We start from the raw sequence: 144,179 nt of genomic DNA on the forward strand, positions 1-144,179 counted from the left end.
GTTTTTGGAAATTTTCAAAAATGGAGGAGTTGTGATACCTCGCGCTTAAACAAATAGTCGTATCGATATCATAAGAGTATTTTCTTTTTGAGACATATTTACATAGTAAATGGCAAAAATTGCAGAAAAATTGTATTGCTGGTTTAGGCGGTATTTAGATATTTAGTTTGTACTCGAGAATGAGTAGCCGAATTTCGTCAGCTTAGCTAAGAACTATCATGGCGCATTTTTTGTTTGCACACAGAAAGTCTGGGTTCGATCCCCAGTAAGACATAACTTTTTGTATTTTTTTTTTTCACTTAAACTTCGTATTTTTTTTATTAAATTAAAATCTTTGTATTGTTGATTGATCAAACCGCTGTGTGGCGCTGTCATCGTGCACGGTCCCAATAAGCTATGCTCGCGAGGTCTACAGCTCACAGAGCCACTAGTAACCAATGATCGGAATATGTAGTGCCATTTCGGGTGAATGACCTTAAACATTATACCATAGTATGCGACCAGCTGACGCTCTTTCCACCGCGGTACAACCGGCTGAAGAACTTTTACATACATGGCATAGAGAAATATAGTAAGACAAGAGTGCTCACTCCATACATCAGTTCAGACTATTAATTTCAGTGTCTACATCTAGCATCGAGTAGCGGAACTATCAGTACTGCTACTTGACAATAGATGTAGCACCGACCGGAAAGTCTTATCTCAACAGCATAAGACTTTCCGGTCGGTGCTACATCTATTGTCAAGTAGCAGTACTGATAGTTCCGCTACTCGATGCTAGATGCTAATAGTCTTTTTGGTACTAAAACTGATGTATGGAGTGAGCACTCTATGTATTTTTTTCTCTATGATACATGGTAAACTACCCTATTCCTTAAGCTAACTCAAAATATTAATTAAATATAGCAAAGGCTGTTGATTTTCATTTCCATGGTGCAGGCACCGCGCATTGTTTAAAATGAACTTTGCATTTAGGTATTGATAGAAGAACATCGCCGCCTGACGGCCTGGCATAGTTGGCGGTTGATGTAGGTTTAATTATACAACCTGTTCAACTTATTATGAGCAAAGATTCATTTATTGTATGAATATGGATCAACTTTTTTTGTTATTGTGTTCTGTCAACTGTTTTACTACGTTTTATTAATATGCTAAGTGTATGAGCCGTTATGGCAAAAGCTTATAACTGCCATAAAATGTATATGTTTGGTTGTTTTAAATACCATAAAACAAGGGTTTTAAGAGTGCCCCAGGCGGGCGTAACCATGGCGACGAGTGACAAGAAAAAGTGAATTCACCCATATAACAAGACTGTCCTGTCTAAGACAAGTAACCCAGGCAAATAAGGTATTTTTCGAACTGTCAAAACGATTTTGCTCCTATGGAATTTATATGAAACGTCACGATTAAACAACCGTTTAATCGTGACTTTATGGTTTTATACGGATTTAAAATAGAAATTGTGCCTAAAAATAACTGCTGTCTACGTTTCTCTATTAATCTTCTGGTGCTTTATTTCATGCATGGTGTAAAATAATTTATTTTAAATACAATCAAATACCCTATTATAAGTGGGTTCCGCCTCGGAATGAGAGATAATAAACTGGAAACTCCTCTGCATCTTCGTTACGGCCGTCTAAGGGTTCTCTTAAAAGTCGCGTTTAAGGCAAAAAGGGACACTTTTTGACTTAATTCGCCTGGTTTAAAGCGCTTAAGTTAAATGGTAGAATGATCATTGTTATAGAGGGTGCATGAGGTCTGTTGAGGGCAGTAATTCAGTGAGTAGCTGTAAGAGCACACGCGTAATTGTCTGTGTTCCTTGTTGAACGTAATCGTTGATTTTCTCATTGTTGATATTATGTTTGTTACAATGTGTGTGTAAGTCTCCAAAAAAACTATTTGAAATTTCAGGAAAAAAAACTGTAGGTACTTTTGGAAATGGAAAATCATCGATTCCTATACAAAAATATAAGAAGTTTCCGGAATGTTTCCAAGTGGACATTTCGCAATTTAGAAACTTTCCAATTGCATGTATAGTAATAGTAATGTTTGTGGCAAACGTGCTCACAAATATCTGAAGCAGCATGTTAGTGTTCAGATAGTTTTGGGCACCTAAGCCGCTCTGATATATCTGATGCGAGTGTATGGCCGACAAGCTCATGCACAAACCTAGACGGAACAATGTAAACACTTACTGCCGATTGTTTCATTCTGTCCTTTTCTTCGTCAATTCCTAACCTTTTTGAATCCACGCAAAATACATACAATAACCGTTATAATTTTTATTTATATACCAAGCCATTTATACCTTATTTTATTTTTCCAGATTCTCATTTCATTCATGTCTGCCTTTTTATTAAGTGACCTACTTGCGTCTTGACAGTGTCTAAAAATAGTGACTTATACGACGAACGAAATAGTTTTCTGTATGTGTACTATTCGCGAATAACACACGAGTCTAAACTAAAGCAAATTCTGCAACGACTTGCACAGAACAAAGTGAGGCGTTGTCATTATAAACGTTATATTTTCATAGAAATGGGATATTCGTGATATCATTGCCACACTTTGTTATTGCAAATGGGATGCACAGTTAGCCTGGTTCGACTCCACATGCAGTAGTTATTATATTATATATCTTATACATTTAAACGCGCATGAGATTAACATATGCATAGAGTACCCCCGTTAGTCCAATGAACGAAGAAATCTAATATCATTTTTTTCCCCAGGTTTTAAATGCTTTCCTATGCTATTTTTTATCGTTCAACATAGTTTTGAGTTAGACTTTCTATGGTGGCAATGTTTCCTAACAATATAAAATTAAACCGGCTATATACGATGGTGCTATGGACGTTAAACTAATTATTTAATCTAAGAATAATTTGCCATCCGTCAATGGAAGGATATACTGAAATTATTATAATAAAGTTAAGGGGCCCACTGATTACCAGTCCGCCGGACGATATCAGCCTGTCAGTTGTTCGGAACTGTCAACTTTATGTTCTAACTGACAGGCTGATGTCGTCCGGCGGACTGGTAAACAGTGGGCCCCTTTAGAGACCAAGAAGAAGGGTTGGAAAGGAATCTTCGTTAATTGGATTATGTACAGTCGTCAACATTAATATTTTTATACACAAATTGACTGTACTGTGCCCACATTTGAGGCTGGACATCACATGTATTGAAAAACACGTTATATTCTGACCATGCTAAAACTATTTATGTACACTGGAACAATAAAAACGGGCGACTCTTCAAAGAGACCCGTTTTCTGTGTTTGTAAGTGTACAATGAGTTGAGTACATTTTTTTTTATACGTATATTTAAGTGTAAGTGTTTATATGAATGTTGTATTTTTGTTTTGACGTGTCACTTATATCTTATAGTTTGCCCGCATTGCTTTAAAGTTGATATCGGTTAATTTTTTATTTTACATCACTAAAAGTGTATACTTTTGAAAGTGTTTTTTGCGAATGCTTTATGTATGTTATAATATATGACCACAATATCAAATACCAGTATGGGTAAATATGTGACGTTATCTATGAAAAGGGGCCTTATTGTCGATGGCGCTTACTTACGCCATTATTAACGATACTCCGATATAAATACAATGCCGCGCGACGCTGTGTGGCGTAAGCGCCATCGACAATAAGGTCCCTTTTTATAGTTAACCTGTCTTTTCCCACGATATGACGTCACCCATAAGCGTTCTGGCTCAAATATGAGCCGCTGGGAGCTGACAGATTGGCCCATATACGGGCTAGTTCACATCATAAACGTGTTTACAAGCCAACATTCCAAAAATATATTTATTCAACCTTATTGTCAGTGTCTATACATACGTGTGTAAATATATTTATGGAACGTTGGACTGTTAACATGTTTGCGAACTAGACTGTACACAAGCCTACTTTGCACCGACATAGTGTGGCAGTGCCGCTATACACATAATATTTTAATAGGATCAACATTGTTGTGGCACAGTCAGCAGCATTACACTTTATTTTTACGAGAATAATAGCGTGTCAAGGTAATTTTGAACACCTTGCCCGCATAGCAACTTCTGCTGTGGACGATACCAAGTCGAAGCGTGCTGGGCCCATAACCTGGTAGATCTGGGCGTATAAGGAAACTGCGGAGATCATATGAATATTTATATTGTCTAGAGAATAAGTACTGATAACAAATTTAGACTATTCAGCAGTAAGGTCGAAAATAATGTGACGGCATCACGCACGCGAACTAAAGCTATATATTATTAAAATGTTAAACTTGTTCTACTCGCGCTTATGCAGTTACCTATAAAACCAGATTATTTCACTATACGAAGGCATATTCTAACACGGTAGTTAACTTCTGACGGATTACTGTCCCTCACCATGAGTTTTACGCGGCCTTAAACGCTACCCACTGCGTCAACTCAAACGCAGTGCATCCCGCTTGCACCAAAGACATTACGAGGGAGATGCATTATGTTATGAGCACAGACAAGACATCCTCTAGACTGAGCATAGTAACGCTACCCCCTCTGCCACTTATACGGTAGTTTTACTCCATCTTCGAGTCAATCCCGTGCTGTGATTGGTCCGTGTCTTTGAACGGACCAATCACGGTACGGGATTCGCTCACCTCGTCCCCCCGCACCCCCGTATTTTTGGCAGCATCGGTTTCATGAAATAATCGCTCTAAACTCAGTCTAGAGGATTCCTAGTCTATGGTTATGAGTTAGTTCACGCAGTAGCGAATGGCATGGAGACTTATTACCTTACACAAAATTCACAACGAGGAATTGGGTTTCAGTGTCCTTAACATTTGGTACCATGCAGACTACTGCTTGAATCCGGTTCATTCTAAGGTTTTTTATAGTTAATAAGGTCAATGTGGCTAATTCCGTCATAGGGACTATTCCGTCTACTAGCGTTTTTCTCGAACAACGAACAAAATTAATTATTTCATCGACAAAGCAGCGATTGCTTTTAGTTTCCTACGATTGAAAATCAAAGAAATATACGCTCGTGGACGGAATAGGCCCTATGACGGACTTAGCCACATTGACCTTAGTTACTTTCCCATACTTGTGCGGTCAAGGGAATTAATTTTCAGTACCTACCATTTCGTACCTTGTCACACTGACAATAGTATGAGGTCCCTAGCGACGTTCATTTTTTTTTGTATGTCGACGTGAACAGCGAATGGAACGATTGTCAACTATTATTGCAGTTGTTGGGCGGAGATTTTTTTGTTTCTTTTTCGTTTATACTTGGTCAACCAGATACTGTCAGTAGAAAAAGGCGGCAAATTTGAAAAATGTAGGCGCCAAGGGATATCGTCTCAGAGAAAATTTTAATTTGGCGCCTTTTTCTACTGACATGATTTGGTTGACCGTCTATATTTATTTATATATTTTTTGATTTTTTCTTTCGGTTGACATTCGCGGTTATTCGCATTCATCTCGTGAATACAATTAAAATAGAGAAGGTATATTTAAATATTTACTAGCGGTCAAGCGGTGTCAGCTATAGCAGATTATGATTGGGCGGTATTATTTGTTTATTTTTTGTTTATTATTTTACTTTTTATTTTTTTCAGCTGACACACGCCAACACGCTTACCTAACAATGTCCTAAGAACTCACGATGGATTAATAACATATTCGAAACCTCTTAATGTAGGTATGCTTCGTAACCTTCACCGCATTAAAACGGGTGTCATCTTGATTTTGTGTTATGTTTAAACAAGCAACAACGGTTGCACTCCGGAAGTGCCGATAGAAGTGAAAACTCACCTCACTATGTTACCGACGCCCGGTAACACGATACATACGTTTAGCGGAGGTGTTCTATTTATTTATTATATATTATTAACATTCTCAAATAATATCACACTTTTTCATTGACATGTTTATTTACATACTGCCATGACAACGTCAAATTATTTGAACATAGGTAAAGGGTCTTGAAAAGGAGTCCGCAACATAAATGTCAAATAACATTGAGTTTTTATTTATTGATTTAAATGCCATCTAAATTATGAGTGGCCATCTAAACCTTACGCCCCGTACGGTCACGTGATCGCCTTACGGTCACGTGATCGCCTTACGCTGTCTCGAGTTTATCATTTTTTCCCCACCTCAAAAAGTGCCCAGCGTCGCTAAAGAAGTTTTCACTTCAAAAATTACAAAGAGAAGCCAATAAATAAACTGTGTCCATTAAGTGTACCCCGACATTCGTGAAGACATGTGTGAAGACATGTGTGACGTTAAAATCTAAGTACAGCGATATCTAGAGATGTGGATAGCGTTTGTAAAGGCAGTGTCGACTTTTGCAGATGACAGACGGGAGCTATCTTATTTATTTTGTTTTATTTTATTTTTTTCTTTTATTTACGACTAATTTTCGGTTGGCACTCGCCAGAACGCATTCGCTAGCTATCTTATGGATATTTATGTCCTAAATTTCGTACACTGGTGGTAAGTTGAATCCAGTTGTGACCAGTTAGATGAGATGTCCATTTTGACGACTCGCTTTCTTGTTTTATTAATTATTATATGTCGTACTGCATAGGTTCCCAAAGTGGTCAATACCTAAATGCATTTTGAGGAATTAATTCTCAGCAAGCTAGAAATCGTTTTACCTTCATTTGGTCCTAAATTAAATGCGTGTAATCAGAGTTTGCTCAATTCCAGGAGGTGTGCATTAAATATTGTAAGCCTTGGAAGATACATTTTTCCTTGGATTTCCAAACCACTTGATGTACGTAGAAGGAATCATCAATTACAATGTCACCCTCCGTGCGCGAATCCGACTCGCACTTGGCCGGTTTTTTTATTAATGACATCCTGTTCAGGCGAGAAGGGGTGCACGACATAAATCGAGGACGACCAACGCATGGCAAATTCAGTAATTTATACAATGAGATCAGAAAGTACCCACAAAAATTTTACGAATATACAAGGATGACTGTGGAGACTACATACTTGAACACGTCAAAGGTCACTTACCAAAAGCAACCCTCAAATCAAAAAGGGTTAAAAAATTCCGAAAAGCTGTTTCTTACTTTACGGTAAGTCAATAAAAAATTGCATTCAGTGACATAACGTTTATTATAGTTTTATTGTAACAGGTACCTACATACAAATTATTGAAACCTTTTTATATTTCTCAATTAATCACAGCCCTTACAAAAATTGGTACTATCATTTATCCTTAAATCATCACATTACTATGGCATTTATCTTAATTAATATAATCATCACAGCCATATATTAGTCCTTTTATTTATTATTAAATAATTTTAATAGTCAGTCCAAGATAACTCTGCAGCTATTATAATAACACAGACTGTGCAAGTGTTATTTAAACGTCAAATTTCTATGAAAATATAACGTTTAAAATAACACTTGCTCAGTCTGTGCTATCAAAATCGCTGCAGAGTTATCTTGGTCCAACTACTATAGTTCGTTTTTTTAGCATTAGAAATAAGGTAAACAATCTTGATGTGTATTTTAATTGAAAAACACATTTTAAAAATAAGTTACGGCAAATATGTAACAATTATGAATCTAAGTAATACGATCATTATAACTATTCTTCTGCTTTCATAAGTTTTTGATTTTTAAAAAGCGTTTTTCAATTAAAAGACATGTCAAGATCGCTTACCTTCTTGCAAGTTCATTCTAATGCTAAAAAAAACGAACTATAGTATGCGTAGAACGTATGTACTATGTAGCTAGGTACTTATAATGAATTCTTATTCAAGTAGTTTATTTGCTGTTTACTTAATACTGTTATTTCACTAATCACTGTCATCTTACTTACAAATTATAATAGTACATTATTGTCGAGGCTCGGAAGTAGCTACTTGCTGGCTGAGGATTCGTTTTAAACGGACGATCTTGGGAGTCCGTTTAATTGAATCCTTAGCCAGCAAGTAGCCTTCCAGCCGAGTCATATACAGGATGGATTTTCTTTTTGGGTCAGTGAGGGCAGCTACCAGATCCCGTGCTGCTACGCGAAAACGGTCTTAGATCTTCCCTCGATTTCAAATGAATGTAGATTGGCTTTTACAGATTTGGGAAAAAACATAAAGGTTGCGAGAAAAGGGTCATTTTTGAAAAACATTTTTTTTGATGCCAATCGATCCCATTCCTATTGAGGATCAAAAGCTTGGTGGCGAGAAAAGGGTCATTTTTGAAAAACTTTTTTTGATGCTAATCGATCCCATTCCTATTGAGGATCAAAAGCTTGTATGGAACCAAAAGCTAGAAAAGCCACAAATCGAGGAAAACTTTTCCCATACAATTTGTATGAAAATGAAAACTTTTACCAATACAAACTTCTTCCAATATTTTTAGTTTCTTTTTTTCTATTTCTAGATATTCTAGACGGAGATCGTTCGCTCTGTTTCGCTTTTGGGAAGGACGTGGTGTTTCCAATTGCGAGGTCGATTGTACTGGTACAGGTGTCACGTCGCGAGTTTGGGGCGTCACTTGAGAGGCGTCGGTGGAGAATGTACCTCAGACGGGGATGATTCATTACTTTCGTCTTCATCTACATTTTCAGTTACATTTGAATCGGTTTCTGCCGGCAGGAAGTCTTCTTTTAAAAACGACATTATGTTAAAATACTTCCATTGAGACAAGCTGGCGTCGCTGGTGCGTTGGAGTTTATTTCAGTTCTTTGCGATACTGGTCTCTGAGGTTTTTCCACTTCTTAAGTTGGTCAACTGAAATACAATTATTATTTAAGCAAGTAAGCAAGCAAGCAATCATTTTAACGTCCTGCTAGCCTATACGGTAGTGACCCTGCCTACGAAGCTGGAGGTCATGGGTTCGAATCCCTGTACTGTACATTAATTTTTGTTTATCACCCATATTCGTTCCTCAACTACGGATATTTTCTATGTGAGTATATAATTATTTATATCGTCTAGTACCTAAAATACAAGCCTTATTGAGCCGGTGGGAATAGGTCGATATGTGTAGATAATTATATATTTACTTGTTTTTTATAATAAAAACAACTAATTTTTTGTTACAGATACATGGCTCATGGAATGTCATTCAAATCACTGTCACATTCATATCGCCTCGGTCGAAGTACTGTTGCTAAAACGGTTTATCAAAGCAATATGGAAAGCCTTAGCCAGCTTCACATGCCACAACCCAGTCAAGAGGATTTAAAAAAGGCACGTATTTAACCGGTCAACTAAATAATCGAATTTGGGTAGTTTAAAAAAATAGAAATGGCTACTAAAATTAATAGTTTGGCAACAAAAACGGAGCCTTAAAATATGTCAATATGAGTTGTATTTTAATGCCGTTACAGCTTTTGATTATTTTTAGGCAGGTACCAGGTATTTATTTGGCAACTGAATTAATATATTGGAGACCATTTATGAAGCACATTTTAAAAAGAAAACGGCTATCTATGAATTAAAAAATGAAGTTCTTTTTAAATATTTTGTTTGGTCATTACACGGTCAACTTAACACGCTCCTCCTCGCTTCGCTCGTCGTCGCACCTATCTGTTGACTCTAGCAGAACAAAGTGGTACCTATTGAACTTATTAATTAAATTTTTTTAAATCTAATGGTGTAATTGCCATTAGGCGTTTCATAATTAGAAATTTCGACTATAAGTATACTGGCCATTGCGTATTGGTAAATTAATTTGAGGTGTTTTGTGTCAAAAAGTGACCAATATTCATTAAATTTAACTGCTTTCGTGTTAAAATACTACCTAGCTGAAACGATATGCTCAGTTATGATTAGTTGATTACTTAGGTGTGAACAACTAGATGACAACTAAATTCTATGATCGCTTTACAATATTAGTTGCCAATTTATTATTTTAGACGCCAACCTATCACTTTAAGTTCCCTATAATTTTTTTGGGTGGCTTGATTTTGCTGCCAGTTTTTTAAATAATATGATGCTTATACTTGAGGCTAAAATATTTTTTTTGGCGCTAAAATATTAATGCACAGCCAAATTATATTATTATATGCCCAATGAAAGATCCTCTTTAATATTTTAGTTGCCCGGTTAATAATAAGCCTTTAAAAAATATATCCGACGATTTTTTCTCAAACTGGCAGTTCCCCAATTGCATTGGCTCGGTAGATGGGAAACATTTTCGGAGAATAAAACCTCCGCTAAGTGGTAGCGATTACTACAATAAAAAAAAGTATTTTCTCTGGTGCTCCAGGCTATATCAGACGCTAACTATAAATTCATTGCTATTGAGGTCGATGGAAAAGGAAGATAAAGTGACGGTGGTACTTTTCATTTCTCTGTATTGAATAAGTTGCTGACAAGAAACAAATTTAATGTACCTCCTCCAAAGACACTGCCTGGCTCAAACGTGTCATTACCGTATGTTTTAGTCGGTGACGAGGCGTATCCACTTAAAGCATACTTAATGCGACCCTATCTATCTTACAATGTAAACCAAGAAAATAAAGAATTCAATAAAAGATTGTCTAGAGCTAGAGTCAGCATTGAATGCGCATTTGGTATTTTATCAAATAAATGGCGCATTTTTAGGAAATCTATTGAGACGAACACAACACACGCCAAGCTGATTATAAAGGTCGGATGTCTACTGCACAATATTGTAAGATCAAGAGACGGAAATAATGACAAAGATTTCAGAGAATATATGACTAATTTACTAAGCAGCAACAACACACAAACACTATCGAAGCGCAATAATCGAGCTTCAGTACGTGCAATCGCAATATGTGATGAATATAGAAATTACTTTGTAAATAATCCTATTTAAAATATGAATAAACTTACTGCTGTATTCTGGGAAATGTCGTTTTATTTCTTCCCATGACCTTTTGATAACATGTCTCATCTTATGTTGAGGATGTTTTGGCATCCATATTGCTGGCTTGTTTAAAATTTCCGTTATTAAACTCTCGGCGTCCATATCGCTCGAACAGAAAAAACAAAATAATTTGTTTCGCACGTAACCGCCCGATCCCTCTTGCCGCCAACGCCGGTCGCGCCGCACTATAGTTCGTTTTTTTAGCATTAGAAAGAAGGTAAGGATCTTGACATGTCTTTTAATTGAAAAACGCTTTTTAAAAATCAGTAACTTATACTTATGAATGCAGAAGAATATAAATGATCGTATTAGATTCATAATTGTTACATATTTGCCGTGACTTATTTTTAAAACATGTTTTTCAATTAAAAGACACATGAAGATTGTTTACCTTTTTTCTAATGCTAAAAAAAACCGGCCAAGTGCGAGTCGGACTCGCGCACGGAGGGTTCCGCACCATCAACAAAAAATAGAGCAAAACAAGCAAAAAAACGGTCACCCATCCAAGTACTGACCCCGCCCGACGTTGCTTAACTTCGGTCAAAAATCACGTTTGTTGTATGGGAGCCCCACTTAAATATTTATTTTATTCTGTTTTTAGCATTTGTTGTTATAGCGGCAACAGAAATACATCATCTGTGAAAATTTGCCGGTGCCGCTCGACTTACCGCCGGTCGCCGCCGCCGATCGCCTTAGACCAATGTCGTGGCCAGGCCGTAAGTGGGCGGTGGCCCAAAAAAGCTTGGGAACCTATGTCGTAGTGTACTGATTAAGTACTGTAAAAGTGATTATACGAAAGTGAATCGAACAAAACTCGAATTGACAGAAAATGATAATTGGCATGACTACTCTCTGTAACCTTTGAGAGTGACTTTAATCAAATAAAACTTGAAGAAGTACAATTTTACGATGAATTTTAAAAAATGCCATTCCTTCTACCAAAATAAGACTGTCAAAAGCTAAAATTCATTTGAATAAATATGACGACTGTAGTGGTGTTATAAGGCCTGAGGCATTCAAGTATAGGGTTGTATCCTGTAACTATCAATAGATTAAATTGTTTTGCACAGCGGTCACAAATCAAATTTAAGAAAATGCCTCCATGAAACGAGGACATGTGAACATGTTTTTTTGCGTTTTCAATTACTTATTTTAAAACTATTATTTAACACAGCATTTTCAAACAATCTAGATACAATATAGTAAAAATCGTTATGAGGTTTCATAAATAATAACCGATTACACCACAGACAATCCAACCTCTAGACATAGCATAGTCGCGCTACCCCCTCTGCCACACATACGGTAGCGTTACTCCATCTTCGAGTCAATCCCGTGCCGTGATTGGTCCGTGTCTTGGAACGGACCAATCACGGCACGGAATTCGCTCACCTCGTCCCCCCGCACCTCCGTATTTTTGGCAGCATCGGTTTCATGAAAGAATTGGCCTAAGCTCAGTCTAGAGGTTGGATTGTCAGTGGATTACACTGATTGCACACTACCCTATTATTGACGTGTCTCGCGCTCGATTAATCATTGTATATCACCACTATAGATGTATGTGTTTGTCTATTTCTGCTTGTGATCATACCTTTGATGTTTGAGCTTTGCTATTGGCTATTTACGATTAGACATGACATTATTTTGAGCCCACGAAACTTGTTGCCCACAAATCATAACTCATAACTTTTAGTAAGTTATAACGCCGCGGCTAGCCAATAGCGAAAAACATAAAAAATATGTATTAGAAACGAAAGCACACCATACTAATTGTTTTCGTAATTTCGTTCAGGGTGCGTAGAAAGATGCCAGTCGTTAATGCTCCGTAGCGAACGAAATGCAATCGTCTCTGTCGCACTAATATGTAAGAGTGATAGAGAAAGATAACTACTCTACGCTACGGAGCGTGAACGATTGGCATTTTGTCTACGCACCCCGATGTCTTCCAAAGTCGTCTGGGTTTTAAATACGCTTCAAAACGCTTGTACGTTTAATAGGACTAACGTCTAAAAACTAAAGTTTAACAAAAAGGTGCACTTTATCGATAATGCAAGTTAATTATAAAAATAGTTAATTGACCGAAGCGTAGCGAAGGTCTACGTTTTGACTCGGGCATTTTGCTTTTGTATGTCCGGATGTTCTCCTCTACAGGTCGCAATTCTTAACCGATTTTCGTGAAATTTTGTGACCGAATTCTATGACTAAATAATTTTTTTTTGTCGATCCGGTTTTTGGAAATTTTTCAAAATGGCGGAGTCGTGAGAGCTCCCGCCTAAACAAATAGTCGTATCGGTATCATAAGAGTTTTTTCTTTTTGAGATATGTTTATAGATTAAATGGCCAAAAATTCAGAAAATTTGTATCGCTGGTTTTGGCGGTATTTAGATATTTAGTTTTTACTTGAGAATGAGTAGCTAAATTTTGTCAGCTTTAGTAAGAACTATAATGGCGTATTTTGCAAACGTTCGCTTTTTTTGTTTGCATCGGCAGGTCCCTGGTTCCATCCCCAGTAATTTTATACTGCTACATAACTTTTTGTATTTTTTTATACTTAAATTTCGTATAGTTGTTTTTTATTTTATTTTTTATTTTGAAGAAATGAAAAATTTCGTATTTTTTATTTATCAAGCGCGGGTTAAGCATATTCGTTTAATTTTTGTTTGTAGCTTTATGTAGTTTTTAATTTTTTGTTTATATTACATGTACTATACCTATATTTCAATAAATATTTTTGCCATACATTTATTTAGTTTTAAGTTCTGCTCGCGAGGTCTACAGCTCACAGAGCCACTAGTTATGTGATGCAGCTCAAACAGTCGTTAAACGCCGGATGCCATTTTGTTACTTCGAGCTGACATCTTGTAACAAATAATTCAAAATGGCGACATTTGATGAGATCTTGGAGGATATAATCAAACGGAGACGCCATGTCTGTAATTTTCTGTACAAAACAGTCTGCCGATTTTTGCGGGGGAGGGTACCGTCAAATGTATGCGTAACGTAAAAACAGCCATGTCAGATAAACGTCAGTCCATACATTGTGTATGACCGTTGGCCGCCTATTTTCGACAGAGGGGAAAGCCTGTTAATGGCTACTACGTTTAGTTGTATCCTCCAAGGATGAGATAGCAGTAAAGATTTGCCTAATATTTTTAACGCAGCTACTTATATAAATTATTGTAATGGTTGTGTAAATGTGACTGCTATTGAGATTGGGTCGGTACCATCTAGGTATATTTACAAGTGCGACTGTTAATATACCTAAGGCGCAGGCGGTCGAAACGACACTGCCACACACAGTTTACAAAGGCCAACGTTGTTGGCAAGGCAGGTTAGCTATAAGGTGCATGGATACGTGATAAGACTTGTAAAATGCGGGCGAAGCTCTATATTTTTGTGATAACGATTACTATGGGCTAAACGCCATGTCAATTTTTTATTGGTTCGGGAAAACTACCCTATTGCCACTAAGTAATTGACATATTTTTGTAAGTGACCACTGCTAGGGTAGTGTGCCCTACTATCGACTTGTTTTTGACGTGCGTATTACATCGGTAAACGCATGAGTTTGTAACAATTATGTTTTGTATTTCACTTTTTGTATTTTGAGTGTCGGCAGTGTATAGTTCACTTTCGAGAGTATACATGAGTTTTGAATTAATGAGCAAGTATTAGGTAATAGGTAATTATAGGCGTCACAGCTATGAGAGATCATTTAATTAAGCTCTTTTGAGCTAAAAGGCCGTACTAATAAAAGTTTATATAACACCTTATTAAAATGTAAAAAAGGCAAAGGAAACTGAACTATGCACTAGAGTCTAGACCACGTGGAGTCCTACGGGCGTGGAGCCCTCGTGTCGTTTGCGGCGCGCGGACGCTGCTACATTGTAAATAAATATCACGCGTAACGAACTATACTAATGTAAGAGATGTTTCACTTCATGTAAATAAATGTGATTCATAAGAATTTGTGTTTATTTTCATTTAACACGTAACAGTCAGCGTATCAGACTAACATCCATTTTCGAATTTCAAGATACGTCAAATATTAGATATAGAAACGAAGATATTAGATATCTAATATTTGACGTATCTTAAAGTTCGAAGATGGCTGTTACACTACGTTATATTATAAAAGTACCTACCATGATAATATGGAACAATATGAACATGACATTTTTGGGGGTGGCAGACACTTTCGGTGCGTTGCATACTGGCTGTAGCTGTAGGTACTATACCTGACGCGGCAAATGATGGTCGATATGACAGTTCCTCCAATAAATAGCCTTTGGATCACTTACTTTTACTCGTACATTAGTATATGTTATGCTTTTACTCTTTGTTTTGGATAGACGTAATTAACAATTAAATGTAGAAATAAGTTTTTACTCTATTTTTATTACTCAAAATCAAAGAGTATTAAATCACTACGTTTTAAGAGTCGGCACTCTCGAACAAGCCTTAAACCGAATTAAGAACGTACATTGTGCCAACACACCAAATACATGTCAATACTGCCAACACATAAAAAAACAACGCTAGGGCTCGACACTTCCGGTACCTACTGTTTATCGATATCGATAAATGTGCGATATATGCTGTTGTACTGTACTACTGTAAAAGTAAATTTTGAGAATCAGGTGGAATAATAAAATAAATGCAAAATATAAAAATAATTTTATTTTACATAATAAAGATAAGATACAGACAGTTTTATATTTACGTAGGCATATGACAATACGCTTATGAACGTAAATAACAAACACTGAGTCTTGCCTGTGAAGGCTGTGAACTCCAACTTCCCACAAAGGGAAAAAGCTGTCAGGCTTATTTACATTCACTTGTAGATATTCAGAGGTTGCAGTTTCATTCAGCCTTTGTTGTTACCTTTTACCTTTACCCATAATCGACATCTGAAATAAAGGGATTATCGATAAGTTGTTCGCACACTATTCGTGTCTTAGGTTACCTAGTTTTTTACAAGAAGAATCTATTCACAGAATGTTTTCGTTTTAATCAAGGATTGTAAACGATAAAAACTACTCCAAACTAATTAAATTAGTATCTGGTAACGATTCAAAATGAAAATATCGCACAAAAACATCAGTTTACCGACCTGTTCGGATCAAATGGAAATCTGACCAAAAATATATCAGAAGTAAGTTTCCTTACACGCCTGACCCCACAAACTTCACATTTTCTTAAAGATTTTCCCCCCATTTAAATAAAAGAAAAAGTTATTTAGTCAAAACACAAATAAACACGTAACATAACCGCTTTCACGACAATTTAAAATGACGGTAGACGTTGTACCGATCATACCAACCTAAAGAAAAGTAGGTATAATACGTCTATGTTTGAAAGCAAGTATGGTATGTGCTACCAAAATGCAACAGCAGTCATTTTAATTCGATAAGATTATTTTCTATGCCTCAACGTTGGTAACAAGTACGTTCCTAAGTTATCATAGTATGGGGTGTCGATGGGCTGACTCAAAATAAAAAAATGTGTTAAAGTACCACAAAAGTCTAGAAACATTGAGGGTTACTCCGTTACTCCATACAAAAATGAACTGTCTCAGGGATCATAAGAATGAAAAGGTTAAAGCCGTCATAAGAAGGCGTGTCCGTAGCGCCAAGACCCCTTAGTTTATAAAAGTAACTTTCTACGTTTCCAGTACGGTTTATATTTGCTTGTTTATGCCAGAAACATTAGTGTGTGCGTGACGTTCTTGGGTTTGACTTGGTTTGACAGATGGCGTTCAAAAGGTTAAAAAAACCTATAAAAGAAATTGGGCTCTATAAAATAAATAGTTGTAAGGAAAGAAGTCAATTGAAAAAAAAATTAAGTTAAAATTTTTATTTCGAGTAAAACAACTAGTAAAATTTAAAACATAAATATCAAAATAAGAAAATAAGTAAAATCCTAACATGACAATATTTGGAACTAAATAAAGACAGTCTATATAAGCATTGTAAACATTGTCAAAGACAACCATCTAGAATCAGTGTGGGGAAGACATTGACTTATATGATATGAGTTATATGCACTACATATATCTCAATGGCGGAAGACCTCTTTCTCTTTCGTCGCTTATAACCTTTTGGACGCCAATGACCGATATATCCGCACCGTAGGTTCAACGCCAAAGACCGATTAATCGGTCACATATCACAGAGCAACATAGACCTACGTGCATATGCATAAAGTTCAATTTCAGTTTTGACACTTCGGTGACGTGGCGTCAGCTTTTGTGTTTGACACGGCGTCGAAAAGGTTAACTCTTGCAGTACACATACTTCACTTGAAAGTATCATTCTAAGGAACTTGCTAACTATGTAAACAAAAGTCACTAGTAAATTTATCATTTAGACATAATTTTAATATGGCGGTTTGTTTACATAGTTAGATTAGTTAGTAAGTTCCATAGAATGACTCTTTACAGAAGGCATTCCTTGCTGACTGAGCGTACGAACGAACGTTTCAATTCAATCACGACAGTTCCTATGACGGTCTCCCCTGCAATAGTGTAATTTTATGGAACTTACTAACTGTAAACAAACCGCCATATTGAATTGTCTCTGAATCAAGGACCGGAAAACCCCTCTTTACGCTTAATCCTATCCATTCGGTAACCCAATCAATTCGGTTACCGTATCATTCGGTAACCCTATCATACTGTTACCTGATTGTAACGGTAAGCTTATTGAAACGGTAACCTTAACCTTTAACCGAGTTAATCTCAAAACCCCATCGTGTTAGGGTTTTTGTTAGGGGTTTTTAACCGGTTTTTATTCAGTTATGGTAACCTTTATTATCGGTTGCTTATTGGTTTGCTACATTCGTATTTAGTGATGTGCCGTCAGTCAAATACCTACTAAAAGAAAAGTTAATTTATTAATAGAACTAATCGTTTATTTTGTTATTTTTGTATTTTTTTTTTAATTTTGCTTATTTTAATGTTTTTGTTTATTTTAATGTTTTTGTTTATTTTACTTATTTTGTCTATTTTTTTATTTTGTTTATTTTACTTATTTCATTTATTTTATTTGTTATTAATTTTGTTAATTTTATTGATATAATTGATTTTGATTATTTTGATTATTTTATTTATTTTGTTTATTTTGTTTATTTTTTTATATATTTTATATATTTTATATATTTTATTTATTGTATTTATTTTATTTATTGTATTTATTTTATTTATTTTGTTTGTTTTGTTTGTTTTGTTTGTTTTATTTGTTTTATTTGGGGTGACGTCACGGACGGTAACACACACAGTCACGCTCGCGGTACTTCATTAGATTAAAATAGTAATCGTGATAATTACCTGCATCCGCTGTCATCGGTGTGTGTATCTGTGTTGTCCTAAGCTGTGTGAGTGTGCGCGATCCGCGCGCGCTTGTATAGTGCAATAAAATTGATAGCGACTGTTTACTATGTGACTTTTTGTGTGTGGTGGGTAGACCGGTGCTAATTTAGGAAATACAAACAGTTTATTCAGAAAATTAACTTTCATACTTTTTCTAAATACAATTTGGTACTACGACGGCATACACTTACAAACTTTTAAAAACATTAGCGCAGTCCGAACATTATCATTTTATATAAATTTTATAGACACTGTTTTAATATTAGCGCCATCTAGTGGCTTCCGTTCGAACTTTTCAGCTCCTTGCAATTATAATCCATAGCGAGCAAAATGGTTGGCTGCGCCGCGGCTTGTGGTAAACCACTTGGTGCGACAGGTGTCGCTAAGTGTGGCTGCGGCCTGTCTTACCATAAAGCTTGTGTGGGCATGGGTCAAAATGCGCGCGTCGCGAGTGCATGGGCGTGCCCGGCGTGCAAAGCGACGACCCCTCGGCGTGACAACTCCGACAATACGCCGGTAAAGCCGAGTGGGGCCGGCGAGGACGATGCGCCGTTGGATCAGCAGCCCGACGTCGCTGAACAGCTGCGGTTGCTTCGTGCGGACTTCGGCTCTGTACGTGACGAAGTTGCGGGCCTGCGCCAAGAGGTGGCGCGCTTCAACGATCTCCTTGGTGGTCTCACTGGCCGTCTGGACGTCCTGGAGGAGAAAGTCAGGCGCTTGGAGGAGCGGCCGGTGGAACCCGCCGACAGCGAGCAAGAAGACAGATCGCCGTCAGGAGCAACGGTGGAGCTGCAGCAGACAGTAGCGCGCCTTCAGCTGGAGCTGAACGACCGCGACCAGGACGCGTTGCTCTCAGACCTCGACATTGGCCACGTTCCGGAGACGAAGGGCGAGAACGTTGTCCACACGATCACCGTCCTGGCGGCCCAGTTAGGTGTCCCCTTGGAGCAGCGTGACGTTGTGTTCGCCGAGCGAGTCGGCGCGGTGGACCGGGGCGGGGAAGGGGCCGACAGTGAGGCCGGAGGCCGGCCGCGTCGCGTCGTCGTTAGGCTGGCGCGGCGACAGTTGCGGGACGAACTGCTGCAGGCCGCCCGGGTGCGGCGAAACTTCACCTTCGCAGATGACAACCTGCCGGGCCCCCCGCGTCGGGTCTTTGTCAACGAGCGACTCACACGCACGAACCGCCTGTTGTTTCACAAACTTCGTGAGTTGTGTAGGCAACATCAGTGGAGGTTCTCGTGGACAAGGCGAGGCAGAATCTATGCCCGACAAGGAGAAGGAAAGTCGGCTTACCCCATTCGCTCTGAAGCTGACTTAGTACGTGTTTTTGGCGCCAGCTCCGTTTGAGGTCTGGGCGGCCGTGTGTAGTTTCGCTTTTCTTAGCTTAAGGTTTTTTTATCTCGTATTATATTATTGTTGGTATATGAATATGGGAATAAAGTCGTTTATAATCTGCAGCATATGTTATATAATATGTCAAGCTGGTACTGGTATTATTAGTCCTGTCAGCGTAGTGTCAACTGTAGGGTGGTCTGGTATATATATCTGTTATTATAGTAAATAAAACACTAAGAATTGGTTTGTACAATGCGGGTTCTCTTGGCACAAATCACGACAATTTTATAGCGGCTGCTGTTCGGCAAGATGTTGATGTGCTGGCGATCAATGAATCATGGTTAAGGGCTGGTGAAGAAGGGCGGGCACCTACACTTCCGGGATACAGTTTCCGGCATATCCCAAGGCCGCAGGGCGACCGATCCCGCGGTGGAGGCGTAGGATTTTATATCAAGCGACATCTCAAGGCTCGGACCTGGCCTCATCCGGTTGACCCGTTGCATAAACTGGTGGAGCAGATGTGGATCACTTTTGCTCTCAACGGAAGGAAGCTAGCAATTGGTACGGCATACCGTCCACCTTGGATGGATCTTCAATTGTTTTTGGATGCTGTAAGTGACTCAATTAGTTCAATGCGTAGTTACGACAACTTAGTATTACTAGGTGATTTTAATATAAATTTATTGAATAGCACCGACACAAAAACTACTCAATTTAATAATTTTTTAACTTGCTTTGGTTTAACACAATTAGTGTCTCAGCCTACGCATTTCACTGACACCAGCCAAACGCTGATCGATGTTGTCTGTACGGACATGCAGGCCAATACTACAGCAATTGATCATGTGGGTTCCCTGTATGGTCATTGCCTTGTTGTCTGTAATTTCAATGTCAAGCGTGAGAAACTAAAGCCTTACCACGTTACCTATAGGCCTCTTAAAAATATCTGCGACAAAGATCTAGATGTGGACTTGCGGAGCGTGAGGTGGGACTTGATAACAAACCTTGGAAATGTCAATGACATGGTAACAGCCTTTAATCAACATGTTCTTAATCTGTTTGATTTACATGCCCCTCTTAAGACATCCTTGATTAAAGCTCAATCACACCCTTGGATTACTGACACCGTCAAATTGATGATGAGGCTGCGTGACAGTGCTGCAGCGGATTATCACAAAAACCAGAGCGAAGTCAAAAAGAATTACTACAAAGACCTAAAGTCTATTGTAAATAAAGCTCTGTATTTTGAAAAGGTAGCATATTTCAAGCATAATATTAATAATAATATTAAAGAACCCAAAACTTTATGGAAAAACTTAAAAGATACCGTGTTGCCTAAAAAGAATAATGAATTACCTAATATATTTAATAATCCCGATACCTTGAACAAGCACTTCCTAGACCTACCAGGAACTTCAGGTGTCACTATATCACAGCTTACCTATTTTGAATTTCATAAGTTCAGTGACTCTGTTTTCCACCTAGATACTGTTAATTCTTATCAAATAATGAAAGTAATTAAATGTTTAAAATCGAATGCTGAGGGTATTGACGGGATAAATCTAAACATGCTTACTCTAACTTTTCCATACACAATTGATTTCATTACAAGCCTAATAAATACCTCCATTCTTACATCCACCTTTCCAGATATCTGGAAGTTAGCACTCGTGAATCCCTTGCCTAAAGTATCGAACCCATCCATGCTTAAAGACCTTAGGCCTATAAGTATACTGCCTTGTCTATCTAAAATAATGGAAAAAGTTGTATGCTCACAGCTAACCACCTACTTAGAAAGCAACAATATTCTACCGGATGTCCAATCAGGTTTTCGAAAGGGACGTAGCACTGTGACTGCCTTACTCGATGTCTCTGATAATATTTTGGCTGCTCAAGACAAAGGTATGTGCACTATTTTAGTCCTCCTCGACTTTTCAAGGGCTTTTGATTGTCTGAATATAAATTTGCTTCTATCCAAATTGAGTTATTATGGTTTTGATCAAAAAACTGTGAAGTGGTTTGAAAGTTATTTGCGTGATCGATCACAAATTGTGAAAGTGTGTTGCAGTGATGGTTCTTCACTTTTATCTGAAAAGGCTGAATTAACAAGAGGAGTTCCTCAGGGATCGGTGCTCGGTCCGCTCCTGTTCATATTATACTCCGCAGATATAAGGTCCCACATCACGCATTGCAAATACCACATATATGCAGACGACATACAAGTGTATATATCATGTAAGCCGGCCGACATTGACAGTGCTATAGAAAAATTAAACCATGATCTCACCACTATAGCATCATGGGCTACAGAAAACTGCCTGCTGCTTAACCCAAATAAAACTAAATACCTTGTTTTTGGCAGCAGGCAACAACTGGCTGGTGTCAGTATATCAGCGGATGTTATGTTAATGAACACACCGGTTGAGAGAGTGTATGAGGCGCGTAATTTAGGTCTCATAATGGATTGTGGACTACGTTATGAGAAGCATATCTCTGAAGCCATTAGGAGTTGTTTTTACAAGCTTAAGGTTTTATATAAAATTCGGCCATATTTAAGCGAAAACCTGCGATGTCAACTAGTTGAATCACTTGTCCTATCAAAATTAAATTATGTGGATGTAGTGTTTGGGCCTAGACTTCTTGCTAAAACAAAGAGACTCATTCAACGTGTTCAAAATGCCTGTGCTCGCTTCTGTTTCAATATTCCGTTGAGAGCCCACGTGACTCCGTTTCTGAATAGTCATATGATCCTCAAAATGCAACACCGTCGTAAACTTCATCTGGCCTGTTTGCTCTTTGGTGTGCTGAAGTATAGAACGCCCCCATATCTCTTCAATAAGCTATCTTGTATTAAGCTCCGCGAACGCCGTAACTGTGGGATTCAATTGTTGACGCCGCGCCATGCCACAGCAGCTTTTCGTGGTAGTTTCAGCTACGCCGCGTCGAAGGTTTGGAATAATATACCTCCGCCATTGAGAAACCTGCAAAGTATTCATAGTTTTAAGTCAAAGCTTAAACAGTATTTATTTAATCACCAACTTAACCAGGAAGCCTACAGACTTGATACGAGCTGCCTGTAGTTTGTAAGTACTTTTACTTATGCTTACCACAAGTGTTTTGTTCCTTCAGCCTGGCAAGAGTTCATTATTCCTGATACGCCATACTTAGTAGAGTATTATTATGTTAGTATTCGTTTACCTACAAATCCTACGATGCTGTCTTGTTAAACTAATCTTATAAAATTGATTTCATGAACGCTCGATATTGGTCTGGTCTGTCATTGCCTTTTTTTTTTTTTAGTTAGTGTAGCCACCGTTGGCGCTAGCTGCATATGCAGCTGTAATGTACAGCCAAGGTATGGTTGGACCGGATCAATACAGTGTTGCGAGCACGATGCTTGTTTTAATGTTGTTTTATATGTATAAATTAGTCTTAATTTAATTTAATATAGTCGTTATGTTGTATCTTCCTTCTGTGTAACTTTTATTTTACTATTTGTTCACTTTACGTTATTTGATGTCTTTTTCTTCTTGTCTGTTACCCTCCGTGATTCTTCTCACTTGATGGTCTCATCGGAAGACCAGCGCTGGAAGCCACCAGCAACATGCTGAGATGAGGCCATTTCGTGGCACTTTAATCTTATTTTGTGTTTCTTTTATATTATGTATTGTCTGTGCTTACGAATAAATTATATTCTATTCTATTCTATTCTATTCTATTCTATTTATTTTATATTATTTTATTATGTTATTTTATTTATTTTATTTATTTTATTTATTTTATTTATTTTATTTATTTTATTTATTTTATTTATTTTATTTATTTTATTTATTTTATTTATTTTATTTATTTTATTTATTTTATTTATTTTATTTATTTTATTTATTTTATTTATTTTATTTATTTTATTTATTTTATTTATTTTATTTATTTTATTTATTTTATTTATTTTATTTATTTTATTTATTTTATTTATTTTATTTATTTTATTTATTTTATTTATTTTATTTATTTTATTTATTTTATTTATTTTATTTATTTTATTTATTTTATTTATTTTATTTATTTTATTTATTTTGTTTATTTTTTTTTTTTATTTATCTTATTTATTTTATTAGGATAAAGTTAATTTATTTAACTTAAAAGGTAATAATAAAAAAACATTACAACTAACTATGAATTAAAAATTTAAAACCTAAACTAAAATTAAAATAAACCTACTTAAAAATTAAACTAATACTTATAATATTATATAAAAACTAAAATGCAATACTAATAAAATAGATGTAAATAATATAATTTATTTTATTTATTTTATTTATTTCATTTATATTATTTGTTTTATCTATTTTATTTGTTTTATTTATTTTAGAAATTTACAAAATTAAAAGTAGTAGTATGTAACTACAAAAGTTAAATTAATTCAGAATAACATTCTAACTGAATAAAACGTTATTTAGTATAATCCTACATCTGGAATAAATATTCCGTTTTGTCTTTTTCATTTAAAATAAAAGTGTCATGATTTATACACTTTCATTTTATTCTAAAATAACGAGTGCAAGAATTATTCTTATTCAAATCGATTGGAATAAGAATGAAATTTCTGTTTTTATTCTTATTCTTATTCAAGTTATTTTTTGCCCAACTCTGCTCTAGATTACTCTCGTGTTGTTGAAGGTGACTATTGAACAAAATCTGCAAAATATCTTTCATGTATGAAGTCAATTATTTGCACTTCCTAGTACCTAATAACATGAAGATAATAAATATACCTACACAGGCGAAGCAACATGCGTATTTAAATCGAGACGCTGCGCTCCGCTGGCACGCGCTACAACGCAAGTGCACCGAATGTTTAAAGGTCGTGGTATTTTCTATTGTATTAGGATATTTAGGATTAAGCAGAATGCGGTGAGAGTCATAGTGACAACAATAAAGCCTTATTATTGTACTACACTACACTATTGTTATCAGTGCTCTGCCGTGTCATGACTAATTGATGTAATTGTAGATACATGAGTTAGTGGTAACAAGGTTAAATGGCATTTATTTGGTCATATTATACGTCATATTATATGTAGTACAATGTATATAGATAGTAGATAGTAAAATGAATTTCACCCCTCTTTTTTCAATGGTCGGATTGATTTGAATTTTTTGAAGCCTTCGAAACGGTGATGATAATGTTATAATGAAGCTACATAGAAAGTAAACTGCGAAATTATAATTATGATGGTTCAATGTATATTTCTTTGCGTATTAAGTATGTATTTTGTTTATTATTCCTACCAGCCTTGAGGTCTTACGTATGCTATCTCTTCTTTCAAACCATAACTATTACTTTCATAAGTAATAGTTATGGTTTTAAAAAAGTGTTTTTCAATTAAAAGACATGTCAAAATCGCTTACCTTCCTTCAAGTTCTTTCTAATGCTAAAAAAAAACGAACTATAAACATAATTCGAAAACAGAAAAAAATCATGAGTATTTTCCCCATTTGTTCCTGCCCAACGTGATCGCCGCGATACATGAGGCGGGGATATATGGGAATGATTTAAATGAAGCGCCTATTCCCATCTGTGCCCGGCGGGGAGAAATAGGAATACACCATATCGAGCCATTCCTTATTCTACCTTTAAAAACATCTTTTTTAGGGTTCCGTACCCAAAGGGTATAAACGGGACCCTATTACTAAGACTCCTCTGTCCGTCTGTCTGTCACCAGGCTGTATCTCATGAACCGTGATAGCTAGGCAGTTGAAATTTTCACAAATAATTAATTTCTGTTGCTGCTATTACAACAAATACTAAAAACAGCATATAATAAATATCTAAGGGGGGCTCCCATACAACAAACGTGATTTATTTGCTGGTTTTTGCGTAATGGTGCGGAACCCTTCCTGCGCGAGTCAGACTCGCACTTGGCCGGTTTTTTATTTTTTACATTAATTTAGGCACAGTGAGCCATTGAAGAGTTTCGCTATCCACCATCCGTTCAGAGCAGCTGAATTGTACCTGATGATTTAGTTATGACATTAAAATAAATACGGGTATCGTCCAATACCAAGACTATGCGGCAGTAAATTAAATTTGTAAGATTTTATTGCATAAAATCAGGTATAAATTAGTCAAGAAACATAATAGTTTCTTGTCTAATTTACTTCTATCTATACGTAACGCCTATACGGCACGCAGACTACATGTTTAATCCAGGAATATTATTTAGAATATAAAATCATTATTATATTTATTTGATTAACAATGAGATTATTCTTATTCAATTTTTTCACATACGAATTATTTCCGATCAAAACTATTTGAATAATTTTGACGGGAATAAAATCAACATGATTTTATTCTTAGGAATTCTTATTTAAATAATGATTTTATTCTTGAATGCCCAACACTGCTTACTAAGTATGTATGTATCTATTTAATTTAATAAAAACTATTTCACCTACCAATGTTATAGATACCCAATGAATATGTATAATGAATTCTGCCCTAGTAGCACGGTCGCATTTTTATCGTTTATCACCATGCCTGTCACGTTCTAACAAGTATGTAAGTGCGAAAGTGACGGGCATAGTGATAGTCGATAAAAATGGAACCGTGCTGAGCCCCCTGGTATTAATGAAAGATTTGTAGTATTAAAATAAGTTTATAACTGCTATAGATATATATTTTCTGATCGCTGTATTAAGCGGTACAAGGTAAATTATGACTTAGCTCATACAACTCACCGCATCTGAAAACATTTTAAACTAAAGTCTATTTTTTATTCGGTAGACTAAAGTGACATTTCATAGTATGAACATCATGTGTCATTTCATTTCATACTATGAAATGTCATTTTAGTCTACCGAATAAAAAAATAGACTTTAATTGCTTATTATAAAATAAGCTCATAATAACTAGTACATATGTCATTTGTTAACAATGGTAAAATATCTACCACAATCCGCTAGCGCATGTATCTTTATCACAAAGTGATTTTTTTTTTAAATCACTTATGATAAATTATACCTAACCTAACTAGGTACCAGTAAAATTACTAGTTAGGTGAAAATTTTTCTTTAAATCAGTCTTTAATCTGTAGGTACCAAGTGTGAACCCGAAAATAAAAATAATAATCTAAGTAGCATAAAATATAACTAAATAATAGCAGATATTACTAGGATATGATGTTGTTTACTTGCAAGTCTTGCAACCCCTTTTCTAAAAATTTCTAAACTAGAATTGCTCCGAAATTAACAAAAACAATAGGAACACACAGGTATAAAGATAAACAAAGGAATGGCCGCGCTGCGGCTGACGCTCTAAAATAATACTGTAATCGCTCACTTATGTTTTCAACTTTAGCTTAAGGACTCAAAGTACAATATTGTTTGAATTGACAATAAGCGAAGTTACCGGCAAAAAAACTTGTTTGTGCTGGAGGCTTCATAGACCGCCCATGCCAACCACGGTTATTCAATAATAAGTCGAATTTAAGTCTGCGTAAAGATTACAATCGTTTGAACTGGTTGAAAACCTTATTATGAGGTAACAGAATAGACTGGGTTTTTATTTCGGTTACCGGTAACAGGGGTTAACTCGATCTGATACGGTTACCGAATCAAAGTGTTACCTTATCAGACGGTTACCGTTATGGTAGGGGTTTTTATAACCACTTCTAAAATAACCCTATAAAAAACCCCGGTTAAGGTAACCGGTTCCGGTCCCTGCTCTGAATGATGATGATTACTAGTGACTTTTGTTTACATAGCAAGTTCCATAGAATGACACTTTACGTTTTATATGCCGGTCTTCACCACATTTACCTTACAACTCAGTGAGATGGTTCTAACAAACCCAAACTCAATGACTTTCAGATGTCTCATTAGTTTTTAGAGGAAAGAGAAGAGTCGTAGAATGTATTGGGTCCCATACATTTCACGACGTGTCTTTCTGCACAGACTATTATTACAAAACCTCTCGTCTGATCAGACCAATTTGGAGATACTCAGATGGAACGGTAATATCACCAAAACTACATAAGTTAAATTTTAGCCCTAAAGTATAAATAGGCTATTCCACATTCATGAGATTGAGATATTTATTGATAAAATCATAATGTCTATAATGTGGAATATTATTATTATTTTTCAAATATATTTATAAATGTTAGCCAACTAGTATTTTTAGTTATTGAAAATAACATCGCATATTATATAATTTTACAACAAGATAGTATTAAATTCGTACCTACTTCTTATGGTAAAAATTATATACATAAATAACGTGCTTTCATAATTTTATGTTGATAGATGAAAGTGATGAAACTCCACTATTGGAATTAGATTGAAAGGTTGCTTGCAAGATTCAAACCAACATTCACTATGATTTTCATTCGGAGAATACTAATTGTTTAGTTATATTATTCGACTTGTGCCCTTCACCTTTATATTACAATCTAGCTTAACCTACTTGATAAATTACAGTTGAATCAATAAAACCGCGCTTACTTTTTTTCTGGCATAACTATCCCTGTATCCTAGAAATACACGAGAGAGCATTGATACTTGTAAATTAAAATACTAAATAGTCATTCCCTTAAAGTAACCGTAGCGGCACCTCCTCTGATCCTGCAGCTGCCCGATCTTGGAAGACATTTCGTTCTCCCGGCACACTCCACAGAAGATGCTCGTGACCATGTGGAGCGGACTGCGGTAGTACAGGCTCGGGTCCTTCAGTGACTTGTTTTGTTTGTGGCAGCACACGTGTATGAACAATTCGACAATCATAAGTAACATGATCAGAACCGCTGGAAAAACTGCCGCCATCGGTATCAGAAGCAACCTCGGACTAAACACATTCGAGCCTCTGATTATATTCTCTTTTAATACTTGGAATTTTTTCGTCTTGCTCATGTATCCCCTAGGAAAGTGTATGGTATCGGTAGGAGGCGCGGCCACGCGCGGCCCGACCGCGGCGGAAGACGGCGTCGGCTCGCCCGTCTCGTCGTTAACGAGGTACGTGACAATCTCGCCGGTCTCGTCGTCACAACAAAAATGCCTTTGCCTCGACATGTTTATCTGAAAAAGAATACAATTTTAGTTACCTACCTGTTTTATAAAGAAGAAATTGTGAGTTTGGGATCTTGAAAATTGGTGTTTTTGCTGTAGTTTAACGTTAATGTAGTTAATTACATGTTATGCCGTCGCGAAAAAAATATAAGGAAAATGTTTGATCGTACAATGTTTGGATTGCGTTTTTTGCTTTGAAACCGGTTTAAAACCTTCACTTGAATCACTTGTTATTCTGGATCACAAAGGGGAATACTTTTGGCATTACCTATTTGGCACTGATAAATTATTGTAATATTTATTTTATTATTTATGTGAAATACATACCGTCCATATACCGTCACACACTATGGTCACACATCAAACATCAAAAATGAAAAAACAAAATTCAAAACGTCATACGTCACTGTGACATTCAGAGATTCACACGCCAAATTGTCTATGGGCTATGTATGATCTATGATTTCCTCTTATTATGTAGCTTTATTTGAGTCTGTTCATTATCAAACCTACACAATCCATTAAGAACGCACTTATTCCATGAATCTAGTATTTTAACTGGATAAGCCTTGAGGGGTGGAGGGAAATGACCGAACGGGATAGTCTTATGTATCTTTCAGTAGGAGTAGCAGCGAAAACGCTATTATTGTTTGTCCTTGTCACAGTCTCACATTTTTTTTTATTCTCCACCTTTAATTCGTATGCATTATGGTGAGCAACAAATAAATTCGACCAATCATATATACTTGGTATAATATCTATACTTGGTCAAGCAGATCTTGTCAGTAGAAAAAAGCGGCAAATTTGAAATATGTAGGCGCAAAGAGATATCGTCCCATAGAAAATTTGAATTTCGCGCCTTTTTGTACTGACAAGATTTGCTCATCTATGAAGAAGTAAATAATTACATCCATTACGTTAATTTTGTTACATCAGTTCCATATATATCTGAGAATATCACGTACGCACGCACGCTATAATTATAAATATAATTATAAAAAGTTTAAGTGATATAAAGTCGTAAACGTGTATAGGAACGTATAAGTCATTTGTCAAATGACTGTCATCTGTTTAGGTCAAAATTTAAAATAGGCCGACGTATAAAACCTCGTATTTATGTAGATATCTTTTCTTGGTCCTTGTAAATATAACTGGAAGACGTGTAAATTAGAAGAACATTACAGAGTTCTACAATAAATAACACAATCGCCGTAAAAAAAGGTAATTTTGTAAATCTAAATACCATTAGAAATTGCGTTTTAAGCACTCCTTCAAAATAAAGAAGTAGGCAAATGAAACAATAGAGATATTTATGTAATTGTGTTTGTTTTGCGATTAGCTTAAACAATTGTTGGTTGCTATTTTTATGGCGTTTTAAGCTATTCTGGATATTCGGTGCGTCCTAAATATTATTATATTTTGATTTAAGATTGACCTTCACGGGCTGAAAGGTCATTATACTGTTTATATAATGTTTCGGTTGCTTTGTTTTCGCACTCCTCTGCAGCGTGATACATGGAATATCACCTTAGTCCAATAAAGAAGCAAATGAGACCACAAATATTTTTTTTAAGATAATGGTTTTAAAAAAATCGACCATAAAACGGGTTTATTCTAAATTTGAATTTATGTAGGTATATTTTCTTGGTTCAGCGGTGGTAGTGGCACCAAGGGAGAGTGATAATATTGTTTATTATTGTATTTATTTTGTATTGATTTGTATGTAGATGGGCGCCCTCTAGCTGCCCTTGTTTGTACAGTAATAAATAGTGTGTGATGTGCTGATGTGATAGTTGTTAAAACAGTTTGTGTTGTCACTCTGTTATCACATGCAGAGTGACTATTTATAGTATTTCATTATTTAGTTGTGAGAAACGGGTAAGTGTTAACTTCAATATGCTTTCGTAATATTTTGTTAGTGGGGAGGTATACCAATTTATTTCTGGAGTTCAATCTCTCTTAGTTTTGTTGTTTAGTAATTATAGTGTACATATTTAAAACATTTGTAAAACCTTTTATTACTGAATTTTTTAAATTTATGTTTGTACTAAATTAGTGAATGTATGTGCATCAGTTACTGCTTGACTTATTAATGTAAAAAAATGCTCACTGTTATGTTAGAATCCATATATGCTAACTACACCTTCGTGAGACAAATAGTGGAGTGACACTATAATGTAAATGTGATATTTCAGGGGTCACGAAATGGCGGGCCGCGGTCCAGATTCGGACCGCCAACCTATTTTATTTTTTGCTTATTCAATAAGCAAAGCAATTCAATTCAAGTAGAAACTGACCACGGTGGTCATCTTATTTTAAAAGCTGGACCCCTAAATAGTAAAAGTCAAGATTGTTTACTTTTTTTCTAAATGCTAATAAAATACTAAGGAAGGTTTCCACCTTCCTTTAAAGGAAAGGAAGGGAGGCCTTTGCCCAGCAGTGGGACACTAAAACAGGCTAACAAAAAAACGAACTATAGACATATCTGGGCCATTTTATTTAAAGTTGTCCCCTACACTTTTTTTAATTTGTGAATTTCTACGTTATTTCTACTCAGAATCACGAGCTCTCTCTATCCTAATAGGAGAAAAAAAGTCTCCCAAGGGTTTTATTTCCATTCTGTTACCATTTTTCATAGGCTTTGTATGGCGGTCACGGAATGGAGAGATCGAAAAATATATGGAAATTTTGGGACACTTTTTCCCCTATTAAGACCAAAAGAGCTCGTGATTCTGTGTAGAAATAACAAAAAATTCCAAATTAAAAATAATAGTATAGGGGACAACTTTAAATAAAATGGCCCATCTGCTTGATAAAAACTATCTACTCCCATACTCTGTCACTGAAAGTTTGTTCTGAGTTAGCTTTCCCGGTTATTCCTTATGCCGATGCATCTCAACCGACTGAAAGTAGGTTAAACTTGACTTATTTATGCGGTTAGTTCTTTGTCTCGAGCCAAACTGATGTGAATTTCAAAATGCTTTTCTGTACAGTAATTTTATTTGAATTTGAAATCAATAATCCGGGAATTAGGTTTTTATTATTTAAAATTAAAGAAATGCAACTCTGTTCCAATTGAAAATGGTTTAAAATACAATACCATTCTATTCTACTCTTAAATAGGCCTAGCACTTGTTATTATCGCGTATCTTTAACAGAACCAATTGATTCGAAGTGCTAAATAGACCTAGTTGTAAGTTGACAAGAGCCAGAGTGCCATTAAAGAACCTCATGACTGTTTGAAACTTTATTACGACGGCGTAAGGTTTATTTTTGATCGAGTTCCAATGGCCACTTGGCCTTCTTTTAACGTTGAACGTGTTAAGAGGAAAGGGGGCGATCTGTTCTACATACAAACGTAGTCTTCATTTTCCTCCCTAGATATTGACATTATAGAAAATATTTTTTGTGAATTTTATGTATTTTAATTTAAAAAAAACAGTGGTCGGGCATATAGCTAGTATGCCCGACCACTGTTTTTTTATTTCGATTTTTACTTTATTATAAGAGTTAGGAGGTTCTATAAAATTTGTCTGAAACCTGTTTTTCGCTTCTAACTCTTATAATGATTAAAAAATCGAAAAAAATCAAACGGTCGGGATGATGATTTGAGGCAGCTATGATTAAAATATGTCTAATTGTGTACAAATATTTTCAATGATTGGAGCGGCTAATGGATGACGAAGGACCAGCGGAAGGAAGCGCAGCCCGAAGATAAGATGGGGCTATGGCTATGTATGAATAAATTATGGGATTAATGGGCCGACCTTACCTGCATGTAATTTTCATTGGTTTCGGCGGCCGCCAGAAATGTGGTTCGTTATTCCTTCTTTCTTGTCCGTTCTCTCCACTTTTATATTTCTATTCACGCGAAACGTATTTTTATAATAGTTTATATTGATTGATGTATTTTTGCTCAATGACAGCAATGTCAATATTTTAATTGTTTACTTGCGGTTTGATAGGTCGGCAGAAGAGGCGGGTGATGTGAAAAATGAGGTCGAATATATTTATAAAAGAAAGAGTGAGCGATATGGATGAATGTGAATGATAATGAATGAAAAGGGGCGCGAACATTCTCCCCCGGCTTTAAAGGGTTCCTTTAAAGGAAACAAAACTAAATAAAGTAAGAGATAACCCTTCTCATCAAACTAAGAAACGAACATTCACAACAATAGCGAAATAACAAACTAAAGAAAAGTATTATCCTAACGAATTATACTATGTACATATTATTGGTTAGGCAGTGGGCACAATCGCACGACAGGACGTACAAAACTTCCCTTATTTATCCTGACAGTGACAACGCGGGTTAAACCGTCCTTCGAAGGATGTACTGCCTCTACAACGCCTAAAGGCCATGAAAATGGCGGCGCATTATCTACCTTTATAACAACCACAGTGCCAATTACGATAGGAACTGATAACGTGGCCCATCTGACCGGCATGCAAATGCTTTCTGTGGAAATAGTCAACAATCATATTATTAACTACATGATCACGTCGCGGAACTACAATTGGGTGTTTCTGCGTATATTCCAAGTCAGCATTTGACAGTCGGCCTCCAACACGAATGAGACCGTCTTTATCTATAAACGGTTTAAGCTTTTGTAAAGCAGGCGAGCAATACTTCTCGCTCTTAATTTTATCAATATCATCACTAAACGCTTGTAACGATGAACGAATTTTACCTCCAGCGAACTCTAAGTCAGATCGAGTAAGTGCCGTATTAGAGCGCGGTTTCGGTTTAAGAATGCGATACACGTATACGATGATGCGCAATAAACGAGACCACGACGATATCCGCTGAGCGAGCGAATAAAGTGGCGACTCTGACACATCCGTAGTTGTAGCGTGTGTAAGAGGTTTAAGCTCTGGCACCTCACCGATGGACTTTCGATCGAGCTCCCTTAAAGGCCACTCCGATGGATGCTTGGAAGCCCAAGCTGGTCCCGTGAACCACAAAGGATGATCCACTAGCTTAGCAGGCGTTAGTCCACGGGACAGGCAATCCGCGGGATTTTCCAAGCCCGCCACATGATGAAAGCAGCTGGCCGGAATAGCTTCGATAATCTTAACTACCCGGTTGGCAACAAACGTTTGCCAGCGGTGTGGTGATGACTGAATCCAGCAGAGGGCAACCTTCGAATCAGTAAACGCATAGATCTCGTTAATGTTATACCGGGATTCGAAGTTATCTTGCACCTTCCGCATGAGCTTTGCCAGGAGGACCGCAGCACACAGTTCTAACCTCGCGACGGAGACTGTTTTAAGGGGACAGACCTTCGACTTGGAACACACCAGCCGGACAGTCACTTCGTCTCCCTTTAGAACCTGAAGATATACTACACCTCCATATGCACGCTCAGATGCATCACCGAAGCCTAAAAGGTTTATAGTACAACTCTGTACTACTCCAAGATGGCGCGGTATGTGGATTTCATAAAGTTTAGGAAACTCCGAACAGAATCGGTCCCATAAATCCACAATATGGGGTGGGGGAGTCTCATCCCAGTCGCATTTGATCAACCAAAGCTCCTGGATGAGGAGTTTTGCATATAAGACCACTGGAGCTACTAGGCCCACATTATCCCATAGACGTGCCACTGCGGACAAGATCGTCCTTTTAGTGCACGTTGAGTCTGGTTCTTTCACTTTGAAATGGAAGTAATCACCAGATTTATTCCAACATAACCCAAGAACCTTTTGCGAGACCCCTGGGTCAGTTTCAATGTCTACGGAAGCCCGATGCGAAGCAGGTATTTCACGTAGCACGGCGTCTGAATTGCAAGTCCATTTCATAAGATCAAATTGACCGCATTTGAATAGATCAATCAGCTCCTTAGCCGCAGCAATAGCAACAAACTCATCCTGCTGTTGCGACTCATCTGACATAATGCTAAAGCATACGTTATCCATGTAAGTACAGGAGGATGCAATCGCTGCAGCCTTGGGAAACTTATGCCCGTCGTCTGCAATCAGCTGACGGACGACGCGGAGCGCGTGATAGGGACTCGACTTCATGCCAAAACACACACGATTAAACTCGTATGTAGTAATGGGATCTGCCGGGCGGAATCTATATAAGATTCGCTGAAACTGGCGGTCCGCTTCGCGAACGCCAATCTGTAGAAACATTTGACGGCAATCGGCCGAAAGCGCTATTTTGGATAAGCTAAAGTTTAGAAGGATTGAAAACAAATCCCCCTTTAGGTTGGGCCCTGAGTGCAAAACATCATTCAACGACAGGCCTGTACTTGTCTTGCTACTCGAGTCCAGGACCATGTACACTTTGGTCGTTTTGTCCTCGCGCACGATAGCATGGTGAGGAACTATGTATGCGATGGCTGGTGAGGCGTTCATGGAGTTAGTTACCTCCGATATGTAACCCTTACTGACGTATTCACGAATAATATCGTCATAGGCGGCACGCAACATACTCGATAACTCTAGCTTCCTTTCGAGGCAAAGAAAGCGCCTCTTAGCAGCAGAATGCGACTCTCCAAGCTTGAACACATCATCTCGGAAAGGCAATGCGACAGTATATCTACCACTAGTGTCGCGCGTGGTGGTAGTGCGAAAGTAATCCTCGCATTCAAGGTCATCTTGACTTTGAGCGGGCGGAGCGGATACTTCCTCAAGCTCCCAGAACCTTTTGAGGAGGTGGTCCATGGAGTCCTGAACGGAAGTACAACATGCCGAAGTATATTTACGCGGTGCCTGTAAAGCAGGAACCGAACCCATTAAAATATACCCCAATACCGTCTGAATAGCCGGTGGCATATGGTCCACGTCGCTTTTAACAATGTGCGGTAGCAACAAATATGGGAATATAGTTGCACCCACCAGCACATCAATTGCGACGGGCGTATCCAACGTGTCGTCAGCCAAAGGGAGTCCATGAACATGCGTGAGTGTTGACATGTCCACGGGCACTGACGGCAAGTCGTCGGTAATGCGATCTACCACAAGACTCGAAACGTCAAAGTTGACGTTTTCGTCAAACCGCGAAAATATTTTGATGTTTGCGTCACCTTTAACAATTTTTTTAGTTTTTCCAATGCCAAATACAGCGCTTGGTTTTTTATCAAAATTCAAACCTAATCGCTTACAACACTCCTCAGTAATGAAGTTACTTTGTGACGCGGTGTCAAGTAAACATTTGATGACTTGCGCGCCACCCTTATTATCGCGGACGATAACCTTCGCGGTGGACAGCAAAACCGTATCACACGAAGATGTTGAGTTTTGATTTGACATCTTATTGTTAGAGGCCGCTAGTGCTTGAGTCACGATAGACGTGTTACAAGATGTGCTCTCCGGCGGTGAAGACGACTCAGCCGCGGCGCTCGCAGATGTATTTGACACATCAGACGTCGTAGCCTTTTCATCCTTGTCGTTGTCAAAATGCAACAGAGTATGATGCTTTTGATGGCAAACTCGACATTTCACCTCGGAATTGCACTCGCGGGTGTGGTGTTTGATACTAAGGCAGTTAACACATGCCTTAAGCTCTTTAGCGCGTTTGAATCGTTCGGAAGGCGTTAAGTTGTTGAGGGACGGACATTTAAATAAATGTTCATGGACAATATTGTCACACAAACATTTAGTAGTGCTCGCGCAAGCAACATAACTTTGTAGTTTTGGTGCGGCACTACGCGGTTGAGACGACTTAACACCTTTTTCGCGCGATGGATTTACGGCGGCGGAGACGGCGGTACATGGTTGCACATTTTGACAAATCTTAAACTGACTCTTCATAAAATCTGACAGATCACGAAAGGTAGGCAACTTCGTATTGCGGTGCAGCATTTCAAATGCTCGTAGAGATTCCTGGTCTAACTTTTTTAATGCTATATGCAGAAGCATAAAGTCGCTTAAGTCATCAAGCTTAAGCGCTTTAAGCGCATTCGCAGCTGTGACGAATTTATCGATGAATGTCTGAAAGTTAGAATTAACCTTTAAATTGAGCATTTGATCCATGTAGGTCGAGGCAAGAGTGCGCTTGTCTTGAAATCTGTCAATTAAACTATCGAGGATAAGCTGATAATTTTCAGCGCTCGGAGTTATACCCGCGAAGACAGCTTGAGCTTTTGGTGACAATTTCCCAATAAGGTAGAAAAGCTTCTCTTCGTCGGTAAGCGACAGATTGTCGTGCACTCTAGATTTAAAACTAGCATAGAATAGCGGCCAGTTACGTATGTCTCCATCGAACGCTATCAGTTCCATCGTTGGCAAAGAAGGTCTGGCTCTCTCCACTATAGAAGGTGACGAAGAGGCCGGCGGTGCGGCTGGTTGCAGCCGCTTAACCGCTCTCCTGATGCGGCAGTACAAATCTTCGAAGGCTATAATCGGCTGATAATTAGGGACAGCAGCCGCCTTAGCCCTAAGCAACGTGCGATTATACTCATTAACCACCTCTTTGAACTCCGAGCGAAGTTCGTCGATATTTTCCGCAGCGGCAAGGAAACTCTCGCGACTGTCTGCATCTGTATCAACGACTAGCGACTTATTGTAAATGCCCTGGACGAGTTCAAAGAAGATATTGCGTTTTGCTTCAAGCATCAACAACTCATCTTCATAATACGCGCTGTCGACGCTTTCGATTTTTTTTGTATCTTTCGCCATAGTGCAGGAGACGGGTTAAGTATGCGGTAAAACAATTTGTTCCTATAAATAAGGATAAACTCTTATAAACGCAAGTATACCTAAATTGCGGGTGCGGTACGGAAATTATATTTAGGTGAGTAACTAGTTTATAAGGGCGGCGCGGAGAATAATAATACTCATATAAATAAATACCTAAACTGCGGGAGCGATTAATAGAGAATAATTTAGGTAATATTTATACGGGCGGTGCGGGAGGAGAACGATTCGCAATGAATGTATGAGGAGAGAAAAGGGAAAAGAAGAGAAGAGAATCCGGCTCGAAGGACCAGAAATGGAGCGGCTAATGGATGACGAAGGACCAGCGGAAGGAAGCGCAGCCCGAAGATAAGATGGGGCTATGGCTATGTATGAATAAATTATGGGATTAATGGGCCGACCTTACCTGCATGTAATTTTCATTGGTTTCGGCGGCCGCCAGAAATGTGGTTCGTTATTCCTTCTTTCTTGTCCGTTCTCTCCACTTTTATATTTCTATTCACGCGAAACGTATTTTTATAATAGTTTATATTGATTGATGTATTTTTGCTCAATGACAGCAATGTCAATATTTTAATTGTTTACTTGCGGTTTGATAGGTCGGCAGAAGAGGCGGGTGATGTGAAAAATGAGGTCGAATATATTTATAAAAGAAAGAGTGAGCGATATGGATGAATGTGAATGATAATGAATGAAAAGGGGCGCGAACAATGATGTTAATATCCGGAGAGGAAAATGGAGATTTTTGACAACCCTAAATAGCCGAAAGGGATAGTGCCATAACTTATAAAGGGATATCATGATTCGACCATGAATCGCTGTCAAACTTCGGTTTTGTAGGAAGTGTACGTCCTTTCTGTACGGTAGTACTATTACGAGACACGGTTAACGGATACATTAGAAACTATGTCGGCCAAACTCATTTTAACAAATCTCAATGTCGTTTGACCTCTTCCAGTGTGTTTATAATTAGATGGTATGTTTTTGTCATAACGTAGGTATAGCTTGCATATTCTACCCACTACCATCCTTTTCGAACTCGCTAGAGATCGAAAGGGACAACGCATGCACATTGAATAATGTTTTATTAATTGTTTTTACCAATACCTATTGCATGACGTCATTTAGGCGCGATATCAAAAATAAGTCTTATTCAATGTCAATAGTGTTGTAATTCCATTGTACAGTCGCTATCAGATACATCGGAGCGGCCAAGGTGCTCACACATATCTGAACACTTCTCTATTATCAAGGCGTTGGAGTGCGTGTTCAGTTATTTTTGAGTAGCACGGACGCTCCGATATTAGATGGCGACTGTATGGAGTGTATGGTATGTTTATGAAGTCAAATGGGATCTTGCCACGGAAGGCCGGCCCGTTTATTTCTTTTATTGTACTAAATTATTTGTTAATTGATCGTGACACGGTTCTATATTGATCTGAATTCGGCAATCAATGTTTTTGTGCGTAGTTTTGAATAATTATTATGTATTTGTAAATGAATGTGGAATTCGTGGATGGCGTATAGCTAAACTAAAACCCTTTTTTTGCTTTACATGCGTCTCATTTAAAGTAATGAGTTATGGCAAAGAAATGTTTTTGGTATCTACAAGCTTTTATCGCAGATTGTACTTTAATACTCATCCAGACAATTAAAAAAAAAACATTGCGTTGCGTTGGTTCATCACAGAGTTCTTATGGCCACCTCCTGTCTCCATCATCAGATCAGCTCGATGGTACCACAACATTGCACTGTCACCCGACTTACATATGTATCCAAATTTTCAGCTCAATCGGAAATCGGGAAGTGGATCAAATTTAACTTCCTGCCTGCTTCCTGGCTGTCGTGCATCTAGAGACCTCGTTTGCAAAATTTCACTTACCCCCCTTGGGCCTTGTGTTGCACGTGTTGATTGGCTGAAACAAAATTCCATGGGTACAGTTCCCATCAGACATATCTGAGCGGCCGAGTTTAGAAAAATATCTGAACACGCCTCTATTGTCAAGGCGTTAGAGTGCGTGTTTGGTTTTTTTTAGCATCTCGGCCGCTCCGATATATCTGACGGCGACTGTACGTCAAGCATCTTGCGCGGCCCTGCAATATTGGACGTTGTCGTATTTGTTGATGCGTGCTGGCTGCTGGGGCCTTGTTACCATGATGGCCTTTAGTCGAATGCGCTCAGAGCATATAAGTCAACTATACTTATTGCGATTCTGTTTAGGACCTAAACTGAATTGCTAAGGGACGGAGTTATGCGACTTATATGTAATTATGTATAATGTTTTCCTTCACCGAAAACCAAATGATATTTCGTACGTAAGTTCCGAAAAACTCGTTGGTACGAGCCGGGGTTTGAGCCCGCGACCCCCGGATTGAAAGTCGCACGCTCTTACCGCTAGACCACCAGATAGATATCTCCCGACCTGACAACACTGTATCGTCAGTTACACCACACGTGACATGACAAGGTTGATAACGTTTGACTTGACGATATTTGCAAATTGTCGTTCGTGACATTAGTTGCCTTGTCGGTGAGTTATTGTGGTTGTACACTGTGTACAAACAGCAATTAACCTTTTCTTGTATACCGGTGGACCTTGCATGGGGCCTAGGCTAAGTCAAAACAGTCAGACACATAATTTGTTTCTCATTACGATACCAAAACTTCGTTACGATTGGTTAACTTTTGGAGGAGGAATATGTCGAGAACGAAACCTTGATTTCTGAAATTTTTACGCAGGATTTTTCGCCTAAGCGTGACGGAGATATTTATCGATAATACTCAAATCTGAGAAGGGGCTCAGCTGGTATATGCTCTTAAATAGCCGTTCAATCCGCAGCGATCGAGATGAGCAAGCTGTGCCGCCAGGTGTCCATCGAGTCCCCCGGAGCCACGCTGAAGGAGTGCGTGTTCAGCTTCGACGTGCCCGTGCCCGAGGTGCCCATGTACGGCGCGCGCATCCGGGTCGCGTATGCCGGCGCCTGCTATAGGTAACTACCACCGGCACATACAGAATCAGTATTAGAGATGCCCCGAATAGTGGTTTTGGCCGAATACCGAATATTCGGCCCCTCTCTCGGCCGAAGCGCCGGATATTCGGCGACCATACATTAAGTCCGACTCACGCTTGACTCACATTTCTAATAGGTTTTCCTGTCATGTACCTATAGGCAAAAAAATATTTTAAGTATTTTTTCAAAATTTTTGACCCAGTAGCTTTGGAGATAAAGAGGGGGGGGAGGTCGGACAGACAGACAGACGCACAGAGGTACAGAGACAGAGGTACGGAAGCCTAAAAAAGTAGGTGAGCTGACCGTGACGTCATTGTGTTTGTGTGACGTCAATGTTTCATATTAGCAAATCGTTTTGACAGTTCTAAAAAAGAAACTGATTTGACTAGTAGCAGAATACCCTATCCGCCACTAAAGTCCTAGGATGTTAACGTTCCAGGGCGAATCGCACCCGCTCCGCGTCCGTGTGTTCCACATCTTCCGTCTCGTCTATCGGCAGCCTGTCGGGCGAGATGGAGAACTTCGGGATTCACACTTCAACACCTGCACATATAGGTTTGTAAACAGAAGTTTCAAGATTCTAATATAAACAGTGCCCAGTGCGATATGTCTATACAGAGACATGTCTGAGCGCCTTGTAGATGCGTCTGGTGACCAGAGAGCTGGCAGCTACTTCGGCCAGAGACTAAGTCTGGCCATCCAACGAGGTAACGCTGCCAGTCTTCTGGACACCATAGCACATGACAGCGACCTGGGGAGCATCAAAATCTTTAATAATTTGATTTGTCCCCTAAGTTGTGTAATGCCTGAGTGGACGCTCGAAGCGGAGCGTTCGGCGCGGCGTGCAGCGTAGCGTCGGGCTCACACGTGATTTGAACAGCGTGCACTACGGCCGCTCCTATACGCTTGCATTTGTTTAACATGCACGCCTCACGCCCAGCACCGCTGCACGCCCAACATAAGCGTCCACTCAGGCCTTACACTAAGATTCTAATATGTTTTGTTGTTGTTTCCATGATACCAAGTTCTTATCCTAGCTAGAGAAATCGAGTGAACTCTTCAACTATTGTGATTTCAATATATGATCGTGAAATTTCTCTCGGAAATCATAATTTGGTGAACCGCTGCTGAAAGTGATGACTATATATACCTACTCATAGACTAGTTGCCTGAAAATAAAGTATATTGATTTCGTTTAAAGCTTTTTTAGAGAAGATTCTACCTTACAAAATGTTCCTATTTTTAATTTGAACCTTGTATAGTAAATGAAAAATGAAAATGAAAATGAAAAATGTTTATTTGTTAACAAAGAGGGTACAGTTGTAAAGGTTGGAGTCTTCTAGTAAGTATAAAATACTTGTAACAGAAGACACCGCTCTTCCATATTATCTAAGGCTTAGAACTTAATTAACAAATTTAATATAAGTAACAACAATATTGTTGTCTAAGAAGAAAATAATATAAACTTAATATTGGGAATATTAACTAATTACTTAGCTTTTACTAATACAATTTTATTTGTTTTGATTTGATTGGAATACATTTTAATCTAATACAAATTTCCTAAAATATGTGTGTGTGTGTGTGTGTGTGTGTGTGTGTGTGTGTGTGTGTGTGTGTGTGTGTGTGTGTGTGTGTGTGTGTGTGTGTGTGTGTGTGTGTGTGTGTGTGTGTGTGTGTGTGTGTGAAAGAGTGTGAGTACATGTACGTCTATTCTATATTTGGTGTGTAGGTAAATAGTTAGTATTATAATAAGAGAGTCTCAATTTCATCATAGCTTTGTGATTTTAACCATTCTGTCACAACTTTTTTACATTTAAATAGCTGCAGAGGATAGATATCTACTTTTTTATTAATTTTGTTATACAGGTGAGCTGAAATCTTATTGAACTGTATCTTGGCAAATCGTGATTTGGTAGGAGGTACCGGTGCAATATTTTGTTTACGTCTCCCTGTAGTTATGAGATTAGGGTTGTACGGTAAGGTCTTATGTAATTTTAAAATTGATTGCAAGACGAACAGCTTTCTTATTGAAAGTAATTCGGAAATTTTGTAAAGCTCATTTGTAGGGTATCTATAAGGTTTAAAATACATGACTTTAATTAAGCTTCTCTGTCCTCTCTCCACTTCAAGGAATTTTGTTTTTGCTGCCCCTCCCCAAACAGCAATACAGTAGCACATTATAGATTGGGCTAGAGCAGTATATAGTTGGTTGAGTAAAGGTCTAGAAGCTACATGTCTTAAAGTTTTAAAAATCCAGTTCAGTTTCCTAATTCTATTATTTACGTATTCAATATGTGAGTACCATGATAGGCGTTGGTCAATTATAATGCCAAGGTATTTAGTAGAGCTAACTTTTTCTATTTGCGTGCAATTACAATCGGGCATATTAGTAAGATCACACGTGTGTATTTTTAGAGTGTAGCTATTAGATGGTTGAGAAATTATGGTTTTCGTAAAGCAGGTATAGGTTGTTTTTGATGTGTTTAGAGTTAGAAGATTACATTTAAGCCAATTTGATACTTTGTTAAGGCCAGTTTCAGCGTTATTGTAGACTTTATCCCAAGAGTTTCCTTTAAACACCAAAACCGTATCATCTGCATATGAAAACACGTGTCCATCTTTTACAAGCATGTTAGTCAGATCATTAATGTAAATCAAGAACAGCGTAGGCCCAAGTACACTGCCTTGTGGAACGCCATAAGATATGTCCGAGCCATGGCTTACATAATCATCAATTTTGACTCTCTGTTCCCGGTTTTGGAGGTAATCATTAAAAAGATTCAAAGGTTTGCCTCTAATTCCAATCAGTTCTAATTTGTGTACAAGAGTGGGAATCGAGACGGTGTCAAAGGCTTTTTTTAGGTCCAAAAAGACTGCCATACACCGGTTGCCTTTATCTACATAGTTAGTTATTAGTGAAGTGAGCGCTAGCACCGCATCCTCGGTAGACCTGCCCTTTCTGAAGCCAAATTGGGAACTAGATAAAATTTCATGTTTATCTAAATATGAGATCAATCTAGTATTTATAAGTTTTTCTAAAATTTTGGAGATGGCAGGAAGAACGGAAATAGGCCTGTAGTTGTTGACATCATCTCTTTTCCCACTCTTGTAAACTGGCGTGATTATAGCTTTCTTAAGAGCTGATGGAAAAACTCCATTTATAAAACATTGATTTGCCAAGTGACAGATTACTGGAACCACGATATGCCTAGAAAGTTTGAGAAACTCTGTGGGGATGTTGTCAAGGCCTGGAGCACTTTTAGTCTTAAGGTTCATTAGTAACGTGTCTACTTCATGAGTATTCGTGCTTCTAAGAAAAAATGAGGAGAGATTTGATTTTATTGATTGAGTTAATCTACTAGAGGAGGAATTTGACTCAACGATTCTGATTTCTTCGGCTAAGTTTTTACCAACATTTGCAAAATAGTTATTTACGTAATTAACTGCATTTTGTGGAGAAGATTTGCAATTTAATAGCTCATTGTTTTTGTTTTTGTCTATTTTATAGTGAGTAATTGATTTGATTGAGTTCCAAAGTGCTTTGGAGTTATTCATCGAACTGGCAAGTTTTTCCTTTTCGTAATTCCGTTTTAATTTTTTAATAAGATTGTTGCAATAGTTACGGTATCTAGTAAACGTGATCTTCAGGATTATATTGTGTGGGTCGGAGCGAAGTTTAAGTTGCATTTTATTTCTATTGTGGATACAGCGCAAGATTCCAGGAGTAATCCAAGGTTTTATGATTCTACGATTTTTGGGTATGACTTTGATACTTTTACTTTCGGCCAATGAATTTTGGATGTTGTATGTTAGTTGATCAATGATAAAATTAGGATCATTACTTGCTAGAAGACACTCTAGGTTTTTATTTTGTAGGTTTTCAAGGGCTTTACTGTAATCGTAAGTTGTGTGAGTTTTAAAGGTTTTTTCAAAAATGTTGTGTCCCGTTAAAGATAAAAGAATGGTATTGTGGTCCGTCACAGAAGTGTTCAGAACAGCAACAGAAGCAGACAGTTTGTTACATTGCAGTTTTAATATAAAATGGTCTAAACAGTTGTTCATTCGAGTAGGTAGTGAGTGAGCGGAAAGTAAGCCATATGTGGAGAGCATGGTTAGATACTTGTGCCTGTTTGAGCATTCCTGTGGCGAATCTTGGTGACGGGAAATAAGATTTATGTTAATGTCTCCGGTTATAATTATGTTGTTAAACGATTTTATAGTATCTAAATAGTTGCTAAGAGAGTTGATAAAAATATCTGCATTTGTATTTGAAGGTGACCGGTAGATACCCAGTATTATCATGTTATTAATTTTAATATAAATACCTGAAGCTTGGTCAAGCTGTAGTTCGCCTAAATTCGCCCTTAAATGGTTTTTTACAAAGACGACAACTCCGTCGTTCTGATTTAAATTATTTTTTGTGGAAAAAGCAGTATAGTCAGGTATATAGGGTATTGGTTTCGTGTCATTTAATCTACATTCCGTTAATATAATTACGTCGGTTTTAAATTTGAGCTCTGAAAGTGTAATAATAAAATTATCGAAGTTGCAGTAAATACTTCTAATATTCTGCGATATTATTGTAAAACTATTATCGGAAATTGTGATGTGTTTGTTTAAGTCGTGTATATCACATTTAATTGAGGTCGATATTTCAGAAGAATCCAAGTCATTTATTGTTGTAAGTAAATTATTCATGTTAAGTTTTGATCGAGAACAAGGGGTGTTACGCAAGGGATTAAGTTTTTTACCTTATAAGTGGTAGTTGAATGTGCGAGTGAGACAAAAGCTTTATTATGTAGTGTAAGAGTAGTTATTGTATGTTTCGTATTGGATATAGACGTTAGTAAATCGTAATGAATATCATTTGTAGGGGTTGAAATCCGGATTCGAAATGTATGTAATTATCCGGACCTGATCCGGATCCGCGGATATTCCCATACATTTCGAATCCGTCGTGCAAACCCTAATCATTTGTTTAAGAATACAATTAACAAAAGCAATGTTACTTTATTTAGCTTATGAACAGTTTTAAAAGATTGATACGGAGCGTCAATTAGAGTTTGGCATTGCTGCCGTTGGATCTCCACAAAACAGGAGTGTTTGAGACGCTTAAAAAACACACCAACCTGATAGTCATTAACATTATAGGCCTACGCGACGGAGCCCTGTTTCCGGGCTACGAGGTGGCCGGGGTGGTCGACGCCATCGGCAAAAACGCCGACACTGAAGGCATCAAGGAAGGCGACAGGATCGTGCTGTACCCGTACGAAGGTCAGGGGTCATTCTCATCTTGCATCCAACTCTATGAACTCCTAATATCCAACTGATTTGCAGGCAGGTAACATAATTATTAGGTGTAGGACACGCAAGATAGTAGGATTAATTACAGGGCAACACACTAAACAAACACCTACATAATATGGGTAAAACAGACAGAATGTGCATGGAAGAAGAGGAAACGGCAAAACATATTTTCCTACACTGTAAACAGGTAGAAGTATACAGGAACCAATACCTAGGGACTCCGTGCACACTGAAGGAGGCAGTCGGCAACCTGAAGACACGTACTGCTAGGTTTCATTCAACTATTTGAGTTTTATAAGGTCATGATATTAATTATTTAATTTGTAATCCAAACGTTCCAGGAGTCCCCCACGGCTACGCGGACTACATCGTGGTCCCGGACTTCAAGTGCCTGGTGCGCGTGCCGCCCGAGCTGCCGCTGAGCGTGGCCGCCATGCTGCCCACCGGCGCGCTGCTCGCCATGAACACCGTCAACACGGGCAGCGACTGCCTGCACAAGATCCTGGAAGGTCAGTGAACATTGTAAAGCAGGGGGCCTAATACACTTCCCCGAGGCACACCCTATATTAGTACCTACTATTTCATGATCCACATGGTCGAAGGCTTTGGACATGTCGGTAATTCTGAATCTGGAAGGTCGGTATGAATGTTAACAAAGGTAGCAACTGCCTCTACAAGATCCTGAAGGGTCAGTGAACATTGTAAAGCAGGGGGCCTAATACACTTCCCCGAGGCACACCCTATATTAGTACCTACTATTTCATGGTCCACATGGTCGAAGGCTTTGGACATGTCGGTAATTCTGAATCTGGAAGGTCGGTATGAATGTTAACAAAGGTAGCAACTGCCTCTACAAGATCCTGAAGGGTCAGTGAACATTGTAAAGCAGGGGGGCTAATACGCTTCCCTGAGGCACACCCTATATTAGTACCTACTATTTCATGGTCCATATGGTCGAAGGCTTTGGTCATGTCGGTAATTCTGAAGGTCAGTGCCCCTTGGCTTCGCCGATTGCTTACCTTGCTTGATACCGGACTTTAACAGCTCGAGTTGCCGCTGAGCAATGCAAACAATTATTAAAAAAGGACGGAGAGACATTATACAGGATATCAAAATGTGAATACGATCGTTCCAGGACCTGACCACAAGGACATAGCCACCGTGCTGATAGTCGGCACCGGCGGCCTGGCGCTCTGGGCCCTGCGCATAGCCAGCCACTACTTCCGTCAGTCGTGCTGGCATGATCGCGTCCGGATATCCGTCGCCACGCTCAACGATGAAGGCTTTCTGTACGCCAAAGATAGCGAAGAGTGAGTATTGTCTAATGTACCATCGCCATACCCCGCAACGGAGCTAGCAAAACCGTAGCATATGACAGTTTTGTGTCAGGGTTGGTGATTATGATGAACCATTTTGCTTTAACTTTATTGTATGTAAGATTAATAAAATTGATCGAGAACCTTGTTGACCCTCTTCCGATAGTTCCGATATAACCCAGTTTAATTTACTGTCAAATAATATAAATTAACAGGTCAATGTCAATATTAGATGCGTTTCAATGTATCTGTTATTTTATTTATAAAATTACGGTTTTTTGCATTTCTTTCAAATATTAACATGGAATTTTCATTGCTTGAAAATATTGGTGTGTTTGAAAACAAAGAAAAAATATTTTTTGTACTTTAGTTTATGCGTAGTAGTGATAACCCTGACGTACAACTGCTACAGATTTGCTAGCTCGGTTGCGAGGTATGACCATCGCACACACTGTTAACTGTACACCGGTGGACCTTACGCCTTTTGTAATACGGTCCACCGATGTGAATATCCGGAACACCATTGTTCCTAGAAAACTTTTTTATTATTTGGCTGAATGGAATTATCATTGCCACGTTGGCTCAGTTGGCTGTCGTTAACAGAAAAAAAAAGTAAAACCGGCGCCCGCCTTTTCACTTAAAAAATTCTCTCTAAGTATTAGAAATATCAAAATAATGGATAGGGTGACCAATTAACGGTTTAATAGATTTGACAAAAGTTTATGAATAAAACCATATGTACGAGTATGTTACAAAAAAACTACCGTTCTAACTAACATCAAACAAATTGATGTAACAATTATTTAATAAAGTAACAAATTATTTATTATTCTTGATGGTTCCGGACACCATACTTATCTAGTTTAGTTTTATTTGTTATTTTTTTGTACAAGTCATTTCTATCCATCGTAAATCGGAACGTATTAATTAGCGACAGTAGGTAGGGTAGTTATTTCGAATATTTTGACATTTATAAAAGCCAGTTGAAGGTAGATCGAATTCGATGGCTGAGACGGGGTGAGTTGGCTTTCGATTGATTCGCTTTCACTGGCATTAAATTGTTAATTTTCCTTCCTAATACAATTTCCCTACTCGAGGGCGATTGTACAATTCTAATGTTGTCACTACATAGTATAAAACAAAGTCGCTTCCCGCTGTCTGTCTGTCCCTATGTGTGCTTAGATCTTTAAAACTACGCAACGGATTTTAATGCGGTTTTTAGGGTTCCGTACCCAAAGGGTAAAAGCGGGACCCTATTACTAAGACTCTGCTGTCCGTCCGTCCGTCCGTCCGTCCGTCCGTCCGTCCGTCCGTCTGTCACCAGGCTGTATCTCACGAACCGTGATAGCTAGACAGTTGAAATTTTCACAGATGATGTATTTCTGTTGCCGCTATAACAACAAATACTAAAAACCTGCTAAAAACAGAATAAAATAAAGATTTAAGTGGGGCTCCCATACAACAAACGTGATTTTTGACCGAAGTTAAGCAACGTCGGGCGGGGTCAGTACTTGGATGGGTGACCGTTTTTTTGCTTATTTTTTTTGCTCTATTTTTTGTTGATGGTGCGGAACCCTCCGTGCGCGAGTCCGACTCGCACTTGGCCGGTTTTTTTATTTAATAGGTAGACTGATTCAAGAGGAAGGTTTATGTATAATTTGTTACCCCTGCGAAGCTGGGGCGGGTCGCTAGTCAGTAAACTAATAAACATATTTAACAAAAAATATTGTATGTATATATTTCCAGAATAAAAGTAGTGCAATGGAATGAAGATTTGTACGAGAAGCAGTTGATCGAGCGCACGACGGACGCGTGCGGCGGCCGCGTGGACCTGGTCATGAACTTCGGCACCACCTCGCGCTCGCTACACCGCTCGCTGCAGTGCCTGGCCCCGGTAATTACCTTTGTAGGGATCCGCACCCAAAGGGCTATATCAGTGCTATATTTGTCTACGTTCTTCATCAATTCCCATCTACTCAAAGGTTAACTGGAAGAAATCCCTTAAAGGGATAAGTTCGCCTTTGTACTACCTATCCTGTGCCATAAATTTGTGTTTTGTGTTTTGTACAATAAAGAGTTTATACATACATACATACAAAGGGTAATAAGTTTTTGCCAAAAAATTCATTTTTGGTACAAGCTTTTATCGCTGACTGTACTTACGCTGACAACACAGAGTTCCTATGGGCACCTCCTGTCTCAATCATCAAATCAGCTCGATGGTATCATAATATTCATATTCATATTCGTATATTTATAATAATTCATATTACATGTCGTTTTTAGGGTTCCGTAGCCAAATGGCAAAAAACGGAACCCTTATAGATTCGTCATGTCTGTCTGTCTGTCCGTCTGTCCGTCTGTCCGTCTGTCCGTCTGTCTGTCCGTCCGTATGTCACAGCCACTTTTCTCCGAAACTATAAGAACTATACTGTTGAAACTTGGTAAGTAGATGTATTCTGTAAACCGCATTAAGATTTTCACACAAAAATAGAAAAAAAATAATAAATTTTTGGGGTTCCCATACTTCGAACTGAAACTCAAAAATTTTTTTTTCATCAAACCCATACGTGTGGGGTATCTATGGATAGGTCTTCAAAAATGATATTGAGGTTTCTAATATCATTTTTTTCTAAACTGAATAGTTTGCGCGAGAGACACTTCCAAAGTGGTAAAATGTGTGTCCCCCCCCCTGTAACTTCTAAAATAAGAGAATGATAAAACTAAAAAAAATATATGATGTACATTACCATGTAAACTTCCACCGAAAATTGGTTTGAACGAGATCTAGTAAGTAGTTTTTTTTTATACGTCATAAATCGCTTAAATTCGGAACCCTTCATGGGCGAGTCCGACTCGCACTTGGCCGCTTTTCATAATTACATAAAAAAAAAAAATAAGAATTAACAATTAAGTTAATTAAAATTAGCATAATAAAATACATTGTCACTCGACTTGCACACGTATGCAAATTTTCAGCTTCATCGGCAAACGGGAAGTGGGTCAAATTTTGGCCCGTACAAACATGTTACATATAGTCCGTCAACCAAATCTTGTCAGTAGCAATGTAAAGCAAACTAAAGTAGGGCAACACTCAAAGAGCAGTATTGCGCTAAGAAAAGCAGCAATGTACATCGAACCAAAAGATTTTCTTTTCCGCTGAGCGCGCCCTGCGTACGTCAATTCAAATTGTCACTCGCGGTTAATTGAAAAAAATTGAAACATGGACGGACAATTTAAAAGCGATGTTAAAACAATGTTAATCAAAATGATGAACAAATTTGAAGATATCAAAAACAACTCCCTATCGTAGTGCTTATATTCTCTTTGTTCCCTATCTATGTCTTCTAAGTTTACTAAAATAAAATCATATCAAAATGCAGATAATTAGATAGTGCATATATTTGTTATTTACAATATAATATGCCACTTGTTAATGTAAATTAGTGTACTGTTCTGGATGAATATGACATACCTGTGTAATTTTTTTTATTGATATATATTGTACAATATACATATTAAAAATAAAACAACTGATATTTGGGTGTTTATTTAATTTAAAGGTAAATAAGATAAGGGTCACTTTTCGACTTGGTTGCGTTGTACACGTACATAAACCGCCATAGGTAAGTATTGTCTGAAGAGATACTACCTACTACGAACGCCTTATATTGGGTAAGATTTAATCCTGCAACAAACATGTATGAATTAGGTAGATATTGCGAAAGAACGGCGATATAATCAAGGCTCTTAATACTGTTTAAAAGGTTTACCTTTGTAAATAGTCACAACTGATTGCTGAAAATATTAGACATGTGGGCCTATGGACAGTTTCCAGGACACAATTTATGGTCTTGTTGGATAGATTTAGGCATACGTTTTAATTTTATTTATGCATTTTAACCCTAAAACAAAAAAACTGACCATAATCTTAAAAGTTCGAAAGAGTTCTTCCAGTACTTGTCATAACCTCAATTTTTAGTAATGTTTACCATCAACGAGCATGATTGTACATTGTAGGCCCCTTAGCTTTGCTTATTCTTATTTAATGTATTGGTATTTAATGGTGACAGTAGAAATATCTCTTGAAACAGAAACGATTCAGAATGAAAACCAAATGAAAACAAATAAGGTGACGGCTGTCATTCACGATCCACATTCCACAGATAAAACACAGATGACACGCGTTTTGGAATTATTTGAACACAGTGTTGCTAACCCGCGATTTTTCAAATTTGCCGCCTTTTACTACTGACAAGATTTGGTTGACGGACTTTAGTTACATACAATGCGAGTGAAGTAAAAGCTTGTAATAAAAACGGGACCCTATTACTAAGACTCCACTGTCCGTCTGTCTGTCACCAGGCTGTATCTCATGAACCGTTGAAGCTACACAGTTGAAATTTTCACTGTTGCCGCTATAACAGCAAATAGCTAGCAGCAAATGTTCTAAGCGAAGTTGTGGTGTACTTACACAATGTGTGCTCGCAGGGCGGCGTGGTCCTGGTGACGGAGGACGTGGGCGAGAAGCTCCTGCCCAAGTTCGCGAAGAAGGCGGACGAGCTGCACGTGCACGTGGCGGTCGTGCCCAACGGCACGCTGGAGCAGCTGCGCGAGCTGGTGGGGCTCGTCGCCAGGGGGGAGGTATGTGTGCGCGGCCCGGTTAGCTTGTGTACAAGCTCCTGCCCAAGTTCGCGGAGAAGGCGGACGAGCTGCACGTGCACGTGGCGGTCGTGCCCAACGGCACGCTGGAGCAGCTGCGCGAGCTGGTGGGGCTCGTCGCCAGGGGGGAGGTATGTGTGCGCGGCCCGGTTAGCTTGTGTACAAGCTCCTGCCCAAGCTCGCGGAGAAGGCGGACGAGCTGCACGTGCACGTGGCGGTCGTGCCCAACGGCACGCTGGAGCAGCTGCGCGAGCTGGTGGGGCTCGTCGCCAGGGGGGAGGTATGTGTGCGCGGCCCGGTTAGCTTGTGTACAAGCTCCTGCCCAAGCTCGCGGAGAAGGCGGACGAGCTGCACGTGCACGTGGCGGTCGTGCCCAACGGCACGCTGGAGCAGCTGCGCGAGCTGGTGGGGCTCGTCGCCAGGGGGGAGGTATGTGTGCGCGGCCCGGTTAGCTTGTGTACAAGCTCCTGCCCAAGCTCGCGGAGAAGGCGGACGAGCTGCACGTGCACGTGGCGGTCGTGCCCAACGGCACGCTGGAGCAGCTGCGCGAGCTGGTGGGGCTCGTCGCCAGGGGGGAGGTATGTGTGCGCGGCCCGGTTAGCTTGTGTACAAGCTCCTGCCCAAGCTCGCGGAGAAGGCGGACGAGCTGCACGTGCACGTGGCGGTCGTGCCCAACGGCACGCTGGAGCAGCTGCGCGAGCTGGTGGGGCTCGTCGCCAGGGGGGAGGTATGTGTGCGCGGCCCGGTTAGCTTGTGTACAAGCTCCTGCCCAAGCTCGCGGAGAAGGCGGACGAGCTGCACGTGCACGTGGCGGTCGTGCCCAACGGCACGCTGGAGCAGCTGCGCGAGCTGGTGGGGCTCGTCGCCAGGGGGGAGGTATGTGTGCGCGGCCCGGTTAGCTTGTGTACAAGCTCCTGCCCAAGCTCGCGGAGAAGGCGGACGAGCTGCACGTGCACGTGGCGGTCGTGCCCAACGGCACGCTGGAGCAGCTGCGCGAGCTGGTGGGGCTCGTCGCCAGGGGGGAGGTATGTGTGCGCGGCCCGGTTAGCTTGTGTACAAGCTCCTGCCCAAGCTCGCGGAGAAGGCGGACGAGCTGCACGTGCACGTGGCGGTCGTGCCCAACGGCACGCTGGAGCAGCTGCGCGAGCTGGTGGGGCTCGTCGCCAGGGGGGAGGTATGTGTGCGCGGCCCGGTTAGCTTGTGTACAAGCTCCTGCCCAAGCTCGCGGAGAAGGCGGACGAGCTGCACGTGCACGTGGCGGTCGTGCCCAACGGCACGCTGGAGCAGCTGCGCGAGCTGGTGGGGCTCGTCGCCAGGGGGGAGGTATGTGTGCGCGGCCCGGTTAGCTTGTGTACAAGCTCCTGCCCAAGCTCGCGGAGAAGGCGGACGAGCTGCACGTGCACGTGGCGGTCGTGCCCAACGGCACGCTGGAGCAGCTGCGCGAGCTGGTGGGGCTCGTCGCCAGGGGGGAGGTATGTGTGCGCGGCCCGGTTAGCTTGTGTACAAGCTCCTGCCCAAGCTCGCGGAGAAGGCGGACGAGCTGCACGTGCACGTGGCGGTCGTGCCCAACGGCACGCTGGAGCAGCTGCGCGAGCTGGTGGGGCTCGTCGCCAGGGGGGAGGTATGTGTGCGCGGCCCGGTTAGCTTGTGTACAAGCTCCTGCCCAAGCTCGCGGAGAAGGCGGACGAGCTGCACGTGCACGTGGCGGTCGTGCCCAACGGCACGCTGGAGCAGCTGCGCGAGCTGGTGGGGCTCGTCGCCAGGGGGGAGGTATGTGTGCGCGGCCCGGTTAGCTTGTGTACAAGCTCCTGCCCAAGCTCGCGGAGAAGGCGGACGAGCTGCACGTGCACGTGGCGGTCGTGCCCAACGGCACGCTGGAGCAGCTGCGCGAGCTGGTGGGGCTCGTCGCCAGGGGGGAGGTATGTGTGCGCGGCCCGGTTAGCTTGTGTACAAGCTCCTGCCCAAGCTCGCGGAGAAGGCGGACGAGCTGCACGTGCACGTGGCGGTCGTGCCCAACGGCACGCTGGAGCAGCTGCGCGAGCTGGTGGGGCTCGTCGCCAGGGGGGAGGTATGTGTGCGCGGCCCGGTTAGCTTGTGTACAAGCTCCTGCCCAAGCTCGCGGAGAAGGCGGACGAGCTGCACGTGCACGTGGCGGTCGTGCCCAACGGCACGCTGGAGCAGCTGCGCGAGCTGGTGGGGCTCGTCGCCAGGGGGGAGGTATGTGTGCGCGGCCCGGTTAGCTTGTGTACAAGCTCCTGCCCAAGCTCGCGGAGAAGGCGGACGAGCTGCACGTGCACGTGGCGGTCGTGCCCAACGGCACGCTGGAGCAGCTGCGCGAGCTGGTGGGGCTCGTCGCCAGGGGGGAGGTATGTGTGCGCGGCCCGGTTAGCTTGTGTACAAGCTCCTGCCCAAGCTCGCGGAGAAGGCGGACGAGCTGCACGTGCACGTGGCGGTCGTGCCCAACGGCACGCTGGAGCAGCTGCGCGAGCTGGTGGGGCTCGTCGCCAGGGGGGAGGTATGTGTGCGCGGCCCGGTTAGCTTGTGTACAAGCTCCTGCCCAAGCTCGCGGAGAAGGCGGACGAGCTGCACGTGCACGTGGCGGTCGTGCCCAACGGCACGCTGGAGCAGCTGCGCGAGCTGGTGGGGCTCGTCGCCAGGGGGGAGGTATGTGTGCGCGGCCCGGTTAGCTTGTGTACAAGCTCCTGCCCAAGCTCGCGGAGAAGGCGGACGAGCTGCACGTGCACGTGGCGGTCGTGCCCAACGGCACGCTGGAGCAGCTGCGCGAGCTGGTGGGGCTCGTCGCCAGGGGGGAGGTATGTGTGCGCGGCCCGGTTAGCTTGTGTACAAGCTCCTGCCCAAGCTCGCGGAGAAGGCGGACGAGCTGCACGTGCACGTGGCGGTCGTGCCCAACGGCACGCTGGAGCAGCTGCGCGAGCTGGTGGGGCTCGTCGCCAGGGGGGAGGTATGTGTGCGCGGCCCGGTTAGCTTGTGTACAAGCTCCTGCCCAAGCTCGCGGAGAAGGCGGACGAGCTGCACGTGCACGTGGCGGTCGTGCCCAACGGCACGCTGGAGCAGCTGCGCGAGCTGGTGGGGCTCGTCGCCAGGGGGGAGGTATGTGTGCGCGGCCCGGTTAGCTTGTGTACAAGCTCCTGCCCAAGCTCGCGGAGAAGGCGGACGAGCTGCACGTGCACGTGGCGGTCGTGCCCAACGGCACGCTGGAGCAGCTGCGCGAGCTGGTGGGGCTCGTCGCCAGGGGGGAGGTATGTGTGCGCGGCCCGGTTAGCTTGTGTACAAGCTCCTGCCCAAGCTCGCGGAGAAGGCGGACGAGCTGCACGTGCACGTGGCGGTCGTGCCCAACGGCACGCTGGAGCAGCTGCGCGAGCTGGTGGGGCTCGTCGCCAGGGGGGAGGTATGTGTGCACGGCCCGGTCAGCTTGTGTACAAGCTGCTGCCCAAGTTCGCGGAGAAGGCGGACGAGCTGCACATTTATACACAACCCTCGCTAAACGAATCCGACTCGCACCTGACCGATTATTACTAATCATTTATACACAACCCTCGCTAAACGAATCCGACTCTCACCTGACCGATTATTACTAATCATTTATACACAATCCTCGCTAAACGAATCCGACTCGCACCTGACCGATTATTACTAATCATTTATACACAACCCTCGCTAAACGAATCCGACTCTCACCTGACCGATTATTACTAATCATTTATACACAACCCTCGCTAAACGAATCCGACTCGCACCTGACCGATTATTACTAATCATTTATACACAACCCTCGCTAAACGAATCCGACTCTCACCTGACCGATTATTACTAATCATTTATACACAATCCTCGCTAAACGAATCCGACTCTCACCTGACCGATTATTACTAATCATTTATACGAGGGGCGTTCAATATATAATGAGAATGAGATGCAAACTCTTTAAATATTAGGAAAGTAAATACTGGCCGGTAAAGCTAATCTACCTAGCTGATTGCCATGAAAAAAAAAACTAACTGTTTTTTGTTTAAAAAAAAATACGGCGATTTCTTTGCGATGCTATTGAGTACGTTAGCGAAAATGGAGAAAATTGAACTGCGCGCCGTTATCAAATACTTGTGTTTGAAAAATTTTTCTACGGACCAAGTCAATTTAGATTTACGGGACACTTTAAGGTCTAATGCTCCTCCGTATTCGACAGTCGCACGTTGGTGCGCCGCATTTAGACGTGGAAGAACATCGACCATGGATGACCCCCGCTCCGGACGCCCTACTACAGCAGTAACTGAAGAAATTGTGAAAAAAGTCGAAAACTTAGTTTTGGCGGATCGTCGTGTCACGGTTCGTTTTATTGCTGAAAATGTAAAGATTTCAACGGGGAGCGTGCATAATATTTTACATGAACGCTTGGGTATGAAAAAGGTATCAGCGCGTTGGGTACCCAGAATGCGTACTGACACACAAAAACAAACTAAAGTCGAGATTTGTCAAGAAGCTTTGGACCTGATACAGCAAGACCGGGAACTTTTTTTGACGCGATTTATAACAATGGACGAAACATGGCTCTATCATTACGACCCTGAAACGAAACTGCAGTCTATGACATGGAAAAGGCCATCATCTCCAACTCCGAAGAAATTCAAGGTGGGCCCATCTGCCGGTAAGGTCATGGGCTCTGTTTTTTGGGATGGTAAAGGGGTCGTAATGATTGAGTATCTCGAGCATGGAGCCACTATTACGGGCTCTTTATATGCCAAACAAATAGCAACATTGCGCAATGAGATCCGTGAAAAACGGCGAGGTAAACTCTCGAAAATTGTGTTGTTCCATCAGGACAATGCACCGGCACACAAGTCCGCCGTTGCAATGGCTGCAATACGTGATGCTGGGTTCGATATCCTTAAGCATCCTCCGTATTCACCAGACCTCGCCCCTAGTGATTTCTACCTATTTCCGAGATTGAAGGAATACCTAAGAGGCAAGAAATTTGAAGACGACGACGCAGTAGTCGCTGCAGTACAAGATTTTTTAAGTACTCAAGATGAAACCTTTTTTAGAAATGGAATTTTAAGTTTAGAAAAAAGATATACTAAGTGTATTATGCTAAAAGGTGACTATGTCGAAAAATAAAATTACATTTAATAAAAGTTGTATATAACATACTCATTCTCACTTTTTATTGAACGCCCCTCGTACACAACCCTCGCTAAACGAATCCGACTCTCACCTGACCGATTATTACTAATCATTTATACACAACCCTCGCTAAACGAATCCGACTCGCACCTGACCGATTATTACTAATCATTTTTATCCTTCTTATCACTATTCTGCTAGCTTTCCCCTCTATAAATCAATTTCTATATTATGACATGATAATATATAACCTCTTTTTTTTAAGTCGATTAAAAATGAGTATATTAGGTACATACTTGTGTACATACATTTTATAATACATTTTGTAGTGAAACAATTGATAAAATTGTATAATGACAGAAAAATAATACGCAGAATTTTAACGTATAATATAAGAATGTAATATCTGGAACACCGATCGAACTTTGCTCGGAAAACATACCTATAAAAACTCAAAAATGCGCATTTTCCCAGATAAGACCTAGCTAGATCGATTTTTTGCCCCCGAATACCCCCATATAATAAATTTCATCGAAATCGTTAGAGCCGTTTCCGAGATCCCCGAAATATACAAGTAAATAAATAACTAAACTAAAATTGCTCGTTTAAAGGTATATAAGATAAGATATTGACATGAAAATAATACTAACAACACTGTTAGCACGTAAGGTTTATCTGTAAGTGCTAGTATGTACACAATAAACAAATCCCCCCCCCCTTTCCAGATCGCCCCTCCCCCCCACTCGGTGTTCCCGGCCGAGGACGCGCAGGAGGTGGTCCGCAAACTGTGCAACTCGGAGATCAAGGGCCGCGCCATCTTGCGGTTCCACAACGTCAACTAAGTGTGCGGGTCACTATATGTAGCTGGGGATCATAGAGAAAAAAATACATAGATTGCTCACTCCATACATCAGTTTTAGTACCAAAAAGACTATTAGCATCTAGCATCGCGTAGCGGAACTATCAGTACTGCTACTTGACAATAGATGTAGCACCGACCGGAAAGTCTTATGCTGTTGAGATAAGACTTTCCGGTCGGTGCTACATCTATTGTCAAGTAGCAGTACTGACAGTTCCGCTACTCGATGCTAGATGTAGACACTGAAATCAATAGTCTGAACTGATGTATGGAGTGAGCACTCTTGTCTTACTATATTTCTCTATGCTATTAGCAAAGAGAATTTAAAATAGAGGCGGGTTGTCAAAGTACCTAAATTATGTAGCCACCGTAAATTTACTGTCATCTTTGGACAAAGGATTAAAACTGTTAGACATTTGACTTTGATCCTTATTTTTCACTGTTATGTGTCAATTTGTTCAATGTCAAAAATTAACGCCATCTACTCGAGACTAGGCCAAAGTATGATGCAATCTTTTCGAGTGATGGCACCATACCTTTGGCGTACTGTCGAGTAGATGGCGTTAATTTTTGACATTTAACAAATGGATACAATATCAGTGAAAGAATAAGGATCAAAGTCAACACGCGTTCTAACAGTTTTAATCTTCTGTCGAAAGATGGCAGTAAATGTACTGTGGCTGCATAATTTACCATGACAGTAACTCGGTACACACTCTATTCTCTTTGCTATTAGTGACACTAAACAAGATGCGATTATAGAAATATTGGCGAAATGAATGTAACCTTGTAACTGGAGTCAATGTCAAATACATAATAATATGTATATGAGGGAGATATGTTCGGGTAATTCCTGTTAAGTGGCCAAACGTGCCAGTCGCGCTGTTTACTGACTGTGAACCTTATTGCGAAGAGACAAGGGCTACGAATGGTCAGTTAACTTGCGTTTTGGTTGAAATTATTGTGTCACTCGTACAGAATGCTTTTACAATCCTTAGACATACTCCGCTTACTGAATATGTTGGTGATACTGAACAATTTTTACTAAGGGTGGTATTCCATCTGTCCAATGTGTATTGCATCTCACATTTTGCTTAATGAGAGAGTGAGATTGAGAAGAAATTGGACAGGTGGTATACCACCCTAAGTCACTATCCTCATGAACTTTCAATTTTACTACCGATTTCGCGCCTGCACCCCTAGCACATGATTGGCGCGACAGTATCTCGCGGCGAGATAAACTACCTGTCCCTCTTTAATTAACATATATTGTTAGTAAAAGACGGGTCTAATCACGTGCTAGCTCGGCTGGTCTTGAAGTAAATGTGATTCAATATTTATGAGTTTCACCTCGCACAGGATGTTCAAGGGTTGAAAAGGCATAATTTTTTTAATTTCATGTATGATAAAAGTATTAAATTGGTGAAAAATATTGCTTTAGTTAATAATATAAGATATTATTGCGTTTACGTAAAAATAAAATAGTTTTAGTACTTACAACGAATATAACATAAAAGTAATTAATGGTACTAACGATTTTGTTATTAGAATAGCTAATCTGATTTAAATTACGCGCAATAAAATCCTTTATGAATCGTAGTATTGGTTATGGTATGGATAATATTACATATAGTGTAGGTGATTATATTTTATTTAACAGACTGTTTATAAACTGTGTGTTCAGTTTAAAGTTGGTTTGCTCTTTGAACGGGTTTTCGCGACACGCCTTCGCTTAGATAAACATGTTTTTTATTGCATAATGGTAATTATGATTAATTAGAACAAAGCAGTTCCTTGTATTATTCTGCCTAATCACAATTTTGAAGTTTTGAACGAAATATTGGGCCTAAAAGACACCCCTGAATAAGTTCTTTGTGACGGACAAAATTGTATTTTTCGAAGCCCATCATTCTAATTGTTATTATAATGACACTACCTATATTTCTGTAGTAATAGTCTATTAAAAACATATTTTTCAAGATGTATGTATGTATATTTGTACAAGTGGAGTAAGAAAAGTAGGCCGCTTGAGATGCCATCCAGATTTATATTAAAAACTGACAATTAAGTTTGAACATTGGAAAATAGTATCTTCTTCTATTCACACCAATCGACCTACTTTTCATTCCGCTAAATTGTTGTTATAAAACATATTTAATCAAGATTTCATGTTTATATTGATAACCAAATCGAGTTTACAAACAGCATTTCATTCTACATATTTTTAATAACTACTTACCTACTTCATGTTGCCAAAAATCCAATATTTTTCGTAGGTATACGTATTAAAGTTATTACAAAATACCCTAAGAAATTGGTCATATTATATTTAAACACTAGAATAATCCCAACTCATATTTTAAACAATTAACATCATTTTATACAGTGGATAATTTAGGAAATATTAAGAAACGAAAAAGAAGCGCGTATTATTATTTGGGTGCTATAATTATGCCACGCACAAACTTACGTTAACATATCAGCACATTAATATTAAAATTGTTCATTGTTTTTCAATATCAGCGCTTTGTAAAATCGCCGTCCGTGTATATTTTTTGTAACAATGAATATTAATACTTATTATAATAGCTATAAGCGAATTAAAGCTTTCTGATTGATATCAAACGAAGTAGTGAGTCATATCATACTACATAAAATAGACCATTTTAAACTGCGCGCCCCTCTAGGCATAGAGCCACAGACACAACAGACGAATGTATTTTTTCCATGTTTGTGTGTTTCGCCTGCGTAGAGGACGTGAGAAGGCGCAGTTTGAAAATAGTTTGTCTCTCATAGTGCGGCGAGTGGTAAATGTATCTAATTTCATCGTATATCCTTAAAATCTTCCTCTTGTTTACGAAAAGTAACTCGTAACTCGACGACAAATTACTTTTTTTTTCATTGAGGAGCTCTAGAAACCAGCCAAAATCATACGAATATAAAATCTACAGCAATATACAAATCAAATTATTAAATATTTGCTATTATGTAGATATATGTTACTTGCTATAAGTCCGTCAATTAAGTATGTCTGGGAAGTGTAAATTTCAAATCGAATTGTTTAATCACGTGGCACATAGCATTTAGATAATATGGAATATGTACGTTTGGAAAATAATGTTGATTTGAATAATACGGCAATATTAATTGGTATTTGAAGAATGTGCTATTGACAGAATAAAAACAATACGTTGATAAATAAACAAAATAAATTATGTCCTTTATAAAGGACATTAGGTTGCGTTTGTAAAACGTGCCGTCGGCATCTTGGTACTTAAGTAGGTACTTTAACTCAAATGACTTGCCGATAAGCGACAAGGTCATACCATGACCTATAGGTACATATTGTCCGATATAAAGAACATAATAATTAATAATATAAGTTGATTTGAAGCGTAGAAAGAACAAGTGTTAAGTCTTTTTTTTTTCAAAAATGAGATTTTAATTTCAAAATGTAGAACTCTGAATAACCTATTTGTTACAGCTTCTGTTACATCTGTAATTATAAATGACTCCTTTTTTTCTCACTTAAAACGTCACTTTAAACCACACACGAAAATTATATGGTTAATTATGTACATCGTTCCTTTCAAACCGCGATAACTCCAAATGTTGTCAGAATGACTAGACGTGTTCTTTCCGAGTACCTACCCTTCAATTCAACATAATTAGGTAAAAAACTTCAAATACCTTGTTATACATAAGTTATACACTAAAATATATTGACGAAACAGTTTTAAATATGAATTCGCAATCAACAGTTGTAAGATTGACATGTAGGTACAGTCCATTAAATATTTTGGAGCACTAAAGTAACCTTTTGAACGCCAACCGAAAATGTGACGCTGACGCCAAAGTCTTCATAAACCTTAGGTAACGTTGCTTCAGAAGTAGCTAAACGAGCGAGGTGTTCTAAGTTACCTATCTGTACAAGCTGTAAAGTTGTTTATTATTTGTTAAAATGATTAAAAGCAACTCGACGATATTACTCTTGATTGAACTGCAGTAACAAAAATAGTTGTAGGCCATATTTTAATCTCTAGTCAACAAATCATGGGAAATGTAAACTGAACTATTTGTAACTTAGCCGTAAGATCAGTCATATTGTCGTTAGTTGTAAGTTTAGTTATCATGGATACATGTTGTTTATTATTTTATTGTACTTTATTATTAATAAAGAGATGAGATGTTGATTATTGTTTCATTTACTAAAAGTATATGCCCTTTAACATAACTTTGCCCATCGCGTCACAGTTCAGTGTATTTCTGCGATTCGCGCACGAGTGTGGAGGGGCTGTAGGGTATGTAGCGAATCCAGCAACGATACTGTACGCGCCAGTTGACGGTACTATCAGAATGCCAGGAATGCGTAAATAACCCACACACTGTTGTTAACCATAGTCTTTAATGCACTGATTTTGGTACTTAATGCGAATACAGTTGAATAAGTAATCTAGGTCGCGCGTGTGCGCATATTTGCCTAAAGGCTTGGCCAGACAGAGCGCGACCCAGCGCCGCGACCGCGGCACATGCTAAGGGTCTCCCCAAACTTATCGACGCGGAATCGGCAATGCCAATAGAAATGAAACTTTATGTCCACGCAATAAGAGCGAAAAAGACGCCGACGCGTCGGCCGTCGACGGCCGAACGGAGCCGAACCGAACCTTACCTGTTTATGCTGTTTACTATCGGCTTTCGCCGAATCCGCGTCGATAAGTTTGGGGAGACCCTAACAGGTTACCGACGTCAAACAGACTGCGTCCCGCCGGTATCACGCCCCGCTTCTGTCGCGCCCCGCGCCGCGCGGCCCCTTGCGTCCGCGCAGCGCTGCGCCGCGCGGACGCGGCGGGCCGCCGCGTCGCGCTGGGTCACATCACCTATATACTTACTTTACTCTTTGGTCACATCAGTCGGATCGGACGTTAGGCAGCGAGCGGTGGCGCGCGGCCGCGCGCGATGAGGGCGTGTTGAGAGCGCGGTCCGCGCGCGCCCTGTTTGAACAGTCATCGCGTCGGCATCACGCGGCGCTGCGTCGCGCTCTGTGTTTGGCCAAGGCTTAAAGGCATTGCTACAGCGTATGCTATACGCTATACCTACGCTGTACGATAGCTAGATCGTACAGATACCACAGAATAAATAATAGTACTAAGTACAAAAGACTCGCTCTCTAACAAAACGCGTCTGTTACGATCAGCACAGATATGGCTGCTAGGTGGCGATAGCGCCACGCGCGGCTTATGGCTTTCCCCAAAATTGGGGCCGAACCACTGGCCGAACGGATGTACTTTTAGCTACCTGTAGCAAAGCGACTGAAAAGACTGCCGGAGATAGGTTGTAGAATCCATATTAACTACCATTGGCCTGTCATATCGAATATTTTAAAATCGTAAGGTGACGGCTAGTTCTGATTTATTATTATGTTATGACGTTATGAGGATCACCAGTAGCTGTATCGTAAATCCAAGTTTCTCGAAGTTGCCATTGCCAACTTTCCTGAGACACTAAACCCGGGGTTTTCGGGGGCGAAAAATCGAACTAGAACCCGTACCATGAGTCACCTGTCACTGACAGTGTCAAAACTGACAAACGCTATCGAGAACGTAATTTACTTTCTATACATCTCTTTCGAATCGTCGTCACTAATATGCGAGTACGAGCGAGATGTATAGAAAGTAAATTACGTTCTCAATAGCGTTTATGTCAGTGCCAAACTGATGGTAGCCGTATAGGTCTTAAGTATCTCTGGGAAAACGCACGTTTGAGTTTCTATGCTTTCCGAGCAAGCTCGCGGCCGCCCAGATATTGATTATAATCAAAACAACAAAGTACGGGTAAAAGCAACGCCCAAATTTAATAAATATATGTAGATCAAAAATTCAGTATGTGCACACATGAAAAGTAAAACCACGTAGTTTTAGACCTAAGAGAACCAAAAACGTCCTAACATATAATATAATAAATTGATCCTAATATTCTTCGCCACCTTCGCCCTCGCCTTCGCCAGAGTCCATGCCGACCTCCTCGTAATCCTTCTCGAGCGCCGCCAGGTCCTCGCGCGCCTCCGAGAACTCTCCCTCCTCCATACCCTCACCCACGTACCAATGGACAAACGCGCGCTTCGCGTACATTAGATCGAACTTGTGATTCAGGCGCGACCACGCTTCGGCGATTGCCGTCGTGTTGGACAACATGCAAACGGCTCTTTGCACTTTAGCCAGATCCCCACCCGGCACCACCGTCGGCGGCTGGTAGTTAATCCCAACTTTGAATCCGGTCGGACACCAATCTACAAATTGAATTGTGCGCTTGGTCTTTATCGTGCCGATCGCCGCGTTCACGTCCTTCGGCACCACGTCCCCGCGGTACAGCATGCAGCACGCCATGTACTTCCCGTGCCGCGGGTCGCACTTCACCATCTGGTTCGCCGGCTCGAAGCACGCGTTGGTGATCTCCGCGACAGATAGCTGCTCGTGGTACGCCTTCTCGGCGGAGATGACGGGCGCATACGTCACTAACGGGAAGTGGATGCGAGGATACGGCACCAAGTTGGTCTGGAACTCTGTCAGGTCCACGTTGAGCGCGCCGTCGAATCGTAGCGAGGCAGTGATGGAGGATACGATCTGTCCGATCAAGCGGTTCAAGTTCGTGTAGGTCGGTCGTTCAATATCCAAGTTTCTTCTGCAGATGTCGTAGATAGCTTCGTTGTCGACCATGAAGGCGGCGTCGGAGTGTTCCAGCGTCGTGTGCGTAGTCAGGATAGAGTTGTAGGGCTCCACGACCGCGGTGGAGATCTGTGGCGCGGGGTAGATGGCGAACTCTAGCTTGGACTTTTTCCCGTAATCTACGGAGAGCCGCTCCATGAGGAGCGAGGCGAAGCCGGAGCCGGTGCCGCCGCCGAACGAGTGGAAGATGAGGAAGCCCTGCAGGCCCGTGCACTGGTCGGCCAGCTTGCGCACCCTGTCGAGCACCAGGTCCACGATCTCCTTGCCGATGGTGTAGTGTCCGCGCGCGTAGTTGTTGGCGGCGTCCTCCTTGCCGGTGATGAGCTGCTCGGGGTGGAACAGCTGGCGGTACGTGCCGGTGCGTACCTCGTCCACCACGGTGGGCTCCAGGTCGATGAACACGGCGCGCGGCACGTGCTTGCCCGCGCCCGTCTCGCTGAAGAATGTGTTGAACGAGTCGTCGCCGCCGCCCACGGTCTTGTCCGACGGCATCTGCCCGTCGGGCTGGATGCCGTGCTCCAGGCAGTACAACTCCCAGCAGGCGTTGCCGATTTGCACGCCGGCCTGTCCGGCGTGAATAGATATACACTCACGCATTCTTGATTATATGTGATTACTAGTTAATAACTTAAACTATAAAAAAACTTATTCTTTTGCTATGGGTTCCTTCTGGTTTCACTCCAAAATACGAACTAAACAAAACAGACTGTCATTTGGAATCGAATTCAAATTAAACAGCTGAGATTTGAAAATTTATTAAAAAACATATTTTCTTGCCAGACATAGTGACTAAAGAGAGATATGAGAGAGATAGACACACAATTACTACCACATGTTGGTAAAAGGAAGGACAGTGAATAGGCTGTCCATAAGAACATACAAAATGATGTGGCAACACTGGAGACGTCACAAGAATTAAAACAACAAAACCACGATGTTTATTGTCTATAGAAATGTCATCCTTCTGTCACATCAATTGTCAACAATATGTCAACAATTCATTCATAAATTTCATTTATTTGTAAAGGTGGAATTTAGATTATTTAGAATTTAGTTTTGTGATAAAAACTAAAAGAACTTTAGTTCTAAGCAGAATGTCAGACGAAGACATCGAGAAATGGATGAAAGATGGCCGCAACAAAGGTAAGTCGAAGCATACAATAACGTATCCACTGCCGAAGTGATTATTATGTTACATTAGTTTGAACAAGTTTTGTACTTTTGTTTGATCAGGCGAGTATACATCCATCCATCTTCTAAGTATGTTATAATAAGTTTTCTAAGAAATACGCTTTTGTCTAGTTGTTTATAGGATCCAATTGAGAGATGTAGATATATTCTAAGGCGTGTAATTCCCAGATTTACAGGTGTCGACGAGCTGCTCGAGCTTCGAGGTGCTGGACCCGCACGACCCGGTGATCAGCCGCCTCGCCACGCAGCTCTTCAAGCGCACCAATGACTACCTACAGGGAGAAATGTCTGCGGGCCAGGTTAGTAAAATAATACTGTAAACTTGGTGGCTATGGCATAAAATGATAATCATCGGTTGAAAAAACTGTGATTCACTGTCAAGCAATTTTATTTACACCTCTCCCAATATTAGAAATTGTTAACCAAGTTTGGTACCTGATATTAGGTCTTGTAGTTTTAAGCAAATGTTTGAAATTCTGCTGCACTGCGAATATTTCTTTGTGATCATGCTCATCATCAGCTTCATAAACAGGCTCCCTACCCTCTCGGCCAGACTGCTCATCTGGATGGAAATAGAATAATGATAAATATAAAGTATTGTTTATAGTTGTGCTTTGTGTAGTTTCTTGGGTTTTCTTTATTTAATATTGTATTATATTATAATACACATACTGAGGAACGATCACATATTATCAATTTAACACTTTAATTTTACCACCCATTGTTTGTAATAGTTCCAATATCTAATATGGCCAGAGTTATGATCAGATCAGAAATAATGTTTATAAGTGATCTTACAATAAAATGCTCTGGTTATCCATTTGAAAGATGACTGTTTGATTATATCTCAGGACCACTACAACCTGCTGGAGCAGATCAACCGACTCACAATAACCAAGTATGCTGATCTCCGTAACCTGGCGGTGAACCTGAGCAAAACACTCAATGAGTATAATGAAATGTGTAAGTCTTTTAAGATTCACGTTGTGTCTATGTTCAATGAAGATTTATCGTTTAGGACTACCTCCATATCAATTATTAAAAATATGGTCAGTCTGAAGTGTTACTTTGGATTAACTGACAGACAAATAAAGTGATTACAGTTTTTACTTTTGTAACATTTTTATATTAGGTATTGGCCTACTGATGAAAAGGAATGGCTTCACAAGCTTGAGTTAGCTACAATGGGGAAGGCAGTGGTCAAACAAATTGAATGTTACATTGTTAAATTATATGCAAATAATGTACAGTACAACATCAAAGATATGTGTTCACTTGTGACCATTGTTGAAAGTGCCATGTATGCTTGCTACCTTTTGGCACCACATTTTTTGTCTATGGGACCCTTCCTCTGCCTAGCCTTTCTTGTAACTGTGATTTGAACACTTGTTATTTGACCTTATTCCAGACAACACCCAGATCCGGCCGTTGCTGCAGCAGATAGACGCCATCGACGCGCAGGTCTCCAGGTTCGAGGCGAGCGCGTACCGCCTGGACGCTTACACCAAGCAGCTCAAGCAGCGCTTCAAGGAACTCGAGGACAAGTAGCCAGAACAACACCTCCACTGATGAGCAGCTGCCAGGCGCATGTAGCAAGCGAACTAGACTAATTGCTCATGCTGATGTCCCGTTGGAAAGTTTGCAAAATGGCGAAATTATCACATTGAAAAGTTTTGGAAACTTATGTCATATTTTCGTATACTCGAGATGGAAATTTTTCGTTTCCAAAATGAAAGTTTCCTATGAATTTTCCGAGAACTATTTCAACTTTTTTGAAAGTTTCGGCATCGTGCACATCCGTTCCGCAAATCTAATTATAGTTGGTCAAGCAGATCTTGTCAGTAGAAAAAGGCGGCAAATTCGAAAAATGTAGGCGCAAAGGGATATTGTCCCATAGAAAATTTGAATTTCGCGCCTTTTTTTACTGACAAGATATGCTTGACCAGCTGTATGTTGCTCTTGAAATATAATAGTTGACTATTTTCCGCTCTCAGTCAAGAACAAACACAACACCGCATTATGAAGAACAAGTCACAATAGTGCAAATGCGAATTTACTTGTAAAATGCTGCGAGCATTACTGAGTTGTCACTGTAACTATAGTTACGATATTTATATTATTATATTACAATAATGTATTACGTTAAAAATATATAAATTCATAACTTGAAATAATGTGTTATTGATTTCTAACACCTTTCAGACGAATTAGTTATAAAATGCTTCTAAATGGACGCTATTCAGCATGAAGAATTTCGTATATTACTGCCATTTCTTATTTATATAATAATATAATAATAATAAGGTTAGGTTTTTTATAATATGTTTATAAGTATATTGTATTGTTTTTGTAAGTGTTTTTGTATTTTATTTTTATATCCATATTATAAATAACCTAATCTGAGAAATTAAATGAATAAAGGAAATAATAATTTTCTTTATTCAGACAATATACAGTCCATTATATCGCACATGTCTCGCATACTGCCATTTCTTATTTATATATGGTATCTATCGATCAGGTTTGTTTTGAGGATCAAGTGTCTGTATGGGACCCATTGCATTAAAGCAATACAAAAGTCAGAAATTATAGTCAAAGTCCGACAGTCGTACTTCACTCGCGAAAAGCCCCGAACGAAACGATATATGACCGTGACGTCAAGGTCAGAGTCCATCTTGAAGTATGAACAAAACAAGAAAATTGCGATTTTGTCGATGAAATATACAGTTGCCATAAAATCTTTTTTTGGATAAAATGGGAGGAATCGAATGGTAAGTGTTGCTATCTCACTCGTATCGCATCTCGCACAAATAGGGAATGGTACGAATGTATTTGTCCTTATCCTCCTTACTTTAATCTCCTTAGAAAAGGTCATTCACGATTTCTTGGTTGGCCCCATCCCATCCCATAGTAGAAGTTGGTCAGTATGACGTATGACTATATAATTTAATATCTGGGAGACCGAGCAAAGCTCGGAAAACATAAAAAAACTCGAAAATGCGCGTTTTCCTAGGGATAAGGCCTAGCTAGATCGATTTTTCGCCCCGAAAACCCCCATATAGCAAATTTAATCGAAATCGTTAGAGCCGTTTCCGAGATCCCCGAAATATATATATATAAATAAATACATAAGCAAGAATTGCTCGTTTAAAGGCTTGGAGGATACAACTAAACGGAGTAGCCATTAACAGGCTTTCCCCTCTGTCGAAAATAGGCGGCCAACGGTCATACACAATGTATGGACTGACGTTTATCTGACATGGCTATTTTTACGTTACGCATACATTTGACGTTCCCCTCCCCCGCAAAAATCGGCAGACTGTTTTGTACAGAAAATTACAGACATGGCGTCTCCGTTTGATTATATCCTCCAAGTTTAAAGGTATTAGATAAAACAATTTCGATTAAATTTACTATATGGGGGTTTTCGGGGCGAATAATCGATCTAGCTAGGTCTTATCTCTGGGAAAACGCGCATTTTTGAGGTTTTATATGTCTCCCAGATATTATTTATAAAGTAGAGAAAAAATATGTTTTTAGAATGGGAATGAAAAAGTGCAATCAAACCGAAAGCTCGGAAAACTCCCAAATAAAACTCCGCTTCCACAAACTATTTTATTCAATCATGGCTACATTAATATCTTATTAAAGTCGGACATTGACTACGATACAAGTATTTCAATATAGCTGTATTAACATACTGGAACGAAGGCATAATGATGTATACATGTATTACTAGAAATATTTAGGTACAGTCAGCGTCAAATATTTTGTAGCAGTCAAAGTGGCCAAATAGTTCGGTACACCATACTAAATTTATGGTGTTCCGAACTATTTGGCTACTTTGGTTTCTACAAAGTATTTGACGCTGACTGTACATTTGAAATCATCTTCCAAAAAGGTAGGCCTTTTTGTCACTGCTCATGAGAGCCCGGGGCATCTGCTCTGAAGCTAATTCTCAAGAATTAACGTAGGCACTAGTTTTTACGAAAGCGACTGCCATCTGACCTTCCAAACCAGCGGGGAAACTAGGCCTTATCTGGTTTCCTCGCGATGTTTCCTTTCACCGAAAAGCGACTGGTAAATATCAAATGATATATATTTACAGTACAGTCACCTGCAATAATATGTTACACTTCGAAGGCCGCAAAAATACGTGACATGCTCCAATGGCTCTACAAATAAGATCGTGTCAGACATTGCGGCCTTCGTTGTGTCATATATTATTGCAGGTGTCTGTACATAATGGTACTCCATCACGACAGCCTCTGCTATAATAAGCACATTCTACGTCGAAAATTTAAAGGGACATAATAGGCATGTGCCTATGTATGTACCTATGTAGGTATGTCCAGTACTTTATGTAAAATACGATACTCGTGCGAATAGGTAATTCGTTTGTGTTTTAAAATTCGCCACTCGTTGTGAATTTCGCACTTGTATCGCAAATATCATACCTACAGTTCCGAAGCTCTTCGGTACGAGTCGGGTTATGAACCCGCCACTGCCGGATTGAAAGTCGCACGCCCTTAGCCTAGTGGGTTACCAACGCTTCTTTAGGTAAATTAGATATAAGTACATACGTAAAAAATATCTATACTGTAGGTGACAAAGTAGGGCCATTGTGCTAGTTTCCGTCCATGCTCTAGTTTTCGTCCACTTGATAGATTCGCAAATATATATTTGATTTTTAATTTGCTACTTGCGAAATATCATTTTTAGGGTTCCTTTTAGGGTTCCGTACCCAAAGGGTAAAAACGGGACCCTATTACTAAGACTCCGCTGTCCGTCCGTCCGTCCGTCCGTCTGTCACCAGGCTGTATCTCACGAACCGTGATAGCTAGACAGTTGAAATTTTCACAGATGATGTATTTCTGTTGCCGCTATAACAACAAATACTAAAAACAGAATAAAATAAAGATTTAAGTGGGGCTCCCATACAACAAACGTGATTTTTGACCGAAGTTAAGCAACGTCGGGCGGGGTCAGTACTTGGATGGGTGACCGTTTTTTGCTTGTTTTGCTCTATTTTTTGTTGATGGTGCGGAACCCTCCTTGCGCGAGTACGACTCGCACTTGGCCGGTTTTTTATGTAGAATATATTGTTTTGTCATTAAGGATTGCAATACGTATAAATTTGTGCAGCAATGTAGGTTTATATTCAAATTTCCTTTGGACGAAAACTAACACACCTACCCTATTTGTTTTTGTTATGTAAAGTAAAATATTTTCTAGTAATGCATGGAGACTAAGCAGAATTGACAGGCCATATTTAAAGCATTTAACACTGATTCCATACCTTCAGTCCTTACCTTTACTATGATAAAAATATACATGAATTATACAAATAAATACGTTGTACATAGGTAAGTTTATCTTAAAATAAAATAAAAAATAATAATAACGTGCAGATGTAACAGTGCATTCTTTCTATCATATTTTCTCGGCAACGTTCGAGTTTGTCATGCTACTTCTGTCAATTAGATTTCAGTACTTTTTGTACTGAGACTGACTGAAATAAATATAGCAAGACACGTTCGTAAGTTTACGTAAAAAAACGATTGGAAAATAATGATCCACATCCACACACTGTAAAAATATATTATTTAAAATCTTTCAAAAATTTTGCGAAGTTCGGTCTATTGTACGCGTATGGCTAAAAACTTAGGTAATACAATATTAACTGTGATACTTTTTTTAATTTAAAAGATACAGAAAAATTGTTATTAAAGTATATTGTATACTTACTGTTCAAAGGTTCGTTCGGTTCTTATAGGCCGAATTTCATACATATAACGCCATTTAAGCATAACAATTTAACATTATTTTCATTCGTGTGATTGTTTTGTTTACTAAATTATAATCACCCTTAAAATACAGTTCTTTTATTATGCCTAACTATGTATGTATATTCAAATTAAAATACAATTGTGTACATATAGAATAATTGCCATAGAGCGCAAATAGATGGGTACTTACAGTACTTACATACAATTGTTTTAAACCAATAACTTATTAACCATAAATAACAAGTATTAACATAAAAAAAAACTATTTTCTCCGCCATATCTAATACGTACCAAGTATTTGTTTATACTTATAATAATATGTACCAACCAAATATGGATATAAGTTTACTAGGTAATTAAATAAAAAATTAGCTAATATTTCGCCCCGAATCGAATGTCACCGGCGCAGACGCACACCGCGACGCAGTGGACGTCATCTCCCTAAAATTTCATACAATAGTCACCGCCAAAGACACAACATTATTGTCTATTGGCTATACGAATCAGGGCTCGGAACCGGTATTTTTTAAAAACCCCGAAATAGCCCAATAGTTTGAATTATTTTATGCTCTTTACGTAGGACTGAATCATGTATTTAAGTAACAACTTCGTATTATTAGATTTTCCCATTAAAAATGAAATAATAGGCCAAAGAACGAAAAAGAACGTAATAATACCGGTATTTTTGTATGGACCAAATACCGGTTTCCGACCCCTGATACGAATGATTCGCATCTCAGTGGTGTTTAGCCTATTAACAATAGTACATATATACAATAATACATACATAATAAACTTAATTACTATAATATGTAAGTAATCAAAATTATTCAAATTTGATTCGACGGTTACGTTGAAAACGGCGAGCGTTGCGCCATAAAAAAGTATTATATACTAAGATGATTCAGTGATCGTAGGTACACATACCTACATACATAATTATTAATTATAATAATTTTATTTAAATTTTATCATAATTTCATCACAATAATGGAATATATAGTGCTTTAAATGCTCACACCCAAATCAGTAAAGAAATCCTAGTTTTATCAACTCTCAAGACAATAAATGAAAAGTGTATTATCGTAATTAATACAATTAATATAGTTATCTTAGTAACTGTACTGTATTTAGCTGGTAGCTGCGCGCAACTACGCCCCCTACAGGTGTTCACGGAAGACTAGCGTCATCGTCAGGTACTACTCCAGTAGGACCCGGCATCATGCTGAGTGTTCACCTTTTTCAGTGTAGTGACAGTGTACTAGTTATAAGTTTTTTCTTTCTTCCTGTGTATGTATTGTATAACTGTGTACCTATGCTGAAATAAATAATATTCTATTCTATTCTATAAAAGTGTACGAGTACTCCGGCTATTTTAATTCTTCATTCCTCGTGTTATGGAAACATAGAAAATAGTTTTAGGCTTATACGTAAGGAGTTGTAAACTAGTTTACAGTACATATGGTGCTACTTTACCGCCCCAGTGCGGTAATAGGGAGTATTACTGCAATGTTTTGCCTTATTGTGACTTAAGTATACCACAGAGTAACTTATACATACTGTACCTTAAACTGTTTTTTGACAAGTTTTCACAGACAATCAAATATGACATTGATACATCAAGGCGGTTTATTTACTAAGGGCCTACTGGGAAACGCGAAATCGAAACTCAGCTATCTGCCTCTATATTGCTCGAATATGCAAGAGTGATAGTAGACCCTTAGATTGTGACTTGTTGTGGGAGTGGCGCTCCCTACGCAGACTTTCGCGTAATATTCCCTATTAGCACAATACGTGCGTATGTCGAAAATTTAAAAGGCCATATGTACGGTAAAACGTAGTACAATACCAAATACAATACACGTGCGAAAAGGTAATTCGCAACTCGTGTCGTTTTAAAACAATCCCTTCGGTCGTGTTTCAATTTATCGCCACTCGTAGCGAACTTCCTACTTTCGCACTTGTATCGTAATGTACTATTAAGTAGTGTAGAGGTACGATATATGTATAGGTATATGTATTTCGCGAAACTAACAATGAAACATTGAAGTACGGATAATTACATATAAAGCTCATATATTCTTTGTAATATAAATAATTCGGTATATTTAAATAATACAATGTGACAATGTAAATATAACATACACAATAAATATTATTCATCAATACAATTTTTAAATCAACTTTAAGTTGCACAAAGATAAAGTTCATAAATTATGAGCTTGAAAATAATGTACCTAATGATACCCTTTTCCTGCAAGTAAATAATTTATTTGTTTGTAATTTTAAAAGTCAAATGAAGTATATATTTAACAAATAAAAATTTCATAAATTTAGCATTGAACATTATATTAAATGTAATAATACAAATAATGTCTTATCTTAACATTACAATTACGAGAAAACGTATAATACACATATATATTTTAATAACTGCTATAAACATCAACATCTGAAAGCAAGCACCATAAAGGAACGGAGAGATTTTTTCTTCAGCAACATATAGTTTTCTATGAAAATTTCCACGATTATTTACCTAGTAAATCTAAAATATTACGGGTATTCTCATGGCTTGATCCAGTATGGCATAGTGCTATGGGGTAATGGTGTGAAGGAACATACTCTTACGGTTGCACTGTGGGGTATTATTAAATATATGAGAGTGGAAAGAAACTAATCTCACGATACGATCATTGGCCATCTGGTTCCCTCGGTCGGTTTGTCCTTCTGTGGGAAAAATATATTTGTTATATTTGGGTTGATGAAAGTATTAGAAATGCTTAGACATTGCATCTTTTTTAAGCTTTAACTTAATATTATTGAAAGGGACTTCAGATATGGGTGAAACCTGTTTTCGTTTAATTCATCCTAAATAAAAACAACACAAAAAAACTACCCATGTATCTTCACATAAGGACATTGTTCACATGTAATATTTTGAGAATATTATCAATAAATGAGTATGATATATCAATAAATGATTTCGGGAACGAGAGTTGTTTTATATGTATCTTGTAGTTGAGGTGATCTATGCAGTGCCGTAACTATAACTGAGGCCATTGGCAAATCCTCCGAACGAGGGCCCGGGGATCTAGTCAAGACGACAATCGCCGATAGAAAATGGCAAATGAAATAAATATTATAGGACATTCTTACACAAATAGACTAAGTCCCACAGTAAGCTCAAGAAGGCTTGTGTTATGGATACTCAGACAACGATACATATATATAATATACAAATACATAGAAAACACCCAAGATTTAGGAACAAATATCTATGCTCATCACACAAATGAATGCCCTTACCCGGATTCGAAGCCAGGACCGCGGCTTCACAGGCAGGGTCACTACCCACTAGGCCAGACCAGTATATTAAATATGTTAAAACGAAGGACCGACGCGTGCTCCCGATGATGCTACTAGGTACGGAGACCACGGAGTAAAACATGTCGAGCGATTTTCGATTTAAAATACGTGAGTGATTCGTTTAATTTAACATATTTAAAGTGTATTCATCCTTACGTGTCTTATCATGTAAACAAACAAACGTCAAATCCATAGAAAATGTAGACATCGTAACGTCAGATGTTTTTGAGGTGATCCGTTCGTTACTGCGATTTTTGATTAAAATCTTATTAGAAATTATATTTTTCAGTGATTTTTTGGTTAATTTCAATACTTTGTTAGTTTCTTTAAGTATACAACAACATTTTAAGTGATGATTATTGAGTAAAATACGTGACTTTTCTGAGCATCTGCCATCCTGATACATTTTTTATTTTCGTTTGTCGATGTACGATTGTCCATTGGGTCAGGCCCCCTGTTGTAACTATACCTGATGGCCATGGCAAGTTGATGTCGGGGGGGGGGGGGGGGGGGGGGCTGGCCACGTCCCGGGTGTCCAGGTGTCCCGGGTGTCCGGGGTGTCCAGGTGGGACTGTACTCACGTCAGATCTAGTTGTTGAGCCAGTCCCAGCTGTCCTCCTGCTTGCGTATCTTGAGGTCCTTGATGTCGGGGGGGGGGCTGGCCACGCCCACCTGCGAGAGGTCCCGCGTGTCCAGGTTGTTACGGGCCGCCACCGACGGCTGCACTTGCTCGTTCCTTAAAGAAAGGTGTATCAGGAACAGGGTTCGATAAGTTTAATGTACGAAATAAGTATCATTTGATATTTTACAATCACTTTATGGTAGCAAAACATCGTGGGAAACTGAAATGATCCCAATAAGGCCTAGTTCAATAGCTAACGTTTTCTTAAAGACTCCTGCCCTAGTAACACGGTCGCATTTTTATCGTTTATCACCATGCCTGTCACGTTCTAACAAGTATGTAAGTGCGAAAGTGACGGGCATAGTGATAGTCGATAAAAATGGAACCGTGCTGAGCCCGATTGAGCCCATTTCTCGAAACGATATTAGTCTAATATTATTAGTGTGTTGTCATGGCAACCCATACGATTTGACAGTTCGTGGACTAATAATATTAGACTAATACCGTTCGAGAAATAGGCCCCTGTTTGGGCTAATCGTTGTAGGTATCCTGATAATCACAATAATGTGGGTAGGCTGAGCAATACATGAATAACGTGGTCTATGCTCGGTAATGGTCGTTTGTATATCACCTGACATGGCGCAGTGGGTTTTTATGGTTAAAAGTGATTAATTTCGTGATTCTGACTACTTATCAAGTTAACTTAAGTTATCGTGTTAGTTCTGGTCTTGAGGTTAATAAGCATACCCCGGCCGGCGAGAGCAAAAATGCGTCTGCTCCTAGTGCTTAATTAAATATCGACTATTCTATCGACATATGGATGTCGATAGAATAGTCGAATTTTAATTAAGCACAATTTTTTTTTTAAACAGCCATTAGTATTTGTTATTTATTTCAACTTGATACCTCCACGCGTTTCTAAGAACAACCCTAAAACAATTTTAAACTGAATAAATACAAACACTTGGTTTTAATTTTGTTTACAACAATAATTAATACTTCTGCATATCATAACGGTGGTCCAGTACATCGTGTTGTTTTTATCGACATCGACCAAAGTGTGTGTCCTCGCACTATTAAGCTGTCAACGCATTTTTGCTCTCGCCGGCCGGGGTATGTTAATAAGTGGCGTTCGCTCACCAGTGCGAGTAGGGCTCCGAGGCGGAGGTCCGCATGGCCCCGTAGGACTGCGCCTGGTGCAGCTGGCCGCCGCCGGAGCCCCGGCGGGGGTCGGCGCCGCCCAGGGAGCTCCAGCCACCGCGGTTGTTCACCTACATTACAAATATAAGTTAAACCCGCCCCGGCTTCGCGCGGGTTAGCAAATTATACATAAACCTTCCTCTTGAATCACTATCTATTTTAAAAAACCGCATCAAAATCAACGGATTTTGATAAACTTTGTCAAACTAAACTTTGTCTACGTAACGACGTAGTTTTAGAGATCTAAGCATATATACAGACAGACATACAGCGGGAAGCGTCTTTGTTTTATAGTATCTACTATGTAGTGATACTGGAGTGACGTAAAAGAGAGATTTTCAAGTTAAGTTTGTCTTAATCGTACGATATTTGAAAACATATGTATTGGAAATTTAAGTCTCGCAGATTGAAGGCAGGTTTGGTGTGCTAACGGCGCGTTGATGTATTTTATTGTATACAGTTGGTAAGTGTTACATATTGAACATTACAGTTGACCAAATCGTTGTATATTGGACATTTTAGTACAGTTTGAGTCGGGGTCCCGTTGTTTCCCGTAAAGTTTTAAGTCATAATGTATTGTTTGTCATATTAGTATTAGTCATAAAACTGAAAACGTTAACATTTCAGGATTTTTGTAAGGTTATCCTATAGATAGATTAGGTTAGGTTATCCTGAAAAGTGAGGCGTTTCTGAACCAAATGAATTATGACTAACGAAAATGCGGGCAAACAATACATTATGGCCATACTCTAAGTGTGTTCCGCGGAACCCTAGGGTTCCGTGACACCCCTGCAGGGGTTCCGCAAGAATTTAGAACACTATGCTTTAGTCGCCTCAAAAAATTTTACTATGCTGTCACCGTATTGTAGGGTTCAAGTATTTCGCTTTCCCAAAGGGTTCCGTCAAAGAAAAAGATTGAGAACCGCCGCATTGTGGCTTAAAACTATTTGGGAAGCAATAGAGACCCGTTTGAGTCACCTTCTCAGTGACGGTGGTGGCCATCTCGGAGACCCGCTGCGAGGCCAGGCCGCCGTACCGCGCGGCGGACTCGGTGGCGGTGCGCGCGCACTTAGACACCGTCGACGCAAACAGCGACCATCCCTGTCACATAGTAACGATCATTAAGTTTCTAAAAACACACACACACACACGTAAAGCTTACAAGAGTGTAAAGCTTTGGATTCCTCCGAAAACGGTGCCGTCATATAGCGGCCGCAAAAGACGGCCGTCTTTACGGTGGCGACATGTGGAAAGTACCACGGCGTCATAACACACCGTCATCCACCAAGGTCAAAGCGGCAAATTTGAAATGGGATAACATCCCATAGAAAATTTGAATTTCGCGCCTTTTCCTACTGACAAGATTTGCTTGATCATCTATAATTTACTTGGAGGATGAAATATCATCAGAAGAGGAAAATAATCGTAGTACGGAATCATTTATTCAAATCTCGTGTCATTTATTCAAAATGGCGTCACCGCTATCTAATAAAACGTTCACGAAACTATCGACACCGTCATGACGGCCGTCATCTTACGTTACGTTGACAATCAACGTAACGTAACGCCGTCTAGGAAACCGCGCCATCTTGTTTACATAGACAACGTTCTAGTGACGTCAGTCAACGCTATATAGCGGCCGTAATATGACGGCACCGTTTTCGGAGGAATCCAAAGCTTTACAGTTACCGTAGCCAGGGCAGCAAGACTGTTGTCCACCACTTCGTTGCCGGTGTGCGTGGGCGACAGGGGGGTGGACCGCGTCTGCTGCTGGTTGCCGAAGCCCGTGTAGCGACCGCTTCCGTACTCGCTGCTGTAAAACGAGGCAGAGTTAAGTGTTTGGTAGTAGTACAGTCAGCATTAAAAGTAGCGGATCAGACTACGCGTCAAAAGTATCTAGTAGTAGTTAATTTTTGACATTTAACAATTGACACATAATTATCAGTCAAAGAATTAAGGATCAAAGTCCAACAGTTTTAATCTTCTGTCGAAGGATGGCAGTGAATGTGCTGTGTGACTACATAATTTAACATGACAGTAATTCTCTATGCACTCTATTCTCTTGGGCAGAAGCCGCGCGCGTCAGTTGACGTCTTTGGCGGTCAAAACCAGAAAAAAAATAACTTTTTTTTTCAAAATGGCGGAGCATACAGCTAGCAAATACTCACTGATAGCTGATGTTGTTGTCTGAGCCGCTGTTGTGGAACTCCTGACCGTTGGAGTAGGAGTCCTTGGAGGCGGCGTAGGGCTGCGGCGCCGGCTGGTAGTCCGAGGGGCTCCACTCGCGGCCTTCCGACAGCGCGGTAATCTGACAACAAATTTAATGTACAAATACAAATACAAAATACAAATACAAAACTTTATTAATAACACCAAAGTTACAGGTCAAATTGTTTCAATAATAGGTACAGTAGTACTTAAACCAAATATCTCAATGTCACAGAGTAATATTTTGTAGATCTGATTCATATTAATTATTCATTCATAATTTGTATAAAAAAGCCATTATTACATTATAACTATTATATAACCTATGTTGCCTATGTATACGGTAGTTTGAAAAACTCCTCGACGTTATACAAAGATAAGGTTAGTAGCCACTTTCGCAGTCGGTGTACCAGTTAAGAGCGTGCCTAGATTTCACCCAATGTTGGTTAAGACTTGAGTCCTTTCTTTCTTTCTTTATTTCAAGGCGAGGTAACAAAATGTAAATTGGATACATACGTCTTAATATTATAGTAAACTTATAGTGCTAAATTTACATTTCAATAACTACCAAGCACAACATTCATTAGAGATTATAATATTTAGTTAACAATTAATTTGTAATCTTATAATTAAGGTGAGATCATGTACTCAACTAGGTATGTGATAATTGATAATTTAATTACACTGTTTCTAAATCTATTATAACTTAAATGAAAAACGTCTACATTATTACAAATCTTATTGTAAGAAGCGCATATACGAGACAGGGGACTATGTTGAGTCATTTGCTTTAAGACTCGACTCAGTTTTTCAGACTCCAAGTCCAAACTAGATTATCGAGATAAGAACTCTGAAATTATCTACCTACGTCACGTCCTGTCGAAACACTTGAGACGGGCGTGTTACCTGCCAACGGAAGTTAACTGACCTTCTGGCGGTACATGGCCGCGGCCTTCGTGTTGTATTTCTGCACGATGGTCATCCCTGGAGTCACGTCGGGCTGGCTGTCGAACCACTCCTTGAGGCGGGCGTTGCCGCCGACCTACCAAAGGGACACGAGATAATAAAATAACAAAAACTTTCGCAAAAAATGGGGGTGATGATGATGACATATGTTGAATATTATAAAAAATACTCTAGTTACTGCTAATGAGCATGTATAACAATATATTGGACACGAAAAATATGAAAATACATAATAAAAAAATACAAGACCTCTAAGATTCAAATGTAAGTTTTATTTAACTTCCGAAAATGGTACCATTCGATACTTTACATTTTATTTAAAAAAATACTTTACAGGAAATAAACAACATAAACGCAATATTACACCGTCAATATCGCGTTTTTCTTGTTTTTCATACTTCAAGACGGCTTCAACTTGAACGTGGCGTCACGTACCGTTTAATAGCGGCGTTTCTCGAATCGAGTGACTGTTTTGTACATTTGATCCTCAAAACAAATTAAACGACTGATATCATTAATAAAAACTTGTCATTGGCACTGTAACTCGCAAGCTCGTTATATTCTTAAATTGTCATTGTCGATTTTTCATACGGCTTTTACAATTAATCTTTGCTTGTAACCTATTAACATGTATTTTATGCTTTGCCTGAGACGCACATTCGCAATGCCCAAATTAAAATATTTTAAAATAATCAATTGAACTAATTCAGCCGCAACATGGGTCGCCCACCTGCCACCCCCACCCTAATAGGGGGTGACATATATGTGAAAACAATATCGCAATCGGAATCGAAAATGAAGCTCATGTGAGTGAAGTTCATTGTTTAATGTAATACTGTCTATATCTACTTGACCTGCAACCCTTCGTTTCCTGTCCTCTATAGTTATGTACTATTAAATTTAGTACTAAGGTGAACGGATAGAGGGCAGTATGTTATTTGCAGAAAGTAGAAAGAAGTTTCTGTAAGTAAAATTATAATTATTATTATTCTATACGCAGGCAGGCAGTTGTGACAACTGATATTGCCTGTATCCAGTAATCATTGACAGTTGTCATTGACAAGTAGATGTGTAGGTGTGCTTGTCTAGTTGATTTTTAAATTGGTTCACATTTTGTGCTGAGACCACATCTTTCAGTTTATCAGTTTATCAGTTTATTTATTGCATCCATGGTAGTTACATTTGGTGTTACATAGTAAAAGTAAGTTTCACATGGGCCCTGGTAGGGCAGAGCAATAGTCTTAAATCTAAAATAATTATGCTAGGTACTAGACAGTGTTAATGAAATAGTTGTATAATTTAGGTCCTATAACAATGGTTAGGAGATTGTAATTTAAATTTTAATAGCACAAATTTATTAATGTCTAGTAGATATTATTGATAATTGAAAATTGAAATTAACATTGAAATTGTAGGGTAGGTATATAATATTAATTTATTTAATAGTTATGTCAAGATTTAGAAATATTATGTTACACAATGTTTAATAATCATATATAAAAGATAAATGAAATAAAATTAATAAAAATGAGTAATAATTAAAGCTAATAACATTCGTGATCATTTTTATCTTCCAAGAAATCATCCAATTTATAGTAGCACTTGTTAACTAATAAGTTCTTCAACAATTTATTGAATTGTTTGTCTGATGTCTGAAGTTTAATGTCGTCACTGAGTTTATTGTATATTTTAATGGCCATCATTTTTGGACTTGTTTTGTGTAGCTGTAGTTCTGAACGTTCGGGTGGCGCCAGGTTATGCTTGTACCTACTTTCATATCGTCGAGGACGGTCTTCAAATTTTGGAAAGAAATGAGGATATTTTCTGACGAACTTACACATTTCAAATATGTAGATTGATGTTAATGTCAGGATTTTATATTTAATAAAATAGGGTCTACAACTGTCTGGTACTGTGATATTAGCTAGTGTGCGTATGCATTTTTTTTGCAATATGAATATTTCCTCTATATCTGTACTATTTCCCCAAAGGATTATCCCGTAATTAAGCCACGAAAAGGCGTACGCGTAGTAAGCCGCTAGAGCGCATTCGAAGTTCGTTGATCGTTTTAATTCTCTTAGAGCATATAAAAATGTCGAAAGTTTACTGGCTAATTTCTGGATATGTGATTTCCAATTGATGTGTATATCAATATTCAAACCAAGGAGGGTGAACGTATCTACACATTCTATTGTTTGTCCGTTAAAGGAGTAATTAATATCTAACGCGTTTTTTTGATATGGTCTAAATTGAATTAACTTGGTTTTTGTAAAGTTGATCTCTAAATTATGGTCTGTCAACCAGTCAGTTAGTTTTGTCAGTATATTATTTATGTCGTTATGCAGGTTTTGGTCGTTTTGACATGACATTAGAATCGAAATATCGTCCGCGAACAGTATACATAGGTCATCCAAATTCCCAGGGAGATTATTTATATATATTAAAAATAGTAAGCATCCGATACACGATCCTTGGGGAATGGAATGCTGAACTGATTGAGAGTCCGATTTAACATAATCGATCATTCCAGTTTGGTAGTCTAGGTGTTGTATCTCGACGTATTGTTTACGGTTCTCTAAGTACGAGGTGAACCATTTATGAGCTGTACCTCTTATACCTATTTCGTATAGCTTGTCTAGGAGAATTTTGTATTGTACTCTGTCGTAGGCTTTCGACATATCTAGTAAAATACCGACCGCATATTGTTTGTTATTTACAATATTTAGCGCTTCTTGGATATATTTATATGTGGCCAGTACCGTTGAACGGTTCCTTCAGGAAGTTTGTTCCAAGCTCAAAAAGTGTTTGTATGGGTTACTGTGGGACTTATGCCTTTCTAACTTTAAGTGATGACCTCTCAGACGGGTGTTGTTGTTGCGCTTGAACATTTCATGAAAATCCTTGAGGTCATAGTGCCCAGACAGTATTTTATATTAGGTCTCCACATTCTCTGCGGTGCTTAAGAGTAGTGAGCTTCAGCACGCAAAATGTACGCACTTAAACTGACCTACTGTCCAACTATGTTTCCCGCTACATTTTTGCAAATTAAATATATCTTTATCTTTATGACATGTTAGGTTGGTATTCCATCTGTCAATATCTTGGTTCAGTGTGAATTTGCGTTTCACATTTTGCTTAATGAGAGAATGAGATGCATCATCTTCCTCGCGTTTGTCCCGGCATTTTGCCACGGCTCATGTTATACTTCACCGAAAAGCAACTGGTAAATATCAAATTATATTTCGTACATAAGTTCTGAAAATGCAATGCACTATAGAAAGTACAGAAACGAACAGTTAGGTTAGTAAGTTTTTTGTGTATTATCTGAAATGCTGACTAATGGAACCTTGGTTGTAGTATAGATACAGGATTCGCTGTAATGTCATATTCGGTATTATGTAACATTTCATGATGAATTAATGAACATAGCTATTAATTACCCCACCCAGACCCGGGGGTCAACAATGTAAGGTTTAAAAATATTGGCAAATAATAATTTGTTTCCATTACATTTTTTGCTTGCATGCTAATTTCGCTGTGCAGGAGTTATGCCTGTCCCTAAATACTAAAAACTATTATTTAATAGCATTAAAAAAAAGTTTGATATTATGTATGCTAATCATCTATCTTTAAGTACGCAATAAAACCTTTGTCTTAAAAAACAAGCAGTCAGATTAAAAAAATACCATGGCCTAATTCGCAATGGTATTGAAATTGGGTGCACTCACTTGCATTTTCTCAATCTCGTTTTCCTTCCACTTGTCCATGGTGACAGATCGTACGAAGGATATGTGCACGCCGAGGCTGCGGTGCACGCCCGAACACTCCAGGCAAATCCATATCCCGTACGTCACCGACACCCATTGGGGGTTCGAAGTGTCGCACTCAAAACATTTCTGAAACCCAACAAAACATGCTGACTGTCGCGAATAACTACTTGTAACAACATTACAGGGTTTTTACTTACATGGTTGTTGTCTTGAGAGCGGATGAGGTTTAAACGACGTCGTGTTTGAGGCGACGCCATCTGGTCCGACGTCTTGGATCCCTTCAGTTTGACGAGGAACTTTGAAACGGTCCCAAACCGGAGTCACGGTAGGCCCCCAGCTGCAGTTGAAGTGATTGTGACTGACTGGCTGGCTGTCACAATCTACGAAGGAATACGAACTCTCTTGTTGGCATCCATAGACTAAACGCGTTATTTTTGGTAGAAAATTAGCCGAAGGCTTATAAAGGCAGCCGGCTTTAATTTTTACCTCTATTTCAGTAAAATTATAATGTAGCATTTTCATAGCTTTATGATTATTATGGTATTTGCACGGTATTTGTTGTTATTTTTGCTTATCTAGAGGCTTCATCAAATCTTTTTTTTTTTTTTTTTTTTTTTCTCTGTTTTGGCTTTTGTTAGGTTAGCCAATGTCAAGTTGTGAAGGTATTAAAAGTTAGGGAAACAAGGAATTAGGAAATACGGATAAGACGAAAATTTGGAAAGGAAAGGATTGGATTTACTGTAATATATATAATTATATTATATGTATACTATATTTTTATATCATTCTTTTCTAAAAATACTGATATAATTTTATAAATATCATACGAGTTACTAAATAACAAGCAAATTATGGATGTAGGAAATGGTATGCGTAATGATTCAAGGCTGGAAAGGAAATCAGACCGATCATAAAGAGAGCATGCAAAGAAAATATGGTTCATGTCCCCATATTCACCACAAGGACAATCAGGATCCGGTTTTTTGTTTATTGTGTGTAAATGCGCCGGGGAACAAACATGTCCCAGGCGCATTCTACACAAAATAGAAGTTACAGTTTTCGAAAAAAATATTTTGCTAAACCAGGGTTTCCTTGGAATTGACGGCTGAATATGCCTATAATGTTCACCTTTTGAGGTTTCCTTATTCCAAATCCCATTCCAATCCTCATACAAATAAACTTTTGACAAATTTATTAAGTCATGACAATAATTATGGTATGGTACAATATCTCCCAGGTGAATAGCCTCATTTGCCAATTGGTCAGCTCTTTCATTGCCAGGAATACCCACATGGCTTGGTACCCAAGCCAGCACGACAGCACAACTCTTCTGTGAACATTTATATAAAAGATTCCTAATATTAAAAACAACTGGAGACTGTTTATGAGACTTAAATGGGAACCTCATTATGGCTTCTAAAGCACTGCGAGAGTCTGAAAAAATTATGGTTTTAGGTATCTTCAGCATAAGTATATATTCTATAGCCTTAAGTAAAAGGCGGCATCGTCAAACAGCGGTCTTGACATCACTACGAGAACCGGGGATAGAGCAGCATTATGACGTCTGTCATCTAGAGATCGGGTTTTTGCGCCAAAACGGCGTCGCGTATTACCTAAGTCCCTAACTCTCATATATTGTGATTCTCTAATAAATATTGTTATAAATGGTGCTCTGGTGTTTTTACCCTTACAGCTTCAGAAGTGCGATAGTGGATTCCCGCCTACTACGATATAATTTGTCGAAATTGACATTACGAAATTTACCGCGCGTAGTCCTTCCTTGTTTCATTGTTCTGATCGTTAATCTGATTGTAATGAGTAAATGCACCAACACCACTCATCAGTTAGGGACTTAAATATACAAAGTCCAAGATTGGTGTCAAAATCATACCTACAAGAATAGCCTACAAAACTAACCTGTGCCGGCTATTGGCTGGCGTATCGTACCTTTGCCGTGTGTTTTGTGTGTTTTGTGTGTTTTGTGTTTGATTTCAGATACCTATTTCAGTTTATGTACACCAATGATCATGACTGTCAAAATAAAACATATTGACAGTGCAATAAAGCTGCTGGCATGTATGTATTACAATATTCACAGCAGAAGATCACAAGACATAAGCTGACAGATACCATTAGGTACAATTGAATTTTGATATTGGTATGAATGAAATAAATCCTTGGGATTATAGAGTAACTCAGGTAAGAAGTCTGTCGATCCAACACCTAACAGTGCTCCGGGCCATAGTGGTAAATGCTGCCTCACTTATATGTTGTGTTATTTTTGTAATCTATGTGCTTTCAGATACATAACATAATGTGATTAAGTATGTCTACATGACATATTTAAAAAAAAATGCTATGAACATTTTCTAAAGTTTGTGTCATGGTGAAATTTACATTCAAGTAAAAAGCATATTATAAAACAAGTTTGGTAATGTAAATTTAGCCTTGATTGATGCTATATGTATGGTGGTATTATGCTTTCATGATTAACAATGAGTGCTATTTAATACTTTATCCTTTCAGTCAAATTAAAATAGATTACAAGTTTTCAAAAACACTGGAATATTGGTTACAACAACAATAAGGAGAAATTACTTGTTGTTTCATATGTGTGTGTGTATGATATTACACATGCTTATTGCAACTGACATAATGCTTTGTTGGTGTGTTTTTGGTTTGTGTAATTTCCAGAAATTTGACAGCAATGATTCTTGAATTGAATGACCATACCGTTGAACGCACTAGAGTGACTATCGGGTCAGGCCTCTATAATGAACCCAAATGGACATGGATAATATTTCAAATTAGTTGGTTATGGATGCCAGGTATATTATGTCCTAGTGCTCATAATTCATTATATGGAGAAAATATGTTGATACCTAATCTCCGTTGTCATGGAAAATGAGGTATTTATTTAGAAATAAAATGTTTGTTCATGTTGTACATGTATACTAACGGTCAGTATGTGTTACATTGACTGTGTGTGGTTAGTAAAATGCGCTTTGTGAATAAGCGAAAGGTGACATTTATTTCAAGCTGGTTAGTAGTATCTGTGACAAATGTAGTCACTCCATGTATCCGGAGCCTCCTCGGACTGAATATTTTAAAAGACAGTTCATATCACATATAACCTCCTGCATCTTTGCAATTAACATTAAGCTGCAGACATACTGATAAATAAGGCAGTAAATCATTTGAGATGTTGAGAAAATTTCTGTCTGTACATATTATTGATTGGTTCTATGTATGAAAAATCTTATGAGTGTTTATACAAATTAATTGCATACAGCTTATAGTATGTTGTGGTTGTTGTTTTGTTCATTGGGATGTTGGTTTAAGTTTGCATTGCAAATATTTATCACAAAATGTCATGTTATAAAATGAACCAAAGACATATATTTAAACAGACTTACCAAACTAATGAAAGTTATTGGCATGACATTGTCAAGTGTTTGAGTTATTGACAATGATAATGATTTGTGTTCTAACAGTATGTTTCAGATGCATTTCCTTATAACAAAACTTTATTGCTGGTGAAGTTTTGACCATAATTTTATAATACTTGCACCGATGAAGTATGATTATAGGTGTTTCCAAGGTTTAATCTTGTCAAAGAGATGGACATATTGAACTAGATACTTACTGAGCTGAGTATGACACTGGTAAAGCAGGTTGTTGCTAATGGTAAGCGAGGTAAATACTTTCAGGAGTCAATATGGATATTGACGGTCTACATGATACATGTCTTTTACATACAAGTGCGACTGGACTCTAAACGTTCCAGTCCGATAAGTGTTTTATGGGTGAATATTAAACGAAGGTAAATAGCTTGGTTAAAGCTTTCCAAATAACTATTTTAACCCATTCACTGCTAATGAACATTGACCGAAGAATATCATGTCATGAGCTACTGTTTGAAGTTATTGACGGTTTTCGTCTGAACTTGTAGTGTGTTATGGTACTGGTTGCATTAATAAACAGTACACTTTTATTACTTCTGAGTTTCATAAATCAGAAGTTATAAATAATAATATGTTTCACAAATTTTGTGGGTTCACTAAGTATGTATTTCATTGTTTTGAAAAATGCATAAATTGTGGTTTATTATGTTATGAACTCATTTATCTTACAATGTGTGCTTGCATGGTATTTAACAAAATTATTTAGTTTTGTGCAGGTATAAGTTAACCTGGATGATGATGTGTTGAGTTATCTACACATAAAATGCACATGCACAGCTGGAGAAAATCAACCATGTGTGTCTTGGGATTGGAAGCTTTATGGTTTAAGCATATGTGCCATGATTTGACTGATTGGTCATTATCAATATACACTTCATGATGGTTGAAAAATACAATTTGTGAAACCTCGATAAGGCGAACCTGGGTAAGAGAGGAACCTCGATAACATGAACTTCTGTTCAGGCTCTACTGTAGTTCAATGTTGGTATAGTAAGAGTGTTGCCTTTATTTAGGGGCACGGAAGAGGCAAGCCAAGTTGCACATGATCATTTACAATTGGTTGCATAGTAGCAACTGCTTATTATTTTATATTTCCCATGTTAAGGGCAAATGCTGTTATTTCAGGTACCGTTTTCAGATTAAGAACTGACTACGAGTATATTCTCAGATTAGGAACTGAGATATAATTTTATTAGACACTCGGATTGAGAACTGAGTGATTATTTTATTTATATTACTTACTCTCTTCAATGTCTGCTATAGAGCTTTAATTATTATGTGCTCTTTAAGAAGGGCTGTTACTTTAGTCTTGGCAAGGGATGCTATCCTTAATAGGCTACTTCCTGGCGCCGGTAATCGCAACAGAGGCTTTAAGGAGCGGCCTGTTGCTTGTCACTATCCTTGAGAGGGTGGTTGTTGCTGATATTTGCAGTGTAGGCTTTAAGAAGCGGACCATTGCATGTGATATAAGACTATCCTTCAGAGGATGGTTGTTACAGGTATTTGCAGTGTAGACCTTAAGAGGCGGACCATTGCATGTGATATAAGACTTTCCTTAAGAGGATGGTTGTTACTGGTATTTGCAGTGTAGGCTTTAAGAGGCGGACCATTGCATTCCTTAAGAGGATGGTTGTTTACTGGTATTTGCAGTGTAGGCTTTAAGAGGCGGACCATTGCATGTCATATAAGACTATCTTTAAGAGGATGGTTGTTACTGGTATTTGCTGCAATGCAGGCCTTAAAAGGCGGACCGTTGCATGTGAGCTTAGATTATCCTTAATAGGCTAATTTTGTTACTGGTATATCTGCAGTGCAGGCCTTAAACGGCGGACCATTGCATGTGATATAAGACTATCCTTAAGAGGATGGTTGTTTACTGGTATTTGCAGTGTAGGCTTTAAGAGGCGGACCATTGCATGTCATATAAGACTATCTTTAAGAGGATGGTTGTTACTGGTGTTTGCAGTGTAGGCCTTAAGAGGCGGACCATTGCATGTGATATAAGACTATCCTTAAGAGGATGGTTGTTACTGGTATTTGCTGCAATGCAGGCCTTAAAAGGCGGACCGTTGCATGTGAGCTTAGATTATCCTTAATAGGCTAATTTTGTTACTGGTATATCTGCAGTGCAGGCCTTAAGAGGTGGACCATTGCATGTGATACAAGACTATCTTTAACAGGCTAGTTTGTTCCTGGTATCTGCAGTGCAGGCTTTAAGAGGCGGACCATTGCATGTGATATGATATTATCCTTAAGAGGACCATTATTTCTACTACCGATGAATGTTTTATCTATATCGTATCGTACTATTTGTTGTTGACCTTGAGAGGTTGGCTTGAGACCTTGTTTACAAAAGGATATTTTAATGACCTTAAGACTGATGATCTCAAGGTTACCTTGAAAGGGTTGCTTGCACTTATAACTTCTAGGGATCGCTGGCGAAGCACCGGATCCAGTAGAGTTGGAGGGAGTGCCTGTTCGAAATACCCAGTTGGAGCGAGTGCGTGCACCGGGCTCCGTGACAACCTTATCGTGAAGGGCCGACTTCTACGGTCGTTGCGCCTACAAGGGCAGTGGTGTCCTAGCCTAGGCAGCTCCGCACATGCATGAGACGTGTCCCATGTTAGCCTCTCACGAGTTGTACGCATTTTTGTGCGTGCATGCGAGGGAGTCTTACATCCTACAACGGAGAAGCCAATTGTGAGTTTGTTCCAAGTCTTTGCTTTTAAAACGACACAAATAGTCATTGTTACGTTAAGCGGTCAGTATGAACGCACCGCTCAATGGAAGGTTTGGGTGAGCTGCATGGGTATACATGCTAGAAATTTATCAAAATCTAATAAATCCTTCAAAGTTATATGACGTTATTCACAAGAAAATAATTAATGTTAGATGGTGTTACAAAAAAAGGGGGTGGTTTATCTACCTGCCGCTAGATGTCACGCTCATCGCAATATTTTATTATTTTGCATAATTAATTAATTGGTATTTATATCCTCTTGGTGTCATATGCACGTGAATTAAGCCTTTTGTGTATTTCAAGCAAGTGCTGAGCAGACTTGCATATCCTAACACCTCTCATACCACGGATTATTTGGTACCTAGCCTGGTCATGCTTTCTTACATTTGGTTCAGTCGGCTTAAGCCCTTACTCCAATTCGACTGAAATAGAACTAAATATCTTGGTGTAAGTTGACAATAACGAAATAGACCGTTTCAACGGAACTCGAGTCGAATTACTCAAAAGGACCAAGGCTTGTATATCGGCTGAGCGTAAAAGGTGCTTGTTCAATTCGCAGAATATTGAACTGGTGGAGGCTACATCCACCTGGTGAAGACCCAGCTTGCTGCGACTGCGTTGGCTGTGGCAGACTTCAGTGGCTGCACTGATGACAGTGACCTGCGGGGCGCTGGTCGGGTCAGGCGATGGCCGAGCTAAAAGGCGGCATCGTCAAACAGCGGTCTTGACATCACTACGAGAACCGGGGATAGAGCAGCATTATGACGTCTGTCATCTAGAGATCGGGTTTTTGCGCCAAAACGGCGTCGCGTATTACCTAAGTCCCTAACTCTCATATATTGTGATTCTCTAATAAATATTGTTATAAATGGTGCTCTGGTGTTTTTACCCTTACATAAGTAAACCATAACATTCACCAGTGTAGACGGAAGTTTCAGGTGGCAATTTGATAAGTTGTAATCCTTTGTATTGTGAATGGAAAATTCCAACACCAACGCAACTCCTATCGCCATGTTTGGAGGCATCTGTGTACAAACAGTGCCAATTAGCCCATTCATTATTAAGAAGGTTCATAAATTCCATTTTTGGATTAATATCGTTTTTAGATAACCTTATGTTCAATCTAATATCTGGATTTGTAATTAGACTGTTGTAGTCATGTTGATATAAAGGGAGAGTCGCGCTTCTGTAAGTGGGTGCTTCTAAACTTTGATATTTTTTATAGCTCTTAACAAGACAAGGAGAATCCTTATGGGCCCAATAATTACCGGATCCTACCAGTTCTGCTAATTGCTTTACTTTTGAAATCAGTGGATGAGAATCCAGTTGCAGAGTACGAAAAAAGAATTTATCACAGAGAAACTGTCTTCTAAACGCAAGGGGTGGATCACAGCATTCTACTTGTAAGCAACTTATTGGACTCGATTTCATTGCACCTGTAACCAACCTTAAAGCTTTAGTCTGAATAGAATCAATTTTTTTGATCGCTTTAACATTTCCAGGGTGTAGAAGGAAAGTGCCATAATCTAAAACACTTCTAATCAAAGCGTTATATAACAATCTCATAGTAAAAGGGTGAGCCCCCCACCAGACTCCTGTCAGGCATCTTAAAATGTTCAGATTCCGTTCGCATCTTAATGCAACATTTTCAAAATGAGGAAGTCCAGTAAGTTTACGGTCCAATATAACTCCCAAAAATTTTACATTATCTTTAATTACCAATGGAGTACCATTATAATTTATGTTAATAGGAGGAATATTTTGCTTTCGAGAAAAAACTACAACAGAACTTTTAGAGGGCGAAAGATCTAAACCATTATTATTTAACCAATTATTTAAGGCACCCAAAGATGATGATAATACATTACTAATGTTTTCTAAAGATCGCCCAGAAACATATAGGAGCAAATCATCGGCATATTGAAGAACATTTACTTGCCCTTCAACAGAAAGTTCCAAATCATAAGTATAAATGTTGTATAATAAAGGACTCAAAACAGATCCTTGTGGCAGGCCCTTCCAAACTGTTCTTTTAATTACTTCTTTTCCAGACTGGTCTAATGGATACTTTATATACCTTTCATGCAACATATTTATTATAAAATTAATCAAAAAGTTAGGAACATCTAGTTGAATTAATTTATTTTTTAAGATTGAAATGTTGACGTTGTCGTACGCAGCATTTATGTCTAGAAAGGCAGCAACTAAAAAGTCATTTCTAGAGAAACTTATTCTGATATCTGTGGTAAAAATGCTTAAACTGTCAAGAGTACATTTACCTTTCCTAAAACCAAATTGATTACAAGATAAAAGTTTATTATGTTCTATAAACCATTCCAATCGAATTTTTACTAAGTGTTCAGCAACTTTAGCTAATACAGTTGATAAAGCTATTGGTCTATACGATGTGGGATCTGAATTGGGCTTATTCGGCTTCTGAATTAAAATCAATGTTTGAGTCTTCCACTCTTTAGGAACACAGCCTGTTATCATAACATTGTTAATCAAATTAAGGAAGTAACAAAGACTGTTATCGTCAAGTTTTGACAAGAAAGAGTAAGGAATCCCGTCTTCACCGGGTGCAGAATCTTTAGTTGACGAAAGTACACCTTTCAATTCAAAAAGTGAAAAAGGAGAATTTAAAACATCTTCAACCTTATTATTAGATAACATGAGTGGCCTTAGAATCATAGGATGCTCTGGGACATAAGGTGGACCCAAACGATCCATGACTTGTTCTGCTAAAAGTGGGGATATTTTACTCTGTGTGTCTTTAAATGCCGATCTAAACCTTCTAATGTTTTGCCAAACTATAGATGGTGCAACATTAGGACTTAACGATTTACAAAACCTATGCCACCCTTCAAACTTTTTTGTTCTAAGTAATTCTTTAGTGGATTTAGCAACTTCTAAGTAGTTATCAAAGTTATTATCAGTCATTTCTTGACAATACCTTTTCTCTGCCTCCTTTCTTTGTTTAACTGCAAGAGTGCAATCTGAATCCCACCAAGGTGGGGATGGAATGAATTCTGGACCACTACTTTTCAAAGGAAAGGTTTCATTAGCAGCCTCAACCAAAGCTGTTGCAAATGCTTGTGAACTGTCTAATATATTCAAATGGCTTATTTCTGGCAAATTATTAATTTTTTGTTCTACAGCCTCTCTATACTGATGCCATTTATCATCAATCAGCCTGTGTTTTATACGGGGCTGTCTGACATGCTTTTGAGGTTTCTTAAAAAAAGGAAAGGTAATGAGAATAGGATAATGGTCGCTACCATACGTGGAAACTGCAGTTGACCAATATAGAGATGAAGCAAGATCTGGAGTACAAATGGACAGATCTATTGCACTTGGATTTCGAGCGAGCCTAGTTGGAGATCCAGTGTTCAATATGCATAAATTACGTGAGCTAATTAGTTCCAACAATTTTTTGCCATAGTATAAAGTTTGAGCAGAGCCCCAGAACTCATGGTGAGCATTAAAATCCCCTAAGCATACAAACGGTTTAGGTAAGAACTTAAAAAGTTGTTCAATTTCTTTAAAAATATTATTATTAGGTGTTTTATAATATAATGACACGAAACAAATGCTATTTACAACCACTGCTATAACAGATAATTCATCACTATGTACAGGTAGAGTGATAGAATAGAGTGTTAATGAGTTTTTGACAAGTATGGCCACTCCACCATACCCATCAGGTCTGTCTTCTCTCAGACAGACATATCCTGGTATTTTAAACACTGAATCCTTTCTTAACCATGTCTCTTGAAGACAGATTAGAAAGGGATCATGTTTATTAATTACATGTATTAAATCTTGTTTTCTATTGATTAGACTGCGAACGTTCCACTGAACCACTAAGGGTCTCTGATCCATTATTGTTGTTTCTGAGTTGGTATAAAGCATTAATAACTGCTGCAACGTTGGACGGTGATACTGTGTTAGATTGAGACATTAAATTCATAAGAGCTTTTACTATGGCATCAATACTAAGCGTTTCTTCTTTGTTATTACTATTAAAAACAGGTTTTTCCCTATGAATAACTGGTTGTTTTACTATTTCAGAATGAGCATTCCTATCATACCCTTTGCCTAACTTTACAGGAGCCCTGGGTTTAAGAAAAACAGTTTTTTTATAAGATTGGTTATTGAACACTGGTATTATATCCTGGTTACTCTGTGAATCATGCTGTGCTTGTGAGGAAGATGACAATGGAGTTGCAAGCAAGGCCTCAGCATATGAGACCCTAGATACAGGCGGGTGAATTTTGGAAGCTTCCATGTAAGAGATGCAACTTTTGCTCATAGTTTCTTTAATAGCTCTTTGTCTGTTAAATTCTAAACATTTTTTGCTAGTGGCTTGATGTGAACCTTTACACAAGCAACACTGATAGTCATCCTCCTCTACATCACAAGAATCACCAGAGTGACCTTGTCCACACTTGAAACACCTTGGATTTGAACGGCACTGATTTTTAACATGCCCATAGCGGCAACAAAGGAAACATTGAACAGTAGGATATATATATAGTTCTACTGGCAAAGCCATGTAGCACATGTACACCCGGGTTGGTAATACTTGCCCATCAAAAGTAAGTATAATGGTACCAGTATTCACAAATTGAGTATTGTTATTGACAACAATTTTCCTTTTTATTCTTCTTATTTTTATAATTGGCCCACAGCCAATTGGCAGGTTAATAGAAGTCTGAACTTCATCATCAGTCAAGTCAAGTGGAACACCTTTAATCACTCCCATGCGTGTGACATTGAATGTTGGGATGAAAGCATTGTATTTATTTATTCCTAAGCTATCATTACTTAAAAAATTGTTAGCATCAGTGAATGTAGCAAATGCAATGCTTACTCTATTTCTGCCTATTCTCTTTAGACTGCCATTGACAACACCTTGAATGTTATTTTGTCGCATAAAACGACCAAAAGTTATGGGATGGAGAGTTGTGCCATCACTGCTGGCTTCTTTTTGAACATGTACAACAAAAGGTGCAATGTCAGACTGTTGGTAGCGGTCACGACCAACAGGCACATGAGTAGATGGGGAGTTATTAAGAGCATTTGTATTTTCAGAGGTCAAGTTTACAATGGGATTCGGTTTTTTTATTGGCTGTTGATAAATGGTATCATTCTCTTTTAATTTTGCTTCAGCAACGCAAACACAATCTGTATTTTTATTTTTGGTTGAACCAGATTTGCGTTTTCTTTTATTACAGTTTGTACACATTCGTGAAAGAATTTTTCTTTTTAAAGTTACATCCGAGGTATTTGATACTGACGCATCAGTATCCATCGATGATTCCATCGCAGAAATTAAAATATCTATTGAAGTTTTCGACCCTGAGGGAATCGTTCCCCCAGGGTCAGGGGGCTGGCTATCCCCGTCCCCCATAAAAAACTACATATAATTAGCACTTACCTCTATATTTACACCAAACTACTAAATAATATTAAAAACTAAGTCTAAATCTACAAATATATACACTAAATACAGACTCCAATCCTTTAAAAATACAATTTCAAAACTTTAGTTACGAAAACCGCGTCCGCCGCGCCCGAAGTTTCCCGCCCTTCTTTCATCAAATCTTTTTAGCTAGTATGATAGCATTGCTGTCACAAACATGTCACAAAGACAAATGGCACTTTACTCTATATTCGTTATGGTAGCCCATAATGTACAGCCAATATAACGTTCAGTCCAATAATGTCACTTTTATCAGAGTCCTTTTTACAAGCTTTTATTTAACTTGCATTGTAACTATGTTTGTACAACTTAAATTTGACCCACTTCCCGACTTCCAATGAAGCTAAAAATTTGCATACGTATGTAAGTCGGATGACAATGCAATATTATGGTACCATCGAACTGATGATGGAGACAGGAGGTGGACAGGAACTCTGAAATAAAACAACGAAACGTAATTGTGTTTGGGGTTTTTAGAATTCTCTCGATGAGTATTAGTTACCTGTGAAAGAAAAGTACAGTCAGCGATAAAAGCTTGTACCAAAATCTATCTTCTGAGTCTGAATCTGCTTCTGAGTAACTTTTGCATATAGATAGGCGAATAGAAAAACGAAGGAACGAAATGGAATATTGCTCATATAGAAATTTAGTGTTTGCCTTTATTTACATTTTGAAAAACAAAAATATGATAAAGTTGGTTAAAAAAATCAAAAATCAATATCCTAAATATAGTTTGTCAACTATATGTTGTTTTTAATTTTTATATTATAGTTGGTCAAACCAAATTGTCAGTAAATAAGAACAAAAAAAACTATACTCATCCATTTCTTTTGGGTGCTAGTACTAGTGTAAGACAAAGATAGTATGATTCTCTCAGTCTGTTTGAAATTAGACAGTCCTTTGACAAACTATATCCAACTGTATCTATGTGTGCATGACTTAGCTGAGCATTAACTCAGGACTCGAGAAAAGTTTGTCATTGGTCATGTCAGCAAAAAGACTGTTCGTCTAGCTCTCACTTATAAAGGGAAGGCCGCTTGTATATAGTGCTCGCTCGGTTATCGTCCGCTGTTAACCGAGAACTTCGCAGGTCTAATGCGAAGCAAATTTATGTTTATTTAGTTCGATCCGTACGGTAAATAAGTGTAGATATCGCGCTCGGTTCGCTATTCACCGGAGCAGCACCGCACGCGGCGTCCGGGTCTCACTTTGTTTCCGTGCTATACGTGTTTGAAATGATATAGTTCCACAATGAACGGGGATAGTATTACTGTTAGCGGTGTGGAGGCCGAATATACGGACATTGCGAACAAAAATGCGTGGGCTCTCGTTTATCAGGTAAGTTGGCGGCATCGGGAAATTGCCACGACGCTAGTGTTTGATAATGATAACCAATGGTGGTGTTTTGCAGAAAATCGGCCGGAAGTGTCACGCGTACCCATACACATGCACCGAGGCGAAGAAGTTGGAGAATAAGCCGCTGAATCGGTACCGGGATGTGAACCCGTACGACCACAGCCGCGTCATCCTCAAGCGATGCGAGAGGGACTACATCAACGCAAACTTAGTCAAGGTAGGTCGCGGAATTCTGTTCCAAATTCAAATTTGGTTTATGCGCTGTAGTTTTTGCGTGCTATTTAACATTTTAATTAAGTTCATAGACAATGATTAATTAAATGTTCTGCTTTTTTCAATGATTTCTTTTAATGATACATCTCTTGAATATGGATGCTAGAAAACTCAAAAGTGTGATTTCATAAGTAACAACATAATTGAATAAGGGGATGTGTAGTTTTATGTTCCTGTTACCAATTACAGAGTCTGTCTTGAGCTCTGATATACAAGCATTTCAAATTTTAAAAACATGTACATCCAGGTCTTTAAGACTCTCCATAGTTATTTCCAAGACACCTAATATTGTTGATTGCCTGTAATAGTTATTTTCGATACAAGTGCGAAAAAGAGGAAATTCGAAACGAGTGGCGATAAATTAAAACACGACCGAAGGGAGTGTTTTAAATCGACACGAGATGCGAATTACCTATTCGCACGTGTATCGAACAACGTTTTACAGTACATATGGCACTTTAAAGTTTCGACATACGCACGAAAAGTGCTATTTTACGCACTAGTGCGGAAAAGTAGCCCCATATGTACTGTAAAGGTTATTTTTCTATTGGCCTGAATTTGAGGGAGTTGAGGGGTACAATACTTCTTTTAAGTGACAGCCACTATTAAAAATATTTATTCCATACAGAGGCTCAAAAAATCTAAACCTGCGTTTAGAATTTAGATACTAGCCTCTGCCCACAACATTCTCGGGTCTCAAACTATGTCCTCACCAAATTTCGTCTCAATTGCTTCAGCAGTTTAAGGATGAAGAGGTCACAGAAAGACAGAATCACTTTTGCATTTATAATATGATTAGGTAAGGTAAACAAACGTACTACTAGTGCTCGACATGCTAATGCCCAATAGATGACGTGCGCGGTTTTACTTAACAATAGACAAAGGATTAGCCTTTCGGGGCCAGTTACAAATCGAAAGACTATACATATGTGAGTGAGGAATGTGTTGTGGGGTACGAATTGAGCGAAAAACATTAAGGCAAAGCGTATGCTGAGACGCAGGCGACGCAGTTCACGCAGCGGAGATTTTGTAAAGTTTGAACGTCCTTTAGCGATGCAGCCTGCAGCATAGTGTTCCATACTTTTCAAAATCTGCTCTGCGCTGCGTGAACTGCGTCGCCTGCGTTTCTGCATACGCTTAGCCTACAAAGAAGCGCTACGCACCATCGCTATACATGCTCGCACCGCTCAGCTGCCTCGCACGTCTGTGGTGGAAACATTTACATCGTTCCAAATCCTCGCTCCGCTCAGGTTAGGTACCCCGCACAGTTTTGGTGGAAACGCACCGCGTTTAACGCAGCGTTTAGCTCATAAAACAGCCCCGGGCTTAAATGGATGTTCGCCTTAAGGAACAATTTGCACATTTAGCTAGAATTTCTTAAGAGGATATGGGAGCTGAGATTTCAATATTTCAGGTAAATATACCCGTCTCGCTAACAGAAGCGGCTCCTAAATCCTGAATAAGAATCTCAAAAAAACGAGTTTTCGTACTCGACTGTTTCCTCCTCCAAAACTTAATCAAATGTAACGAAATTTTGAGATCTAAACGGTAATGAAATTATCTGTGTCGGAAAGTTTTGCTTTTTAGGCTAATTGATGTCAGTTTTGAATGCCATGTTTTTCTTTGCGGCCTAGTAAATTAGGCCATTCTTGCGAATATTTGAAGTGCTAGCGCCTTAAAAAACAAAAATATAAAAAAAAGCAAAACAGTCTGACACAGATATTAATAATAATCTGTGTTAAAAAAAATCATTGCTCTAGCTTCAAAAACCACGGAGGAAACAGTCGATTACTCGACTCTTCTCGTTTGTATGAAGAAATGACCACTCCTGTTACCTCTTAATTTTTTATTTATGAGTTTTTAATTGAGTGTTAAATATTTATTATGTTTTGCCTCTTAATTGATTGGTATTTGAAATTAATTTGCGAAGTTTTTTATTAAATTCTCTCCCACGCTTCACCCACGCACGGGCTTGGCCACGTAACCCGCCAATTATTCGAGCCTGTGATATAATTTCTTATAAAACATACAATTGGGAAACATACAGCACATAATAACACAACAAGGTAAAATATGTAGTTAGATACACATGTGTAACTACTTTTAAGTTATTTCGATTTTACTGAACTGTGACGCGGTGGGCAAAGTTATGTTAAAGGGCAAAGTTTTATACTTTTACGGTACGTATCGTGTGTGTAAGTTCCTACTTAGCTTATTCGGGTATCAACATCGGCGTCAGCACGAACTTTCAACAACAACTTAGCCCCCCAGAACAAATAATAAAACGATTTCACTTTATTGTCTGTCCGGTTTTCTAAGATCAAGTAACCCTTAGTGACTGATTGACTGACCAGGGGCCCGTTTCTCAAAAGCTTGTAACTTGTAATACAAGTGGAAGAATTACAAGCACAGACCAAGAATCCGCGCTCGCGCTTGACAGACAGCTTAAGTGTGCGAAAGGGAAGCCATCACGTATATGAACATCCCTTGAGTGCGAAAGAGTCAGACTACCAATGAGAAAACGTAACCACTTTTGAGTTTGACGACGGCCGCTGACGGCCAAGAGCGTATCACGGTAATTTTCAAATTGAAAAATATACACGGATTAGGACGAAAAGTATTAAATAAAGTAATTCAGTGAAGATGGTGTCTTGTAGTGTGCCGGGTTGCAGTGTCACAGGGCCAAATAATCCAAGCAAATACTCATTTCAGAGGATTTATGATATTCCGAGCGAAATTTTCATAACGATATTTTGTCAAATTAACAGCGTAAAAAGTGTAAGAAGCCGGTTTATACAGTTTATTATAAGTTTTTCTTCCTTTGTGTGTTAGTATTTTATCATATTAGTCTATAATTTAAAACATTTTTTGTAAAAACATAATCTGTTACTTTACGCTAGGGCTTGACAAAATGTTCATATGACAGTATCGATAACCTGTCAGTATATTAATAGCTATATATAGCTGGTCAACCAAATCTTGTCAGTATGAAAAGGCGAGAAATTCAAATTTTCTATGGGACGATATCCCTTCGCGCCTACATTTTTCAAATTTGCCGCCTTTTTCTACTGTCGAGATCTGGTTGACCAAGTATAATTATTTCTTCACAAGACATCATTAAGATATTAGCTTTTATAACCGACTTGAAATAATAACGAATGTTATACCTTTTTGAAGGTGCTCATGTTTAGCAATAAATTAAAACTTCACTTTCCAACACAGTAAGAATTACATTAAGATAAATCTGCAAGGATTTTGATAGCACACGCAGTGCAAGTGTTATTTATACGTCTTAATGTCGTAGAATTTTAACGTTTAAAATAACAAATTTGAAAATGTAGTCGATAAAGCAATCAAACATCGACAGATTATTAATATGTTGTAACTTGACATCACTATTTTTGATCTCACATAGACAATTTACGCACACACTTTCATTTCATTTTTGGTCACACTTTTGAAGATTGACAGTTGTTCTTGTTCATCTAATTCTATGATTACAAGTTACAAGCTTTTGAGAAACGGGCCCCAGTCCGCCGGACCGGCCGGACGATATCGGCCTGTCAGTCAAACGCAAAAGGTGACAGTTCCGAACAACTACTAGAAATCGGACGAAATAACTGTAACACACAGGATAAAAATTAGAAATTTATTCATTAGTAGTTAGTATATTTAGTTTTAATTCCATATTTAGTTATATACCTACTTAACCAGTCTACATCGTGGTTGCGCTTTGCTCCTTATTCTATAGTAATAAGGTGTTCAAATGTGGCTTTGTTGTTGAATTTGCTTTTTTAATTTTTGCATGTGGTGTTTACCAGTAATTAGTTATACATTCAGCATGTTATTTAAGTTTGTATTGATGTACTTAAGCCTCAATGTAATAACTGTTGGTGAACCTTAAAATAAAATAAAAAATAAATAAAAAATAAAATAAAAGATACCTCAAAAGAAAAACTGGCTTACAAATATTTATCCTTGTAATTATTTACTAGGAATTTACATTAGCCTACTTTCCTGTAGGTACCTATGCTAAGTTGGTCCGCTGGTGGCTGGTAAGTTGTCCTGATCCGCGAACATGTCCCACTCCGAGCCCGTTCTCTTCTCCGCCTTGTGACCTCTGTCTTCCTCTTTCTTATCTTCTTTAGGCTTGTCTTCCTTCTCTTTCTGTTCCGGTTTCGGTTCCGGCGTGCCGGGTTCAGGGTCGGGTTTGGGGTCGGGTTTGGGCGGCGTCGTGTGGGGTTCGGGATCTTTCTCTTGTTTTTCGTCTTTGGCGCCACCTAGCTTCTGTAATAGGGATGACACATGTTGAATTTTATAACAAAATCTAGTAAATTAGATAGCAAATGAGCAATTTATCACAACAATGTGGATATTTAAATAAAATATGGAACTCTTACAAAAATACAGGACCTGAAAGTTTCAAAATTGAAGTTGTTTTTTAACTTCCAAAAACGATAAAAGTAAGGGTACCATTCGATTCCTTACATTTTATCCAAAAAAATATTGTATAGTAACCCTATACATAAACGCAATCAATATTTCACCGACAAAAACGCAATTTTCTTGCAAGAAGAACTACAAGATGGGCTCTCAGAGACCTTGACGTCACGTTCACTTATCGTTTTGTTAAGGTCGTTTCGCGAGTGAAGTGCGACTGTCGGCCTTTGACTACAATTTCTGACTTTTGTGTTACTTTAATGCAATGGGGTCCCATATAGACATTTGATCCTAAAAACAAACCCGATCGATTGATACCATAAATGATTATATGAATTAGTCATGTAGCCTATTGTTAAACGAATTCAATTAATCTGGAATCTTCCATTTTTTGACGCGAGGCTTAAAAGGCAAACCTACGCAGCCGTAATTAAAAAAAAACAACAATTCTTTCTTTTTTGTAACCATAAATAAAATGTATAATTTGTATAACCTCCATAAAGTTATAGTTTTAACCTTGGTCAAGATATTAAGCATCAGTTATAATGGTCTCATGTGGAATGTTTGAAAGGCGGTTATAAGTTGTAACGTAGTGTGGTTATATTCTCTTTGGGTGGTTGCATAAAGCCGATTTGTAATAAGTATCTTAAATAATATTAATTACGTAATGTGCTTATTATAGCACCGGTATCGTAATGTATATAGCTCCAAATGTACTGTAACGTTTGTACTATGTATAAGCAGTAATTTTTGTTACCTTCTACAAATAATATGTTCTAATGATGTGCATATTTATTCCATCGAAGAGTTCCTTTTGCCACCTTCCGACTGCATCATCAGATCAGCTATTATTGTTCTGTCATCGGAAGTACGCGCGGAATATGATACCAGATAATGATTCAAATTTAAGTTACAACATTCGAAGCACACACACACACACACACACACACACACACACACACACACACACACACACACAAATGTATATAAATACACGGTGTTTTTTTAATGTCCGTTAATTTCAAGTTTGCATTCCTGACTTTTTAAAATTAATTAATTAATTTCAAAAGACTAGTGCCCTGTCTATCAAAAGCTTGTAACTTGTAATACAAGTGGAAGTCCCTTTCTAACAAAAGCTGTCAAAAACTGACTTCCACTTGTATTACAAGCCAAGTTACAAGCTTTTGATAAACAGGGCATAGGTAGGTACGTATACAATATTTTCTCCAAACTGTGTCTCAGTCTTTGCTAGCAAATAGTGCGCTCTCAATGTTATATGTACTTTCTTGTTATAACTACATACAGAGTACAGAACAAACTGTAGGTATACTTAGGTTTATGTTAGTTTAAGGCATAGTCAAGTTACAGACTAGACTAATGATTATGTGCACCAAATGGGACCCCACCGTCAGCAATGTGTCGTTCCAGATGGAGCGAGCCAACCGCAAGTACATCCTGACCCAGGGCCCTCTCGCGTTCACCGTCGGCCACTTCTGGCTGATGGTGTGGGAGCAGAAGTCCCGCGCCATCCTCATGCTGAACAAGATCATTGAGAAGAACGAGACCAAGTGCCACTGGTATACATTTTGACTATTAAGTCTTCGTAAACAAAACTATAATCGCACACTCGCTCGCGACTCAACTATAATGAGCTCATTACGAAACACTTTAGTGTACTATAATGAATTTATTTTAATTTGACCAATCGCGTTTCGCCGCGGTGTAGAGGACAAAACCAACAGAATAGAACAAAATACGTCAACGAGCCGCTTTTTTCAGTAAATAATCACCTATATCTGTTTAATCTATATAGTAGAAAAAGTATTATTTTAGTTGACTCACAGAAAAATAATTGAGTAAAGTAGTGATATCACGCTTTTCAATTTCCAACCTTACTTAGGCCTCGCAGCAAGCTTCGTGGCCTAAACACTGTACCATCGCCCACACTGTTAACTGTACATCAGTGGACCTTATGCCTTCTGTAATAAGGCCCACCGATGTACAGTTAGGAGTGTTACTGTTTGTACTCGACTGAAAAGCTGTGTATACATGTCTTATATCGCGGCTATAAAATACTAATTTGCTCTAATCGTGCTTCATGTTGTAATCCATATCCGTTGTTTTGTTATGTATAGTTTTTTAGCATTAGAATTATTTTTTAAAGTGTTTTTCAATATTTTTAATAAAAAGAGACATCAAGATTGTTTACCTTCACAATCTTGACGTGTCTTTTTATTAGAAATATTGAAAAACGCTTTAAAAAATTAAATGAAATCAAAATAATGTAAAAGATCGTATAATATATTGATTTATAATTCTAACATATTTGCTGTGACTCATTTTTAAATGGTGATTTTTAATAAAACACATGTCAAGATCGCTTACCTTCTTTCTAATGCTAAAAAAAACGAACCATACCTAGTTACTAAACAGGCAATGTAACACCAGTTCCAAAGACATAAAATATGTAACTCCGTATAAGATGAATAAAGTCTAAGGAAAAAACGTGCCTCGGAAATCAAGAAAAAGTCATTCTCGGATAGATGGCGTACACACCTTTGACCTATGCTCGGCTAGATGGCGTTTACGACACCGTTTCCTATTTAACAATTTTAACACGATGTCAGTGAAAGAACATGGGTTTAATAAAATCATTTATCCATATATGTATATACATTTTTTTGATAGTTTTATACATTTTCATTTTGAGTTTTAATCGTGTGTCGATAGATGGCAGTAAATTTACGATGACTTCAAAATGTAGTATGACAGGAGCCCTCTATACTATCTATTATCTTTGACCAGTTCTTGCGGTAGAGCTTTAGTCCTGAAGCTAGCATAGTTAAAGCCAGGGCTGCCAGTACATAATTTTTGATTATACGATCCAGTGCTTGCAATTATACGATATTCGATTGCATTACGAGAACACAATTTAAAAAAAAACGATTAGTATTAAATCGATATTTTGAAAAACTGGGGTCTTACCGCGAAGGCCGAAATTCGCAAATTGCGGGGGTCTTTCTCTTTTACTCCTATGAAGGCGTAATAAGAGTGACAGAGAGGGACGCCCGCAATTTGCGATCTTCGATTTTTGCAATTATAGCGTTGATGTACGGTTCCATTAAATTTTATAACAGAATTGACACACTGTTTTTGAAGTATTGTCAGTAGTTTGACATCGGTTTTTTTTCGTATCCAATTATATTTACCGATTGACCACCTATACGTAATAGATACGAAAAAAAAACCATTATACGAATTTCGTATCCAATTCTACGATCTGGCAGCCCTGGTTAAAGCTGCATGCGGTTTCCGACTGATATTGTGATGGCCATCACAGGTACTGGCCTCGGGCCGTCGGTGAAGAGAGCAAGCTGGTGCTCAAGGACGTGCAGCTGACGGTGCAGCAGACACAGGAGGAGGACTTCAACTACTACTCCACCAGGGTGTTCAGGTGAACAATAGGCTACACGACACATTATTATTAACTGGCGACCCGCCACGGGTTAACAAATTATACATAAACCTTCCTCTTGAATCACTCTATCTATTAGAAAAAACCGGCCAAGTGCGAGTCGGACTCGCGCACGGAGGGTTCCGCACCATCAACAAAAAATAGAGCAAAACAAGCAAAAAACGGTCACCCATCCAAGTACTGACCCCGCGCGACGTTGCTTAACTTCGGTCAAAAATCACGTTTGTTGTATGGGAGCCCCACTTAAATCTTTATTTTATTCTGTTTTTAGTATTTGTTGTTATAGCGGCAACAGAAATACATCATCTGTGAAAATTTCAACTGTCTAGCTATCACGGTTCGTGAGATACAGACGGACGGACGGACGGACGGACAGCGGAGTTTTAGTAATAGGGTCCCGTTTTTACCCTTTGGGTACGGAACCCTAAAACCGCATCAAAATCCGTTGCGTAGTTTTAAAGATCTAAGCATACAGACAGACAGCGGCAAGCGATTTTGTTTCATACTAAGCCAAATAGCGCTATCTCATAAGAAAATTCACTGCTAACTTATACTTTAGTTTCTATAGCTGATAGTTTGATATATTCCCTATCACCGAATAACTTGTTGCTTCTCGCAAACCGCGGGACCAATGCGCGTTAGATTATACATACTGTACCATAAACTGTTTTTTGACAAGTTTTCACAGACAATAAAATATGACATTGATACATCAAGGCGGTTTGTTTACAAAGGGCCTATCGGGAAACGCGAAATAGAAACTCAGCTATCTGCCTCTTTATCGCTCGAATATGCAAGAGTGATAGAGAGGTTACATAACAAAATTTTCGACTCTCTCGTTTGCGGTCGACCCTCTTGTGACTTATTGTAGGGCTGGCGCCCTCCTACGCAGAGTTTCGCGTAATATTCCCTATTTAAACCAGGGATGTTGCGAACATCCGCATCCGCATCCGCAACCGCGGAACTTCCGCATTATTTTCAACATCCGCATCCGCATAAAATCGATGCGGATTTAATGCGGATGCGGATGTGGAACAGTTTGGTACAGGAACGTCTTAGCATCGGCGTAAGTGCTAGACTGCTAGGTAATTTAGTCATTAGCCAAAAAAACCTATTAGAAATTAGCAGTCAAGCGTGAGTGGGACTTAATGTAGGGAACCCTTGGAACGCGAGTCCGACTCGCACTTTGCCGGTTTTTTGAAATAAAAATGACTAAATTGTAATATTTGACGTTTTTTATGTACCTATCTTGACATCCGCATCCGCATCCGCGGATGTGAGCCGTTAAAAATCCGCATCCGCATCCGCGGATGTCAAAAAATCGGCATCCGCAACATCGCTGATTTAAACGAACTCTTTTTGCCAGGATCGTGGACCTGGAAACCAGCGAGTCTCGCGAAGTGATCCAGTTCCACTACACAACCTGGCCCGACTTCGGCGTCCCGCAGTCCCCGCACGCGTTTCTAGAGTTCCTCCGGCGCGTGCGGGCGTCGGGCGCGCTGGACGCGGACGCGGGGCCCGCGGTGGTGCACTGCAGTGCGGGGATCGGCCGCTCCGGGACCTTCTGCCTGGTGGACTCGTGCCTTGTCATTGTAAGTGTAGTGGCGAGGCCGAGAGGCCGGCGTTGGTGAATTTGAACGCGGGAATTGGGCGCTCCGGGACCTTCTGTCTGGTGGACTCGTGCCTTGTCATTGTAAGTGTAGTGGCGAGGCCGAGAGGCCGGCGTTGGTGAATTTGAACGCGGGAATTGGGCGTTCCGGGACCTTCTGTCTGGTGGACTCGTGCCTTGTCATTGTAAGTGTAGTGGCGAGGCCGAGAGGCCGACGTTGGTGAATTTAAGCGCGGGAATTGGGCGTTCCGGGACCTTCTGTCTGGTGGACTCGTGCCTTGTCATTGTAAGTGTAGTGGCGAGGCCGGGAGGCGGACGTTGTTGAATTTAATCGCGGGAATTGGGCGTTCCGGGACCTTCTGTCTGGTGGACTCGTGCCTTGTCATTGTAAGTGTAGTGGCGAGGCCGAGAGGCCGACGTTGGTGAATTTAAGCGCGGGAATTGGGCGTTCCGGGACCTTCTGTCTGGTGGACTCGTGCCTTGTCATTGTAAGTGTAGTGGCGAGGCCGAGAGGCGGACGTTGGTGAATTTAAGCGCGGGAATTGGGCGTTCCGGGACCTTCTGTCTGGTGGACTCGTGCCTTGTCATAGCCTCCTAAGTCTCGAGTTCCTTTTAAAAGGCCAAAATAAAATCGAAATTGTACTATAATGGAATTAAAGAAGGTTCCACATTCCAAACTGAGGATAGTGGCGAGTTTTGTCCATGTATCTCAAAGTATTTGACTTCTAAATGCTATTCTGTTAACCCTTTTAACGCCACGTCATGCACAATGGTTGATATTGGACTGTACAGTACAGATGTAGTGCATAATTTGTTTTCCGTCGCATTTTCACGGACACATACGTACGTGTCTTGCTATTTCAGTCAGTCTCGGCATAGAGAAAAAAATACATAGATTGCTCACTCCATACATCAGTTTTAGTACCAAAAAGACTATTAGCATCTAGCATCGAGTAGCGGAACTATCAGTACTGCTACTTGACAATAGATGTAGCACCGACCGGAAAGTCTTATGCTGTTGAGATAAGACTTTCCGGTCGGTGCTACATCTATTGTCAAGTAGCAGTACTGAGAGTTCCGCTACTCGATGCTAGATGTAGACACTGAAATTAATAGTCTGAACTGATGTATGGAGTGAGCACACTTGTCTTACTTATTTCTCTATGGTCTCGGTACAAAAAGTACTGAGGTTGACTGAAGTAGCATGACAAATACGAACGTTTCGAAAACAATATGCACTACATCAGCGGGCGCAGCATGGTTCCATTTTTATCGCCTGTCACTATACTTGTTAGAACGTGACAGGCATGGTGACAAGCGATAAAAATGCGACCGTGCTACCGCCGCTGTAGCCGCGCGCGTCAATCGACGTCTTTGGCGGTCAAAAGGTTAATTGTTTTAGTAGTAGTATATGTATATATGGACTTATCACAGGACATAACACGCTAAACAAACACCTACACAATATGGGTAAAACGGACAGCCCCTTGTGCAGAGCATAGGGCTTCCAATACCGGGATCCCGGTATTTCGGGATCCCGTCTTTTTAAACGCATTTTTCAATACCGGTATTTTTAAAGGCAATACCGGGATCCCGGTATTTAAAAAAATGAGGGATATGCGCAGTATAAACCCTTTAAATCCATTATATTTGGCTGTATCAAAAAGCTTACTAAACGTCAGACGCATCTAGAGTTAGACCAAGAAAAGTCTGCAAAAATTTTGATAGCACGCGCAGTGCAAGTGTTATATTAAACGTCAAACTTCTGTGAAATTATGACGTACAAATAACACTTGCACTGCGTACTGCGTATGCTATCAAAATCGTTGCAGACTTTACTTGGTCCAACTCTAACTGGTCTAGCCCGCATTTTATTATTGAAACAAGATCGTTGCCTAATGCGTCAGATAAATATTTGGTGGTTGGTGGTGGATGAATCCTGGAGTTATGTGAGTGATGAATATGATGATAGTGACATTAACGTTAACATCATTAGTTCTTATAATTTTATCAAATAATAAAACGAAAGAGCAAGGATAACTGTAATAATGGCAAACCGATTTGACGGAAATTTGAAAAAATGTTGCCTGGTTGGTTAAGTTGGACTACAAATGTGACTGGTGAGGTGAAGTCAACAAATTGGATCAAATTATTGCCAACCTGGAGTGTGAAATAAAATTATTGCAGATTTATTTATTCGTATGGCAAAAAAAAAAAAAAACTACAATCGTTCGTTTTATGATATAGCTAACAGGTATATATACATTATAGTAGTACGCCCAATTGCTGGATCCATTGGGTGACATTGTTGTCTAGGTTGAACAAGTCCACCGGGTTGCCCTGGTATTTGGTGAGTGGGCATTCGCGGATAATATGGTCCATACTCTGCACAGCAGCTCCGCACTCGCATGCTGGCGACTCTCTCCAGCCACATCTGTGCAGAAACTCTCGACTCCTACCCGAACCCGTTCGTAGACGATTTAACTGGCACCAACTTCGTCTGGGTAGTGAGAAACCTGCAGGTTTTTCTATAGGGTTGATGTTTGTCCCTAGGTTGGTGGGCAAGTTCTCGTTCCATTCTTGGGTCCATCTCTCATTAACATTGAAGGAGGTGTTTAAGAGTATCGAGGCAGTCTTATGTGGCGGTTGGCGTGATTTCAGTCGGTTGGGTGGAGGGTTCTTGAACTCTTCGTAGGCGGGTAGATTTGGTTTCGCCAGGATCTTCTGAGCTTCTCGAGCCAGAGCATGTTGCCTTCTTAAGTGCGGAGGAGCTATATGGCTCAGTACAGGTAGCCACTCTATAGGGGTGCTCTTGATGGTTCCTGTTACGCATCTCATAGCTTGTCGCAGTTGCACATCTACCCGATTCTACATTATTGCAGATGGCGGCATTGATTGTTTATTGTTGTAATAGCTTTTAGGACATATCTGGTATTCCAGTGAGCCTTTCAAATTCCCCTTTTTAATAAAACTATATATTTTTAAGCGATTCATATCCAATACCGGGATCCCGGGATCCCGGTATTGATGAAGACAGTTTCGGTATTAATACCGGTATTGTGAGAAGTCCGGTATTTGGAAGCCCTAGCAGAGCATGCATGGAAGAAGAGGAAACAACAAAACACATACTCCTAGACTGCAAACAGGTAGAAACATACAGGAACAAATACCTAGGAACTCCGAGCACACTAAAAGAGGCAGTCAGCAACCTGAAAACACTAGAATAGAGAGGTTAGAGTAGCGCCACCTCGTTTCACGCAAAATAGGCACAATGGTTGTCGATTTGCGGAAAATGCCCAGAAACACTAACTAGTATATGAATTTGTAATCGTGTCCGTTGTTTACAGATCGAGAACGAGGGCATAGAGAGCCTGAGCGTCCAGGAGGTCCTGCTGGAGATGCGCAAGGACCGCATGGGGCTCATCCAGACCCCGGAGCAGCTGCGCTTCTCCTACCAGGCCATCATAGAGGGCGCCAAGCGGCTGGACCCTAACTACGTCAGTTATACTTATATTATAGGGTATTTCCCTACTATAGTTCGTTTTTTAGGGTTCCGTACCCAAAGGGTAAAAACGGGACCCTATTACTAAGACTCCGCTGTCCGTCCGTCCGTCCGTCCGTCTGTCACCAGGCTGTATCTCACGAACCGTGATAGCTAGACAGTTGAAATTTTCACAGATGATGTATTTCTGTTGCCGCTATAACAACAAATACTAAAAACAGAATAAAATAAAGATTTAAGTGGGGCTCTCATACAACAAACGTGATTTTTGACCGAAGTTAAGCAACGTCGGGCGGGGTCAGTACTTGGATGGGTGATCGTTTTTTTTGCTTGTTTTGCTCTATTTTTTGTTGATGGTGCGGAACCTTCCGTGCGCGAGTCCGACTCGCACTTTGCCGGTTTTTTTAGCATTAGAAAGAACTTGAAAGAAGGTAAGCGATTTTGACATGTCTTTTAATTGAAAACCACTTTTTTTAAATCAATAACTATTACTTATAAAAGCAGAAGACTATAAAAGACCGTATTAGATTCGTAATTGTTACATATTTACCGTAACTTATTTTTAAAATGTGTTTTTCAATTAAAAGACACATCAAGATTGTTTACCTTATTTCTAATGCTAAAAAAAACGAACTTTAGTCCAATCAGTTTCTTTTTTAGAAATGTCGTCAAAACGATCTGCTAATATGGAATTTATATGAAACATTACATCGTGACGTCACGGTCAACTCACCTACTTTTTATATTTCAATCCGATTTATGAAATAGAACTTGTGTTTAAAAATAACTGCTATCTATGTTTTTCTAATAATTATCTGGTGCTTTATTTCATGCATGGTGTGAAATATTTTATTTTAAATACGGTCAAATACCCTATTGTCTGACTAGCGACCCGCCCCGGCTTCGCGCGGGTTAACAAATTATACACCTAGACTTTCCTCAAGAATCACTCTTGATAGGTGAAAACCGCATGAAAACACTTTCAGTAGCTTTTGAGTTTATAACATACAAACAGACGGACGCGGCGGGGGACTTTGTTTTATAAGGTGTAGTGATATACGTAGTTAAATCTTGACCTTTTGACCGCCTTCGACAGCCGGGACTTACGCGGGACTCGGTCAAGTTCAATTTGGCTTAAATAATGGTCTGGCGTCCGGGGCATAGCGTATAGGGATGATGACACATGTTTAATTTTCTAACAAAATCTAGTAAATCAGATAGCAAATGAGCAATTTATCACAACAATGTGGATATTAAAATAAAATACGACAATGTTACAAAAATACAGGACCTGAAAGTTTCAAAATTTAAGTTTTTTTTTAACTGCCAAAAACGATAAAAGTAAGGGTACCATTCGATTCCTTACATTTTATCCAAAAAAATATTGTATAGCAACTATATACATAAACGCAATATTTCACGGACAAAAACGCAATTTTCTTGTTTTGCACATACTACAAGATGGGATCTCAGTGACCTTGACGTCACGTTCCCTTATCGTTTTGTTGAGGGCGTTTCGCGAGTGAAGTGCGACTGTCGGACTTTGACTACAATTTTTGACTTTTGTGTTGCTTTAATGCAATGGGTCCCATATATACATTTGATCCTAAAAACAAACCCGAACGATTGATACCATAAATGAAAATTAGTCATGTAGCCTATTCCTTCGCCGTCTGGCGTTCAAAAGGTTAAGGTTGTTTTAGTTTAAGACCCCATGGGGCTCATTGTTACACTTAACTGCGCCTTACATTAACACACCATCATGGGTACTAATCATTTTAAAAAGTTACTTAACTTTATACAGAACGTATGAGTGTTGGGTCACGTCCGTGTAAGATAAAAAAAACCGGCCAAGTGCGAGTCGGACTTGCGCACCATCAACAAAAAATAGAGCAAAACAAGCAAAAAAACGGTCACCCATCCAAGTACTGACCCCGCCCGACGTTGCTTAACTTCGGTCAAAAATCACGTTTGTTGTATGGGAGCCCCACTTAAATCTTTATTTTATTCTGTTTTTAGTATTTGTTGTTATAACGGCAACAGAAATACATCATCTGTGAAAATTTCAACTGTCTAGCTATCACGGTTCGTGAGATACAGCCTGGTGACAGACGGACGGACGGACGGACGGACGGACAGCGGAGTCTTAGTAATAGGGTCCCGTTTTTACCCTTTGGGTACGGAACCTTAAAAACTGGGACGTTTTTAAATAAATTCCATACCTATTTTTTCAGAAGGAACCTCAAATGGAGGAGAGCATATACTCGTCCGTGGCCGAGGAGGAGGAGCCCCCCCCGCCCCCGCCGCGCGGCGAGAGCCTCTCCGCGGCCCCCAAGAGGCCCCTCCCCTCCATACCCAACAGTGCCTCGCTTGGTGAGCACAACATGGCTATACTGTAGATACTGTAGATAAACTACAACGCGTATAGGGATGACACATGTTGAATTTTATAACAAAATGTAAAATAGCAAACGAGCAATTTATCACAATAATGTGGATATTAAAATAAAAATATTGAAAAATCGCAAAAATACAGGACCTGAAAGTTTCAAAATTTAAGTTTTTTTTTTAACTTTTAAAAACGATAAAAGTAAGGGTACAATTCGATTCCTTACATTTCATCCAAAAAATATTGTATAACAACTATACAGGGTGGATTTTCTTTTTGGGTCAGTGAGGGCAGCTACCAGATCCCGTGCTGCTACGAGAAAACGGTCTAAGAAGACCTCCCTCGATTTCAAATTAATGAAGATTGGCTTTTACAGATTTTGGAAAAAACATACAGGGTGCGAGAAAAAGGTCATTTTTGATAAACTTTTTTTTTGATGCCAATCGATCCCATTCCTATTAAGGATCAAAAGCTTGTATGGAACCAAAAAAAAAATTCCGGCTAGAAAAGCCACAAATCGAGGAAAACTTTTCCCATACAATTTGTATGAAAATAAAAACTTTTATTTTTCACATGCTGTTATTGTATGCCAATCGATTCCATTCCTATCCAGTATCAATAGTTTCCTAGGGGTCAACTTACGGTAAAGTACTAAAAAGCCACAAATTAATAAAAACTTTTTCCGTACATTTACTATGGGGAAAATGTGCAATTTCTGACTTTTGTGTTACTTTAATGCAATGGGTCCCATATAGATATTTGATCCTAAAAACAAACCCGATCGATTGATGCCATAAATGAAAATTAGTCATGTAGCCTATTGTATATATGTTATAATATGTTCACAGGCGACATGCACCAGTTCACCGCGGAGGCATCGTCGGACGACAGCCTGCCTGCCTCGCCCGCGCCGGGCGCCTCGCCCGCCTCGTCCGCCGACGACGAGGACGAGCCGCCTCCGCCCGACAGGTGAGTACAGGAAATCTAAGGAAACTGAGGGACACTTGCAGCATACTACTAACCCGGGGTTAACTGGTTACTTGAGGTTAAAGGTTGAGCCTAACAAAACATAACCCAATTTGTTTCATACAAAGGAGAACTAAGGGCCACCCCACATCTGGCGTCAGAGTTGTAGACGCCGACGAGACGCCGACGCTCGAAAGACGCTAGATGTGGGGTGGCCCTTAGTGTACAAAAATATATAATTAGTTGTATTCGGTTACTTTCGAATCACTGCCGAATGTGGATTAACTGCGAAAATCCGTCGTAATTTTTTTAAGTGTCAGAAACCATTTTCGGAATCATCCGACATTCGGTAGTGATTATAATTTGCTCGAATACATTTTACGTGCTTCTCTTAAAAGGCGGGTCCACGCTGAATTTTAATACATTCTGTTATAGTTTACTATTGCGTGTCGTAAGAAATAGTGACATATTCCGTTTTTTTTAGCGTTAGAAAGAAGGTAAGCGATCTTGACATGTTTGTTTATTAAAAAACACTTTTTTAAATGAGTCGCACCAAATATGTAATTTTTTTTAAATCATATACGATTATTTACATTATTTTGCTTTCATCACTACATAGTATATAAAACAATGTCGCTTCCCGCTATCTATCTGTCCCTATGTGTGCTTAGATCTTTAAAACTACGCAACGGATTTTGATGCGGTTTTTTAAATAGATAGAGTGATTCAAGAGGAAGGTTTGTGTATAATATAATCATGTGTAACTAATATAAACTAATTTTTATAAAGCGTTTTTAGGGTTCCGTAGCCAAATGGCAAAAAACGGAACCCTTATAGATTCGTCATGTCTGTCTGTCTGTCCGTCTGTCCGTCTGTCCGTCTGTCCGTCTGTCCGTCTGTCTGTCCGTCCGTATGTCACAGCCACTTTTCTCCGAAACTATAAGAACTATACTGTTGAAACTTGGTAAGTAGATGTATTCTGTGAACCGCATTAAGATTTTCACACAAAAATAGAAAAAAAAAACAATAAATTTTTGGGGTTCCCCATACTTCGAACTGAAACTCAAAAAATTTTTTTTCATCTAACCCATACGTGTGGGGTATCTATGGATAGGTCTTCAAAAATGATATTGAGGTTTCTAATATCATTTTTTTCTAAACTGAATAGTTTGCGCGAGAGACACTTCCAAAGTGGTAAAATGTGTGTCCCCCCCCCTGTAACTTCTAAAATAAGAGAATGATAAAACTAAAAAAAATATATGATGTACATTACCATGTAAACTTCCACCGAAAATTGGTTTGAACGAGATCTAGCAAGTAGTTTTTTTTTAATACGTCATAAATCGCCTAAATACGGAACCCTTCATGGGCGAGTCCGACTCGCACTTGGCCGCTTTTTCGATTTAAATACACGTCAAGATTGTTTACCTCTTTTCTAATGCTAATTAACGAACTATAGCGGCGATAAGACCGCCTGTTGTTACCTCTATTGTCTTTGTTTATGTTATTGTACATTTATTGTAAACTACGGTATCGTCTTGGGTCGTCCCATTCGTTTTTCGTCAATTTCTTAAATTAGTCCTATTCTGCTTTCGTCACTCATTCTACATTGAAAGCCACCGACTATTGTGACGAATGTAGAATGAGTGACGAAAGCAGAATAGGACTAATTTAAGAACTTGACGAAAAACGAATGGGACGACCCAAGACTATACCTAAACTACGTGTATGTGAGGTGTGCAATAAAGAGTATTGTATTGTATAGCGGCTTAACGTTGCAATTGTATTCCAGCGTGGAGCCGGGCGCGGAGCTGCGCCGGCGCCGCACGCGCGAGCTCGCCGAGCGCGTGTCCGCCATCAAGCGGCGCGCGCGCGACGCCGAGCGCTGGCACGACCTCAAGAGGTCCTTGTACAAACCGCTTACCATCACCTTCGGCGTCATACTGGCCGGCATTGTCATCTATGCTTACGTTAAACACTAGACATGACCGATACATGTCCAACACTGGGCCGGCACGTGTCCATTACGCCACCACGTCAATAACTAGACTTATACGCCTCAAACACACCGGTGGTACGCTTGCTTCAAATAAGCACTAGACATGTCTAATACTAACACGTCACACTACAACGGTGAGTGATGGCGCGACGTTAAGAGGGTCCTTATGCAAACCGCTTACCACCAACGTCGGCGACATACACTCGCCGGCATTGTGCCGGAAACTGAGACCGAACCTGTCCTATACTGGTCATCTCTATATGTGACAAGTTGTGTCTAGTGTTGTCATTAGCCTACATCGAAAACTAGACTATACACAGACACGTCTAGCCCCGGGCCCGGAGACGTCCTGACGTTAAGCACTAGGTTATTAACTACGTAATACAGGTTTCATGCATGTGTCAAAAACTGGTTCCATTCTCATCCCCACGTCGATATAATAATTTTTAAAGGTGCCACGAATATTCGGCAACTATTCGGTATTCGGCCACTTTGCCGAATATTCGGTATTCGGCCGCATGTTGCCTACTATATCTATTGCACATACATACGAGGGGCGGCTGAAAAGTTCGCGGCCTTAGAAAAAAAATGAAAGAGAGTATTAAAATAAATGTTTTTATTTTTCAATATAGTCCCCATGGAGTGATAAGCACTTTTCGCTTCGAGCAAACAATGCTTTAATACCGCCGAAAAAATAATCTTTTTCCTTCGCTTCAAAATGGCTCTCTATCGCAGCCTTGATCTGATTGTCATCGGTAAACCGGCGACCACGTAAGTCTATTTTCAAATTTGAAAAAAGGAAATAGTCGCTCGGAGCCAGGTCTGGACTGTAGGGTGGATGATTGATTTCTCCAAAACCAGTGTCTTTTAGTGCCTGCCTAGCAACACGGGAAGTGTGAACTGGTGCGTTGTCCTGTAAAAACAACACTCCATGGCTAAGTTTCCCACGTCGCTTCTGGACGACTGCGTCACGTGCTTGAATCAATAAATTTGCATAATAATGACCGTTCATTGTGGTCCCTTTTGGCAAATAATCAACTAATAAAACTCCTTCACTGTCCCAAAACACGGTCGCCATAAGCTTCGAAGCTGACTTTTCCACTTTAAATTTCTTTGGTGCCCTCTCGCCCTTTTTTAACCATTGCATAGACTCTTGTTTTGATTCTGGATCGTATTGGCGAACCCACGTTTCATCTACGGTTACGATTCGGTTGCAAATTTCGTCCAGATTCCCTTCAGCTAGATCCAAAAATTCTTTGCAACTTTTACGTCGCCGTTCTTTGTCAAGCGGTGTCAGCATTTTTGGTACCCAGCGCGCAGTAATTTTTTTCATGTGTAAACGTTCATGTAAAATGTGTCCTACCCTTTTCTTTACTAATTTGTAGTTCCTCCGCTATCTGCCAGATTTTAATTCTTCTGTCAGCCAGAACACATTTCTCCACTTTTTAACATTTTCGTCAGTGACCACCGTGACAGGCCGCCCATGGCGGGGGTCATCTTCACAGCTCTCTCGTCCTTGTTCAAATAAACGAGCCCATTTTTTTTATCATAGTGTACGAAGGGCTTAAATGATGGAGAGTATCCGTCATATCATCAAAAATCTCTTTAGGCGATTTTCCTTTTTTTACAAGATACTTAATAACCGCGCAGTGTTCAAATTTGTCAAAATTTCCGCATTCGACAGACATTGTTAAGTATATCCGCGCACAGAACGAAAAACGAATATTTTTTTTAAATAGCGGCAATATTTAAACTGCCAAAGAGGCGGGGGGAAAAGTAGCATAGTTTTTTTTTAATTTTTCTTTTTTTTCTAGCTTAGGCCGCGAATATTTCAGGCGCCCCTCGTAAATAACCAAAAACTATTATTTAATGTTTAGAATGTGTTCTTGGAAAGTTGTTAAATACGAAGAGCCCTTTTTGAGCATTTGTTGGTTAATAGTTATTTTCGATACAAGTGCGAAAAAGAGAAAATTCGAAACGAGTGGCGATAAATTAAAACACGACCGAAGGGAGTGTTTTAAATCGACACGAGTTGCGAATTACCTATTCGCACGTGTATCGAACAACGTTTTACAGTACATATGGCACTTTAAAGTTTCGACATACGCACGGTAAGTGCTATTTTACGCACTAGTGCGGAAAAGTAGCCTCATATGTACTGTAAAAAACATTTCATTCTTATCGTGGGTCTGATTTGTTTGACTCTAACTGCATTAATCTGTCAGCTCCCAGTGGCTCATATATGAGCCAGAACGCTTATGGGTGACGTCATATTGTGGGATTCGATAGGATTCTGTTCAACGAAAAATATATTTTAGCAAACGTTGTGCTTTGTTGCAATCAGTTTTCATAATAATTGTGACTCAATTTGTTCGCATGTCATGCCGAATATTCGGCGCTTCGGCCGAGTGAGGGGCCGAATATTCGGTATTCGGCCAAAACCACTATTCGGGGCATCTCTAATAATTTTATCGTTATACAGGAAAATGTGCAAATAAAATAGATCAAATGACTGATTAAATAATATTTTATCATCAAAACGCACGCCATAACCGTTTGGATCCAATGAAATGTAGTCATTTTACCTTCACACGATTTTCATATAATACACATTAGGGTGGGTCGATTATGTATGACATTTTTTTTTACTTAAATTGTAGCTGGCTGGGTTTAAAAAAGTGCGTTTTTATTTATACTTTTATGAAATGAAAAAATAAAATGATTTTGTTATATGTTTTAGCCCTCTACAGGTATTCAAAGTTTCATAATTTTAAATTTATTGTAATTTTTATCATTTATTAAAATAAAATTATATTACATTACAATATCATTAAAGCCCATTTACAAAAGTTACAATAATATAATATTTCATAAGGATGGGTTTTTTTACAATTTATGTTGAGAAAATAAAAAAATAATCACACTGTTTCAAACATGCATTTTTATTACATTAACAGTTGTATTGCGCCTTGTAATCAAATGATGGCATAATTGATCTAGATTCTAGTTTGGTCCGAATGATTCCATCCCGAGCATTTTTTGATGCCACCATGATTGATGCTTCTGTCACAAGTTTTATGCAACGTTCTACAGCCTGTGTGTGACAGGGAAAATTTGGGAATATTATATCTTCTGCTGGTAAGTCTTTCGCTATCATCTCGTCCAAATTCTCCTCGGATATATGGCTCATTATTGGCGGAGGTGTTACTTGGCACTCAGCCCAGATTAACATATCTATATAATCAGTTGCATTAAAGTTGAGCTTGGGTAATTTAAACACTCTAACAGAACTACCTACTGTTTTTCTGACGTCTTGCCTGTAAAATTTTTCGAAGAGCAAGTTCCCTTACCGACCTCCTCTCATCCGATATCATAGCCATTAGTATATTTTCAGGATGAGCGAAAAAAGCATTTCTTTGAATAACATGGTCAATTATGGATCTTACATTTTCATTGAAGGAAGGAAGACGCAGAAATCCAGATCTTCCCAATGTCGCAGCTCACAATAGCAAACACTTCGGTAATTGATGGTTGCTTTCCGGAATTGATATCTTGTAAATTGCGTCTTACATAAAGTATATATTTTATAATGTCTGATATTGTAGGCAATAATCTCGTATTAAGATCAGATGGTGGTCCAAACAAAGGGCAAGTCACTTCACTGCGCGTTTTAAAGATATATGGTTTACTAGTCATTTTTAAGAACAGAATTTGAAATTCCAACACTATTTATACAGTGTACTAGGTATAAATGTTATCTAACTCAAAGATTAACGAATATTTACAGAAAATCTTTCCAAATAAGTATGCATAACGTTTTATTTATACGACAATATTTACATCAAAACGTAAGTAAGAAAATTGGCGGGTATAACGAAAATAAGGTTGACAAATATAAGTCTACCTTCATTTTGATATGAAAAAATATGTTTAGGTTTCGTTCCATTACTCGCAAATAATAACAAAAACAACATAAAAGTAAAAACAAAATATTTGAATACATTTTAGGTACAGTAATATTACTCATCGAAAAATAATTATTCCCAAATATTCAAGCTTCGGTAGAGGGCTGAAAAATATATCGATTATTTTTTATATAATTTTTCTGACACTAAATGAACTAAAACGCAACTTTTGAAACATACCCAACATTCATTATAATTATTTTACAAAATCGACCCACCCTACTGTATACGGGATCTTAAAAACATTAGTAATGTCTTTGTAAATCGATTTTACAGTAAGTTTTTATGATTTTAATAAGGACTTTTAGTCGATGACGCTTAATACTTTTTATTTTTACTATGAGCTATTTACGAAATTAGGCCTTATACATTCAATCATTCATATTAATTAATTATTCATTCTTATGAATTGAATCAATTTTATCACTGCATTTATGAACAGCCTTAGCTGTCTTGGAAGGGCGTTATGCGATATATGTATTAGTAATTTAAATGTAGCCAAAATTTATAAATGTCAATTTACCGATAATAATATACTTGGACCAAGCTAACTGTGCACTTGCAACGGTATGTGACTGTGTCATAATAAATGTAAAATTTCCGTGAAAATGTGACTTTTACAATGCATTTCCGGTTGAAAGACAAAATGGCGAAGTAGTCTCGAGATAATTGTTTTTTTTTTTGCTCACTGATGTTATTTAAAGTGTAATATTGATAGATTATGCTGTGAACAGTGTGAACTAACGTGGAAGTTAGTCAAACACGTGTGTGGCTAGGCTACCACCAGTTTGGCACTGACATAAACGATATCAAGAACGTAAGTTACTTTCTATGCATCTCGCTCGTACTCGCATATTAGTGCGTCATCTACTCGACAGTAGGCCAAAGCCGAGCCATCGCTCGAAAAGATTGCATCATACCTTTGGCATACTGTCGAGGAGATGGCGTTAATTTTTGAAATTTAACAAATTGACATATATCAGTGAAATAATAAGGATCAAAATCAAATGGCGTTCTAACAGATATCTTCTGTCCAAAGATGGCAGTAAATTTACTGTGACTGCATAATTTACTTTGACAACCCGCCTCTATTTCAAACTCTCTTTGACTTAATGATTAATGAACTAGGTACAGTCAGCAGCAGAAGTTGCTAAGCGGGCGAGGTGTTCAAAATTACCTTGACGCGCTCTTATTCTCGTAACAATAAAGTCGCGTCAAAATCATTTTGAACACCTCGCCCGCTTAGCAACTTCTGCTGCTGACTGTACTAAATAACGTTATGCTCTAAGAGCACACTTTAGACATTGTCGAAATCATCATACATATATCACAAAAATGATAAAAACTATTTTATTACACAAAAGACGTTTATAATGACACATCCACACTTTGTTCAACGCAGAGTTAGCTTAGACGGAATATGCGAAGCGAAAGTGTAGCCCCAGCTTTACAATGCCATGTACAGACAGCGGCAAAAGTGTATTTATTAATTTTATTATATTATCGAACCAACACAATAATGATTTTATTTTGTAATCGAATTTTAGACTAGTTTTAATGAATTTTATTATTTTTACGACTGACCCCTGAATTTTAGCCAATTTTATGGTGTTAGCCAGTTAGGGGTACTTTAAATAAAAATAAATTTTAGAAATATTTATTTTTTGTTTTTTATTTCTTTCACACTTTTGGTGCTGGCTGTCCCGGGCCCGGGGTCAGTTTAACGTTATTTATTTATTTGGTGTTCATGAAAGACAATCTATTCTAAACTAAAGCGTAAATCAGACGGTCAGGGTCAAAAATATTGAGTGTACCTAATTAATTATTTAGTTGTAGTTGTTTAATCAAACTGACTTTCAAAAAATCACTTTAAATTTTAATTTGTACTTCAAAACGACACTAGTTCATTTCATATAAATCGGGTGTTTTTATTGAAATTTTATTTTGTCTGTCAAAAACACTTTTACCTTGCAGGGGTGTTCAACTTTTGGGGCATGAGTGGGAAGAGCTTTAATTGCACCTGTAAAAAATATTCGTTGACTGATTACTCTGCTCTGTTTTATACGAACACAAAGGGAACATGATTTTTTCAACACATAAAAGGTTGGGAACCCCTGATCTATACAGTTTAACCCTTAAATGCGTTGTTTTTTTTTTGTATAATTTCCTAATAAATTAAAATAGATGGGTAATGTTGTATAGATTGAGGGAAAAATAAAGAAAAAAAACAACGGGTTGCATTCCGGGAGTGCCGACAGAAGTGAAAACTCAATGACTAGTCCAAAATGTCTGCAGCACTATGTATAATTGACCCATCTTCTTCTTCTTCTCTTCTATTGAAAAACTTTAGTTCCGAAATTGCTAGTGAGCTTGTTTAAAATTCGAAATTCAAATTTGTAGCGTTAATTGTTTAAAATTCGAATAGAATTGTAATGTTACCTTGCAGACCTCGCATCTAAATATATTTGGTCATGATATTTTGAGTCTTATTCACCAGTAGGTACTAGAGTTCACTTTTATTAGCGATAACATCAAGATGTAGCTTTATTGAATTATGTCATTGAGTTTTTCTTTATTGATTTAAATGCCATCTAAATGAGTGGCCATCTAAACCTCACGGTCACGTGATCGCCTTACGCTGTCTCGAGTTTATCATTTTTTCCCCACCTCAAAAAGTGCCCAGCGCCGCTAAAGAAGTTTTCACTTCAAAAAAAAAACTATTGGTGATTTTCGATGAAGCCGTCTATATAGACAGGTCAATCGTGCGGGGTGCGAGGGGTAGGTCGCGCGCACCCGAGCTGCATACATCGCCATTGTTAGCAGCTCGGTATTTCTTACAGGGCTAGCGTGTCTTATTTGAAATGTGCGGTCCACTGTTAATTTTTACACTGTGACATATACAGGGTGACCTTAGCCATTGGACAAACCTTGTAATCCCACGAGGATTACTTCTCAGGAATGCTCTCACGTTAATATTTTTTTTAGTTAAACAAAAGTAAAAACAGAAATCAAACAAAAGGTATTTCCAATAATGGACCACAAAAAGAAACATACTGTGCATATACTATGTTAATCATTGGCAGTGCTTTAGACAATTTGTTTGAAAATGTGCGGCAATCTTGGAGGATACAACTAAACGGAGTAGCCATTAACAGGCTTTCCCCTCTGTCGAAAATAGGCGGCCAACGGTCATACACAATGTATGGACTGACGTTTATCTGACATGGCTATTTTTACGTTACGCATACATTTGACGTTCCCCTCCCCCGCAAAAATCGGCAGACTGTTTTGTACAGAAAATTACAGACATGGCGTCTCCGTTTGATTATATCCTCCAAGGCGGCAATGATGACATTTATCAAAAGTCAGAATCTTATTAGTGACATAGATAAAAAAGATAATCAAATAAAGGTCAAAGAAGGTTTCATACTATTTATTACCTCAGACAGGAGCTACTAACACATACAGGCTGCTCCAAAGTAAAAAATCGTAATTTGTTAATTTCTTCGTAACCGCTACACCGGTTGTTATAATACTTTGTATACTGGTTCTAAATACTCTAATGCATATATATACATTTCGGCCTTGTCCAATGGCTAGTGACACCCTGTATAATTTGACGATGCTCGACTTCACTATTCATTAAAATGTTCTTGCTGCTTATTTTTTTTCGTGATCGTAATGACGCTGAAATGCGCGATGAAAACGCTCGAAACATTCACCGAGACGGGGATAAAAGATAAACAATCTTAGGTATTACCATAGATAAATATAGTAAGACAAGAGTGCTCACTCCATACATCAGTTTTGGTACCAGCAAAAATACTATATTTTCAGTGTCGACATCTAGCATCGAGTAGCGGAATTATCAGTACTGCTACTTGACAATAGATGTACGAGTAGCACCGACCGGAAAGTCTTATGTTGTTGAGCATTGGCCGGCCGATTTTTGAATTTCTATCGCTCGATTTCGTCACTCAAGTGGAAGTCCCTTTCTAACAAAAGCTGTCAAAAAGTGACATCCGCTTGTATTACAAGTTTTTGAGACGGCCCCCTGCTCACGCTTGCGCCACCTAGCGGTCTTATCTGTTGTAATAGACGCGTTAAGTTAGAGAGTGGATCTTCTGTACCTAATAAATACTATTAATTATTTTGTGCTGAAGCATCGGTTTAGGTTACAAAGTTGTTTTTAACAAATAAGCCATTACCCCAGAAAATTTTATAAACTCTTTCAATAATGGGGGTAAGTTTCCCCCTTCACCTTTTTTCCAGTTCATGGGTAACTCAGGTTTAACTATATACTTTGCCCACAAGTATACTAAGAAACTGTCCATCTATATATGTTTAGTGTAACATTTCATTTAAATAAACTGCATTAAATTAACCATCAAGCCTAAATTTAAATTAACTTAATTTGATTTTACAAGTTTTACACCTTACAACTAAGTCTGGTTTAAAAACGAAACTAGAATTAACTAAAATTAGTTTATAATGAATGAAAGGCGGGATCTTGATAGTCGGTTTGTTATTTCAGGTTTAAATCGGAAGAAACGCTAAAAAGGGACCGGAACACTGAGGCAGAGTAGGTAAACTGAAATTGCATTTCCACATTTTACGTACAAAACATTTTTTTGTGTCAAAACTTGCTTTTGGGTTGAACTACTCATAATCAGTACGGCTACCATCATTTTGGCACTGACATAAATGCCATCGAGAACATAATTTACTTTCTATACTTACATCTCGTTCGCACTAATATGCGAGTACGAGCGAGATGTACAGAAAGTAAATTACGTTCTCGATAGCGTTTATGTCAGTGCCAAAGTGATGGTAGCCGTACAGAAGCATTTCACGGGCTGTCCCGTAACAACAGCAACACTCCTAGCTGTACATCGGTGGACCTTATTACAGAAGGCATACGGTCCACCGGTGTACAGTTAACAGTGTGGGCGGTGGTACAAACCTATTTTAGTTGGTGTATTTAAACTTATGTTAAAACCGATGGTTATTACTCGCATTCATTACACGAATTAGGTACGCACAGTGGTGCGGATACAAATTCTACAAGTTCCGCATACAAAATAGAAAATAAACCTTCAAAAAAACAATGATTGATTAAAAAAATAGTAGTATTGTTTCTGGGTAAGCTTTATTTATAAATATTGATTAGAATAGCAAAGTTGTTATTAATGTATGTTCACCAAGTTTGAAAATTTCATTTTGTCACAAATGTCACAACTAGATACGATAATACAGCCACAGGTGCCGAATTCAAAGTTACGTTTTGATGTCAAATTTACGATACAAGTGCGAAAAATAGGAAATTCGCAAAGAGTGGCGAATTTTAAAACACGACTGAAGAAATGTTTTAAATCGACACGAGCTTCGAATTACCTATTCGCACGTGTATCGTACAAGTACAACGTTTTACAGTACCTACATACCTATCATATGGCCCTTTAAATTTTCGACGTAGTTGCGTTATGTGCTTATTATAGCACCTGGTGTCGTAATGTAGCACCTGATGTACTGTAAAAATGATTTTGTTTCATTCGCCCGTACGTAGTTACTTTTAGTTGAATATTTTTGTGTAGTATGAAAACAAGAAACATTTCTCATTTAAATAATCGCCGATCATTTCGAGGTGTTATACTGAAAAAGAAAAATGAATTAAGATATTATAATAATAAATACTACATATCGCTAATGTAATCGTCTTAACATTTAAGTCAGGGATATAAACACGAGTAGGTAGGTACAGTCAGCAGCAGATGTTGCTAAGCGGGCGAGATGTTCAAAATAATCTTGACGAGACTTTATTGATAAGAGAATAAGAGCGTGTCAAGGTATTTTTGAACACCTCGCCCGCTTAGCAACTTCTGCTGCTGACTGTACTAGGGGACAAATGTCCTCCGACACATACGACACATGTCGCCAGTGGGTGTCATACGTCGTGCGGTGTCAAGCGAAGTTTTGCGACGTCGCACGACTTAGCCTATCTTCAAGCAACACCGGGAAAGGAGACGGCATTCGTGCTATTTCCCCTCTGCCGAAGCACAGGTACAACTGTACCTATGGCGGTGCGTGTTATGACTCGTGAGAAAAGAGATCGAGGTGTGCAAGATTTTTCTTTGACGAGTGTCATATATTCTATACTAGTCGTCATTACAGATTGGATTTTGTATGTAGTGAGTGAGAAGTGCGACGGTGTGCACGTTTCCCCCCGCAAAAATAGCATGATTTGAACGATAAGATACCGCTTGGGCTCCTCCCTTCCGACGTGTCGGAAGCCGGTGTTACCGACTCGCGCGATGTCGCCATATTCTCGACTTTGCTTGACTTTTCGCCGACACATATAACACATGTCGCGGGACATTTTGTTCCCCAGTGCATCCCTGGGTTTACAAGTAATACTGGTGGGGGATCATTATATTTATGCTAGTATAATGTAACAAAAAAAGTAGGTACAAGCCTACACACCAATATATAGCTATATATGGCTCTACTTATAGCCAGTAAATCTTGTTTTAGCATAAAGTTTATATTTCCTTTTCTGTAAGTCCGGATCACGCTGTACCAATTTTAGTATTTGTTGTTTAATCAGTATTACACCAAGTTTAAGGTTTATATGTTTAACCGTCATAGAGATACAATCTATAGGTACTGATTTTTTTAGGGTTCCGTAGCCAAATGGCAAAAAACGGAACCCTTATAGATTCGTCATGTCTGTCTGTCTGTCCGTCTGTCCGTGTATGTCACAGTCACTTTTCTCCGAAACTATAAGAACTATACTGTTGAAACTTGGTAAGTAGATGTATTCTGTGAACCGCATTAAGATTTTCACACAAAAATAGAAAAAAAAACAATAAATTTTTGGGGTTCCCTATACTTAGAACTGAAACTCAAAATTTTTTTTTTCATCAAACCTATACGTATGGGGTATCTATGGATAGGTCTTCAAAAATGATATTGAAGTTTCTAATATCATTTTTTTCTAAACTGAATAGTTTGCGCGAGAGACACTTCCAAAGTGGTAAAATGTCTGTCCCCCCCCCCCTGTAACTTCTAAAATAACAGAATGATAAAACTAAAAAAAATATATGATGTACATTACCGTGTAAACTTCCACCGAAAATTGGTTTGAACGAGATCTAGTAAGTAGTTTTTTTTTAATACGTCATAAATCGCCTGAATACGGAACCCTTCATGGGCGAGTCCGACTCGCACTTGGCCGCTTTTAAATTATGTATGTACCCATGAACCGAGGAAAAGGTGGATGGACTGTGTGAGAGATGATATGAAACGAACGCAAGTGAATGATGAGATGACGGGCGACGGAGAGGTATGGAAGATAAAGACATGCCGCGCCGACCCCAAGTGAATGGGACAAGGGCAAGCGAATGATGATATGTACCCATTACGGATCTTTGAACAGCCACAGACAGATGACGAAAGGAAGAACCAGTCAAATGACAATACATATAGCGGACGAATGTCTGAAATTTCAGCGTATTTAAAAATTATTTCATTAAAAAAATAGTTTTTTCTTTGCAAGTGTGATGAAAAACATTGTATGTAACTCCGGGGGTAAAAATATTGCAAACTCGAGTCTATAAATGCACTCCAGCCTACGGCTGTCGCAAACCTATGCACAATGCACACCATAATGATTTATAGTTTGACAACGAAATCTAAAAGTCGCTGCGTACGTAACGTAATTTTTATTGTTCAATGACAGGGACTGAAAAAATATCGCCGTAAGCCAAGGATCCACTAGACGACATATGTCCCGCGACCCCTCGAGACCGACGTCGGGTGATAGTGATAGTACTACCGTACAGAAAGGACACTTCCTACAAAACCGAAGTTTGACAGCGATTCAGGGTCGAATCATGATATCTTTCGGTTATTTAGGGTTGTCCAAATTCAAGTCACTATCTTATCTGTGGTCGTGCATGCAAAGGGACGTCATGTTGTGTCAACCCTAATAATTGCTCGGAGAAATGCTGAGCCGAACGGAGCCGTGTTTGCCCGAAGTGAGGAGTGTCTCCCCACTGGGGAAGCGGCCCGACGTTGCTGAACGTCACTCAACATGTCTGGCAACATCGCTCGACATGTTTGTTATGCCAGTTGTCGCGTTATTACTTAGAATAACGGATTAATTAAAACAACATAAACTTTAAACACTAGGTTTATTTATTACCAATAAAATAAAATAAAAAATTAACTACGGGTCGTGGGTCTATGAACAGCCTAATTTATAAACTTGGGAATCCGCTAATCGACACTTCCCTTAATGATCCGTTCGGCCGGCGGTGGCTGCTCTGAGCGCAGGTAGCGGCGCGGCGTAGGCACGGAGATACTAATAAGCGTCGAAATGTCGTAGTCACTTCCCGTTGATCGGGAATTTGGCGAAATGTCCAATTGCTGGGAACGCCAGCCTCGGGTTCTAACAGCCCGTACGGTGTTCCTGTAATGTTCCGGGGCCACGGGTTAGTGCAGGTCTTCTAATCAACCTTTGTTCAGCGCCACCGGAATTTATTATTAAGGAGAAGTGCTAAAGCTAGTGGTTGAGTGTGGCGGTGAACAAAAGCAGAGCGGAGTTTACAAAGCAAGCAGTATTACAGATTGGGTATATTGAATAACATACGTGACCGCCCGTCAATTGTTGAAATGACTAATAATTAAAACTATTAACTGCAACATAACTATGAACAAAGCGAGAATGTTTAATATTAAAAACAGGCACAAACTATTATTGGCTTTTGGCAAACAATAGGCTATGAAGCAATTAGCGGCCATGAAATGATTACATTAAAGCGAGAGTATTCAACACTAATTTCGAACTATAGATTTGAAGTGAAGATACCTACTACATACTTAAATACTAATTTGTGTTCACACTTACCCAAAAGTGGGGAATTACACAAGCACGACAGTTACACAGTATTGCACCGATTTCTAAGCTAGGTATATATAACATCTGCATAAAAGAATGATCGGAACTCAATTTGTGGTGCGTGTTCGTACACAAGACACCGCGCAAAAGCGACGCGGGCAGAGGTCTATGCATAACATCGCAGAATGGCTGCTATATAGCGATCGACGGAGGTCGCCCGACGAGTAACGGGCCTTTTTGCGGCCGCCAATCATGAACGTTTGCCTACAATATTACCATAAATGGTGCGCGAGTCCGACTAATACCGGTTGCTAAGCGCTTCGGCCCTCGCGTTATTACTCGTGGACGAAGTTGGATGCCATTGCTAAAATTAATCATCATATATTATTAACAACAACGTTATTAGTGAATAAATAACGTTACACAGTGTGTTTTGCCAAGCGAAGTTTCGCGAACGCGAACGACTTCGCCTGACACGTGTCGCGGGACATTTTTCCCCTCCCAGTGTATCCCTGGCTTTAAGAATAGTATATTACACACTAGCGACCCGCTCCGGCTTCGCACGGGTTAACAAATTAATATACATAAACCTTCCTCCTGAATCACTCTATTTTAAAAAAACCGCATCAAAATCTGTTGCGTAGTTTTAAAGACCTAAGCATACATAGGGACAGACAGACAGCGGGAAGCAATTTTGTTTTATACTATGTAGTGATTTACATCTATGGGCAGTAAAGTAAGTAATGTGATCATATGTAATTCGACCAACATGTGATCTGAGGCTTCCTTTTGTACCTAGTGTCCAAGGTTTATAATATAGGTAAAAACGTTCTGCTCGACGTAGCCGGAAAGCGGAAAGTTCGCTGCATCGGGCCGAAAGTTGACGCTTTCCGGCCGGAGGGCAGAAAAATAAATTAAAGTCACTATAAATACGTATGCACCAATATTCAGTTTGCAATCGTTTAACGGAATTGATCACTAATAAAATAACTTAATAAAACATGTCCATACGTCCGTCCGACATAAATGAACGTTGTGTCACATTTTCGATCGTTTTACATGTTGCAACACATTTTCTTATGGAAATGTGATAGTTAGGTACCTACTAGCGCCGGAAGGGCGAAGGGCCTAAGGATTTAACGGTTTCTAAATTTTGAAATATTTACGCTTCATTTACCGCGTAAAACACATAAGTGTTATTGTCATTAGAATAGGTATCCGATGTTAAATGGTGGTGCGCTTTACGCTGGCCTTATCGGATAAAACAATTGCGCGCATAATCATACATTACAAACGCATAACTATAGATGGTAGGATCCTAATAGATGTGGTATGCGTGCGTGAGGGACAAAATAACGCAATTAATGCGACACCATTATTGGTCGAATTTATTTGTTGCCCACCATAAATAGTCGATACTAATTTACGCTGGGGAATAAAAAAAAATAGACTGACTAGGACAAACAATAATAGCGTTTTCGCGGCTACTCCTACTGAAAGATACATAAGACTATCCCATTCGGTCATTTCCCTCCACCCCCAATGTTTGATCCAGTTAAAATACTAGATTTAAGTAGAATCCAGACGGGACAATTTTCGCCAATCTGATGAAATTGTCCGATCAAATCAGGACGTGCGGATTCAAACGCCAATTTGACTCGCCGAATTCGACCGCCGATTTGGCCGATATTACCGATAAAATGGGGTGCAGACGCAAGAATACCAATTTGTGACGCTAGTATATTCCTTTTGGAGCATTTTTTTAACTTAGAGGGCTCAAATGTCACCATAAATCTTAAATTGGTGATTAAATTGGAGATTGGCACCAATTATTTTCCTGATCAAATCGGTCGATTTGCCCAGCTCGTCTGGACTCTACTTCATGCGCATAACAGATTTTTAGAATAAGATATTATACGCCTCTCTGAGGCAGGACATGAAGACCGTTGTACATTAAAATAACATCTCTGTAACTTATATGACCAACAATAGATATTTGATTGATTGATTGTATTAACTGTTTTTCTGTCATTTATGAATGAACTTGTATATACGATGAACTATAAATAGGTAGTAACTACACTAGTAGTTACACTTAGTAGGTATACTTTATTAGGGACAATAATATATATTTTGGATATATATTTTGTTATATTCTGTTTATATATTTGCAGTAATATTATACCGTCGTAAATGTAGTATTTTTGTAATGATTGGATATATGTTATGTTGTACATAGGTAGGTAACTATTATGGGGGTTTATATCAAACAGGCGATTTGTTTATTTTATTTAAAAAAAAATTGTTCAGAAGGTTCAAGAAGTCAAAACTAACTAGTTAAACTGAAATAGATGTCATGTACCTCCATACCTACTTAAAACAAGCAACAACACTCACCTCACTATGTTACCGACGCCCGGTAACACGATACATACGTTTAGCGGAGGTGTTCTATTTATTTATTATAAATTAAATAAGATCACACTTTTTCATTGACATGTTTATTTACATACTGCCATGACAACGTCAAATTATTTGAACATAGGTAAAGAGTCTTAAAAAGGAGTCCGCAACAATATAAATGTCAAATAAAATTGAGTTTTTCTTTATTGATTTAAATTATGAGTGGCCACTTTACTTTACGGGGCTTACGGTCACGTGATCGCCTTACGCTGTCTCGAGTTTATAATTTTTTCCCCACTTCAAATAGTGCCCAGCGCCGCTACAGAAGTTTTCACTTCAAAAATTTAATACTGGGATATTTTAGTAAAAAAAAAACGTAAGATATTTTTTTGCAGTCGGGAAAGAAAGTAGCCGTTCTGTAAGAAAACCAAAAAAATTTAGTTCTGGTGTGTTTTTGTACAAAATAATAATAATTACTGTAGCTAACATGACAGCTATTTAACACCAAGGGCGTTTCTCGCCTTCAGGAAACTTAAGAGATTATTACTATGTGTTCATATACACCACATATACATACCTACACACACACACACACACACACACACGCACGCGCACACACACACACACACACACACACACACAATCACACACCTAATCACATCACTGATGTGCGTCGGAAAGTTACAAAAAATTGCGAAATTCCGTATGGAAATGGAAACATTTTGGAAACTTCTCATATTTTTGTAGGGATTCGATATTTTCTTTTGCCACAATGAAAGTTTCCTGAAATTTCCTAGAACTTACCCAACTTTTTGGAAACTTTCCGCAACTCGTACCTACTTCTGCAGTTCACATAGACTGGTGTCAATCTTGAACTCGTTCAAAGCAATAAATATACTCGTACCTATCTGAGAAATATTGACAATATTTTACAACACCAATATACATATAGATATTCGCGTAGCGGTAAGATTGTATTATCATTAGTATCCCTCCTTCGCTCACGATTCTATCAGATATCATAACTAATACATGAGATATAAGACAAGTCGCGGTCACCACACTGTCAGTATTTTATACTGTTTCTCGAGGGTACTTTCAATTAAAAAAACGTGAATAATCGTTATTTATGGAATGGGGAGTTAAAAATCAGAATGGAAATTGTAAGTATAACAAATCCATTTAAAACAAAAAAAAATCGTACTTGGAAAGTTAAATGCTCTAGTGCAGAAACGTACCCTTTCTGCACACCTTTTAGAACAACAATGACCCTCTTTCAGAGCATGAAAAATGCAAATTAATTAATTAAGTTTCAAAATCACCGCCTTTTTGAGGACACCATTGTCCCCGTGGTCACGAAGAAAGGCTCTTTCGATTCGCAAATCTTAGGTCCCGTTTTTGTAAATAATAACAAGCGACTGCAGCGCCATCTGGGCTATCAATTTGTTGGCATTTTTCTATGTCACTCTAATTACGCCTTCATTGGAGTAAAAGAGAAAGATCCCCGCAATTTGCGAAAATCGGTTTTCGCGGTAGCCCCTCTGAGCTTCGCGCGTTTTATCCTTTATGGGCTCATTTAGACGGCGCAAGCGATCTTAATTACATTGCGGACCATTGAGGTGGCATCAATTCAGCCGACCGATCAAATACCGCAATGTAATGAAACTCGCAACGTTTAAATGAGCCCTAAGGCTGGTTTTAGTGTCACGCGGACCGTCCGTGCGGATTGCCAAATTGTATGACAAAGATGTCTGCGCGGACGGTCGTCCGCGCGGACCACTCCACAACGCTCCCTGAATTTAATACATATTGTCCGGTGCGGAGCGATCCGCACAGACGGTCCGCGTGACACCAAAACCAGCCTAAGGCACATTTTCATAGGGTTTATATTGGTTACTTCTTGCCTATTACCTAACCTAGCTTAATTAAAGATTATTAAACCTATAACACTAAACTTAGGACAGTTATAAAAGTTCACGTTTAAGGCCTGTGCACGCGAGAGCCCGTACCATGAGTCACTGATAGTCTCAAATCTGACATACGTAGGTATACGCCATCGAGAACATAATTTACTTTCTATGCATCTCGATCGTACTCGCATATTAGTGCGAGCGAGATGTATAGAAAGTAAATTACGTTCTCGATGGCGTATAATGTCAGCCAAACTGGTGGTAGCCATAGCCACATAGATGCGTTTTCATAGACGTGTACGTGCGTGTGATTCTGATAAATCTGAATATTACAAACACAAAACACTCTGTGCAGGCGCCCGCGCGGCGTGGACGGCCCTACGTGGTAGGGCAGACTAGGGATGATGACACATGTTGAATTTTATAACAAAATCTAGTAAAATAAATAGCAAATAAGCAATTTATCACAATAATGTGGATATTAAAATAATATTTGAAAATACTACAAAAATACAGGACCTGAGTTTCAAAATTTAAGTCTTTTTTTAACTTCCAAAAGGAAAAGAAGTAAGGATTACATTCGATTTCTTACATTTAATCCATAAAAAGATTGTATAGAAACTATAATATACATAAACGCAATATTTCACCGACAAAAACGCAATTTCCTTGTTTTGTCCATACATCAAGATGGGCTTTCAGTGACCGTGACGTCACGTTCACATATCGATTTGTTAGGAGCGTTTCGCGAGTGAAGTACGACTATCGGACTTTGACTATCATTTCTGACTTTTGTATTGCTATGCCTATAACGCAATGGGTCCGATATAGACATTTGATCCTAATAACAAACCTGATCGATTGATACCATTAATAAAAATTTGTCATCTAGCCTAAATATAGCAGGGTACTGCCCACATTTAGTCCTAACTCTGTCCGATTTCCACCGCCCGGGCCGGTCAAAGGGTTGATCTTTTTAAGTTCCAATCTTAATGTTAATTCTACTTAAAATCACGAACATTTAGATTTTTATTTTTAAGTATAGAAAAATTTATTTTAGTCTTAGGATACTTTTTTTCTCCTATTAGGTTTGAAAGAGCTCATGATTCTGAGTAGATATAACGTAAACACTTCCAGTTGAAGAATTAAAATAGCCCTTAAATACATAGTTATTAAGTTTGAAATTAAAACGATCGCTCGGTGGAAATCGTACTTTAATCCATAAATCATATTGTTAACATTACATAATAATAGTATATAACTATATATTTGATATAAAACTTTTGTATGCGAATGTGTTTGTGTAAGTAGGTACACTCAAGCTCGTTTATATCGAAGTTAAATTGCGCTGTAATCCGTTTGACTGTATTGTACATGGGGGCTGTTCATAAATTACGTCATCTATTTTTGTCGATTTTGACCCCCCCCCCACCCCCTAAATCATCCAAAAATCATGCTTCGAATGACCCCGTTTCCTCCTATGTCATGTTACCATCATCTGATGTCCATACCCCCCCCCCCCCCCAAATTTGAAATGACGTAATTTATGAATAGCCCTGACTGTAATTTCCTTACAATGTAAATGTGTTTGACTGTACAGTTAGCAGTAATATGAAACGTTGGAGAACTCAAAATTATATTAAGAGTCACACGGTCGCTAAAAAGTCTAAAAACCCACTAAAAAGGCGCAAAAGAAAATAGAGCGAGTAGATGTTTTGTATGTAAAACTTATACTCGCTGTCATTTCTTTGTATTGCATTTTCTAGCAACGAAAACTAGTACAGTCACCTGCAGTAATATGTTACACAACAAAGGCCGCAAAAATATCTGACACGATCTTAAGTATTTGTGGAGCCGTAAGAGCGTGTCACATATTTTTGCGGCCTTCGAAGAGTAACATATTATTGCAGGACTGTAACAGACATAGTAGTCTGTGCGGAAAGAGAAGAGTCGTGGAACGTATGGGGCCCGATACATTCCACGACTCTTCTCTGTCTGTCTCTTTATATGTTAGAGATATTTTAATGTCGTTTTAAAATGAGAGCGAAACGTTGATTGTATGAGAGCGGGTAGTTTCGTGTGATTCTTAAAAAGTCTACATCCAAGGCAATTTTTTTTAATATTGGTCTCTACGGTATAAAATATTACTGATATTAAAGTCTGATGGATTGACTACGAAAGAATAGCGACTGTAGCCGTAACTTATATTTAATGTAATACCTACATGTTAGTGATACGTAATATACCATAATGTTTTCACTGTTGGTTTCATTTTGACTAGCCTAGCTTTGCCCCCGACTTCGTCAAGATACTACTGATGTGACCAACTTTTCAAATTGCAAAATTTCCACATGGTCAAATTTTATAAGTATGTACCTATGTAGGTACATCTTGTATTCACCTATAACATTTTACCCCGCTAATTTGACGCTGACTGTACAAGAAGATTTATCAACCTTGCATAAATGAATCGAGGGCTGCCAACGTAAGGAACAATAGAAAATAATCCAACTTACATAAAGTAAGAAAACATTCTTATCGAGTCATTGTTTGAAACCAGGTGCAGTCCACCCATGTATCCCAATGGCGTCAGTCGCCTGCTTTCTCATACTGCAAGCCGCCGCCATTACAGCCAAGAACTGTGGCAGAGCAAAGGCGCCGTTTGAGCTAGGAGAATGGAACGGACACCTGCAGCACCTCGACGCGGCCACCATCGAGAACAACCCAGTGTCAGCCGCAGAGGGACAGTTCTACGTCTACGAGAACACCTTCCCGAGAAACACAATAAAATACATTCACGTCGACAATGTCGCCCAGAAGACGTGCGGTGCTGTGGCGACCTTGAAAAGGGGAGGTGTCGACGCGTCATCAGTTCTGCTCATTCTGCACGCGGAGTCTAGCCAGGAAATACGGTCCGTCATAGACGTGTGGGGCGTGCCGAAGTCGGTCCCGCGTAAGAGAGAGATGAAGCCTTTGGAAAGAGAGGGAGATTTGAGGGATATGCAGTCGAAATATTTGTTCATGAAGGCGCGAGCGCTCAACCATAATACTTGGAGTGATTCGCCGTCCGACTCTGAGTAAAAGAAAACAATTCAATATAGCGTTTCGTTCGCTACGGCGCATTTTACAATTACCTACAATGCATTCCAATAAAGTTTACTATGGATGGTTATACCGGGTGAGTCCGGGTATACGAGCAAAAACTAAACTGTAGGCACTCCTCAAACTGACGAACATTTGTTCAGCGAGACTTAAGTATATCGACCGGGATATTATATGAACCGTGATTAGGTGATTACCTTTTGTATTGTTTTCGAGCTCCCGATAGTCCCGATATTTCGACGCAGTTACATGCATCTTGTTCATGGGTAACTGAAGATAGCGGGTGGGTGTCAAAGTATTGTGTAAACCCAAGACCGCGCTCGGTCTAATACCCTCTTTCGTGCGCGTCGGCGGCGTTCGCTTTCAACGTTACCACCACACCACATTCACATTCGTTGGTCCGGTCGTGTTTGAACGACCAAATAAATATGCATTTTAAAAAGACATATTTGCGCCCACATATTTGCGGCGCTTGCAGTCGACACCTTTGCTGCCCTCCTAAGGTAAAAGGCCGTATTTTCATATAGTGTTCTTTGAAAATACGGCCTTTTACCATAGGAGGGCAGTTTGGGCCATGGTAATCAGACCCAGACAAGTGGTGAAAGAAATTTCATATAAACTTGTCAGGGTGTCTGGCGACTTTCGGGCGAGCGAATATTTCGCTCAGCTGCTAAGTTTAGCAATCTACAGCTTAGGTTTTTAATGTTTAATATATGTATCCTGTAAATTTACTTTATTGTAATAAAATATATATTAAGACAATACAATGTTAACAATATATGGTGTAATTCATAAACGGCGTTAGACCCGTCTATAAAGGTACCTACGTTCAACGGGTTCAAATAAAACTCAAACTAGGTATAGCGACCAAATCCTTGTATTAAAAATAATAATCACTAAAACGCGGTTTTAATTTTATATTTACCCAAAAAATACAGGACCGAAATCGTATGACAATAAATTATAAAAATACAGAGGAAGACATACGTTATTTTGTAAGTTGCTCCCACAGACCAAAATAGTCTTTGGTTGCTCTCCCCAACTGCTGTTGTATCGTCGGAAACATTCCAAAATTGAGAAATTTCCGTGGTAATATTTAGGAAACATCTCTTATTTTTGTAGGAATCGAAATATTCCAGTTCTGAAATAAAAGTTTCCTTTGTTTCCTGTGAAACTTCCTGAAATTCCCGAGAACTTTTTCAACTGCACATCAACCCCTAACTCTGTATAAAGTAAGGTGGGGTAAGGTGACCACAGAGGCAAGAATAACACTTGTGTACAATAGAGGGTGTTACTGCGATGTTCTGCCGCCAGATTGCAGCACTAGCAGCCATCGTAAACCATAGAGTCACTTATACCTACTAATCCAGTGAAATTGTAGAATTTTGTAACGTGGCTCTTCTGCGTCAAATCCGGTAGTTCTGATTTTTTGCAGACTTATATATGATGTTGGCCCAATTAATAATCCAGGTTTGTGACCTCGAACGCCGAACGCAACTTTGTCAAAAATCGAAAAAAAAAACCGCGAAAATTTCGGTTTTCTTTTAGATTTAGGCGATTATAACCCTAAAGGACTAGTTTTTGATAGCACCTTCCTTAAACGTTTTTAAAGAAGACTAAGTTTGCTACAATACGAGATTAAAACTGTCTCTGTAGATTGAACAGTTTCCGAGATAAAGACTTTCAAATTTTAGATTTTTTTGAAATTGAGCTCGTAAGCTAAGTGAGTGCAGTGAGTATGCACTTTTGACTCAGGCAATGCCGCTTGGCACGATTGTTCCTAAGGTCAAACAAAGCTGATGTGGCCCAGTAGCTACGAGATCGTACCGTGCCTACCCCCCAAAAAGGGAGGGAAAGGGTCGGATCCCCAGGTCCAATCTAAGCTATATTTCTTCCTGGCTCTTAGCAACTAGAGCAAGTTATATATGATTTTCATATAATTTAGGGCTTCCTTATTCTATAAATAGTAGTTTGTGACTACAACAAATATCATGACTCAATCCATAACTTTAAAACCCAATAGTCAACCTGTATATACCAAACCATACAGGCTTCCAGAATAATTAAAACCAGAAATAAATAAACAAATTAATAAAATGTTGCAAGAAGATATTATTGAAAAATCCAATAGCGAATGGTCAAGTCCTATATTATTAGTTCCAAAAAAGGAGGATAGCACAGGTAATAAAAAATGGAGATTAGTAGTGGATTTTAGAAAAGTTAATGAAACTATACAGGATGACAAATTTCCCCTCCCGAATATTACGGAAATTCTGGACGCACTGTCAGGAAGTGTTTACTTCAGTCATCTAGATTTAAGTCAAGGGTTTTACCAAGTAAGCCTAGAGCCGGAAAGTAGGAAAATCACAGCATTCAACACTAGTACAGGGCAATATCATATGAAGCGTCTCCCGATGGGTTTAAAGATATCAGCGAATGGGACCGGTCCTCAATTATTAATTGTTGAAGGTGTTAGGAAAATTGTTGACAATGATGAGAAAACATTTATATTACAAGACTATCACTTGCTGCCTACGAGTGGGCACGCGGGTGTAAGGCGAATGACGAATAATATAAAACGGAAATATTATTGGCCTACTTTAGAGAACGATGTAAGAATGTTTATAAAAAAATGTTCCAAATGCCAAATAATGAAACACTCACCTATTTTGAAGGAGCCAATGGCCATAACGTCAACAGCTGAATCGGCATTTGACAAAATATATTTAGACATCGTCGGCCCTTTAGATAAGGATATTGATGGTAATGTATATATACTCACAATACAATGTGAGCTTAGTAAGTATGTGGAGGCGTATGCATTACCCGCGAAGGACACCGTGACCGTCGCAAAGGCGTTCGTAAGTAATTTTATACTAAGATACGGTGTTCCCAAGGCAATAGCGACTGATAGAGGAGCAGAATTCATGTCTTCAGTCATGGTAGAGGTATGTAAGTTATTGCAAATTGACAAACAGTATTCCACAGCTTATCACCACCAATCTTTGGGTGCCCTCGAAAACTCTCATAAAAGCTTACGTAACTTCTTGCGCATACAATGCGATGAACACATAGATACTTGGGGACAATGGCTACCGTTTTGGTGTTTTTCATATAACAACACTGTACATACTTCAACATCCTATGCACCCTTTGAACTTGTTTTCGGTAAGAAATGTGTTTTACCAAGTAGATTAAGTAATGATAATATTGTTGAACCGGTTTACAATATTGACAATTATGCTATAGAGTTAAGATATAGGATACAATTAGCTAATAAGGACGCATGTAAAAAAATAATTTTAGATAAAACTAAGCGTAAAGAAGTGTATGACAAAAACGCTAAATCAAATGTGTACAAAAAAGACGGTTTAGTTTTGTTAACAAGTGAAAAAGGCACGAAAATGGACAAAGTGTTTCAAGGACTATGGTCCTTGAAACACTTTGTCCATTTTCGTGCCTTTTTCACTGTATGCAGTGTCGTCGAAGATTGTGGACTTAATATTAAAATATTGAAGGACGGTAAAGTGGAATTAGTTCATAAAAATAGAATAAAACAGTATTTCGAACATTTCTTAATGTTAAAAAAAAGAACTTTTATTTTTTTCTTTTTCACCCCAGAGGTGTAGTGGTATGTAGCTAGTAAGTTAAGTATAGATATAGATATAGTTTAAGCATAAGACGACTCCATGTAAGACAGTCTTTAAAGAGACGTAGTCCTAACACGTTGTTTTCACTCAGTTTCCGTTCCCGCCTGCCCCACACAGCACATTTTGAAGGCGGTTAAAAAGAACAGTAGCTGGGTAAAGTTTCTTAACCATTTTAAGTTTTCACCTTTTTAATAACGAAACTTCCGTGAGACACAGACATATTAAATAAACGCGTCACCGAGGAGCACCACCGTAAACGAACGAGCGTTTTCGATTTAAAATACGTTAGTGACCCGCTTTTAATATATTTAATGACATTGACTTATATCTCAGGACTGGCCTTACGTGCACTAAAAATGGTACTAGGTTCAGCGGTGTCACTCACGAATTCAAGCCAATCGTGTAGTCTAACGTAACTAGTTGCGACCAATCGCGCGGCCGCGCGCGCTTGATGCGAACTCATCAACCAATCGCGTTGCAGCGTTTTCACACCGCTGTACTGGCGCCATTCATGCTCCATTCTTATTGCCCGTAAAGCTAGTCCTGAGATATACAGGATGTCCCAAGAAGTAGTGATGTACTGAAGCTGGGAGGTAGAGGACCTAGAGGGCTATCTGAATCAGGGATGTTGCGAACATCCGCATCCGCATCCGCAACCGCGGAACTTCCGCATTATTTTCAACATCCGCATCCGCATAAAATCGATGCGGAGCTTATGCGGATGCGGATGTCGAACAAGTCGGTACAGGAACGTCTTAGCGGCGGCGTAAGTGCTAGGTAATTTCGTCATTACTTATAACGAAATCGTCTAGATCCAGAAAAGTCGGCGAAGTTACTGTTTATTAAATATAACGCACCTATATTCTTGCTCAAATACTAAACGTTTAGTTTTTTTAAATGAAAAAATACTAAAAGTGTAATATTTGACGGGTTCTAAGTACCTAATCTTGACATCCGCATCCGCATCCGCATCCGCGGATGTGAGCCTTTAAATATCCGCATCCGCATCCGCGGATGTCAAAAAATCTGCATCCGCAACATCCCTGATCTGAATCACCCCCATGTATGTTCCGCTATTTTTCGTATTTTCGGAGTTATGATTTTTTTTAATTTTTCACCTATCGCCGCGTACGATGAGATTTTTATTTATGGTGACGTGAATTATTGCGGTAGATGCTTGATTTTTTTTGTGTGCTACGCTGATAGATAGGCCAATTCAGTATGGTAACATTTACTATCGTTAGATCTTTGAATGGAATTAAAAAAAAATTAATGCCAAGAAAGATAAAATTACCCAGTATGTTCACAACTTCAAGGGCGCTTAGAAAAATAAAACATACTGGGTAAAAAAAATCAAGCATCTACCGCAATAATTCACGTCACCATAAATAAAAATCTCATCGTACTCGGCGATAGGTGAAAAATTAAAAAAAATCATAACTCCGAAAATACGAAAAATCGCGGAACATACATGGGGGTGATTCAGATAGCCCTCTAGGTCCTCTACCTCCCAGCTTCAGTATATCACTACTTCTTGGGACACCTTGTATATATGTATGTCAATGTATTTAATAGTTTTCACCTTATCATTCCTTTGGTCCATTCAAAAGCTTCCAAGCCAAGATCGCACAAATGCATAGCAATCCTGCTTAGTATGGTCAGGAACACGACGAAATTGGTCACGAAGAAGCAGAACAGCAGCACAAAGTCCTTCAAGAAGGTCTGGAGGCAGGCCCGGTCGGTCATCGTTCGGTACGGGATATATCTGAACAATAATAATCGCACTAGCTCATTACTTTATAAATTGGAGGTAGGTACAGTCATCAGCAGCAATAGTTGCTAAGCGGGCGAGGTGTTCAAAATTACCTTGACGCGCTCTTATTCTATTCCGGGCACTAAAATTGGTACTACAAGCAGTGTTACTCACGAATTCGAGCCAATAGTGCAGGCTAACGCAACTAGTTGCGACTAATCGTGCACGTGATGCGAACTCATCAACCAACCACGTTGTAGCGGTGTCACACCGCTGTATTGGCCCCATTCTTATTGCCCGTAAGGTCAGTCCTGACTTCCTGAGATATACGTCAATGCTTCTGGTGCTTTATTTCAGGCATGGTGAAAAAGAATTTATTATAAATACAGTCAAATACCCTAAACCCTATTTATTATATTAAGCCCCTGAAGTTCTTAGATCTGGCCGCGTAGCCAACCTGCCAATCGCTTACGCTCCGTAGCGATCGAAACGCAACTGTCACTGTCGCACTTATATGGAAGAGTGTTAAGCCCTTGCTACACGGTCGCCGACAAGCCCCTCAGACCGCGTGGCCTTGGTCTGGACGGACCGTGTAGACAGTTGTTTCCAACAAAAGGGTATAGCCGGGTAAGCATGGCCAAACTGCCCTTAGCGAAAAAAACAATTTCCTTTTACTGGATTATTAACCTATGTATATGTAGTGCTTTCACCAAATATTAAGCCTGAAATGCTTCAGATTTAAAAAAAAAATGCATAAAAAGAAAAATCATTTTTATTTTATTACAGCCAAAGTACTAATCCGATTTCTTTGTAATTTGGGTATGTTGTATATACAACTAAGGTCGCTTTCTGAAAAAAATAATATTGAATTATCTCTTAAAATAATAGTAAAAAATTGAGATGAAAATTTTCAGAAAAATAAAAAAAATACGTGCGAGATAGCGACAGTTACCAAATTTACATATTTTATGTAGAATTTAATACTGTTTAACATATATTTTTTTCAAAAATTAAAATCGGGATTAACAGTGTGAAAAACTCGAATTTGTAACATCCCATAATACTCTCTCTTCATACAAGCAAAGCTAAGTAGTCATAAACGAATGAAGTATATTGTGAACGCAGTCTTTACGAATTTGAATTTAGAATGTGACGTATTTTATTCATCAAAGGAACAGACATTTTTCAATCGTTAACGCTCTGTATAAAATTCGTGCCTATTTTACTGTTCCCGCGCTTTTTTTAGGGATCCGTAGCCAAATGGCAAAAAACGGAACCCTTATAGATTCGTCATGTCTGTCTGTCTGTCCGTCTGTCTGTCCGTCCGTATGTCACAGCCACTATTCTCCGAAACTATAAGAACTATACTGTTGAAACTTGGTAAGTAGATGTATTCTGTGAACCGCATTAAGATTTTCACACAAAAATAGAAAAAAAAACAATAAAGTTTTGGGGTTCCCCATACTTCGAACTGAAACTCAAACATTTTTTTTTTCATCAAACCCATTCGTGTGGATGGATAGGTCTTCAAAAATGATATTGAGGTTTCTAATATCATTTTTTTCTAAACTGTATAGTTTGCGCGAGAGACACTTCCAAAGTGGTAAAATGTGTGTGGCCCCCTGTAACTTCTAAAATAAGAGAATGATAAAACTAAAAAAATATATGATGTACATTACCATGTGAACTTCCACCGAAAATTGGTTTGAACGAGATCTAGTAAGTAGTTTTTTTTTATACGTCATAAATCGCCTAAATACGGAACCCTTCATGGGCGAGTCCGACTCGCACTTGGCCGCTTTTAATCTCTGAATGCCGTTCGCCCTAGCCGCATACAGCATGCCACATATACAGGAGTTTAAGGTCCGCGCTCAGCGAAATAAGTCGCGTTCTAAATTCAAATTGCGTTGGGAATATAACTTTCTAGTATAACGTACAAGTTATTTTGTATGAAGAGAAGGTATTATGGGATGTTACAAATTCGAGTTTTTAACACTGTTAATCTCGATTTTAATTTTTGAAAAAAATATATGTTAAACATTATTAAATTCTACATGAAATATGTAAATTTGATAACTGTCGCTATCTCGCATGTATTTTTTTTATTTTTCTGAAAATTTTCATCTAAATTTTTTACTATTATTTTAAGAGATAATTCAATATTATTTTTTTCAGAAAGCGGCCTTAATTGTATATACAACATACCCAAATTACAAAGAAATCGAATTAGTACTTTGGCTGTAATAAAATAAAAATGATTTTTCTTTTTTTGCATTTTTTTTTTAAATCTGAAGCATTTGAGGCTTAATATTTGGTGAAAGCACTACATATACATAGGTTAATAATCCAGTAAAAGGAAATTGTTTTTTTCGCTAAGGGCAGTTTGGCCATGCTTACCCGGCTATACCCTTTGACCAAAACTGATCAAGGTCAGACGGTTAGAAGGCTTGTCGGCGACCGTGTAGCAAGGGCTTTAGAGAGACATAAAACGTTTCGTTGTCGAAGCGATCTTAGCGATTGTCACCTTGGCTAAGGCCGGCTGATCTGTGCATTAAGTGAGTACCTTATGTTGTACGCGGCACAGTTGTCATAGAAACTTTCCATAGCTCTGGTCAACAATTTCTTCTTAGGAGACACCTTTTCCCCTTCCGGACCCACAGCACAACAGCGGCACGACTTTAGAGCAGACTGAGTTCCCATTTTACCCTTCCAATACCGAAAACCTAAAAAAACGTAGTCTAGATGATTATTAATTTGGAGTTTCTATTTCATTTTCGGTATACAGGGTACAAATAAAAATATTTATTGTTTATCTTTTGGTTGACGTTTGACTTGTGGAAAAAAGCATTTATACACTTTATTATTATACTCTTTGGTAATTTCCTTATTTTCTGTTCATATCTTGGAGGATACAACTAAACTAATTATATCCTCCAAGTATAAAACAGTAAACATCGCACACAGTGTTAACTGAGAGTTCGTAAACCTTATTACAATTGGCATAAGGTCCACCGATGGACAGTTGCGAGTGTTGCTGTTTGTACCAATAAGGCCCCATTAGCACGAGCGCTTTTCCAACGCGCGATAAAAAAGCGTTTGAATGACACAAATGGATAACCATGTATAGTGTGTCAAAGGTCTGTTTGATTTCAAACAAAGACAGAGAGAATCATACTATAAGTTGTATCCTCCAAGGTTTTATACATTGAAAACCAGAGGATAGGGAATATTGCGCAAAGCTCTGTGTAGCGGGCGCCACTAGCACATACCGTTAACAAACCCCATTCATCATTAATTTCATCATAAAACCTCATTCATTTCATCTTTTTTTTTTTTTAATCCTTATTTATTTATAGAGGGTTTTTACAAATGCCACCCTAGTGGCTCTCTAACAAAACTACAACA

The 144,179-nt window shown here is 39.0% G+C and overlaps 9 protein-coding genes and 1 long non-coding RNA gene across 10 annotated transcripts; 5 read left to right on the forward strand and 5 right to left on the reverse strand.

Annotated features, from left to right (window-relative positions):
* The first annotated feature begins 18,542 nt into the window (after window positions 1–18,542).
* Window positions 18,543–19,559, forward strand: LOC134661700 (uncharacterized). The gene has a single exon (XM_063517870.1). The coding sequence runs from the start codon at window positions 18,543–18,545 to the stop codon at window positions 19,557–19,559; it is 1,017 nt and encodes a 338-aa protein (XP_063373940.1).
* A 228-nt stretch (window positions 19,560–19,787) lies between these two features.
* LOC134661733 (uncharacterized) lies at window positions 19,788–22,738 on the reverse strand. The gene is made up of 2 exons (XR_010097987.1): window positions 22,655–22,738; window positions 19,788–22,528 (listed from the first exon to the last, which is right to left on the reverse strand). It is a non-coding gene; the product is annotated as an uncharacterized LOC134661733 (long non-coding RNA).
* Window positions 22,739–28,086: 5,348 nt separating this feature from the next.
* Window positions 28,087–28,627, reverse strand: LOC134660974 (uncharacterized). Its single transcript, XM_063516861.1, has one exon. The coding sequence runs from the start codon at window positions 28,617–28,619 to the stop codon at window positions 28,128–28,130; it is 492 nt and encodes a 163-aa protein (XP_063372931.1). The 5' UTR covers window positions 28,620–28,627; the 3' UTR covers window positions 28,087–28,127.
* On the reverse strand, window positions 28,622–37,244 carry LOC134661701 (uncharacterized). Its single transcript, XM_063517871.1, has 4 exons — window positions 36,689–37,244; window positions 35,379–35,578; window positions 33,247–35,294; window positions 28,622–28,625 (listed from the first exon to the last, which is right to left on the reverse strand). The coding sequence occupies exons 1-4, from the start codon at window positions 37,242–37,244 to the stop codon at window positions 28,622–28,624; spliced, it is 2,808 nt and encodes a 935-aa protein (XP_063373941.1).
* Window positions 29,639–57,565, forward strand: LOC134660955 (uncharacterized). The gene is made up of 9 exons (XM_063516843.1): window positions 29,639–29,837; window positions 40,103–40,253; window positions 40,714–40,829; window positions 45,429–45,551; window positions 45,926–46,093; window positions 46,720–46,894; window positions 48,647–48,794; window positions 51,392–51,544; window positions 57,427–57,565. The coding sequence occupies exons 2-9, from the start codon at window positions 40,111–40,113 to the stop codon at window positions 57,541–57,543; spliced, it is 1,143 nt and encodes a 380-aa protein (XP_063372913.1). The 5' UTR covers window positions 29,639–29,837; window positions 40,103–40,110; the 3' UTR covers window positions 57,544–57,565.
* Window positions 57,566–63,386: 5,821 nt separating this feature from the next.
* On the reverse strand, window positions 63,387–64,984 carry LOC134661586 (tubulin alpha-1 chain-like). Its single transcript, XM_063517716.1, has one exon. The coding sequence runs from the start codon at window positions 64,877–64,879 to the stop codon at window positions 63,527–63,529; it is 1,353 nt and encodes a 450-aa protein (XP_063373786.1). The 5' UTR covers window positions 64,880–64,984; the 3' UTR covers window positions 63,387–63,526.
* A 343-nt stretch (window positions 64,985–65,327) lies between these two features.
* On the forward strand, window positions 65,328–67,072 carry LOC134660994 (biogenesis of lysosome-related organelles complex 1 subunit 2). The gene is made up of 4 exons (XM_063516888.1): window positions 65,328–65,425; window positions 65,642–65,772; window positions 66,325–66,436; window positions 66,882–67,072. The coding sequence occupies exons 1-4, from the start codon at window positions 65,377–65,379 to the stop codon at window positions 67,019–67,021; spliced, it is 432 nt and encodes a 143-aa protein (XP_063372958.1). The 5' UTR covers window positions 65,328–65,376; the 3' UTR covers window positions 67,022–67,072.
* An 8,132-nt stretch (window positions 67,073–75,204) lies between these two features.
* LOC134661896 (ADP-ribosylation factor GTPase-activating protein 1) lies at window positions 75,205–83,757 on the reverse strand. The gene is made up of 8 exons (XM_063518136.1): window positions 83,592–83,757; window positions 83,353–83,520; window positions 79,587–79,700; window positions 78,619–78,758; window positions 78,140–78,263; window positions 77,429–77,551; window positions 76,391–76,521; window positions 75,205–75,364 (listed from the first exon to the last, which is right to left on the reverse strand). Exons 1-8 carry the CDS (start codon window positions 83,649–83,651, stop codon window positions 75,217–75,219), a joined length of 1,008 nt encoding a protein of 335 aa, XP_063374206.1. The 5' UTR covers window positions 83,652–83,757; the 3' UTR covers window positions 75,205–75,216.
* A 12,332-nt stretch (window positions 83,758–96,089) lies between these two features.
* Window positions 96,090–115,097, forward strand: LOC134660957 (tyrosine-protein phosphatase non-receptor type 61F-like). Its single transcript, XM_063516846.1, has 9 exons — window positions 96,090–96,421; window positions 96,495–96,656; window positions 102,581–102,729; window positions 104,493–104,606; window positions 105,994–106,219; window positions 109,584–109,733; window positions 111,973–112,111; window positions 112,976–113,096; window positions 114,886–115,097. Exons 1-9 carry the CDS (start codon window positions 96,335–96,337, stop codon window positions 115,073–115,075), a joined length of 1,338 nt encoding a protein of 445 aa, XP_063372916.1. The 5' UTR covers window positions 96,090–96,334; the 3' UTR covers window positions 115,076–115,097.
* Window positions 115,098–134,830: 19,733 nt separating this feature from the next.
* On the forward strand, window positions 134,831–135,358 carry LOC134661656 (uncharacterized). Its single transcript, XM_063517802.1, has one exon. It carries the CDS (start codon window positions 134,853–134,855, stop codon window positions 135,348–135,350), a length of 498 nt encoding a protein of 165 aa, XP_063373872.1. The 5' UTR covers window positions 134,831–134,852; the 3' UTR covers window positions 135,351–135,358.
* The last annotated feature ends 8,821 nt before the right edge of the window (window positions 135,359–144,179 follow it).

Source organism: Cydia amplana, chromosome Z (assembly GCF_948474715.1).
Source record: "Cydia amplana chromosome Z, ilCydAmpl1.1, whole genome shotgun sequence".
Lineage (NCBI taxonomy): Eukaryota > Metazoa > Arthropoda > Insecta > Lepidoptera > Tortricidae > Cydia > Cydia amplana.

Bases quoted from the DNA above. Each gene is read 5' to 3' on its own strand.
- LOC134660994 (XM_063516888.1), top strand. From the start codon at position 65,377: ATGTCAGACGAAGACATCGAGAAATGGATGAAAGATGGCCGCAACAAA. The intron at 65,773-66,324 runs GTTAGTAAAATA...ATTATATCTCAG, and splicing joins GAGAAATGTCTGCGGGCCAG to GACCACTACAACCTGCTGGA. The intron at 66,437-66,881 runs GTAAGTCTTTTA...ACCTTATTCCAG, and splicing joins CAATGAGTATAATGAAATGT to ACAACACCCAGATCCGGCCG.
- LOC134661586 (XM_063517716.1), bottom strand. From the start codon at position 64,879: ATGCGTGAGTGTATATCTATTCACGCCGGACAGGCCGGCGTGCAAATC.
- LOC134661700 (XM_063517870.1), top strand. From the start codon at position 18,543: ATGGTTGGCTGCGCCGCGGCTTGTGGTAAACCACTTGGTGCGACAGGT.
- LOC134661896 (XM_063518136.1), bottom strand. From the start codon at position 83,651: ATGGCGTCGCCTCAAACACGACGTCGTTTAAACCTCATCCGCTCTCAA. The intron at 83,521-83,591 runs GTAAGTAAAAAC...GTTGGGTTTCAG, and splicing joins GCTCTCAAGACAACAACCAT to AAATGTTTTGAGTGCGACAC. The intron at 77,552-78,139 runs GTAACTGTAAAG...ACTATGTGACAG, and splicing joins GTCTTGCTGCCCTGGCTACG to GGATGGTCGCTGTTTGCGTC.
- LOC134660955 (XM_063516843.1), top strand. From the start codon at position 40,111: ATGAGCAAGCTGTGCCGCCAGGTGTCCATCGAGTCCCCCGGAGCCACG. The intron at 40,830-45,428 runs GTTTGTAAACAG...TTAACATTATAG, and splicing joins TTCAACACCTGCACATATAG to GCCTACGCGACGGAGCCCTG. The intron at 46,895-48,646 runs GTGAGTATTGTC...ATATATTTCCAG, and splicing joins TACGCCAAAGATAGCGAAGA to AATAAAAGTAGTGCAATGGA.
- LOC134660957 (XM_063516846.1), top strand. From the start codon at position 96,335: ATGAACGGGGATAGTATTACTGTTAGCGGTGTGGAGGCCGAATATACG. The intron at 96,657-102,580 runs GTAGGTCGCGGA...GTGTCGTTCCAG, and splicing joins TCAACGCAAACTTAGTCAAG to ATGGAGCGAGCCAACCGCAA. The intron at 106,220-109,583 runs GTAAGTGTAGTG...CGTTGTTTACAG, and splicing joins TGGACTCGTGCCTTGTCATT to ATCGAGAACGAGGGCATAGA.
- LOC134661656 (XM_063517802.1), top strand. From the start codon at position 134,853: ATGGCGTCAGTCGCCTGCTTTCTCATACTGCAAGCCGCCGCCATTACA.
- LOC134661701 (XM_063517871.1), bottom strand. From the start codon at position 37,244: ATGGCGAAAGATACAAAAAAAATCGAAAGCGTCGACAGCGCGTATTAT. The intron at 35,579-36,688 runs GTATAACTCCGA...GTCTTGTGGTAG, and splicing joins AGCTCAAGCTGTCTTCGCGG to ATCGCATTACCGACGACTTG. The intron at 35,295-35,378 runs GTATTGGGGTAT...ACTTCCGTTCAG, and splicing joins TGCCACCGGCTATTCAGACG to GACTCCATGGACCACCTCCT.
- LOC134660974 (XM_063516861.1), bottom strand. From the start codon at position 28,619: ATGTCGAGGCAAAGGCATTTTTGTTGTGACGACGAGACCGGCGAGATT.